Raw genomic sequence first — 144,179 nt, 5'->3', positions numbered from 1 at the left:
TTTGCATTTGAAATAAATTTTTATTATATTGACATTTTAACCCTTAATTACTTCGTAAGACATTTTTCATTAACGCCAACAGCTGCAACTTCAAATTCGTACTTAGCTATATATTTATGTGTTTTAATTGATTACTATATATTTTAAGAAAATGTGGCAACCTGGTTAGATTAGAAAAGGATAGCGCTTATAGTGAAATTCATGAGAAGGAAAGAGACGAATAGATTCCCTTCTCTGCTATACTGCAATTTAAGGTCCGAATACTCTGTAGTCACAGGGAGCCCATTGTTCCTTCTTTCCCATATCAGCCGTTGAGAGCAGAAGTGATGTAAGTCAAAAATGAGTAATGAGGGTTAAAGTAAACATTCTGTAAAATATAGCGCAAAGTAGTAATTAATATTGAATTTATTTAAACTATTAGTAGTCATTGGATAGCACGAAGGACATATTAATTGCTACTTTGCGCTGTATTTTACATAATTTTTACTTTAAACCTCATTACCCAATTTTTACTTACACCACTTTTGCTCTGAGCGGCTCATATGAATTTAAAACCTCTTCGTCTACCTCAAAATGTCTTCCTTTTCGTGACTCATTGAATTTTCTCGTTGCTTTAGAAGCAAATATCGCCATTCTATGATGGCGCCATAACAGAATGTCGTTCTCTGCTACACCGAATTCTCTTGCAGCCTGCCTGTTTCCATGGTTTTCAGCATAAAATATAACGGTTATACTATAACCTTTCGTTTGAAGCTTGCTCTTTCCTACACCCCATGTTTTTTGTCTTCCATCTTCTGATCAGTGATCATGTACCGTACAGCTCACTTTGAAGTTTTTACCGGTATTAACAACAATGCCTACAAAAATACGGAAGCGCGCGAAGAGAGGAACGATGAACAGCCGCAACGAGGTAACCCAAACAGACTAAACATACGCAGCTTCCATACGAATCTAGTGTGCCATCAATTTTGGACATAAAATTCGGCTGAAAAAAGTGCGTACTAGATTCGAGTAAATACGGTACACAGTCATCATAGAGACGTTTGAAAATGCATAAAAATAACCCGACATATATAAACTTATCCATTATTTAATATTTTCTGTTTATATTCAAATTTCAAGTTTTAATTATGTATTATGGAACACTATATTTGTCCAAATGCATTACAAATTGAATTCTTTGCTTAACTAGCTTCTACAAATGAATACATTACGATAAGAGGATGCTGGTGGGCTAAAAGTGATACCAACATGGTATCACCTTGTGAAACTGCTAACAACATCATTAAGTTCCAAAATGGAGCCATGAATCAGTGCTTCATGTGCTTTGAAGACTTGTGCTTCCCTGAAAGTAACTGTGTTCAAGCGCCATTCATCCCTCATCGGCAACTACTACTGTTAGCGTTGCTCTCCACCATGACATCTTTGTGGTAACTTTTTGACGATCACATTTTGTTAAATTATATATAATATTTAATACTATACCTCACGCAGCGAAAAAAGGCGATTTCTGCCAGCTCTGTAACGTCTGTTTTTGAACTCCCAACCGCTTCTCGGATCCACAAGTGTTGCCAGATCTGAAGAGCGAATATAATATTGTACTTTGCTTACAACACTACAACAATTTTGCAAAATTATTGTACACTTCGCGACAAAAAGAATGGTACGCCGACAATAACATTTTGAAAGTTCCAGATATATAATACTGCTCATGCTCGTCTCGTCAGAGCTGCAGTTCAGTTAGGTGAACACAATTATCCAAAAACGGATTCAATATCCATTTGCGACTGTCATAATTGTTTTGAGTTTCTTTAAGAAAATACTAAAAAAACTGTTGTTTAAGATTGTAAAAATTATATTGCATGTCCCCAAATACATACTCAGTATTTTTGTCGTATCATACGATACGTACCTAGTTAACTATTTTATTAGTTTTATTTTCGGAATATAAAGTATATTATGTTTTCACGTGTTAATTAACTAGGTTACCTTGCTGACTAGTTTCAGCCGGTGGGTTATCATCAGAACTGAGTAGTCTTCGCGCCTTTTGATTGCGTTTCCTGTGGGAATGTGTTTGTGTAGTGTAATGTGGAGTCAAAAAGTGTGTGTGTTCTGAAGTGTGTTGAGGATTTGAGGCGGGTGTGTTTTTGTGTGCCTGTATATTTCATATTGTTCTAATGTGTTTAGTTTCTGGTTTTTAGGCTTGAGATGTAGAATTTCCATCTGTGTTAATGTTGCTGTAAGTGTGAGGGCAGAAGAAAATGTCAGATGATAGACGACATTAAGATATATGGATCATATGCAGAGACTAGGAAAGAATTGAGAATGCTGGTTTTGCAGGGAAAGAGCTGCTTTGGGCAGAACACTATGAATATGAATCTTACTTAATGACGATTTAAATTCCAAAAGTCACGTTCGTCGTTAACAGGATAAGATGATTGATTGTACGGGAATAAAAAGAGGAAGCGCACCTTATCCGTTTCCACATTAAACTCTCTAAGATACTAGTTTTCTATTCTTCTGTGTCATTTCAGACGTCGAAATTTATTTTTCTAAACCAAATATTAAACAATAACTTAATATAATTCCGCTCTCCTTGGATGTGAGGTTACCACGACGCAGGACCATCATCGAGACAACACAGGGCAATTACAAGACAATGGACACGCACTCAATTTTGTTGTATAAGATACACAGTGCATACATTTTAACATTTTATGTATCCACACTAGCGGAAATAGAGTGCACATCGCAGCTACTCAAAAACGGACCTTCAGAACTCTCGGTTGTGAGTCTAGAGCAGCGGTCGTCAGCACAGAGCACCCTGGGGCTAGCGTCTCTTACCCGCGGAGAACACAGTGCACCATGGTGCACTCGTAGCTGCTAGCGGGTATGCTCTCTACCTCTTTCTGCTGCACGACGGGGCACACGGGATGGCTCCGCTTAACCTTTGCACATTTCAGCGAGTGCTGACGACCACTGGTCTAGAGCATGCGAGATAAACCGTAGAAAAGACAGTATTTTTTTACAATTTTGAATTGTGAAAGTGCTCAAAAGTGCTTAGGCTACCTTTTGAAAGACAATACTGAAAGTGTTCCCCATTTGCTGCAAACAGCCGTTGTAGCGTCTAAACACGTCATTTTTATTCACACGTTGCAGCTCTGCTTCCGAAATGCTGGCAATTTCTTCTCGTTTTAGTAATTTTGTATACCATTATGTGCTGATGTACGTCTGATCGCCGTTTGTTTTGCTAACTTCGTGAGATTTTCGCGGCGATTGTTCTATTCGAACATCGGTATCATGCAACTTTTTCTCTGTTAAAACATAACGTCTTCATCATCTTTTCTTGTCCAATACTGATCCCGTACGAGTTTTGAATTTATTGGATATTTTATGAAATGTAGCCTTTTCCACTGGATCAGTACCAGGAAAAAGTTCTTGAAATTTTCTACGACATTGAGCAGGTGATTCTTTTTCTTGCTCTTTTTTTTAAGTTACGGAAAATAGAATTTCTTTGTCTCTGTATTAAATCTCTGAACCATAACTCAAGTAACAGACACAAACAGCGAAATGAAACCCTAGATCATATTTGTAACAGATAACTCATCGCTATGTTAAAATCGGCAGCAGTTTGAAGAGAACAGCCGCCAGGATCGCCACCCTTCCGCCATAAACGAACACGAGATGGCAGTACAGTCGCTAATGCAATTCAAATGGGAATTATGACGTGACTCCTTATGTAACAACTAGATGGCAGCGTAGTAAACCTGACAAAAGTTGTTAACCTCAAAGCCTATAAGGCCTATCTGGGTATATATGATCTAGGATGAAACTCAACACTATAGGCCTACACAATAAAAGACAACAGTCTCATCTATCAGCGACTATGCTCGTCCTTGAACAGCAGCGCGCGTGGCTACTTACTATTTCAGTATTTTACATTAAAATAAGTTAAAAGACTGAACATTTGCATGTGTTTTTCATTTGAATATACTTGACTTATTGGAAGTCAAAAATGAATTCAGATATTTTCAAGGTTTCTGTGATTAAATTACCGTTCATTTCAATAGGCAAGCCAATTAGACTACTCAAATCTTTCTCCGTAAATTGTGGTTGTAATATTTTATCAAATGATAGTTCAATGAGTTGGTTGTGAGTCTCAAATTTGTTTTTGAGGACGTGCGGCTAAAACATTTGAGAAACACTGCTCTACATCTAAGTAAATATGCAAAAACCTTGCATCACGTTTCACAATTTCTATGTTTTTGCCAATTTAGATACAGCGAAAGTGTAATTTACTGTTATACTAACAGGTCAAGGCATTAAATGCTACAGCTGTACATCGCACAAGCTTAAGAACTGCGTCGGTCCAGTGCTAAACAGCAACGACCTACCTGCTGATGTTTGCACGAGGCCTACAATTTTGGATGAAATTATGCATTTATCGGTTGTTCGGAGAGATCTGAGCTCATTTGGATGTGCAATGGTCCGCTACTACACCAACTATTCACGGTGTAAGGGAAGTATTTATTTTGTAATTATTGTTTGTAATTTTGTTCCCATATTATTAATTAAATGACGATCTAGACTTGATTTCCGACTTAGCCTATATTATTTTTACATGATGTTCTACGCGGTGTAATAAATTATTTTCATGGAAGTAAATTAATAAGTTGCAATTCCACTTTGTGCTTGAAGACGCCGTGTTACTGTGTTTTTGATTATTATTATCGAACAACAAAATGTATACTTTGCGTAGTTTTTATTTTCAAGCTTTGTGTCAATAAACCCTATATTACTTATATAAAAATATGTTTATGTTAAATCAAGTTCGCCATACTTGCTATGCAAAGGTCTTCCTAAGTACATGTCTTCTTCAACTTTAATTTTAAAGGGTTGGGTACAGCTTACAGCAGTAACATTTTGGAAATATTCAACATTTTTCCCACCATTACTGTATCTTGTACAATAATGAAAATTAGTATTTGTAAAACACTGTCATTCTGCTATATGAAAAAAATATTTTTACGATCAAAAAAAATTGTTTACATTTTTTTTAATTCAGTTCACTGTGCAGTGATGAAGAGTTTCACATAACTCAAAAACTATCTAACATTCTGTGATGAAATTTTTTGTGTCTATTTATGCATGTCATATCTACAATATGATGCAAGATCACTTCTCACTTTCGATAGATTGCCTGATAAAAAATAAATTAATTAAAAATGGTCAAATATCAGTATTTTCTTCTAACACAAAATAAAAAAAATATATTATTTATTAAGGAATGTAGCTGCAAGAGCATGATATTGTAAACATGAGTTTCAGCGATAAAATAAAAGAGAGCATGAAAAAGTTAACAATTTTATGAGTTATGAGGGAAACGCTTCATCACTGCACAGTGAACTACCAACATTATGAATTTTGAAAAAAATAAATATAAATAATTTTTTTAATAGTAAAAATATTTTTTTCATATAGCAGAAAGACAGTGTTTTACACATACCAATTTTCATTATTGTACAAGATACAGTAATGGAGGGAAAAAATGTTGAATATTTCCAAAAATTTTACTGCTGTAAGCTGTACCTAACCCCTTAATGCATTATCTTACTAACTTCAAAATCGCTGAATATAAATAAACTCCTACTGAAATCTTCGGAACTATGCTGTGAACTAAAGTTGATTATGTCATCCTATCCTTATAAAATTTCTAGACCATCTGATCACGTTAAATGTGCCTTTTGTAGGAAAGAGTTCACAGAGAGTTCTCAAAAGGACAACAAATGTGTTTTCTCTTTTAATATTGACCTCTGTGAACAAGACGTCTTCGGTCAGTGGGTAAAGGAAACTAAACAAAATCAGGATTACACACAAAGATACTACCTATGACCACAGTGTTACATATAAGGAGATCGGCAAAAAAAATATGAAGACAGTATATGTCGGTGGGAACCACGGGAAACACATTGACCACATTATGAAAACCGTCGGCAACCTTTGATGACTAGTAAACTGTGGAATCTGTATCGGCAGGGCGAGAAGCTAAGCAACACGAGGAAACAATGTGTAATGTCGGCTTGTCGTTTCAAAGAATAGAAGGAAAAAAGACAATATGAAGAGCCCGAATGAATTACAAGACGTAATGCATGCTGGTAGTCTGGGAACTGGAATAACAATATAACACTTTGTTTATTTCGTAGGGTTTCTGCGAAAACTCTGTAACTCCAATTTTGCTGAAAATGGAATTATTGTTATCTGAATATGTAAAATGTTATGCTCCATCGTCTGGGAAAACCCACTTACTCCTGTGAGGTATAGTTTTTCTCAGGTATATTCTCAACGTCCTTTTGAACTTAAGTCAAGAATAGCAGCTCCAAAACTTTTAACTCCGTTTTTCTCAAAACTTAGAAAAATGGAGTTATAGGGTTTTCGCAGAAACCCCACGATTTAATGTATTACTACAACAAGTTTCGAATTTATTACATTTATGACATAGATTACTCAATGTTACGCATATTTTATGCATTGTACAGCAATTATGTAGTTAAATATTATGTAGATATTACACTTTTACTACGTCATACTACTTTTGGCCAATAAAACAATGCGGAACGGCGTGTTTCAACCAATCATGGCTGCTTAGCCTACAATTTTTATCACCTCCCTAGCATTTGTTTATTTGTTTGCCAAAACATTGTGCGCGTACTTTCAACAATTGTATCTTTTAAAATCATTCATCATCATTTCATCATCCTTAATTAAAACTTCTCTATCATTGATCTCGTTTATATTATTTAAGTTATGTTATAGCTTCTGCTTTATGAGATTATGGATAGTCACGTATCAGAGATTGTTTAATATATATTGATAATTGAAGTGGAATGCAACTGTTTTAGTAAAAATGAAACTGAATTAACAAGATAACAGCTGATCATAACACACTATTGCCATCTAGTGGAATATTTGTAATGATGAGATGGTACACTAATACATTTAGTTTAGTACTTTAGTAAGTCAATTAATATTTTATTCTATTAGAGTACTTTATTTCTTCTAATCTTTATTTATATTTTCTTCTAATAAAGTAATAGTCAAATCCTACTCGAGTTTTGATTTTCTCTAGACAAATCAAAACCTCTAGTGAGATTACTATAGACAAATACGAACTAATGATGAAATACAATGAATTAAAAATAAAAAAAAGATAAGATAAAATACAAATAGAATAAAATTATAATACATATAAGAAGAAACCAGAGGATATAATAAACTTTTATTGAATTTGGGGTCCGAATGATCATGTTTAGTTGCAGTTCCAAAACCATTTATTAATTATAAGATGAATACTTACTTACAAATGGCTTTTAAGGAACCCGAAGGTTCATTGCCGCCCTCACATAAGCCCATCAGTCCCTATCCTGAGCAAAATTAATCCTGTCCCTAACATCATATCCCATCTCCCTCATATCCATTTTAATATTTTCCTCCCATCTACGTCTCGGCCTCCCTAAAGATCTTTTTCCCTCAGGTCTTCCGATTAACACTCTATATGCATTTCTGGATTCGCCCATGTGTGCTACGTGCCCTGCCCATCTCAAACGTCTGGATTTAATGTTCCTAATTATGTAAGGTGAAAATAGTAAAGGTTGTCGCGGAAAAAATTGGAAAAATAAAAGTGAAAATAGTAGTAAAAAAAGCAAGTCCACAATACTCAACATTCAGTAAACCCATTCCCTCCTAAAACCCACATAATTCTCTCTGGTTGAGAACTACTGGTTTAGATTATATGGATTTACCACAGAATTTTTAATTAACCTTTAGTGTGTCACATGTTGAAAAGGTTGAAAAACGCTGCCATAGCATGTACAGTCTTAGAAAAAAGTTTTGTCGCACAGATATTTTGTAAGTACCAGAAAAGAGGCAGTGCTCATGATCAGACATACAACGAAACAAAACTAATTTTATTACGTCAACTAGTTGTTCTCTTGTGAACCAGGTCGCTCGTCCTCTGACTATGCCCACTGTCTCATTTCTGGGATTTATAAAGAATCTGTGCGACAAAACTTTGTTCTGAGACTGTACGTATATGCATTCTCGAATTTTGAAGTGTTGACATAATAATAATAATAATAATAATAATAATAATAATAATAATATTATTATTATTATTATTATTATTATTATTATTATTATTATTATTATTATTGCTGAATGTATTATGTATTACATAAGACTTTACTATTCCATGTAGTTCACAGTACAGTACGCGGATGCTGGTGGGCTAAAAACGAAGGCAGTATGCTCTCATCCTGCCAGACCGTAGCCAACATCATTATGTTGAAAGGCGGAAAAGTTTACTCCTGTGATATGTGCTTCGAGGACTTTTGTACTCCAAACCCCGATTCCTCCCCAGCGCCTCTTTATATATATCATCGGCATCTGCTGTTCACGACATTGTTCTCTTTAATGTCAGGTGTTTGGAAATAATGCAAGAAAGGCTTTAAAACTTCCACAGGTATGCATAATCATTCGAAAGTTATGATCTTCTTGATCGTAGATTTTTCTCTTTCATTTTTACTTTCTAATTATAACGAGTGTACGCGTGGAAACAGGTTTCGCTTAAGTACGGCGTCGCCGTTCGAAAAGCGACATGGGCAAGTAAAAGCCCGCTTGGCAGTGATTCAGCGCGTCAGCTTGCAGCAATAAAATCACAAGTCTTACATATTACATTGCAGATGCAATTTATTGGCTTATCTTTAAATCAGTGATGGTTCTGTCGACTGCTGTAAATATGCCACGGAAGTTTTTGTACAATTTATTTGTAACAGGCCCTTACATAGTTATTTGTGCAATGGCATATCCTTAACTTGGCGTTATTCGTTATGTACTACCAACACTCATTTTATATAACATAATACAGTAGAACTCCGCTAGTCCGAAGTAAAATTGGGACTGAGGTCTGTCCGGATTATTGAAATTTCGGATTAAGCGCGGGACAGGAATGAAAACAGGAAAACCTCACCTTATCCTTTTCCCACCCTTCACTATTCATCGCTTTGTTCAGTTTCGAGGTCTAATTAAGTCACTAGTGATGAAATAAGTTGTACTGTACATTGTTCATTTTGAGTTTCTAAATTGTAGCATTAACTGAATTGGATTTCAGTTCTAATTCTATTTTTTCTCCTACGTCTTTTTTTCTTTTTGGGCATGTTCGGATTTTCCGGAATTTCGGATTAATGGGGTTCGAACTAGCGGGATTTTACTGTATTTATTACCTATATAGTATTGTGATTATACAGAATTAAAGTATAAAAAGCATGATGTTAGAATAAAGAAGAAGTTAGTTTATGCACCACTGTTAGTCCGGCATTGATGATGTCTTGTTTGGCGTGATTAATTAATATTTCTCTGACGTCAATGAAGAACATATGTTACACGCAATTTACAGTCATATCTGGGACATAATCCTTGCACCGAGAAATGTTTGGATTGGACATAAATAATGTAGACAGTACTTTTGTTAGAACTTAGAACAACGTTTATTTTAGTTACTTTGTAAAATCTATAATGAAAAAGTATATATTATGTGCTTTCCCATAATATCATATCGCAGGTAGGATTATAACTTTATTATTAGTGGAGACGCCAGACTCTTCAATTGTTATGGGAATATTCTATTAGGAAAATTTAATAGCGGTGAAAACCCTCATGAGAGTACTATGGCCATACTTTTTTATGTATTGTGGAAACAACGTTTCTGAGAATTTCTAACTAAAATTTGATCAAATACAACAATTCAAAATAAAAAACTAAAACATATTCATTTACAAAGTTACTATAAATTGTAGAATACAATTTATCGTTAACAATGTACAGTAAAAGTTTCATTTAGGAATGTCAAATAGGTCCGGAGAAAAGACATCTGAATAAGCCTACAAAAAAAATTAGAATACAGTCCCCGAAAAAAATGTTTTCGTAGCTAGAACTGTGAATAATTATTGTCAATTTGTGCATTAACCATTCCTTAAATTGTTTCATATTGCGGCAAAGTTTAATTTAATTATCTTTAGTAGTTTTCAGTTGGTTATTTAAGGACGTTGTATCGACTACTCGGTTATTTAGCGTGAATGGGATTGGTGATAGCGAGGTGGTATTTAGCGAGATGAGGCCGAGAATTCGTCATAGATTACCTGATATTCGCTTTACAGTTGGGAAAAACCTAGAAAAACCCAAACAGGTAATCAACCCTAGGGGGTATCAAACCCACTCCCGAGCGAAACTTCGGTTCGGCAGGCAAGCGTCTCAGCCGTCTGAGATACGCCGATGGCCTTTAGTAGTGTTACAAATACAAAGTTTTAAAATAGTTCTCAGTAATTAGCATCCGAAGTAGTCATCTAACTACCCTATATCCACAAAGAGGGACATTTGCTGCCTAACGGAAGCTGCCTAAGACCCATCCTGCTGGTGTTCGGGGAGCGGTCTGTGATATCTGGTGACCGTTATGAATATTCCTATTCCGGCTCCGTGGTATCTCCAGAGCTGAAAAAGCATTTGTATAGTCGTTCACTCATCTCACCTCTACTTTCCAACTGCATGGTGATTGGAGTATTCGAATAAAAAAGTAAGAATTACTCGATTCTTGTCTCAGTTCTCGAGATGTGGTACCTGGAACCGTGAACAAGTGTTCGAATATTTTGCTCAGATGATATATGCTGCGAGAACAGAAGAATAAAAACAGGTGAAGAAGAAACAGTATAGAGAAGGAAGAACTCGAGAACACTGATTGGTCGCCAAACACATACTTTCGGCTAACGTCGTCTACAACGATGAGGTAGTTACATACAATAAAGATTTGCTCCAGATCGTCTTTCTCTCTCTGGTTTAAATAATAATGTACATCTTCGTTAAATAACGGACTTGAAAACTGTCAGGGAATTAATAGTATTCCTGCAATTGCTGTCGATTAAGTGTTATTGTGATATTTAAAGTTTTGAGGGATTGCTTCTTATATTATATAAAATTAAAATTAAATCCGTGACGCGATAGGTCATGAAGGGCCAAGACCGACCAGCCGGCTGCTTCCTTCCCCATAAGGATTAGAACCAGCGCTCATTCCCTAACTTTGGTAGTAAAATCACCGTTTGTAGTCTAACTGCACTAGTTTTTCGTATTTTCTGACAAATAATGTAACTAACTTATAGCCGTTGTTAAGCAAGTGACATCAGATGTTAAAAATTTCGTAACATTTTATTCAGTTACTCTCGAGCATAAACTCATAAACTTTTCATGTCAAAATGTAAGTAAATTACTTTGAAAGAATCCTGAAACAAATTTTAGCTATATTTTTAATATTGCTGTGGGGTGAGGGTGTAGAAGAGTGGGTAGTGGATAGCTTTCGGTGGACAGTAGTCTGCAGAAGTCTCTTTGCACAGAGAATCCAGAGTTTTCCGTAACAGTGAAACTACTGTTAAGTTCTCATTCCATTTGTTCTCTGTTGCCACCCCTGATTTGCGTTGCACATCCGGTGGAAGTCCCTGGTGAAGAAGTATAAAACGATAAGGTCCTGCAGTATCTGCAATCCGAACTGTCACCCCAAGTGCCAACTTCAGTCGTCACTCATTCAATATGGCGGTACATTGTTGTTACGTAGCACTTCTATTTCAAGTCGCCATTATCTTCATCGTTTTTCACTCAGGTGAGGCTATTATAGACTTGATATGTATAAAAACAGTATTCAGATATATCTAGAAGATTCTTCACAATCAATCATCTACCAGAAACGTAACTGCTAACACACGTTGCATGTAGCCACATTCAAAAGTTCGAATTTCATAAGGATGTTTGTTGCCAACGTGAAAACGGCGGTAGCTTCTAATGTGCTCAGCTGTTACAGCACAATGATCGATTTGTTCAAATATAATTTCTGATACGAGCAGGGTTGGAATTTCTATTTAAATACATATTTGTTTTTTCATGAGCTACAGTTAAAATTATGTCATAATTATCATGTATTTACGAATTAGGATATTTAGAGTGATTTGAAACATATTTTACTTTCCATATTTGTCCTATTTCCGAGTATAGTACATATTTTTACATATTTAAGGAAATCTCACATAATTTGATATTTATTTTACATATGTTTCATATTTTATGGTTTCAATTTTATTACATATAGGCCTACATCCTAGCCTTAGCTATGAGCATAGAATCCCTGGTACGACTGTATTGACGAAGCCTATTACTTGTATGTTTAATGGCTTAATAAAGTGAATAGCGAAGGTTTTGCCCATAAAATTTAGTTCACTTTGTTTATATTGTTCTCCAACTAGCATAATAATTCTTCGAATGTTTTGGATAATGGAGATCAAGTTTCGTTTTTGATTCCTATTTTTGCTGTTAGTTTTTTGTTAATGTTGTCCATATTGAGATAATTACCTATATTAAATTGCTATCTCTTAGCACTAACATAAGGCCCAAATCACTTCACGTTATGATCGAGCGATTTTTTTCGTTATTTAACGACGATGTATCAACTACTAGGTTATATAGCGTCGATGGGATTGTTGATAGCGAAATATCTGGCGAGATGAGGCCGAGGATTCACCATTGATTACCTGACATTCGCCTTACAGTTGGGGAGGGGGGGACCTCGGAAAAAACCCGACCAGATAATCATCCTGAGCGCAGCTCCAGATTCGCAGACGCCTTAGCCGACCAAGCTATGCCGGTGGCTTCTCTGGCTTTTAAATTATTTGTGTGGAAATAGAAATTCTGACTAAATATTGTGACTTGTGCAGAAAATTAATATTATTACAGGGAAATAGTCGTCTTATTGCTCCATTTTCGTAACGACTGGAATTACGCTAATTTTACTAATTAGTGTGCAGTATATTTCTTGGTGACATATTTCTTATGAAGAAGTTTTCAATAGGAAGCATGACTCTGTAGATATTTATTTTTAAGTACATAACAATAAAACTCTCTTTCTTATATTTCGTAAACTTATTCCTTGTATCTTCACGTCTTCTTATATTCATTTTTCTACAGTTTTCAGTTTACGTGAGAATGACTTAACAGACTAAAGACGTCTTAAATTCGCGTTAAGGACAGATACGGCTCTGTGTGGAAATTGGTTACCCATTAGTGTCATGCTATAGGTTCTTGAACTTTATCCTTGTCCGGCTCACATGAGAGGGTGTCACGTGATTTACTTCCTCTTCTTATCCAACGCAGAAGTAATGAAGCATAATTGATAACGTTGGCATTTAAATGCAAGATACCCATGACATTCAAATGTGGATGATTCGCTATTTTACATTTTTATATTTAAAAAACTGCACAGATATCCAAGCCAACAGTTCTAGGATAACAAATACGGCTTTCTGAAGTGTATGTCCAACATTCGTTATGTCTTTTCATGTTATTTATGTTAATTATTTCGGTGGTCCAGAACCATGATTGGCATTGCATCCGAGATTCGCGGGTTCAAACTGGGTCCTGGGCGATAGATTTTTTAAGGCCGAAAATTTAGTAGCATGACTTCTTTGATTATCAGTCAATTAGTCCATTGCGAAATGTCCCCTGCAAAAATGTCTCCAGTCATTAAATGTCACAAGAGTCTAGGGAGCGTAAGCAATTCTGCTCCTCGCAATGCCGAATAAGGGCGGAAAGAGACGACTGCTATATCTGCTATGCTGAATGACAGCCGACAGCCGTAGGAGAGGAAGCAGGCAATACTGCTCCTCGGAATGCCGTGCAGTGTGGAGATTATGCATTTTAAACTAAATTAAACTTATTTATAAATACCTGTATTTCAGTCACTGTGTACATATGACATGATTCACCATTACTGTGTTTGTCCGAAGATGAGATGGGAAATTCTGCACGTGCTTACTGATGTAATAATATAGTTTTTATGTTAAAATATATCTTGAGGTAGGCCTAGCTGAATTTTCGGTCATTGTCTGTATTATAATTAAATATAAAGAAATCTAATTACAATTAAAATGTCAATATTAAAAGAGCTTTGTTCTCTATACGTATGTACAGAAAACATAAAAATATCTTTGGACCACGGAAAATCGCCCCTCTCACCATCGACTTAATTAAATTCCTGGACTTCGTTTATAGAGTAACATAACTGATTTCTGCGCGATGACTGATGATTTCAACTTCCTGCGCTTCATGAATCACTGTAAAGTTCATTGAGTATAAAATGTGTACACCTAAATTAATTTCACTAAATGTGAGTCATTGTATCGCACTGTTTAAGAATAGAAATCTACTGTATTAACACGACACTCATTACATTGTTTTTATCACAGTACAGTTATTATTTACACAAACTAACAACAGTAAATGAAAAAGAAATTTCCCTTTATAGGTAGGCCTACTTATCTATAGTAGACCTATCACTTTTCTTGCAATAAAGTTAAGCTAATATTCTGAGCTTCTACAGGGTTAGGTTTAGTCATGGCATTAATTTTTCTTCTTGGTTTTTTTTTTTTTTACAGAAAACAGTCTTTTCTGAGGAACTATATTTCTTTTCTTTGCATGGATTATATTGGAATTGCAGATTCCCATAGATTCACATTCACTTTTGGAACGTACTGCAGCAAGTGTTGCATGCAAGGATGCTTTATATCGTTTCAAAACTTCAAGTTCACTTTCTGTCATTACTGAATCAATAAGGTTAATTAATTCTGCTTTCACTTTCTCTTTCTGATTTGTGAATGACAAGGAAGAATGGGAATCTCCGTTCTTCATAATTTCGGATACAATTTCTTCTTTCTCAAAATCATTTTCAGCATCCAAATTAATAAATAAATAAATCATATTCTTCATTGGAGTGAACAGTATTAGGCCTACTTTCTTCAACACTTTGGCTGGCTCTCAGTAAACAAACACTGTGGATGTGCTTACACATGTTCTATTTAATAGATGAATCCAAACAGGTGCATGTGTATTGGTGAATACAGGTGTTACATTCAATACACAACAACTTGCACTTGCAGCTAAGAGCAGATTCTTGTACAAAATATACATCCTTCACATCGGAAGATGAAGGTATTGTCCATCCGTTTTCTACTCTAATAATCAGGTCTTTGTTAAGCTCAGTTCCCGATTTGTGTCTGTTTCTTAGTCTTTCAGCTTGCTCGTGATTTTATCTTTAGTAAGAATAACTAGTCTATCGAAGAGTTTGTCTCAAAAGTCATTAGAGCATAAATTGCCTTATCTAATCGTTTTACATTTTTTCCATGTAAATAAACATATTTTAGCGTCCTGTGCCTTCTCTCTATATGCATATTAGTATTGATTCCGCTATGAAGTCTATATCAGTATGCACAGCTTTTTACGTTCTTCAGGTAATTTTCTCGAATGTACCAAATTGAGTTGTATCAGGATCTTCAAGTAGTTTTTTTAGTACACTTGGTACCATCATGTCAAAAGTAGTGACATCACGTTCTTGCATTAACGTCCTCATAATTTTGTACACATCTACAGTACCTGTTTTCTTTTCCTGAAATTTTCCACCAGGCCCTGTCTACATGCCATTAACAATACAACCTCATAGTTGGTGGATCCATAATTATATTCCATGAATTGAAAAAAATATTCGGCCATGTCAGACATGAAAACTTTGAGGCATATTTTCCCCACCTCTTGTCTAATGCAGTCAATAAAGACAGATAGGACATACTGATCACTCCGATTTGATATAAGAAAAGAACAAGGGAACCCCTGCCTCATATCATCGAATATAAGAAGAGTAATTAACTCGAATCCATAACTATTCACGCCATGTGTCCCATCTATGCATATTACATCATTGCCATATTTCCTCAGAATTTCCCGCTGAGCGCTGTTCATAATAATTTATGAAGTCATCGTTCTTCAGACCAGGATGTTTTTCGTTTATTGTTCCCTGTGGCTTGTAAAATAGCACGCAAGGGTTGTCACTGCCATTTATTTCATTCACCCATGCCTCCACACTTGTTCCATCATCCCCATGCCGTATTGAAGAAGAACATAGATTATAAGAATGTTCTATATTATGGGGGTCCTTTTTAGTGACAAGGTGAATATGATCCAATTTTGGTTGTGACACTGAATCGCGAACTTTGTCCAGTATCGATTGAAAGGAAATTTTATTAGCAATATCTGTTGCCAATGCTTGTCTCTCTGACTCTGTTAAAGAGAGGTGAGCTATATCATTTTGATGACTTACATGGAGTGGAAATGTAATTAATTTTACAGCTTCCATCTTCATTTTCTGTTACTGCCATGCTTGCAGGACAGACATGCTTGTTGCTGCCCTGAGTTTTTATATGCCTAACACCTTTGCTACGAGAGTTAAAATGTTCCGACCCGTGGCAGATATACAGTAATAATGTTTAGTACAATTATTAGCAACACGACGTGAGCCTTGCTGTTTCACATACCGTACCTTGTTACTGTTGCATTTTCAACTTCTCCTTTCCATTGCATGAAGTGCTGTATTGAGGAGAATTCCCTGTTTTCGCTCTTGACTGGAACATCGTGTACTAATTCGAAGTGTTCATACAAACTCTTCTTAACAGCTGTTGTGAATTCACGAAGTCCACATTTCAATTTGCTTTCCTTAACATTTTCAGGTGTACTGGTACCATGAACTTCTCTTTCGTGGAATTTCAAATTTTTATTGTGATTAAATTTTCTTTGACATGCAGAACACTCGTAAGCAAACGACTTCTGGTTTATCTTTAAAACACGAGGATGTGCTTTTGATACATGTCTTTTAAGATTTCTATTATAGTCAAAGCCCTTATTACACTCCGAAAAATTGAACTGTTTAGGTATGTTTATTCTGTTATTAATACATCAAAACGCACGATAATACGAAACAGCTAACCCTTTATCATTCATGACCATTCCAAAATTAATTAAATCCAGCACTATTATTTCTTAAAAGATACTTATCCTACTATAAGCAAGAAGAACTCAGTCTAAGCAACATAAACATGAAACATGATGTTACGTAACATTTCATAACGTTATAATACACAAACTTATAGTCTGCATTCACATTACACGAATGTTATTTTTATGAGCAATGATACTCAGTCTGAACACCACAGAATTAAAGGGCGCGAATTTGATGAACAATGATACTCAGTCTGAGCACCACAAAATTACAACAGGCTCGAAAACACGACAATAAGAATAACATATGACGCGAAACATGACCTGCCAAACTCAAACGACTATGTCCACTGTCCAGCATAGCGAGGAGCAGTTGCCCCTTTTTCTTTGTCATTCGGTATTATGAGGGCGCTGAGGGGATTTTTTGTGGTCCATAGATATTTTTATGTTTTCTCTACATACGTATAGAGAATAGAGCTCTTTTAATATTAACATTTTAATTGTAATTACATTTCTTTACATTTAATTATAATACAATGACCGAAAATTCAGTTAGGCCTACCTCAAGATATATTTTAACATAAAAACTATATTATTACAATCAGTGAGCACGTGACCGCACGGCATCCGAGGAGCAGTATTGTCTGCTTCCTCTTTTACGGCTGTCGGCTGTCATTCAGCATAGCAGATATAGCAGTCGTCGCTTTCCGCCCTCATTCGGCATTGCGAGGAGCAGAATTGCTTACGCTCCCTCAAAGAGTTTGTAATACTTATTACAAACTCTTTGCGCTCCCTAGACTCTTGTTTAAATGTCCAGTATAAAATATGTCCATAGTCACTAACGGCTATTATTTTAAATATCTATAGACATTAAAACATCCAGTGTCAAAAATGTCCACAATTATTGAATGGCCATTACCTTAAATATCCCGTGTTATTACATGTACGATATCATGAATGTCCAAAACAACATTTATTGAAATGTAAATTAATAATAAAGTTGGCCATGACAATATGCTTCTCAGTCCTTACCAAGAGGAGTAGAATATTTCTATTTCTACTCCTCTTGGTCCTTACTGTGCCTCTACATTAATTAAGAGTTTTCAAGAAGTATTGCCTTTTATTTGTATTCATTTATGTTCATGTTATAAGAAATAGTGATCTGTGATCGTGTTCATGTTAGTGTTGCGTTCTCTTAAATATTTTATTGACATCTGGTCATTTTATTCATTCGTGTGTGTTCAATGATTTTCGTTAGCAACGCTTTTCCTATCTTCCTACGTTGAATAGGAAGTTATTCTTTTGACTTTATATATTGCAGTACATTCATTCAATTTAAATGGCATAATTAATTGTGAACTGTGATTGTGGACGTGTTTCGTGAATTTAAACTATTAAGTAGGTTAATGAAATATTGACATTTTCATTGTCCAAGAGTTTATTGATATTCGTTAGCAACACGTTGCTATATGTTTCTTTTATTTAACCTCATTCATATCTTCGTTCATGAATGCCAGTGAATCCATTAGATGCCTACTCTGCGATAATCGTAGAACTTCTGAAGAATATACGAGTAGTTTAATTTTATGTGCAGAGTGTATGTGCTGGTTCCACGGCAGCTGTGTCTATCTATGCAGTGATGAAGTAAGAGTCCTCGGTGAGTCTAATTCCCCCTGGCTCTGTCCATCTTGCTCATCAAAAGGTGGAACACATAATATCTCAGCCCCTAATTATGTCGAATTATTCTCGTGCCCAATTTGCACTGGCAGTGATGCTAAATGTTACAAAGGCTTGAAAGGACTACGAATACACTGGGCTAGGACTCATCCCAATGAACTTCCTGACGATCTTCTGCTAAATTCAGAAAATACTTCTTTTGAGTTTTTCCACCAAAAGATTGCTAATTGTAAACTCAATATAAGAGTTTTACGAAGAATTCCTAAAGGAGCTAGAAGTTTTGCGGCTGAAAAATTGACTCATCTTATTGATAAATGCATTTCCAAAAATAGTGAAGAATGTTGGCAAGAGCGTCTGCTTTTTGCATATATCGCCCTTCGGATACCTGTTCGATCAAAGAAGAACTCTGACAAATCTTTGGTGTCTAAAATCAAAGAGAACATTAACGATTTTACATTGGAAGTTCCTCCCCGTAAGAATGTCTACACTTTCTAGGTCACGCATTGTTGAAGCTAAAGTGGCAGACGGTGATATAAAGGGAGGTGTTCGAATTCTATCTTCTGACTAGTGGCTTGTGCAGCAAATACTGCTGCAAACTAAGTTCGTTAGACGTTCAAATAAAAATTTTTCAGATTTATTTTCAATGAAGAATAATTCTCTTTTTGATAGTTATTTGCTTCCATATCCATAATAATGAAACATACTCCCTCTGAATGGATTTTTTTTAGCCAAATACTTTTTCTTGAACCTATCCAACTTCAGTTTTTGAGTTTCAACGCGAAAACGTAAGTATCAATGTCAGGACGATAGCAGTAGCTATTTCAGGTCATTGTGGATTGTAGGCAAAAGTTAAAAAAATGTCAGGTTTGCTAAGCTTTCGAACAATAGCATTTTCGTATAGCTGCTGCATGTAGAACTTGAAATGTAGAGCGTAAAATCATTTTATCCTACTAAGAGGTCTTGCTGAAATGATCTGGAGAATACAAAATTTTCTAGGCATCTTATTTTATCAGTAAGTAATACCTTTTGATCTTTCCTTAGGAACTGTAATTTTTGGGCTCTCTCGAGCCAATACTGAAGACAATGACACATATCAATATCTACACTACACCACCATTAAGTATATGAAAAAGACCCAACCCCACTGGGTTAATAAGTACCGTATAAAAATATTTGATTTTTAATAACAATATTATTATCTTACTTAAGTTTTGCAGTTATATATAGCAGCCACTCAGTAAATTATAGAAATGAAGATCTAAATTAAGATATTCTCTACATTTGCTTACATAACCACAAAACGTTTCACTTTCATGTCATCAATATAGCATCAATATTATGTACAATTAATGAAAAATAGATGCATCATGATATTAACTATAATAATATTTAATTTCTAATGGTAATAATGTCATCAAACCACCTCAAGTTTCGTAGATTTGAATATCCAATACACAGCTGTACTCAGAAAATTATACACTGCAGAATCAGATTTTAATAACAAATTGAATTGAGCTCTAAATATGTGGGCAATCCTGCAGGTCATGACTTTCGTGTAATAGCCTATTGTTTATTGTAGTGTGTGTTTTGTTCTGAAATTCAATTAAGTCGGCCGTGATTGAATAAAATTAGTTCTCAAAACTGACAACAGATGGATTTTGGAAAATAGGAAAATTATGTAGGAAAATTGACATTTCACTGAAAACTACTACTTTTCCGAAAAACTTTGGATGCCAGGCATGAAAATGAGGGGTTACTCATTAAAATCCGTTCAGCCGTTTTCCCGTAATTTCCATTACCAGTTCAAATTATATATATGGATTCAGGAGTAGCTCGTGCTTCAAGAGTTATACAAGTGGCTTTAGTACAAAAACACCCTCCACCATCACGGCCCTTGGCATTTCCAGATCCTCCTACCACCAATGAAGTATGTTTGTCAGTATCTCAAGATATGGTTTTGCAAGGAATAAAAAACTTTCCTAATGGCTCTGCATCTGGTATTGATGGGATTCGCCCCCAACATTTAAAAGATCTCACATCCAAATCTGCTGGAGATTCTGGTAGGCGACTCCTAAATGCTATTACTCGATTATGTAATCTAATGTTGGCTGGTAAAGTTAATCCTGAAATCTGTCCTCTTTTATATGGAGCATCTTTAATTGCCATCGAAAAGAAAAATGGCGGGATACGTCCAATCGCAGTTGGAAATACCTTTCGCAGATTATCGGCTAAGTTAGCTTGCACTTCTGTTGAGGAGAAAGTTGGTCAACATTTGCGCCCTCAGCAGCTTGGTTTTGGCACCACTAAAGGATGTGAAGCCATCATTCACTCGGTACGTTCATTTCTAAATCAGAACGAAGGCAGTCAAAATGTTCTTCTTAAGATCGATTTTAGAAACGCATTTAATTGCCTTAAAAGAGACAGAATGCTTGAACTTGTTAAGAGCAAGATCCCTCAACTCTATGCATTCTTGTGGCAAGCGTATAGAAACCCATCTAACCTGTATTACAATTCTGACATCATTTCATCGCAGACTGGAGTCCAGCAAGGTGATCCGATAGGTCCACTGCTATTTAGTCTAACCCTGAATTCTGTCATTACCCATTTGAATAGTACCTTGAACCTCTTTTACCTGGTTGACGGTTCTTTGGGAGGGGCTCCAGATATGGTCCTTTCCGATTTTTAAAAAAACTTATAGATTCCTGCAGATCCATTGGGTTGGAGATTAATCCTGATAAATGCGAATTATACTTCTGCTCTACACAAGACGATACTGTAGTGTCCACATTCAATAATATAGCTCCAGGGATTAAGATAGTATCTCGATCTAATTTAACTCTCCTTGGATCTCCCATTTTTCTTCCCGCTGTAGAGTCAAGTATGCGTGAAAAGCTTGAAATTATGAAGCAACTGTTTGATGGTCTGCAATCTCTTTCCACACATACAGCGTACTTTCTCTTAAAGAACTGTTATTTAATTCCTAAATTAACATATTTTCTTCGCACCACCCCATTGTGGCTTTTTCCATCCCTACTTCAAGAGACTGATGATCTACTGAGAAACTGTCTGGAATCGATTCTCAATATACGTCTTGAAGATAACAATTGGATTTTAGCCACTCTGCCTATTGCCTTTGGAGGTATTGGAATCCGGAATGTGAGTGATGTTTGTCTGCCTGCTTTCTTGGCTTCTGCATATGGAGTCCTTGATTTCGTCAAGTCCATTCTCTCAATTAACGGTGATGAAATCGGGATCTGTTATGTGAATGAGGCTTTGGAGAAATGGTTCAGCATTACAGGAAACAACAACCTCCCAGCTTCTCGTGATATTCAGAAACAGTGGGATCACATTCATGCCTCTGATATCTACCAGGCTCTACTAGCGTCGTCATCGTCTGAGGTCGATCAAGCTAGATACCATACAATACGACAGAAGGAATCAGGGTCTTGGCTTCAGACAATACCTTCTTCCAATATTGGCACATTAATGGACAATATGTCCTTTAAAATTGCTGTCTCCTTAAGACTCGGGTGCAAGATCTATTTCCCACATAAATGTCTTTGTGGAGCCACTGTTGATCCCTATGGTCACCATGTCTTAAGTTGCCCCAAAAATACCGGGAGATTTTCCAGGCACTTTCAATTAAATGATATCATTAAAAGGGTACTTGTCTCTTCTGGTTTTCCATCAATCCTGAAACCTATTGGAATCTGCCGTTCTGATGGAAAAAGACCAGGTGGATTGACCTTGATACCCTGGTCTCATGGAAAATCTCTGCTATGGGATGCCACTTGTGTCGACACTTTAGCACCATCCCATTTGCCTGTCACCTCCAAAGTTGCTGGTTCTGCTGCAACATCCGCAGTGAGCATCAAAAGGAATAAGTATCAGGATCTCCAGGACAGACACTTGTTCTCTGTTTTTGCTGTTGAGGCGTTGGGACCTTGGTGCTCAGAGGCTAAAATGCTGGTTTCAGACATCGGGAAAAAGTTGCAAGCGCTCAATGGAGATTCCAGGTCGACTGACTTCTTGAGACAAAGAATCGCTATTGCTATCCAGCGTGGGAATGCTGCCAGTGTTATGGGGACATTTCCTCAAACACTGACTTTGGAGGAAATATTTTATTTTTAAAATTCAATATATTGGCCTACTACCGAAATCAACTGGGTTTGTTGACGCAACAAGACTCGAAGAGTCTTGCAGGAATTCTGTTGGAAGACGTTCAGGAATCTTTGCCTCATTGTAATAAAACCCTCAAGGCTCTGCAGAATGAGATCATTATACACCTCGCGACCGATTGACAAGAAGAAGATTGTGTTCTTCACAAACAAGGCAGCAGCTCTGCCTGTGGACGATGAGTTCCATAAACTCTGGCGTTCTGTGGTAGTGGAGAGCACGGATAACCTGAAGATAGAGGAATATCTGGAGAAACAGGGAATCCACTCCATGGAAGATCACAGACCCAAGAAGGCGACACTCCACAAGCGCCAAGGACATCAAAGTGCTAGAAACTGAATTTAACTCAGAGTTTGTTCTGAGAATAATTCCAAAACTGGACTGGGAAACACTCTGGAATGCTGCTGATAGTATTGGCCATTCTGGTGACTTGCCGCAGGCCCTGAGTGATGATTATGAAAATGATATTTTGAATTCCTGAAGAAAGTTCACCATGTTTTGCTTGAGGTCGAAGTCATAAATGGAGAATTCGTCTGCCCAGAATCGGGAAGAAAACTTCCCATAAATAAAGGGATACCAAACATGCTTCTTCATGAAGATGAACTCTAATTAAGTAAATTAAATTTGTACTGTGCTGCTATATTGTTTGTGCACAAACTTGTATTGCCACTGTCCTGTCATTTAATGTATTTTATATTAAGTTGTTTCATAGAGTGTAATATGTGACTTAGGATTGTGAAAGTTATGTAGCCTATAACAACTTATAATGCTATTTGTAACATATTGTTCTCATAAATTGTGCATAAATGAATGTACAATTGCAATCATAATTTAACATTGAAATGTAAGCTAATTTACAATAGTCCGCAAGTATTTTATTTTATAATTTTCTTCCGCACTGGGGTCAGCATGCAGCTGCATATGATATCAGAGTGCCCTCAGATATTGTTTCACATTATTGTTGTCCTTATATTTATTGTATTGATGTACAATCACTCCAATTCGTCTTTGCTTTGTAATATACTTCTTGTATTTGGGGTGTTTTACGTTTAAGTGACTATTACGAACTTGGGTTAAATGTTATTCTCTGTACCATTCTGTTCTTGTTTTATGTTTTAAATAAAAATCTCCAAACACTGACATTACGTCCAGACAACCGAGCGAGTTGGCTCATGAGTATCGCATGGGACTCGCATTCGGGAGGTCCGTTGTTCGATTCCCGGACCAACCAACCTGACTGTGGTTTTACCGTGGTTTTCTACAGTTACTTAGGCAAATGCGGGGTTGGAATTTTCATTGCCACGGTCCAATTTCCCTTTCCCTCTCATGTAGAAAAAAGAATTTAGATTTTCATATCATATCATTCATCTTTCTCATCTCATTCCATAGCCATATTCAGGTCAGGATGCATGTCTTCATCCACTTACGGGAGAGGGCGTCCTCTCTACAATGGTTCTTGAGTTCCCAGCCTTCCGCAATATCTCTGCCAGGATTCATTCCTTAAGAGCATTTCCAAGGGTGCTTCGACACCTTGGAAGGACCGTTGGAATGGATCCTGTGCTGCTTGGTTACCTTGGCTGTGTGAACTTTGAGCAGAGAAGGGTAAGAGGCCCCCATTGGTTGAGCGGATGAGGGGTTAGATGCGGCCTATGGGCTGGTACACCCTTATCCTCATTCATCCCATACACTTCAGGGTGTACAATATGTCTCAGTATGGCCGACGTGCACAGGGTCGTCCTAATATACCCGTAGCCACCGTGACCTAATCTAACCTGACATCCAGAAGCCATTCTTTGAAATTTAGATTAGAAATCTTCTACTACATTATTGGTTCTATAACTGGCTTGCAATGCTATTTCATAGGGATTTCACATGGGAAGTGTATATCTTGGCTGTGTAGGTCTCCGAAAAGAATGTTGAATAATCCTCTCTGAGTGAACATTTCTTTATGTTACACATTTTGATTTGTGGACGTTTCTATATATTGGACATTTTTACTTATGGACATTTCTATACATTGAACATTTTGACTTCTGGACATTTCTGCATATTAGCCTTATTTTATTGGACGTTTTAATTGTGGACATTTCTGTAGTGGGCTTTCTGTATATTGGACATTGTGCTGTGAACGAATTGACATAGAATGGACTTCTTTTTCTGGCGGGACACTGAGAATCCCCAAGCACTTCAGTCAAAGTGGGCTTTCTGTGCACCCATTATACGAAGAGTTGTGTGTAGATTGTGTGCATCCATTATAGGAAGAGTTGTATGCCTGACTAAGCTGGCTCACCTTCTGCAACACCGCGCATTCCTCTCCAGCCAACAAATCCGAATACCATAGTACTGACGGTGGTCTGCGATTCATGCGATTCGTTAGGTCCTTTCGGAGGACTCGGGTCCCTCTATGCCAGTGGTTCCCAAAGTGTGGGTCGCGACTCCCTGGGTCATCGTGTACAGAGCTGAGGGTGGTCTCGAGATGGCTTACAAAATACAGTAAAACAAAAAACGCCTTATTAACATATGTGTATTTTTTATATTTAGAGACATAAACACAAAGTCGAAAAGAGAATAACTGGGAATACCGTGATAGATGAAGGATGCTACCATCTCATACTCCACACCACAAGCAGGAACACGAGTCTAGATAATGAAGAAGAAGAAACATAACGTCGAACATAAAAATAAAAAAAAAATGTTTCAGTAGTTATATAATACAAATTAAATAACGTGGTAAATGTCTGTTTTTGAGAAATTAGCTTCTATATAATACAAATTAAATAATGTAGTAAATGTGTCTGTTTTTGAGAAACTAGCTTCTCAAATCTGGATTCTGTATTCGATAAACACAGTGATATAATTTTCAAGTTTAACGAGATTTCTTCCTTTTGTTTTGATGACTATCACAGACGTGAATTTTACGTTGCGTAAATATAAGGTTGCAAATGTTATAAAAAATTTAAGAGTTTCTTTTACAAACTCGAGGTATTCTTGCATACTTGATCCAAACTGGTCTACACTGTGCAGCCTTTTCATTCTTTGATAGCTACTGTCCGTAGTCATTCCTCTAACTGCACACTCAACAGTCACTGTACCTATAGTATAATCGTATAATCAAGTCTTGCATGGTGATCTCTATGTTAATGTATCATTTTGGTTTATAGGTATGAATTTCGAATGTTATGTATGCGATTCGCAATCCAATGCTCACTGCCAAGACCCAGTGGATAAAAACAGAGTAGAAGTAATGAATTGTGAAGACTTCTTGCTTCCAATTGCTCTGCAGTTAGGCATAAACCTATCTGAACCATGGCAATATGGTTGTCAGAAACTAGAAGTACAAGGTAAGTTCAATTAGTTCCTGAAAATTAAGTCATCATGTAGCTACTGTATGCTGAAGACTTTACATCTGCGACCTATCTGAAAACAAAGCAGCAGATAGATGAAGTGGGAAGTAATGATGCACTTAATACTTTTTCTCATTTTTGTATTAGCAATTCTCAAAATTTGCAATAAAAAGTTGTATTTCGTACATCTCAGTTAACCTTGTCGTTGTATAATAATTATCTTTTCATGCAGATATGGAAGGAAAAAGCATACAAGTTCGGACCTGTGCTACTTTCGAAAATGACTCAAGAACAGCATGCGAAGTTAATGACAAATTAACAGGATTGGAACATATATTAAAGCTCAAGTTTTGTGGAGTGTGTGAAGAAGAACGGTGTAACAAATCCTCCAGACTTTCTGTGCCATTTACTCTTCTTTTCATCTTGACGACACTTGCTGCTTTCAACAGGCGCTGAAGAGAATTCTACGAAACACTTGGATAATTCCGGACAATTTGATATATTATACGTTTGGAGTTTGTTTTATATGCAATTCAATTCTTAGATTGAAAAAGACTGTAAAACTGCCAATTTACATAATTAATTACGTCTTGATAGAAAATAAATTATGTTATTTTAGAAAAATTACCTGTATATTGATGTAATAGGTGTGAATGTTGTCTTTGGCTTCAAAGTCCGCAGTTTCAAATCTTGCCGAGGACGATGAATTATTAAGAGAAGGCAAACCTCTTTAGCAAGACTGCCTTCGGAAGGAACATAAAGGCAGGACTCCCATATCATATACATTATTTAGCTTATGCAAAATGGCCCTGTCCCTCATTGAGAGAGTTCCAGACAGAATTAGCAATCAGCTGCTTCTCGTTGCACCAAGTTCTCTACTTTGCAGACAGATGTCAAATAAGTTCCCATATGTCCAGAGTCCTTGTGTAAGGGGATCAAGACACGTAGAACAAAACTGTAATATTTTACTTGACAATCAATTAGCGTATGGCTAACCATTTTTTGCTTTAATCATGTTTAACCTTCAAATCTATTCACACATAGCTCTTACTTTCTTTTTGGCATGTAACGTTTATATTGAATCTATATTAATAGAAAAAGCATTTGGTGGAACACAAATTACACTATCGTCATTAGAACTGTGTCGCACTGGAAATTAAGGCTCTATAAAAACTGGTTATTTTGATTCTTTCGTTGCCGTTCTTAGCAAGCAGATGAGAGCGATCTTCACAGCATCGTTAAATATTTTCACGTCGAATCTCTTATGATGGTCAATAAATCGCGCTGTAATTTGTAAGATTTATAGGTAAATGTCTAAGGAAAGCATAGGAAAAATTCGAAATCAATATCTTTTTTTGGAAAGTGAGAAAAAGATTGCTAACTTCAAAGTCATCCGTTCAAAATAAACATTGACACCCTCAAATGTTGATAAGCAACAAACTTTTATTCACTTTAGATGGGGGTCAAAGCAAGAGAAATATTCAGAAAGAATGAAAATTACTTTTAAAAGTGGCTGCTACTCAAAATCTTTACTATAGTTTTACTATACTTTACTGTAGTTTCCGAGTTTCGTCGAGTTAAACAAAGGAGCACTTTCACCTAGCAGACTTCTGTATGCAGAGAGACTAAACCTTTGTTTGTTAGAATGCGGATTCTCATAAAAATCATCATACTGATTGTTTTCAAAATGTTTCCATTGCTTAAGGTTTTCGAGTTAATCATGAGTTTCGAAATTTAATTAAATTATTTCTATTACATAAATAACATCTATGCTGATTAAAAATTAGTATGACATAGATACTTTCATAAATTAGATGTGGAAACCCTAAGGCTCCCCGCAGACTGCCCTCGAATTCGCCTAAAGCCTACAGAATCCTCTTACCTCAACCCTGATCCCACGAGCTACCCTGAACAAGTAGAGATTTTACATTACATAACACTACCATCAACAACTAATGATCACATACCATGGGGTCCAAGTTCGGCAGTGGGCCACAGCCAACTATACATCAGAATAAGCCAGAAACCTAGAAAAGAAACGGAGATGATGCTGAAAGAGGGGACACGTTTAATTATGATGACGAAATGAGTCTGAGGTCCGACGCCGAAAGTTACCCAGCAATTTTGCTTCATTTGGTTGAGGGAAAACCTCGGAAAAAATCTCAACCAGGTAACTTGTCCAAACCAGGATTTGAATCCGGATCCACTCCTTGCATGGTTAGATATGCTGTTACTCCACATGGTGGACTCATCAGTATTGACTTTCCAGTTACAATTGCCATTTCTAGAGGTTTGATAGAGAACAACTAATCATATTAGGCTTTTGGGTAATCCACCATGTCCTGGAACTAGATTTTTCAAAGGTTTCCGAACTACATACAGGTTCCATCATCAGTGTTAGACCAAAGCTCAGTCGTCCGACTTAGCCCAACAGAGCAGGCGACCTCTCTGGTATTGCCCTGATGATGAAACCTGTATGTAGTTCCGAAATGTTGGAAATGTCTTTTTCCAGGACACAGTGTATTACCCAAAATCCTAATTCTAATCACAATCACCAAAAAAGCCTAAAAACAGATAAAAGTTCATACTGTTTGGCTTTTGATTCACTAACTGCAAAATCTGCATTGCCTGGCAAGTAACTATTACCGGTATCCAAAAAAATAAATGTTTTAATTTATTTTTTTGTGCACACATATCATCATCATTTCACTAGCTGAAGCAAACTAAGATGCATCATTATGTTTCCATTTAGCCCTCTGCAGCTATCTGAATTCATAACAATAGCATTATGATTTGATGCATTTTTCTGCATACAGTATGCTTTACAATCTCTGTCCGTGGAAGTCCTTTGTGTTTTAAGTTTCATGCAACATATTCATAGTTGGGGTAGGCCTACTATTGCTGAAACTGTAACACTCGACATAGATGTGTCTTGCAGTAGGCTTATACTACCAGTACTGAACAGATGAGTTTGGCAATGCTAGAGCAATGGTGAAAACAAAAACATTTTCATTGGTTTTTTTATCTATGTAGGGGAGGGTGGCATCACAGTCTAAGGCATCCCGCCTAGGACTCGCGTTACGGAATGCGCGCTGGTTCGATTCCTCATCGGAGAAGAAATTTTCTCATGAAATTTCGGCCAGAGTATGGGACCAGTGCCCACCCAGCATCGTGATGCACTTGGGGAGCTACGATAGGTAGTGAAATCCGGTTGCGAATACCAGCTATAACGGCTGGGGGGATCATCGTGCTAACCACACGATACCTCCATTCTGGTTGGATGATCGTCCACCTCTGCTTCAGCATGTGGGCGTGAGGCCAGCAGCCGGCTGGTCGGTCTAGGCCCTTCACGGGCTGTAGCGCCATGGATTATTATTAGGGGAGGGTAGTACAATACATAGTGGGACAAACAAATTATTTTTCCCTTTTTATAAAAAACTTGCTTTTGAAAATTAAAATTTGTGATGCAACAACAAATATAAGCCATTTGTTAGACATCCATTATGATGCATTGTTAAGTGATATTTTAATAGAAGAAAAATTAGCCTCCAAGACAGGTGTGATTTGTTTTACTGTGTACCATTCGTGATCCGCTGTGAGACACTTGTATTTATTTCTAAAATAAATTGTTTAAAAGAAAAATTATTTATTTATTCATACAAAATAAGTAAGAGATAGCAGATAGCACTTACAATAAAATACAAACATAAGAAATATATCTCACAAAAATGTAGTAAAAAAAAACTACATACTGTAGTTACGTACCAAAGTTCAGCATCATCCAGTCAGTAGAAGTTCCAAGGCCAAGAGTGCAGCAAGTATTCAGTTTATTATGTGCACTTTTTTCTAGAACAAATCATGACAGGGAGAAAAAAATGTTCCTTGCAGCACAAACTGTAGCAACACTGTAACTAACTGGCCTTTTTCATTGGTTTAACAATTTTACTCCATTTTCGGCGATGACTTTTCTTGATTTCTAAAGTGTGGTTACTCCATTTTCATCTAATTGATCAATAATAATTTATATTTATTTTATTTTTCAAATAAAAAAAAATATTCACATTATCTCTATTGAATGATGTTAATCTCAAAAGACTACGTGTTTGTGGTTTTTTTTATATATTACATACAACCTACCATTCATGTTAATCCGTTAAGTTTATTAATTTTGTATGATTCTGGAGTTGTAATATTATTTTTCTCAGACATTTGAAAAGTTAATTGCCGCATTGCAACTATTGACAAACCAAAACGCATTTTGCAGGGAGCAAAACTCTATTCTGCAAGGTCACTTTCTTGCTCATCAGTGAATAATATCCGCTCAACATAATGTGATTTCATTCTAATGTCACTATTTGAATTTTTTTTTTCTTAACATAGGTACTAGTATAGAATTTGAAAGATCACATCTTTACGTTTGCTGCAAAAAAAGTTGTCTATCAGAACTAGGGCAACACGATCTGTCATTTTTTCTTTTGTATTTCTAATTCTTCTAAGTTTATCTCGTGGTCCCACCATGGAAAAGTAAATATAACTCTTTGGAATAATTATGATTTCTATTGCTATAATCATCTTCATCATCATCATCATCTTCACCACCACCACCACCACCACCACCACCAACAGTTTTTTTTTTTTAAATTAAGAAACATTTTGTCATAGTGATACAAACTGAGACAGTTTCCAACTCTCTGTCAATTGCATATCTTTACCAAAATGAATACTGTACCTACTATTGTATCCAATTCGAATGTTTTCTAAAATTGATTATATATGGAAAAATAATATAATCAGCAAGTAATATGGCACTTTAATAAAGCTTTGAATGACAATGGAAGTAAAAATAAATGGCTTCGAATATAACATTTCGAGTACCAAACTTTTATCCTTCTGAAATCATATCTCCACTTTATCCAAGTCAAGCTTCTGCTAAGAAACCTTTGTGCTTCAAAATGTTCCAAGATGGCATCAAGCCCAAATCTTGCTAACACAAATATGAAAATGAATTTTCCTTAGGAAATTCTCTTCCCTATTAGCACAATCTAATATATTCAGTCACGAAGCTTAATACGTAGGGAATATGCATCCATAGATAGTTGTTAACCATTAGGATCGCTACTATCGCCTCATCACATACAATGTGAAACAGTACCAACACAGTCTATTGTTCCTAGTACCGGTACTCTCATCAACCCAAGCTTCGTGACTGTACTGTATATACTAGACTGTGCTATTAGAATGTCGTGGCTGGTTCATCTTTCCTTAAATGTAAATAAATTTGCATTTTAGTCTCGTGTATTGTTACATGTTTCGTATTTAGTTGTATTCTCAAGCTTGTCACAGAAATGTCAAATGTCCTTTGCTGGGGGTTTGAAATCTAAATTAAATTTCTTAAAAAATACATCATTGCATTTTTTGTTCAAAGGAGTTACATTAAATCGAAGGCATTTCATAGAATAGAACTCACAGTTTATGTATATTAGGATTATCTCTTACTTGAATTTCTGAATGGATATAGTGGCTCTTACTTAGGCTGGAAAAGATCTAATACCGGTATGTTCATTTATACCAGACACATCAAATTTATATCCTGAAGTTCTGTGATCTGTATAGTGGCTGCAACAACTGACAGACTATACAACACATACATAGCCTAGGATCACTAAAGTGAGAAGTGCGCAGAAAAAAATTCTTACATAATACTATTGATGAAATATTTTTAGTTAGATCCGTACTTGTAGCCTTCTGATTTAGAACTTTGAATGCTAGGAAGAATCTCCTATTTGATGCTGTTTAATTTGTGTACTTTGCACAAAATTACAAATGTATTACTGTACCAGTAGCTTTTTAATCCACAATAAATTTGAAATTGAATACAAAATGCGAAATGTACGTGTTCCTCCAAAATAAGAGAGAAATTACATTTTATGAGACAATTTGATGAATTTGTAAAAAAAATCAGAATCTGTTTAAACGCCAACCACATACAGATTCTTACATTTTTTCAAATAATTTGGTAACCCCTCCATGTTAGCTTTTACAGAATGAATGTAGCAGAGGAATGTGACATCCCTGATATCCTCCTTGTTGTTATCTGTACTGTTATCTCGAATTTTCAACTAATCTGTCTGATGCTGGTGATAGAATATTGCCTACCTATGCCTTTCCCTATAGGTCCAGTGTTCACTCAAACAGGTTGTACCGGTATGTGGTAGCGGGTGATTGTGATTGAGTAATAAGATGGGTCAGGATGAAATCACACCATTATCTTCTGGCATGTTTCTTTCACTTCTGTGTTATTCCTTCAGTTATTTATTATATTCAAGAATTTTTAACTTGAAAATCTATAAAATGCACTTGCTAACATATTGATGACATTAAATTTCTAACACAAAATTTTCCTTAAAAAATGTTCCCTCCCAAAACGCTACAAAATGCTCAATTCTAACATTAAAAGTGCTATAAAAATATAAATTTCATTTTTTAAAGTGCGAATATTTTAATTTTAAATTGCTAAAATCTATCATCTCTGTTCATAACATAATGAAGAAACTAAATTGTTGCGAAACACATAAAATGTATAATGAGAAAGTATGTGTGATTTTCGTGATTCATTTTTTTCCCCTGGAGTTGTACATGGATACTAATGGGAGAGCCAGATTGTGATTTTGAGGGTAGTTTATTTCACATGTAATTAATGATCCTCATTTCAACATAGTTGGCCATGACAAATAACAATGTGTTCATATTTAAAGACATTTGCAGGTTTATTACTATTTTCAATGTATTGATTATGATATGTACACATTGATTTTTGGTGTAATATTCATGTGTACCATTCTCCACTCAGGTATCTATATTTTTTATATCCTAATAATATATTATAAAAGTTGATATCGTAATTTATCATATTCTAGTCACATGATTCGACATGTTAGGCTTATTTCATGCTACAGATGAAATTTGAAAGCACATTCTATTAGTATTCCTGTAAGACGATTAACATTATGATAAAGTGGTATGTGAAAATGAACGTTAGTAAAGCAGAATTTTTTATGTAAATAAAAAATGGCCTATAAATTTCATTAATTAGGACACTATCAATCAGGGGAACAGAATTCTTTTACATGTCGTAAATGTATGGTGTGATACTCCCAGCTGTACTTCCTTCTAAATTAATTCATACCCTCAACTACAAACACTGGTCTTACATTGAGTCTGGTAACCCTCAAACAGGCAAAAAGTGACACTAACTTTAGATAATACTAGATCGGGATTTCTAATAATGATCACCATGATATAATTAACTACAAGACATCATCATCATCATAATGATAATATAATTAATATACCCGATATGATTTACTTTTATTAGACTGTTTTGTCTACAAGAATTTTAAACAGTTTAACATTTCTTTAATAGGCCTAATTATTGTCTACAAAAACTGTACTGGTAGGGCCTATCTATATTTACTGGTACTGGTAGATAATTCTGTAAGTTTTCAGAGAAATTGAATAAACCTTTGCAGTAGATGTCTGTTTATTTTGTCGCACACAGTCCTCTAGTTGAAAAAAAATGTTAGGAGGTACTGTTGAAATCTCCTTGGTTAGAAGAGACTACATACGGACTCGTACTTAACTTCTTTTTCAAGGTTATTTCATCGTCATGCAGTCTCCTCTGCAGACCTCCTTTCAGATTGCAGCCACAATTGCACATAAGACATGGGATGGGGTTAAATGCTGACACTGGTGGCCCAACACATTTTTGGGAACAAAAGCCTAAAACTTCTTTTATAGAAGAGTATTTCTTTTCTTAGTCCAGATATCGTTCATTACACTAATGCGCCTTCCCATTCTGAAGTTAAAATTTGAATAGAATCTATTGTATGTAACAAACTACAAAGCTCTGGTGATTTCACCTTGAAGTCAGTATAGTATTCCCTGAAGGCCTTATTGCACTTTCGCTTGTCTTCAAGATGGAAATGTTTATACAAGTTTGAGATGCATGTATCACTAGAGGTTATATAATATGTTTGTATTTACAAGTCAAATTTTGCAACAGTCTTTTTTTCTACCTCTCTTCCATTTTGTATTACTATTCTTAGATTGTCAACAAGTAGGATGTTTGTGTGCGATTGATAAGCCTCTGCTTGAAGTTTTCTGCCAGGCTTTTGTAAAATTGACCAGGGTTTATTTCAACTATCTTTGTCCTGTTGCGTAGCTCACTATCTTTGAAAACTTCCTGTTTTGAAGCAGAAAATTTCTCCTCAACGTAAGATCCTGGCGAATGTACAATAGATTCAAAGACCTTAACTGAACAGCACGTTTTTAAGCTTCTGGAATTGTTAGATCTCTCATAATAAGGCCATCACAGACTACTGCCATATTCTGAACAAAATCAACAGACATCGTAATTTTAGCTAAATTTGCATATTTAGATCTTTATTTATCAGGTTAGTATGCCTATTAATTAGAAATACCACGACGGTCTGCAAGCTTGAAATTAACAGATTACAACTATTCTTGAGGTAACCATGGTCTTCGATAAAACAATGAATTTGCAAGCATTTAAGCAACGTATGAGATACCAGCTGTTATTTTTATACCAGATATCAAAATCAAATGTTTTCAGATATCTTACATCCTCCATTTCAAAGTGTATTAAAGGCTAGTTAAACATAATGAATGTTTTCGAGTATTTTTTGCTGATACGGTAACAGCGAGTTTTTATTTTAGACAGTACAGTGTACCAGCTCGTACTGGCCCAACTACAGTAATGGTCGCACATGATTTATAAGAGAATCTGTGAACCAAATTCGCCATTTATAATACCGGTACTAAATAGATATTAGTCTGACAGGATGGGCCGATTTCTGGACCGCTGTTAATTGGTGTTTTCCCTCGCCAGAAATCCTATAATGACACAAAGACAAAATTTTGTAGGTATTACCGCAGTTGAACATCTTTCGAACAGATATTCTTGTGTGTGCCTAGGAAGCACTGAGTGAGTTGAAGGGTACCGGTACATAATTATTTAGCGTTAATTTCCTAACAGGTTTGTTAATAATATAATTATGTAGGCCTACCTTAATACCTCAATATCTCATTGTAACTCATTGGAGACATTGCATAAATGTGGATTAAATAATGAAAGATAAATTTAGGGAAGTGTGGATGATTTTAGAACTAAATGGATGAGTCAAAGATCGTAATTCTTTATACAGTATAGTAAGAAATTACTGGTACATAAATCGATTTCCTTGTCCACGTTGAATCTTTCGTACACTACTTTTAACACTTGAATATAAATAATTGATTACATTGATTACATGCCGCACATGCTTACATAATTAACACTAGTAAGATCGCCATTTAATCAATTATTTGATTTCTTTGTAGTATGGTTTCTTTGCAAGAGTCAGATATAAAGAAAAAATATTGACTGATAGACACAAACTCAATGGAGAAATTAATATAAACACACTATTTTTCTCTCATTGTTTTACTTTCTCAGAAGGTAGTAAGTACTTTTGAATCAATATTTCTGTTCCGTAGGTTACGGAATATTCTGCTACAACTGTGAAAGCTGGAATGATGCTTTCTGTAGAGATCCATTTGATCCTATTAGAAATAAGTACATGGTTATGAGTTGTCCACCAGTTACTGACAACAACTGTGAAGTTCCAGAAATCCCAGAAGAGATAATGGATCCAGATCTGATGCAAATTGACACTACAACAACAAAACAAACAACAATAGAAACAACAACAGACGAAGATTACAACTTAACTATTGACTGTGTTAGAAGTGGGGACAGTGAAAATGGAGAATATCGATGCTTTAAAAAAGTACAAAGTGGTATGTCGACCTCACAGTTCACTTTTATTTACACGAATACCGGTACTGGAAACATGGAAGTACTTAACATAGAGTGATTCTAAAGGTTTGGTCAAAACTTGGGCTCCAAGTAGGATAACTTTTGAGCAAGAACCAATATCCACCAGATTCACCTAACTCAGTGGGCCCAAGCACATTGTTTTGCATAATTCACCTTACAACATATATATACTGATCTACCAGCCTCTTCACATATTATAACCTAATGAAACTTTGAACTTTAGATCTATGTTTGGTAATATATACCGGTGATATTCTTGGAACATTGAAATACGTAGAATTACTCATTGTTTTCATGACTTTCAGTTTAAGTACCGGTACCAGTATGCATGTACTCATATATGGAGGTTGCCATTTTGATCACTTACTTTGATGCTGCTATAGCCTAATAATAATAATAATAATAATAATAATAATAATAATAATAATAATAATAATCTTGGTGGTGATAATGTTGTTCATGTTTCAATGTACAATGCCACATAAAAAATCTTGTGTACCGGCACGTATTAAGTCAACGTACAAGAGTCCGTCTATGCTTATCTATATAGGAACAAAATAACTAAAAGTTATTTGTACACATTTTTAATTAAGATATTATGAACATTTTCGACTGGACTGAATCATCTTCAAATTAGACATGCCAAATGATATATTAATGAAACTATTGAAATATAGGTGTAGCCTATATGTAAATAAGCAAGTGCAATGTGAACCATTATAAAACAAGGTGCATGCATGTGTCATATGTTAATACAAGCTTAAAACACATTGATCAATCTTCTTAATGTATCCAGCTGTTTGCTGACAACATAAAGTCCACTATAGTCCACTGTAGTCTATTCAGTTGTTGTTTTTCACGGGAAATGAGGGGTATTTTGACCGGTGTTCATTATAGATGCCTGTTGCTAGTAGCCAGAGTTGGGGTGTAGTCAATATATGCTGCAGGGCTGTGTCTTCTGCAACTGGTACTGATGATTTTAATTTACTTCTTTTGTGATTTATGAATGGACAGTATATAAGAATGTGTTCTAGATCTTCATCATGATTATTACACCACAGACAAGTAGGATTATCAGAAATGTGAAATCGGTGTAGGTACAATTGCGTAGACTGCCTCCGTGGTCAGCATGCTGGTTTCCAGATCAGGAGGTCCTGGGTTCGATTTCCAGGCTCGGCTCTCGGTGAATTTTTGTTTGAAGAAGAATTCCCTGGGTGTCTACAGTCTGGAAATTTGTGTGATTGTGAGTGTGCCAGGTTAATATTAATTAACCAATCATCACAAATATAAAAATACATCAGGACTGTCGCTGGGCAGTAACCTGAACACATGTTTCAGCATCATATTGTTGACAAGTAACTCCATCTGTTAGCACAACCATAAAGCATCTAATAGATGCTATAGAGTTACCAACAACCGGGGGGGGGGGGGATTAGTGACAATGTGACCTGTTCTGGCTCTTGTTAAAAATGTTTGAACATGTCTGGGCAAGTTTTTGTATATTTCCAGGTCATTTGGTTTCTTTGCGTGAGAATATGTACTGGTATAGTATAATGTTTCTTGTGGCAACTATACATATGCTCATGTAAATTTAATTTGTGTTTACTTCCTTGCAGCTGTGCATAACCTTCCTATGAGTTGCCACATTGGGTGTCCTACTGACCCACACGTTCTGTTACAACCTGCTCATAGTAGGCTACATGACAGTTTGTAGGCCTGTATTTTAATTTCAATGTTCAATTAACTTGATACAGACGATATAAGTGCATATGTAGTTGCATCTTTGGAGTTTCAAATAACAAGTCTACGTGGTCAGATATTTGAGGCATTGACATGGGGAAGGTCGTAACTGCCAAAAATTCGAATTTTTATGTTTTTCATTGAGAAGGTAGTAAATGGCCATGCCAATGGCACAGAGAAGGTTGTATGTCCATATGTAATGAAACGAAGTTGGAAACGTAGTCACTAGATGTTGTAAGTTGTATGTGCACAGCTGTTGGCGCGGAGAAGGTAGTAACTCCTTTTACAACATCAGAATGTGTCTAGACAAATATGGGCTGATAACTGTGCAGGGCAGAATAAGAATCGGGTGATTCTAATGGTCCTGATTTACATTATTGCCAAGAAACATTTTGATTCAGTGGACTTGAAATTCCTGGTTTCAGAACATTCCTACATGCCATGTGATAGGGAATTTGGTATCATAGAGAAAAGAAAAAAAAAAGATGCAAGACCATGGTTCCAGAAGAGGTAAGGCCTAATAATGTAATAATGATGAAGGATGAGGATTTCTTCGACTTTTCTACATAATGTGACAAATTTTTGAATACAACTCCTATCAAAATCAGCACCCTCAACTGGATTAGACTCTCAAGAGCTGATTTTCCTCTAATAAAAACAAGACAGTCATTTAATGACCTTGAAATGTGGACAGAGCACAGGATTTTTAAGAAAGGACAGTCATTAACGTCAATCACTAACTTGCAGTACTTGCAACGCCTTGAAAGAAGACCAGTCGTCCCTGATGCCAAAAAGAGAGACTTGTTACCTATGTTAGACTTCCTCGATGAAAAGTAGCATGTATTTTACCGAAAAATTTGTGCATAATGTATAAATAACGTTAATTCTCAGTTTGGCTAAGGAATGATTTCAATGTTGTATTTTCATAAAATAGGATTTCACAGATAAATCTGTGCCAGACTTTTCAAATTTCATATGTAACACAAACATGAGTGTATGCCTTTCATTTAAAGCAGTTTCTGTAATAATGTAAGTGAGAAAGTGTTCATAAATTTGTTTTTTGCTTCCCCTGAAAAATTTTGTTTTTGGCAGTTACTGCCTTTCCCATGTCAGCGCCTCATTTAAAACTGGTTAGTTGGTGTTGTGAATATTCTGTTCTCTTCTTCTTTGTGATGCAGGTCATTTGTGAATTTTTAAATTATTTTTGTAATTCGGCAATAGCACGTACCATTGCAGTTTTCCTTTATTTGTAGCCATCTATTGTTAACTTATTTAATATGGTTTATGTTAAAATTTTAGAATTTCGATTATTAGCGGAGAGAACTGGTTGTTAAAAAATTAGAATGACACCACTGCGTATAAGTGACCAATCATTTTCCATTAATTAGTGTTTTATAATACATGTGTGTAATAAAATGTATGAAATTCGTGAAAAACATTTCATTGCTTCTTTACCTAAAGTAACTTTCTTGTTGCAGGAAAAAAAGTTTCACGTGGTTGCGCACTTGTAAGTGATGCGTGTACAAATGAAGAATTCTGCGAGACATGTATTTATAATTGGTGTAATGAAGCTTCTGTACTACTGCCTAGGTATCTGTTAATAAAAACAATTGTTATTTTTTATTGTATGTCTTAAAGTACACCACAAATAATATCACTTAATAAAATTAATTCATTTGAAATACTGTTGCATGTCTTGTTTCTTTTGTTTCTGTGGTTGTTCAATTGAATGATGATGAGGTATAGATGACGAGCTCTTTTTGACATAGATGTACGTCTTTGTAATCAGCACGGTAGTTGCCAACTGATCGGTAATGATGCCCGAAAAGAAAAATCTGTTATAACTTTTGAATGTATAAATATAGCGAAACAAAAAGTATACCATCATGCAGACAAAGGATTCCCGTAACAATAAACATCCGTCTGAAAGTGATTGAACTCTTAAGATTAGTAAGATGGGTGGGCAAAACATACTTTTAAAACTGTTTTCTGTCACCAATTCATCCACATAACTCCGTGATATCTGAACACTGACATCCCTTTCTACCGTTGAAATTCTTTAAAAGAAAAAACCTACTTATCTTAGTATTGCAGGATAGTAGGCTACACAGGAGGAGCAAGTAACCGAAATCCTAAGTGAGGCCTGATGTAACTAGTTTAAGTACCTCCCATACAAATCGCCAGTTTTTCAGCATTGTGTTTTAAAATGATTACTGGTATCGAGATCATAGAAGGAGAGAGTAATTATTATGGTCCACATCTGTGGATTAACGATTAGCACGTCTGGCCGTGAAACCAGGTGGCCTGGGTTCGAATTCCGGTCAGGATTTTTCAGCACTTGGTGTAATACTGGGCATTAAGTGTTCTTCGCAAAAGTTAGGCTTGCACACAAAGGCTCAGTCAACTTCGAGTCATGGTATTTTTATTATACTGTTCTCCTTATGAATGATACTAGTCTTAATCTTTGAGTTCCTACATCAGTTCCAAAACTTGCCTTATCCTGATGTGTTTATTCCAAATGTTGCCTTATCCAATAGCTCATTCCAAAAGTTGCCTTCTCCATATTTAATTTCTATCTAGTGTCTATATAATTGATATCACCCTTATTTTCACTTCGCAATACTGTATTTGTTTCTAATAGTATATCTTTCAAAACAACACAATCCTTTATTAAGATTTGACAGAAAATATGGTGAAACAGTTTTCTTAAATACCTGAAAAAGTGGACAAGGCAAGTTTTGGAACTATAGGACTCATATGATCCTTAGTAAAAACGCAATATAAACTTCATGCTTAGCAAGAGCACAGTATCTTCAATGAAGTTGCTGCATTCTTGGCTTAGCTTGATGCAGATACTGCATTTATGCTAAGGATAGAAAGGAAATATTTTTGTATATGCTGCATTTCACAGCTGTGATTTCTCTTTTTGTAAAGAAAATATTGCATTTTCAATAAGTGGTTCAGTTAGAGCAGCCATCGTCAACTGGCCTGCATACTAGTTCGGAGCGCCCAGACGCTGGCTGAGGAGGCAGTACTGTGCAGTGTGCAGTGTGTCGAGCCAAGCCAACTTTCTGACCAAAATTTATAATGTCTTCTTCGATTGTGTTCTACATGAGCATTGACACCTAACATTGACCAGTTAATGAGGGAAAAACGATTTCAAAAATCTAGGAAAACCAATGCTAATGATCAGTGAAAATAATTTTTATCATTTGTTATTTACATTGTAATAAAATAATTTAGGTCTACTTAAGTCTTGTAACAGAAACGACAATATGTTTCATATGTTATACGTAATAACAAATAATTGGTTTTGTGGTATAGTGTCAGATAAAAAATGGATAATTTATTTTATTTTATTGACAACACTTGAACAAAGGAATAGGATGACATGATTTAAATATTACTAAAGGGTTCGATTTTTTTAATATTTTGTAACATTGAAAATGCATTATAGGTCTGTAAGTTCTCAATTGCTTTAATATGAAAAAAAAAAAACTATTTACTTTCAAAACCGTTACAATACATAACAGAAGAATACATCTTGTTTCTTGTCTTAAACTGAAAAGTGATTTACTTATTACACAGTTCCTCTTAAAACAAATTACGTACATGCTTCTTCTGTCTTTATTTTCATTATAATTATTAGAGATTGATTAAAAGGGTTGAACAAGTGAACGGACGCCACTGCCATCACCTGAATCATTCCCACCACCTCCTGCTGCACAGTTGATGTCTAAGGGATAGAACTGAGCTAGCGAGCAAACTGTGCCTGCACCATAGTGCACTGAGATGACGACTCCTGAGTTAGAGCTTACCGAGCTGAGAAATTTGATATGCATAACTTAATATTCTCTGTTATCAGGCAGTACATCTCACTTGACGATAAGTGTTAGAGGAAGAACAATTGTTTGTATGCATCTGAAGTACTGCTACCACTGCTGGTGTTAGGCATTCTAACCAAGACCTTACTAGTTTTCTTGTCCAATAATATGTATTATTTAAAGAGCTCATACTCCAATAGTTGGACATAGTAGCCCTTGCCTCTAGGTGGAGCTCTATATTGTTCCCAATGTGACAGTGTCAGTGATGAGTCAAGTGAAGATCCTTTAACAAAACACAAAATACAGATAAGCTTAAATTTAAAAAATTTAAAAGGCATGATGGGACCGATAAGCTAATATACTATTAGTGACAATTAAAATTTATTTCATGTGCCGTCTATGCTTATCCTTATTTAACAAGTATATTGGTTATACAATATTTTGTTACATAATATATCAATTGAACGTTTTCGGCTCTATGGAGCCATCATCAGAAAACAAGTAAGCCCATATGTATGATATAAGTACACAGTATATTGCCGTACAAGTAAACTCAATTAATATTAATTAACATGCTTCTGTGTAAAATCGATGATTGTATGGCAATAATTACATTATAAATACAAAGCGGCTATGTAGGCCGTATTAGAGTGTTAAAACTGTTAATGATAAAATTACATAAAATACTTTAAAATTATTATAATCAGGAGTAATAGTTGTCCAGTTTGATGCCTGTGTGGATATCCATAATTTGGTAGTAGCTGGGGCAACAACTGTAGGGGAAGAAAGTATCAAATGTAATGTCTATGCTCAAAGTTACTATGATGCACATATCAGAACAAAGTATACATATATCTCACAATGCTATTATTGCCGTGATCTTAATAATTCACTATTACAGAGCATCTCGTATAGAGATTTTATAAGTACGTAAGCGCATGGAACAGTTGTTTATTAATTAAAAGTTTGAAATATTATAAGGGCAGAATTTATACAAAATTAATAAGAGAAAATATAATTGACTGTGTCTTGGGTTGAAACTTGTATGAATTTAACTTACTATGGTGAGTGTAGCAGATGTGTTCTTGAACTCACTGAAGACAGAAAGCAACTGCTCGGTGCGCTCCGTGTACAGAAATTACGTAAACAGATAAGCTTGTAAACTGTGGTGGCAATAAGAATCCGAGTATGAACTGTACTTCACTACCAGATTATTATGACTCTTACATAGATCAGCATTATAGAAGAAGATGTTACTGAAAAGGAGAAGACTTACAAATGTTACAAGAAAATACTTTCAAGGTACCAGTACTGTATAAAATCACAGAGACATTCCCAGGGTACCGGTATGTGCCCCTCTCCCTCTCATAGGTTGGTGAAGAAGGTGTTAGCAATTTTTATTATTCTGTTATATATTAAATTAATAAAACTAATTTGAAATCAGATTGTAAGTTTTTAAAAATGTAATAACAAATTTAAGAACGAAAAGTTACATTTGTTCGGATCAAATTTCTGCACATATAAAAGACAAAACTAAAATCCTTTCATTAATTTATTATCATAATACACTGCTCATTTAAATTGACTGAGCATATTGGAAATTAGATCAATGGCTTTCCCAAGTCACACTATGAAATATGGGTACTCATATAAAACAATTTTTATCTCGAAAAGGAAGCAAAAATGAGCAAAATTGAATTAAATTTTTTTTGCTCGAAATATCTTAAAGAAAAACCTCCTGAAATTAGTGACATTACTTACGGTTTGCCCTGTATATAATGTATATGAGAAGAATTTTCTTGGCTTATTAATGCATATTAATTTTTTCGTTCACTAATTATCAATTGAATGCATTAATTTTGTAAAAAAAATCAGCCAGTTTGAAAATTACGTGCCCCTTAAAATATAATATTGAATATAGTATGACTAGGAGTTGAATTTAAGCTATTTTATAAATTCAATCAGTCAATCAATGAAAATATGTCATACACTCATGCGCGCGTGCGTGGATGCACACATACACACACGTGCGTGTGTATACGTGTGAAAATATAAGGATAAAATAGATATAATTGTTAGTTCGTCGCGTTCTTGTAAGATGGCAGCCTCATACACATTTACACCACGAACTCTGGTTTACACTAGTTCACAAATGTCGCTGTAGTCAGTGAATTGTTATGAAACACGCTCTTTGTGATTTTCTTTGCTCTATAAAACGTATGACAATACAGCACTCTTTTTTTCCCACTCCACAGTTTGACTTCTTTTCTTGAAACTTTTATTACAATCGTAATATGCTAGGAAGTGTTACATTTCTTTTTTGTTTAACTGTCTGTGCGGTATACCAACGTAGATTTGTGTAGGTCTACATGCCTTTTGTTTTTCCGTTTGTAGAGCATAGGGATTTAACATTGCCATATGAAAACCATGTATAAAAAATGAAGTAACTTAATCAGTGGGCACTGCTTAGAAATTAGCACGCTTTGACATGTAAAACAAGATAACATCAGGCTTTGACTTAGCAACTAAGACACTAGTATAAAGTCGTAATATACACCGTTACAAAATTATACCCTATGGGTTTCGATGGACATGCTGTATATAGTTTATAATAGCATAGTATACAGTTTTAATTCATAATTTGATTAGTGTAATATGTTACTACTCAGCCATGTAAGCAATGGAGGAAGAAAGGAACTGGCCATTCTACTCCATTATCTCCTGGCTTAGTTGCCTCGCGAGTGATGTCTTATTGGTGTTACTTATGAGGTTCAAACCTGTCTTCGGACAGTTGAAAAAACAACAAAAATTTAGTGTTATTTTATGATTTTGTAATTGTGTAGATCTAATTTTATTAAATAAAATTTAGAGGTTTCGATTTGATGTGAAAATAAAAGGGATTCCCTTCACAACCTCTGTAAAGAAACATTTTTCCTCTTTGCTTATACACAGCTAATTCCAGACAGGAATAATAATTTCTCTCCTACTGCAATTTCCTAGAAACGAATTCGTGTTGTGTATACTTCAAGGCATAATTCGATGATGTTTGTGTGTGTAAAGGGGGTTAAGTCATTTTTTGTGCAAATGGAGTTTTGTGAAGACGTCTAGGTCCAAAGAATGGCGTTTGTTTCGACTCGCACAAACTCAGTTATGTTCCTTTGATTCCTAAGCCCACGGTGCTTCTGGCTGAATTCCTCGTAGTCCTACAATTAGAACAGCGGTCATCAGCACCGTGCACCCTTGGGCTATCTTCTCTTACCAGCGGATAAGACATTGCACATCGTGCATACGTGGCTGCTGGCAAGTAGGCAGTCTCCCTCTCCCTTTTGCACGACGGAGCATATTTCGTTACACTCTTACTCTTTACCCATTTCAGCGAATGCTGACGAACATTGAGTTAGATTAGAGCTTTCGTTGCCCGTTTCTGCCCCGCTTACTCGCCTCCGCGGTATCACCACGCGTTGCAGTCAGTTCCGCACTCCGCTGCATAGTCAGTTTTCGTCGTTTTCTGCAGACTCTCAATAGGACATTTTTACATTTCTCAGACTTTAATGTTCGTTCAGACCTGAAACAACAATGTTAAAAATAAATTAGAAGTGCACTATTTCCGATAATCTCGATTAGACTAATCCGACGATATTGGTTTGGTCGAAGTACTGTATGACCAGTCACTGACGAGATATGAGCCCCTGGAACTCACGAAACATTGCGCTCAGGGTTGTCATACGTACGACTATAGTCGTACGCTTACGACTATTTTGACTAATTGTACGAGGTACGACCGAACTCTAAGTCGTACGCAATTTTGTACGACTATTTTACTGAAGGGACAAAATTATTTTGGAACTCACAATGTCGGACTATAATTTAAAAAATAACAGTTAATTTGCCCCTTTTCTAGACAACTTTTCTTCATTTAGTATGTCCCTGATCACACATACATATACGTTAAAGGGATAAAAGATGCTTTGAAAATCAATATGGTGACTACACTTGCCATGCAAATCATAAATTTGTCATCCTGAGCTCAAGGTTTCATGTGCGGTGCGGTTATATCAAAGTAACACGAGTTCAGAGATCTGCTAACTTCATTGTATGTTCAGCAATGGAAGTATTTTTTTTTTATGAATAAAATATTACCGCGCTAGGATTAAGAAATCTAGACGCCCTAACCTTTTTGCGGTGTGGGATTTGAGTCGACTACATGTGGATTAATTTGATGTAATCATCAGCTGCCACACTGATTGATATTAAATATCTGCCGTTGCGCCGGCCAAAGATAAAGTTTCTGCTGGCTTTCAATATAATAATGTTGTTTCCGACCAAGCGTCATCATGCATGCTTTACCGAAAATGACAGTGTTGGTGAAGAAATTGTAATTTGAATGTTAAATGCCATTGTGGATATCAACTATAATTACTAAATTCTTGATTGGATGAAGAAATGGATGCTGGAATAGGAAAGACTGGAGAATGCTGGGTCTGCAGTGAAAGATCTGCCCTTGGACAGAACAGTATGAATGAATGAATGTAACTTCATAGGCCTATGAACTACTTTTTTATGGGTGTTATGTGAAATATATTTGTGCGCACTATCTATTATAAAATAGTAAAATGATGAATGTACGACAATTTTATGCTGAAGTACGACATTTTTCATAAGCTGATACGACGATTGCTTTTCATTTATCTGGCAACCCTGATTGCGCTACAAGTTCATTTTGAGCAGGCGCGCAGTGACACATAGGTGGCGAAGGGGAGTGGAGAGTGATGCACAACAAACTTTAGTGCTTTGGTTACATAACCCCAACACCACCATTCGTTTCGGTTACTCATTGTGCCTAAGATTTTTCCGTGGTTTTCCTAAGGCGTAAGACAAATGTCGGGATGAGCCCTGAAAGAAATGGCCCACGGACCTGCACTCACTTCCCATGACCCCGGTAATTCCTCTAATTTTAATAATTATTTTACATCTATGAGACTTGAATGTAATATAGAGTTCCTGTGGATAGGTTACAAGCCTGTCGCACAGTTCTTATTGCCATAAGAACTGAACGCGGAACTACTAGCTGGACTTCCATCAACCAAGGTGTTAGACAAGGGTGCGGTCTTTCCCCTCTGTTGTTTATTATATACATGAACCATATTTTATACATTTGGAGGCAAAGTCATCATGCTGGAATTCAAATTAATCGAAACACAGTTCTCGATACACTAATGTTTGCCGACGATCAGGTTATTATCGCTAAAACAGAGGAAGCTTTACAAAGAGCCATTTATAATTTGCAAATAATCGCCTCAGATTTCAATATGGAAATCTCAAAAGAGAAAACGAAAGTCATGGCATTTTCGGGAGAGAACCCAATTCAAGTAAGATCATGATAAATAATACTTTAATTGAACGTGTTAATTCATTTAACTATTTAGGTTATAACCTCTCTTACATCACTGATGAAGATATGTCAAACAAAATATCTAAATTTATAAAAATCACTGGCGTAATTAACACCGTCTTCAAATCATCCCATGTTCAGAAACATACAAGGCTAAAGGTATATAAAACATTAGCTCGACCGGTCCTCACCTACGGTAGCGAGGCATGGACAATCAGAAAAGCTGATGAGCAAAGGCTGACGACAGCTGAAATGAGGTTCATGAGACGAAGAGCGGGATGCTCTTTGCTGGAACACCGTAAAAATGTGGACATATTGCAGGAACTAAAAATGGATCCTATAGTTAATTTTGTTCAACAATATCGACTTCAGTGGAAAAAACATGTCGAAAGGATGGATCGCACAAGATGGCCTAAACAGATTCTTACTTATGTACCAAGAGGAAAGAGGAAATTGGGAAGACCACGCAAGCTCTGGCATGAGACCGTAACAGATCCTGTAGGGTCTAATACGTGAAGGATATGATGATGATTTTACATCTATACCCTCTCGTCTATTTCGTCCTAATTGAGTCACCATAGAGCCAATTGGCTGGTCTCTACATAGAGACGATTCAACAGACTCAAGTAATAATTCAATCGACCCCTTACTTAAGAGCCAATTGGATAGCTTACCTATAAACGTAAAGATCACAGATCTAATCTGTTTTGTGAGTGACTTCGGTGACTACAACGATTAAAGACTTCTAACTTCAGGAATTGGCATCTTTTAGACAGTAGTTTGCTCTATTTAGAGTGTTGAAAAAATCGTGACGGTTGAGTGTGAGAAACGTATTATCTTCTGTTTCACCTCCACTTTACTAGAGCAAACGTTTCACATTTCCTTAACGTGGCCTCAGAGACCTCTCCATATTAATACGAACTAACTAGGGGTTCCAGACTCTCGTATTCCTGGCATCTTCTCCGCAGTAGGCACACGCTCTTGTCGCATTCTTCTTGGTGAATTAATTACAGTACAGCAAATTCTGTAGGCCTACTTTTTCATTCGGAGAATTCAAATAATTAAGATGGCATTAATATTACGTTATAATTTATCCTTTATATGTTTTATACAGGGACATCATTTTATTTTTACTTCAATTTTTATTGTACCTGAGTTTTTGAATGTACTTCACTCCCACCTCTTCTACTAATGAAGTTCAACCGTCCTCCACACAGATCCAAGACCGCATATGCAGTCATAGTAGCCTTACGGTCATAGTAAACAGTACGTTCCAAAAACATGTTCGCGTTTTCCAGTGACGAAAGAGCTTTCAATATTGTATCATTTTCCATTTGCCTACGTCGCATCCTGGTTTCCCCCACCTGCTTGTATTCGCCTCTCTGTAAATGCTAGTGGCTGGGCTGTCTTAGCTCTTTTCTGAGAACATTAATTTCTGTTAGGAATTGGACATCTGCGTAATATTATACCCATACAATTGTTTAAAATAACTTAAATAAAAGGGCGTCGTTAAGTAATTAACTGCCACGTGATTTCCTCCCTTTCTACTACTCTGCGAGTAACCACTTGGACGGACAGTAGGTAGCATGTCTGAGTAATTTTATCTTTTCGGATCGGGCAGAAGTGAAGATTGAATTTACAGTACGTAAGGTACGTACTCTTTTATGGAGTAGGTACAGAATTATTTCAACATGAGTTACTAGTACGAAGGACGAAACTGGTAATTGGGACTAGGTACAATAGCCTATAGTGCGATGATAATATGCACAAAATAACTGAAGCCTGTATCGAAATGAATGGCCACCATTTTAAAAAATGAATTTAAATATCCATATTATGATTATTTTTCAATTTAACTTCATTCTCTATATTGTACGCTAATGTACTGTAAACAGCATAATATACACTGCACAATGAATACGTCCTCATGGATAGCTCAGTTCGTGAGTAAAAACACTCATTGTTAATAATGTACTGTATTTTGATTAAACAAAAAACTAAAGAAAATTATCAAACTCAAAATCGCGATATTTCCTAGTTCATGTAAATGGTTGAACTACTTTTCTTCCCTCCTATACCTAGTAAAGTGATTTGTTTGTATATTACGCCAGTATCATCGAACTCCAGTCGTGGAAGAGAGTAGCAAACGGTGTTTCAGGTTCTTAATCGTTGATCCAAAGGTATAGCCAGGTTAATATTAGAAATGTTGGTAAAAATAAAATGATGTCCCTGTACATGGAATAAACTATAAATGAAGTAGACTGTATTCCAGAATAATCATTGCGTACTGTTAGATTTATCAAGCACGAATACCAATTCTATTTAATTAAAAGAGGTAAACAATGTTGAACGAGAACTTGCATATTTAATAATAAATCGTTAAAATCAAATGTTCCTCAAATGTATGTAATAGATTGAACCTAACCAACTATGATGATAGACATTAAAGGAAATACTTTTACGATTTGGTTTGAATATCGTGTTAGACCCACATTCTTGTTAAATATTGTGAGTTGATGTTTTCTCCTCAATAATACATCTTAGGGGTTCTTCGCATTAGGCTATTGCGGAATTTTGCACATCAGGATTATTTACAGGACATACTCTCTACTCGGTCGGTCTGGACGGCGCAGTCGGTATGTGCTGGTCTTCTGTGTCCGAGGTTGCGTGTTCGATTCCGGCCCAGGTCGATAGCATAGTGTGCTTAAATGCGACAGACTCATGTCAGTAGATTTACTGGCATGTTAAGCCTTGGTTTTTCTGAACCGACGCATGCGACGTGCGAGGTGCGAGGCCCGCATCGCACAAATCCGGACTACACGAGAGATAGTGAGTAGTTTCTATAACAGTGAGGTGTGCATCTCGCAGTTATAGAAACTACTCACTATCTCTCGTGTAGTCCGGATTTGTGCAAGGCAGGTCTCGCACCTCGTACGTCGCATGCGTCGGTTAGGAAAAACCAAGGCTTAAAAGAACTCCTGCGAGACAAAATTCCGGCAAACCGGCGACGCTGATATAACCTCGGCAGTTGCGAGCGTCATTAAATAAAACATAAATTATTTAAATACTCTCTATTTATACAGGGACATCATTTTATTTTTACTTCAATTTTTATTGTACCTGAGTTTTTTAATGTACTTCAATCCCACCCCTTCTATTAATGAAGTTCAACCGTCCTCCACACAGATCCAAGACCGCATATACAGTCATAGCAACCTTACGGTTATAGTAAACAGTACGTTCCAAAAATATGTTCGCGTTTTCCAGTGACGAAAGAGCTTTCAATATTGAATCATTTTCGCACAGGTATTGTCGTCCATTTGCCTATGTCGCATCCCGGTTTCCCCCCACCAGCTTTTATTCGCCAGCTACTGGGTGGGCTGACGTAGCTCTTTTCTGAGAACATTAATTTCTGTTATGAATTGGACGTCTGCGTAATATTATATCCATACAATTGTTTAAAATAACTTAAATAAAATGGCTTCGTTAAGTAATTAACTGTCACGTGATTTCCTCCCTTTCTACTACGCTGCGAGTAACCACTTGGACGGACAGTAGGCAGCATGTCTGAGTAATTTTATCTTTTCGGATCGGGCAGAAGTGAAGATTGAATTTACAGTACGTAAGGTACGTACTCTTTTATAGAGTAGGTACAGAATTATTTCAACATGAGTTACTAGTACGAAGGACGAAACTGGTAATTGGGACTAGGTACAATAGTCTATAGTGCGATGATAATATGCACAAAAGAACTGAAGCCTGTATCGAAATGAATGGCCACCATTTTAAAAATGAATTTAAATATCCATGTTATGATTATTTTTCAATTTAACTTCATTCTCTATATTGTACGCTAATGTACTGTAAACAGTATAATATACACTGCACAATGAATACGTCCTCATGGATAGCTCAGTTAGTGAGTAAAAACACTCATTGTTAATAATGTACTGTATTTTGATTAAACAAAAAACTAAAGAAAATTATCAAACTCAAAATCGCGATATTTCCTAGTTCATGTAAATGGATGAACTATTTTTCTTCCCTCCTATACCTAGTAAAGTGATTTGTTTGTATATTACGCCAGTATCATCGAACTCCAGTCATGGAAGAGGGTAGCAAACGGCGTTGATCCAAAGGTATAGCCTATAGCCAGGTTAATATTAAAAATGTTAGTAAAAATAAAATTATGTCCCTGTACAAGCAAATAGAAATAAGGATTCAAATTGTCTTATGTAGACAACTCGACACGAATATTGAAATATTTGTACCTCGGGCTCTTCATTTGCTGGGAAGCAAATTCTTCAATTTAGTTTTATGATACAACATCCGAGAAGCCTTAATTAATTGGCTTTGTCATTTTTACTCTCATGAACTTAGTGTTGCTGCATGAACTTCAAAGCAAAGGAAAACTCAAAAGGTAGAATAATGATGACTTTCGTTATTTATATAGGCCTAGGCCTACCAACATTATTTATAAAAAGATAGAGCTGTCGTTTGTGTACATTTTGGTTCACGCGAAACTATCAGTTGTTCTGGACAGAGATGAACCGTTATTCTGGTATGAGTGTACCTTCCTTCAGCGTAATTCCAATGTAACTCGATATTGCTAGAGACTGTGGGTTGGTAATTGTTCTTTTTGGATAATGGAGGAGAACAAACGTTTGTAATCCGTTCCGTGCTGCCACACAAAGTATTGTTCTTCTGTCTTGCAGCTGAAGAGACCACTTTAGGGTCAACAAATGTGACCCTCTTGTTAATTCAAGTGACCTCGAGATTAAACTCTGGTTTCAGCATGGGCTCTCTTTATTACTCACCGCGGACTGTGCGTCCCTGGGCTCCTCCCTGAATCACTTCGCTGCTTCAGATGCAGTTTTCATCATAGTGCTTTCCAATTCTCTGTAGTACAAAGATAAACTTTAGTGATGGTGCAGAAATAGGCCTACGTTTGATTCCATGTTTTCACGGAGATACACGTTTTAACATCCATAATACTAAAATGGTTTTTGATATGCTGGGTCCCTGTCTATGTACATGAATTTGTTATATTATTCCGTCAAATTTGTAGCTATTTATTCCATAATTCATCCAGGAATGTTACATCTGAAATACTGCATGACCATTTTTATTCAAAGAAATATCATTTATAAATTATAACGATTTCACTTTTAAATTTCTTTTATAAATATGACACTCGGGAGGAAATTAAATGTAGAATGGATATGGGAAACGCCTGTTATTATTGGGTTGAGAAGCTTATATACCGGTTATACAGGGCATATCAAAAGTCCGGTAACACTTTCAATATTTTATTACACAAAAACTACTAATGATAGCACTTTCAAACACACGTCAGTTTAAAGTCAAACTCTCAAAGTTCTGTTTACACCTTACAGAGATTCAATGTGTGAACCACGCACGAGTGACTCGACAGATGTCCAAACAATAATCAAACTCTTCCCATACCCTTTTCAACATATCCTCTGTGACCGTGGCGGCAGCTTCTCGAATTCTGGTTTTTAGTTCCTCTAAATCACGTGGCAAAGGCGGTACAAACACACGGTCCTTTACGTACCCCCATAGAAAAAAGTCACATGCAGTCATCGGGTGACCTTGGAGGCCATGTCATGAAACATCTGTTCCTTACTCCAGCACGTCCTATCCAAAGATCAGACATCTCCATATTCAGGTAAGCACGAACTGCATTGTGAAAATGTGGCGGAGCCCCATCTTGCTGAAAGATGAAATCGTCATCGAGATCTTGTCTAAGTTGAGGCACCAACCATTGCTCCAACATGTCCAGATATGAATGTCCAGTCACAGTAGCCTCAATGAAGAAGAAAGGTCCGTACAGTTTTCGTTGTGACAACGCGCAGAAAACATTCACCTTTGGTGAATCACGCTCATGTTCAATGATTCTGTGAGGTTTCTGTGTACCCCAAACACGACAGTTGTGCTTGTTAATTTTCCCACTTGTATGGAATACCGCTTCGTCGCTGAAAATTAAGCGGCTGAATAACTTTGAGAGTTTGACTTTAAACTGACTTGTGTTTGAAAGTGCTATCATTAGTAGTTTTTGTGTAATAAAATATTGAAAGTGTTACCGGACTTTTGATATGCCCTGCATATTATACAGTTATACTACCGGTTGTTCTGTATGGTTGTGAAACTTGGACTCTCACTCACTTTGAGAGAGAAATAGAGGCTAAGAGTGTTTGAGAAAAAGGCGCTTAGAAAAATATCAGGGGCTAAAAGGGATGAAGTTACAGAAGAATGGAGAAAATTACACAACACAGAACTGCACGCATTGTATTCTTCGCCTGGTATAATTATTGTTTTGCATTATAAAAATTAGGAACATTAGATCCAGACGTTTGAGATGGGCAGGGCATGTAGCACGTATGAGCGAATCCAGAAATGCATAAAGAGTATTAGTTGGGAGGCCAGAGGGAAAAGGACCTTTGGGTAGGCCGAGACGTAGATGAGAAGATAATATTAAAATGGATTTGAGGGAGGTGGGATATGATGGTATGGACTGGATTAATATTGCTCAGGATAGGGATCGATGGCGGGCTTATGTGAGGGCGGCAATGAAGCTCCGGGTTCTCTAAAAGCTATTTGTAAGTAAGTAGCTAAGTAATAAAACATATTAAAAATGAAGCATTACAGAGAAAAGATTAAGAAGCGTTAGCCATTTGTGAATCCGATGCTGATAGATTGAGCCCTAACATAACCAGGTCCCATCCTCAGACAGATATCTGATAAGCTCAGGGCCTGGAGGCCTGAGTGCTTCCTGTATTAGCATTGGAAAACCGTACTATTTCTAAAATTTTACCCTAGCCTATTTTAACTATTGAAATGATGAAATGAAGGGAAAGTGGAGTGTGTTGATGAAATGGTAGAGGGAAACGGGAGTACCCGGAGGAAGCCTTCTGCAACGTCTGGTTTTTCCACCACAAATTTCATCACTATCTGGCCCGGGATCGAATCCAGGCCACCCGAATGAATGACCAGCGCGGCTATAATGGTGTCACGACTGTAATAAAATGAGGTGGAATGAGATTTGAATGAAATAATGTGTCCCTACATGTCTTATACTGTAATAATAGACCAGGGTCCCTTTTGCGAGCCTCAGGATATACAGGGACATCATTTTATTTTTACTTGCACTTTTATTGTAACTGCGTTTTTGAATGTACTTGACTCCCACCCCTTTCACTAATGTTCTTGCTAACGTCAGCCAAACAAACTTACGGCCGCTGTTGCTAGCAGAGTACAGTGTGTTTCAGAAATATGTTGTATTTTCTATAGAAGAAAGAACTTATATTATTGAAGTTTATTTTCACACGGGTACAGTGTGTAGCATAATTGAATTTATCTGTGTGGACTGAGCACAAGTGAAGATTAGACCCATTTTGAATCTTGCGTACACCACTTTTAACACTTGAATATAATTAATTGATGAACTAGTGGACTTACTCGTGTTAAATATGTAATATTTGTCCGGCTTACAGCTGTTTCAGTGCTTCACGCACCACCCCGATCAAATCCTCAACACACAGATCAATTTCAGTACACACGCACTATTCGACTCCACACTTCAACACCTTCCAACAAATAAAACACACCCTCCTAACAGGCAGAGAAGTTCGAGATGACGCCGCGATCTAGTAGGCTCTGATGATGGTGCATGAAGCACTGAAACAGCTGTAAGCCGGACAAATATTACATATTTAACACGAGTAACTCCACTAGTTCATCAATTAATTATGAAGATTAGAGTTACCGAAAGTACGGTACCCTATAATATGGTACGGTACTTAACAGCATTATTCAAACAAGAGTTTCATTTTACTGTTTGTAGGTATGAAGGACGATGATGGAAATTGGAATTACAATATAACCGAATGTGAACAGTTTTTTTCCTGATTATATCATTACGGAATATATTCGTAGAAATATCATTAATCTGGTAGATAAATTTAGAGCAACAGTGTGTACAGAAAGGAAAAAAAGTGTAAGCTGGCCAACAAAGATGACAGAAGATGCTGTAGAAGATGCTAGAGAAAGGATGCAGCAAAGTCCTAATAAGTCGGTCAAGAAGTTAGCTGTAGAAATTGGGATTTCTTACGGAAGTGCTCACAAAATTCTCAGGAATAAATTAGGTTAGTAATATGCTGAAAAAAGTAGACATTACATAATGAATATAACCGCCTGAAGAGTCAGTTTGTGAAAAAAAAAATGTTACTGCTCTACTGTTTCTTTGGTAAAATACCGTAAAAGTAATGATCAAACTGAAAATCGTAATAGGCTACTGTATTTCCCTGTAACATAAATGGATACACTACTTTTCTCTCCTCCTATAGTTAGTAAAATGATTTGTTTACATATGTAACACCAAACTCCTGTAATGGAAGGGGGTAACAGTGTTTCCGAGTATAGCCAGGTTAATGTTAAAAATGTTGGTAAAAATAAAGTGATGTCCCTGTACCTACGTAAAAGCATATACTGAAAGACCTGTTACCATAAATGTTTTAATGTGCATACTTTGTATTAAAACACATTATTTAAGAAATTTAAGCACATGGAGAGAAGATAATATGACATACATATGTAGAAATATCTTAGAAAGATTTTCTTAATAAATTTCTCAAAGCAGCCGCACATCTGGGTCCGCCCACATTCTTTCATTCATTATGTCCAGTGTGTCATCTGCAGTCTACGGCCTCGTACGAGTATGTATTCTTAGGCACAAAGGAACTGTTCATCTTACCAAGTTATACATGCTCGTTGGAGATGTGAATTAGTAGAGAGACAAAGACTCTGCTGAAGTATCCATTCATAAATGAAATCTTCTGACTAATGGGAACAGGGTTCGAACCCTGGTAGATGATCTGATATTGTTAGTATAATCGACTGTCAAACAGGTTTCCTCCAAATACTCCAATATGTTCTACTTATCTCATTTTGCTGCTGTAGTTAAAATTGTATCTTAAGGGGTTAGGTACAGCTTACAGCAGTAAAATTTTGGAAATATTCAACATTTTTTTCCTCCATTACTGTATCTTGTACAATAATGAAAATTAGTATGTGTAAAACACTGTCCTTCTGCTATATGAAAAAAAATATATTTTTACGATTTAAAAAAAATACATTTTTTTTTCAAAATTCATTCCACTGTGTAGTGATGAAGCGTTTCCCACATAACTCAAAAACTATACAAAATTCTGTGATGAAATTTTTTGTGTGTATTTATGCATGTCATATCTACAATATGATATAAGATCACTTTTCTACCTTTGATAGATTGTCTGATAAAAAATAAATTAATTTAAAAAATGATCAAATATCAGTATTTTCTATGACACAAAATAAAAAAAATATATTATTTATTGAGGAATGTAGTTGAAAGATCATGATATTGTAAACATACGTTTCAGCAATAAAATAAAAGAGAGAGAACATGAAAAAGTTAACAAGGCTATGAGTTATGAGGGAAACTCTTCATCACTGTACAGTGAACTACCACCATTTTGAATTAAAAAAAAATATATATATAAATATTTTTTTTAATCGTAAAAATACTTTTTACATATACTGGGTGTTCATTTCAAAGTGTGTCATGACGTCACTGTTGTTGGGTCACCGATTTGAAGCGAGTTTCAGCTTATAAGTTAGAGAAGTTATTTAAGGCGTTCTTCAATCTGAACTTGAGAACGTGTACGGTATAACTTGAACGTCGTAGCAACAGATGGCGGTCTGTACGGTCTGTGTGCTACTATAACCTCTTTCGAACTGTGTTTTGCGCCGGCAAGTCGTACGCAGGGTATTTGTTATCATCGGTTGCGTACGGTAACATTCCACAACACAAATCAAATGCTCAGTGTCCATGTTGATCGTCGAAGTTAATGTCAACAAATACGTAAGTAATCGTCTTAACCCTCTCCCCATATCCCGACAGTACGTATTTCCAAACAGTTCACATTCCTGCCACTACCGGCGTTACCGTACGTATCGGTACGTACTCTTCAGAATGAACGCCGTACTTGCTAGGCAACTTCTCTGCCTCATTAGGTTATACACCTTTGCGGAAGTGTAGGAAGATTGAATTCTCTAGGCTCATCGGCTAGCCACATGACGGCATACAGCGAGCCATGACACACTTTGAACTGAACACCCAGTAGTAGAAGGACAGTGTTTTACACATACCAATTTTCATTTTTGTACAAGATACAGTACTGGAGGGAAAAAATGTTGAATATTTCCAAAAATTTTACTGCTGTAAGCTGTACCTAACCCCTTAAGTATGCTTTATACAGTACAATCTGTAAAAGACTGCCAGCATATCATTATATATATATATATATATATATATATATATATAAATTTGGGATTATGAAACTAAAATCCGTGGCACGAACAACCCGTGAAGGTCGAAGTCCGACAAGCTGGCTGCTGACCTCACGTCCAGGGGACCGATCATCCAACCAGTAGGGAGTAACGTGTCGCAAGCACGATGATTCCCCAGCCATTATATCTGGTTTTCGAAAGCGGATTCGCTACCTAGAGTAGTTCTCCAAATTCATCACGATGCGAGGTGGGCACTGGTCCCATACACTGGCCGAAATATCATGAGAAAATTTATTCTCCATGAGGACTCGAAAAAGTGCTCATTGCATAACGCGAGTCAGGCATACTAACATACTATTCAGTACAACAGTTAAAAACTTGGGTTTCTGTTTCGACTGAAATCTCAGCTGGAATGCACAGATAAAATATGTCTGTAAAAGAATTGTCAACCTTGAATTCATTGAAAGGACTGAGAAACTTCTTTCCTTATAAAAACCCTGGTAATACCTCACTTTGACTACTGCGATGTTTTGTATAGTGGCCTTAGTGTTGAATTGTCGTTGATACTCAGCGTGTTTGTCTTGCTGTTTCTAATCTCTAAAGCAAATCATGTCTTTCGTTTCCAAGAATGTGCCCATATTCATATTTATGGTGTCTGCCATAATTTCGACTCATATTACTGACTCTGATATTTGAAAACGATTTCAGGCATAGAAGAAAATGGATTACCGTTTTTCTTTATAAACAAATACTTACTTTTCCTCCCATTGATATTGAAAATATCTTATACACTTTCGCCTATTTTGTAAGCGGTCTGGAATTGGTGCAGTCGGACATTTCAGTTATCCACCATTGTGCTCAGGTAACTGACGGACTCCAAATGCTCCGAACTCCGAGAGTACAAGTTAGTGAGGAGTCTATTGACTGATATCGGGCCGCTTGGCAAAGCCTGCCTTATGACCTTAAAGGCTCATTCACAATGAAAATTAATATTAACGTAAGCGTTAACTTAAGAATGTAAACGTTACGGTAAAATCAAGAAGTCATACCACCATTCACGATGGAAACATAAACATAACAGCAAACATACTTGGTAACCATTGAAGCAGTAATTAGGAGAGGGAGAGACCGATTTATTAGCGAAGTGATATCTCCATATTTCTATTACATGTATTCGCGGGGATGTTCTGGCGACTTCGTTAGAATTAGCTTCCTCACACAGGTGTTTCGTCACTTGTCAGCATCGGACAGATTTAGGGCCACGTTGAGCGGGGTTTCATAGAGACTCGATGAAGCATAAAGCCGGAGTTAGACTGGACCCGTGGGAAAGATACTGCCAAGCTTGGGTTTTCCAAAGAACGGGTATTCTTGTGAGATATACAAACTAATTAGATGTTATGGGAAATCCAAAGTTTAAATTTAGAGATGACATATTTCGCGCCCAATAAGAAGAGATCTTGGTCCAGCTTATGAGGTCACTTTGGACCAATAGGGAATAGATTTTAGGCCAGTTAGTGACGTAGTTTTTAACCAATAGGATAGTTAGTTTTAGCGTAGGATAGGTTTTTATAAATAAGGGTGACGGGGAGCGGAGATCATCAAGACGACTACTATTCCGCCGCGGAGCGGAGATCATAAAAACGAGTTCGCATCGTGTCGGCGGCCCTACATACAGGGCACAATAACTACTTCGTTTGGTGTCAACGACTACTATTCCGCCGCGGAGCGGAGATCATAAAAACGAGTTCGCATCGTGTCGGCGGCCCTACATACAGGGCACAATAACTACTTCGTTTGGTGTCAACGACTACTATTCCGCTTCGGAGCGGAGATCATCAAAACAACTTTACTTCGTGTCGGCGGCCCTACATACAGGGCAGAATAACTACTTCGTTTGGTGTCGACAGGACTACTATTTCGCTTCGTGTCGTAGTGTACGGGACAGAGTATTGAATTTATAGTATCGGATAGAGCTTATTCAGAGCCGCCATAGAGTCGAGACAGAAGTGCGACCAACGATTGAATTATATGTCAGCCGGAAATACATATTATAGGGTTTACCAAGTGGATACGACAATAAACTTATAGTTTTGAAGTTTACGCTGCCTTTTATTTAAGTAGCCGGCTTGGTATTATTCCCGACATCAACCTGCACCACAACCGTACCTCGGCTACCCTGAGTGAATCTCACGCAACATCGAGACGCACCCACCCTCAAATGGCGTCCAACGTGGGAACTCAACAACGAATCCACCCTCAAATGGCGCCCAACGTGGACGATTTCAGGCATAGAAGAAAATGGATTACCGTTTTTCTTTATAAACAAATACTTACTTTTCCTCCCATTGATATTGAAAATATCTTATACACTTTCGCCTATTTTGTAAGCGGTCTGGAATTGGTGCAGTCGGACATTTCAGTTATCCACCATTGTGCTCAGGTAACTGACGGACTCCAAATGCTCCGAACTCCGAGAGTACAAGTTAGTGAGGAGTCTATTGACTGATATCGGGCCGCTTGGCAAAGCCTGCCTTATGACCTTAAAGGCTCATTCACAATGAAAATTAATATTAACGTAAGCGTTAACTTAAGAATGTAAACGTTACGGTAAAATCAAGAAGTCATACCACCATTCACGATGGAAACATAAACATAACAGCAAACATACTTGGTAACCATAGAAACATAACAACGACGCCATTTCCTCATATTCTGTCGTATACTTCAGCGCTCCACGATTGTGTCCTGTTTACAAATCACGTAAACATAAGCATGAAAGTTTGTAGTTTGCAAACTTCCATATTAACGTCTACGGTAATGTTAATGTCAGTGTTTATGTGAATCATTGTGAATGATCCCATTTGGTAGCCTGGCCGCAAACTTCTGTGTTTATGTTATGGTTATGTTTAATTTTTACTGTGAATGTGCCTCAACTCTGCCAGGCAAAATAAAGCTACTACTACTACTACTACTACTACTACTACTACTACTACTACTACTACTACTACTACACAGGGCGCACAATAGTCTAAGGAAGTGTAAGTGCAAGGATCCGTTTCTGATTCAGTCCTCGAAAGGCCAAACCAAGCCAATGATGATTATGAGGAAGAAGATAATAGTGGTGATACGTTAATGATGATTTTTATAATTATAAAAATGAGAATGCGGATGCTTTAGCAAAGAAGGGCAGCACTGCTACTTACAGACCTGTTACTAAATCTACGTATTACTCTGTGAAAAGATTTATTAAATCTACATACTTAGACTTCAACAAACAAAATTTGATAACACAATCTCAAGGGAAAAAAAAAGAACCCTCTGCATCATAATCCACAGTTAATTCCCGATTTACCACGAAAATCGTCTGTAGCTGCATTTAGATTGGCAACAGGCCATGATTGTTTGGCCAAACACCTGCATAGAATTGGAATATATCAGTCCCCTAACTGCCCATTGTGCAACTCAAAGCAAGAAATGGATTCGGAACACCTCAAAATCTGTGCTTCAGTGGCTGACCATGATAATATATTTGAAAAATATTGGAGTGCAAGAGGGCAAATGACTTTATTGTCAAACGCCTGGCATTAGAAAACAACAACAAACAACATAATCATAAAAATTATGGTGAACTGAAGACTTTAATAATTTCTAAAAAAAAAAATACTGTAAATATAAATATAAGAACGAAAAGGATGTTAGTGACGGTTATGGGCGATGACAGTGACGACTTACAAAGTTAAATGCGCCATTAAAAACTGTATTATGTAATTTGCATGCAAAGTTTTCTGGTGACTGGGAGTTTCTACCAGCCAGCTGCAGGTATACACGTACAACATTAAGTGGAGCATCCTGTCCTTGCCTACAGACGAAGGAAGGGAGCGCCCGTGGAGGCGGGCCGCTTCTTGACCGTCGAACGGTGGAAGATGCCGCGTCGTCTTCAGTCAGTGTTTGGACTCCACACCACCCAACAGCTTCAGCATGCAGGGCGCATCGTACATCGCAGGCTTCTGCCTATTGGCCTTCGCTGTTCACACGGGTATGCGCTCTTGCTAACGTTATAATTTATTACTTCTGTACACCAGCATTATAAACAGTCTTTATCGTTAGTGAAAATCTTGCACATTATGGTACCAGTGCCGTAAAATATTACCATGACAACTAAAACGTCATGACTTCTATTATGACGGTATAACTTGTGCCATATAGTTGATAATATTATGAAACGATTTTTCGTGATATAATATTTAATATATTATTGTTGTCATGGCAACCCCTTTCTTCATAAACCATGATGTCTAACTACCCATCATTACAAATTTAATATACCATTTCTTTAATGTTATAGCCTATAATGCTGTCGTACAAAAAATAGTGGTGGAACTTCGGTATCCTCTAACACTAAACACGAGAGAGAAAACGTACTTAAATATTTTTCACATTCTTCGGCATCATATCACTTAAATAACCCCCTCAGCTAAACCACTAACCTTGTCACGTACCTCGACTTAATGTCACTTAGCTATCCCCTCATTTAACTCATAATAGCTATTTATGCAATAAGTTGCAAAATGATAGCGTTTTAAGCACGAGAAATGAAGATTGTCCACCGAACCGAAGGGGAGTGGTTAAAACGCTAGTTTCGCACGTGTTTCATACAAGAATTTTTAGACAGTCGCTGACGAATCCCTGTTATATTTATATTTTAAAAAGAAAAAAACAAATGTTGATTCGTTGTCTCGAAATGGCTAACTTCTGATGTTAAACACGAAAGAGTATTACATTTCACGGCCTTTGGATGCGTAGTATGCTATGTTGATTGTTTTGCTGATTGTTAGTAAGTTGTTTAAGTGGAGTTCTGCTGTCATGTAATTTTGGAATATACAATTATTACAACGAAAGTGATAAATATAATAAAATTAGGAAACTGAGTGATTCGGACGTGAATAATATATGTATCAAATCTCCAAATATTGTAATTTCCAATTTAAATAATTGCGTTGTGAATATTTATAATTAATAAATAGTTGAAATTTATGTTTTCAGTATTCCTAATTCACATGCTTAAAAGTACTTTTAGGCACGGAAATTTACTTTTAAGCACTCTAATTTATAGATGCGGAAATCAATGACTTATCGATACTAAAATCAGAATCGAAAAATCGTCATTATGAAACGACTGTCTAAAAAGAAACTTACAAATCAGACGTCAGTTCTGTGTGTATTGTAGCGCGATATCGAAGATTGGCCAAAATTAGCATAATGAAACATGTTTATAATGTTATAGAGTTACTGCACTTATCAAAATTAGGAAACTCTCTTTGCTAGTTCACTAAACATTGAGTCGTGTTATGAAGTATGTGGGATAAATGCATTATTATAGCTCGAGTGTGAAGAACGAGGATTCAGCAGTATTTCAGGAGCGTAACTACAATGTGTATGGATTGACAAATATTCAGGGGCCCACAAGGTGAAGGGATCCATCCGTTGTTATTATTATTATTATTATTATTATTATTATTATTATTATTATTATTATCTACTATAATAGAGACATTTTTGTCAAGTTTATTAATTATACCTACGCGCATTATCATGTGTTATCATATCGCGTGTTAGGATCTGTGGATAAACCAGTATGCCATTGTTAGTGTTGGTGAGTTCCTGTTTTCTATTTTGTGTTGTAGATGGTTGATTTTAGATTTTAATTAATGTTTATTATATTGGTGATTGAGGCGATGATGAATCATGGTATGTAAATTTCCAATCCGGCATTTTCTTTTGTGACTGAGGGAAACCATGAAAAATCCCAGTCAAATTAACCGGAATTTGAACCCGTGACCTCCCGAGTACGAGTCTCAAACGCTACCATCTGAGCCAACTCGTTCGCTAGCAGAGACATTTCTTCAACATTTCAGCGACATATCTTTAACATGCGATTGACACTTATTGTCAGGGTGCGAATTAAGAGAGGGGTTAGAATCCTAGATAGCGAATACCACACATAAAATTATTATTATCCTCATTCTATACGACTCAACGCTTGGTCGCACTGAGTTGCTTGTCTTGCACCTTGATTATAATAATAATTATATCCATGAGCAGGCTTAAGATAAGATGTGTAATTCCTAAGTTATTGTCATCTTGTCGGTGATGATAATACATCAATATTATTTTCTTTGCTTACTTTACACGGTATTTTATAAAGTATACTCGTATTAAAACAATTATATTTTGTGAGGGGGGGATAGAAGTTATCCCTGGCAGGGATGTTAATATGAATTTATGAGAGGGGGATAACTTTCCAACAGGGGGGAGAAATCCCCCCATCTCTCCCGTTAATTCGCACCCTGCTTATTGTTAGTAATAAACTAATAAGATCTCAAACGTGACAACAATCAGTGGACTAGCCTCTCTTCTTATAGTAGGGGTGAGGGGGGGGGGAAGAAAAAACTTCTTTCATCCAGTATTCCGAAAGTTTGTAGTACAACTTTCATGTTGTTTCTTACCATTTCTATTACAACTGCCAGTACGTTGTGTAGCGTTCATTTTCCAAACTTAAAATAATAAAAAGCTGCCTGATAAGCAGCATGATTCAGGAAAAATTGTAAGGCGTAGCATCTTTATCTTTAGAGCAGTCTGTGGCTAAGAAGTAACAGATAACTTTGCCTAGGTCAAAGAAAAAAAAAGGAAAGAGTTAAATGGGATGGAATTCTTATGCGTTTATAAAATGTAACTAGAAATAAATTCTGAATATCTATTTTGTGTATAATGATATCTAGACTTACTACGTATTTCTAATAAAGCCATCGACGTGGCTCAATTGGTTGTTACTTGTCTGCCGGTCTGAAGTTGCGGTCGGGCGCGAGTTCGATTCCCACTTGGGCTGATTACCTCCTGGTTGGATTTTTACCGAGGTTTTCCCCAACCGTAAGGTGAATAGCAGGTAATCTATGGCGAATCCTCGGCCTCATCTCGCCAAATATATTATTTCGCTATCACCAATCTCATCGACATTAAATAACCTCGTAATAAAATTGATACAGCGTCGTTAAATAACCAACTAAAATATTCTAATATACGTGTGATGAACAAATTATTAAGATATTATTAATCTTGTAAGGGTATCACTTTGTTGAACTCGAAAGTGGTGGGGGGGGGACCACTTTTAAACATTTATAGGGACCTCCAAGCTTCTAGTTATGCCACTGCCGAGTTATTTAATTGTATGAGGATAGCGATAACAATGCACATTCCACTAGCTGCATACAATATTTTTATCCACGATCGTTTCCTTCGCCCTTCATAGCCACAAATGGATGAACTTACGGATTCAGATTCTCATGTCTATTCTGTGGCATCAAGTAACATCTATTAAAATTTAAGTTCTGTTCACTGAATTCCGTTTGCACCGCAATTTCCTTTTACAATATTTCTGTCCCCCTACCCCTTGTTATTATTTCGAGTGATGAATCACTTCAGACATTGCCATATCAGGTTGTAACTTCTCATAATAGGTAACATTTTATAGTGCGTTATTTCGACTTACAAAGAACAAAGAACTCTTTTTCTGGCACGCAGAAATGTGGATTTGAGCAGTCTCGCCGTCGAGTTCGTAGACCTGTTTTGCGATAAGATGCACGGAAGTGCTGGATAAGACAAAACACTTTTTTTCTGTAGTATGTCGCTTAGCAGCAGTCCCGTACTCGATATTAGGTCTAATGCTGGACGTTTCAATATAAGTTTCGTAATTTTTCCGAAGTAAAATCTATGAGTGAGAAATTATAATGAATTGTGCCGTTGTTAATGCCATACTCAGTGAAAGTGTTAAATAAAGTGTATATTGGGACAGTGAAAATTTGAATTAAATATCTCAAGTCATTCTTGACAATCGCAGAGCGCATGTAACATCTGGCTTGCCAAACTATAAAAAAATGAAATATATGAGATGAGTATTTAATACGGGATATCCTTTTCAATACTACTACTACTACTACTACTACTACTACTACTACTACTACTACTACTACTACCACTACTACTACTGCTACTACTATTACTACTACCACTACTACAATTACTACTGCTACTACTACTACAACAACTACTACTATTACTACTGCTACTACTACTACTACTACTACTACTACAACAAGCCTCCTATAAAATTGAGTACCGGGTGTTTCCCGGGGGTAAAAGGCGGTCAGAGCGTGGTGCCGACCACACCACCTCATTCTAGTGCCGAGGTCACGGAAAGCATGGGGCTCTACCTCCATGCCCCCCAAATGCCTTCATGGCATGTTACGGGGATACCTTTACTTACCTTTACCTTTTTACAACTACTACTATACTACTACTATTACTACTACTACTACTACTACTACTACTACTACTACTACTACTAATAATAATAATAATAATAATAATAATAATAACAATATCACTCATTCATTACAAGTGTAATGTGGATTCAGTGCCTGTGGTGCACTCTTGATAGTCTCTGACGAATTAAGTGATCTACGCTTTCCGGAACTAGTGGCATCTACGAGCACACTCGTAGAGTCGGGGCAAATAACGGCAAGCTAAGGGCCCTGTCATGATAGACTACAAGTACAATAATAATAATAATAATAATAATAATAATAATAATAATAATAATAATAATATCACTCATTCATTACAAGTGTAATGTGGATTCAGCGCCTGTGGTGCACTCTTGTTAGTCTCTGGCGAACTAAGTGGTCTACGCTTCTCGGAACTAATGGCATCTATGAGCACACTCGTAGAGTCGGGGCAAATAACGGCAAGCTAAGGGCCCTGTCATGATAGGCTACAAGTACAATAATAATAATAATAATAATAATAATAATAATAATAATAATAATAATAATAATAATAATAATAATACAGTAATAATAGCCACCGGCATAGCTCAGTCGGCTGAGGTGCTTGCCCGCCGACCCAGGGTTGCGCTCGGGCGCGGGTTCGATTCCTGATTGAGCTGATTGCCTGGTCGGGTTATTTCCGAGGTTTTTCTCAACCGTAAGGTGAATGTCAGCTAATCCATGGCGAATTCTCGGCCTCATCTTGCTATAGCCAGGCAACATAGCCTACATTTCAAAGTTCGCAGAAATCAAATGCTCCTACCGGTTAGACTGAAGTGGAAATTAAGTCATTGGTAGTACAATGACGTCATGCGCGAACTCTTAGAATGGATCGCTATGTTTTGAATGCTGCCTGGTTAAATCACCAATCCCATCGACGCTGAATAACCGAGTAGTTGATACAGCTCGTTAAATAACCAACTAAATATAATAATAATAATAATAATAATAATAATAATAATAATAATAATAATAATAATAATAATAACAGCAATGGAATTAAAACATAACATTAAACATAACAGCTGCGGGATTACCTTTAAATCTAGGAGATTATCATATCAATGCGGGAGAGCGGAAGTCGTGAGCTAATTGCGGATGACTCGCGTATTATAATCAGGCTTCGGTCCTGGGCACAGAAACGCATGAAGTTCAGAACGCACGGGCGATAGTGTTGTGTTGGTCGAGTGGCGTGTGTGATGGAGCGCGCCGTTACTTCGTGTCTCAGCATGTAAACAGTCCGTCACAGTACGGCACAAAATATATTTCACTCTGTACAGATGCAGTATATACAGTACATTCCTAGTGTAGACAATAAATGTCTACCATTAAAGTATTAACGTGAATTGTAACCTTCAATCAGGTGTCCCTACGCCGAAGCCTGTTACACGTACCGCAGCCAAGCAGCAATAGGCCTACACACAACGGTAATGCACATTACGGACCCACCTGTGCTGTTGCAGTCGGGTGACTGCATACGGGTCATGACGTCATTTATACTCCGTGTACTCTAAACCTCATACTGGTTACTCTGTATTTAGTATTTATTTATTTAACCTGGTAGAGATAAGGCCGAAGCCTGATTATAATATATGGAAGTTAATAAGTCTGTAATTTAAACACAAACTGATGATAACAAACCTTCAACAGCGACCTGCTTCCGATACGGCTCGTCCCTTTTCCACACAGCAAATGTTGTAAACAAGCTGTTGTATAATACATGGCAGTAAATGTTTATACTTTCATAAATGTACAGTGTATACGCATTTTACTGTAATAATATTTAATAAAATTCAAAACCTTACTTATACACCTACGTTACGTAATATTTTTCAACGGTAACTTGGGAATCGATATTCTCCTGTTTATGTAGGTAACATATATAACTGTGTGAAAGTATGATCTGTTCTGGCACTTGTTAATATTTGAGCATGTATTAGCAAGTTTATACGTGGGTTGGAACTCTAATAGTGGCGACACTGCTATGGAAGCGAAACGACACGGATCTAATTAGTCTCACTTGTGTTTTCGCCATGTTCAAAAAACAGGAACAGCGAAGTTGGTTGAAAATTCAATGCGCTATAGAAGTTTCACACAGATATCACGTTTGTATTAGTAATAAATAAATAGTTGTCACTATTAAAGTTCCAATATTTGTAAACAATTTTCAGATCATTTGGTTTCGTTTGTATAACCTGTAAAATTTTGCCTAAGTGAGAAGAAATACAATTATTGTTTATCTGTACGTTTGTACAATGAGTTTATTTCAAGCAAAAGCATTGGGTAAAGATGTTATTTGAAGGGTACACGGGAAAAACGAACAATGTCACAATGCTGTTAAGGGTGATGTCATTATCTAATTCACTATATTACTACAAGCGTTAGTGTTATTTTTACCAAAAGTGGTGAAGGAGAATTAAAACCACAGATACACTCATCATTTCCTTCATTTCAAGTAGAAACATCAATAAATGTTGTAGTAATATACTGAAATAGATCACTATCTCACCCTTAGTGGAAATGTGACATTGTTCGTTTTTCCCGTGTACCCTTCATTTGAAATTGAAGATCGGTCATTCTCGAAGGAGTTAGTTACGAACCCATATTATATTCTAGATCATTAAAAGATCTTGAGCTCTGACACCACTTCCGACAGCCAGTTGAGTTGTCCAAGGTGGGCTTTATGCTGCACTCTCCTCGTTAAGCCTATTTGTATCCAGAGAGTGGATTCCTCAGTCCCCTATTAACCGCAATTGCCCTCTCAGCTTAGTGGTCAGCTGTCTCTGTGGTGTTTATAGCTACTGTATTACTGTTTCTTTTTTACTCTCTCATTATATGAAGTGTAACATAAAGTATTGTGACGCATAAAAAACCGATTTAGAAATTTGCACGACAATACACGTTTTCAGCATCACTGATATCGAAAACGTGGTTTTTGTCATGCCGTCTATATGTGTACAGCGCATTCTCTTAAACCATTGAACGGTTCTTATTCATATTCAGTTTTATTTACCAGCCGTTTTACACATGGAATGTAATAACTACTATTCAATAAAAAAAAACATACATGGAATTTAATAACTACTTTTAAGTAAAAAAAAAATAATTAGGCCTGCATGAGAAAGTGAAAACAGAAAATAGGAACTCGAAATCGAATCTAATTAACTATTTTTTTCATTCTTCATCACACACTTTTAAAACTACTATATCACTAATGAGCTATTAAATGTCTTAAATTAAAACGTTTTAACTTTCATTACATTCACACTTTTGTGCCGAAGGTCAGGTCTTTCACTGCAAACCTAGCATTCTTCAGTCTTCTTTAGTCTTTTCATATATTTCTCTATTATCTCCTCTTCTGTTCCGAACTTTTCTCCCGTTCACTATTCTTTCCAGTATATCCTTCAGAGGAAGTTACTTCATATAATTGTCAGAAATACAGGGACATCATTTTATTTTTACTTCAATTTTTATTGCACCTGAGTTTTTTAACGTACTTCACTCTCACCCCTTCTACTAATGAAGTTTCAACTGTCCTCCACACAGAATCAGGGCCACATATAGTAAACAGTACTGAGTTAGTGAGTATAGTACATTCCAGAAATATGTTCGCGTTTTCCAGTGACGAAAGAGCTTTTAATATTGAATCATATTTTCGCACAGGTACTGTCGTTCGTTTGCCTACGTCACATCCCGATTTTTCTCACTTGCTTCTGCTCGCCTCTCTGTAAAAGCTAGTGACTGGGTCGTCTTAGCTCTTTTCTGAAAACATTAATTTCTGTTAGAATTGGACGTCTACGTAATATTATACAACTGTTTGAAATAACTTAAATAAAAGGACCTCGTTAAGTAATTAACTGTCACGTGATTTTCCTCCTTTCTACGATACTGCGACATAACCACTTGGACGGACAGTAGATTGCATGTCTGAGTAATTTTATTTATGCGGGTCGGGCAGAAGTGAAGATTGAATTTACAGTACGTAAGGTACTCTTTTATAGAGTAGGTACAGAATTATTTCAACATGAGTTACTAGTAAGAATGACGAAACTGGTAATTACGATAATATGCACAAAAGAACTGAAGCATATATCGAAATGAACGGCCACTATTTTCAAAAATGTGTTTAAATATCCATATTATGATTATTTTTCAATTTAATTTGATTCTCTATATCGTACGCTAATGTGCTGTAGACAGTATAATACACACCGCATAATGAATATGTTCGCATGGATAACTCAGTTCGTGAGTAAAACACTTAGGCTATTGTAAATACTGTACTATATTTTGATTAAACAAAAACCTAATGAAAATTATCAAACTCAAAATTGCGATATTTCCTAGTTTATGTAAATGGATGAACTGCTTTTCTTCCCTCCTATACCTAGTAAAGTGATTTGTTTGTATTTTACACCAGTATCATCGAACTCCAGTCATGGAAGGGGGTAGGAACAGTGTTTCCGGTTCTCAACCGTTAATCAAAAGGTATAGCCAGGTTAATATTAAAAATGTTAGTAAAAATAAAATGATATCCCTGTATATGCATCAGTTTTTAGTCACATGACCTTCCTCGTAAATACGAGTCTCTGCCTGGACAGTTATTAAGGACGCAGTGAGCATGCATCGTTTCACAGTTCTGCTTGAATGGGAGCAATCTTCGGTGTGGGAACGCCTGTTAGTATGTAGTAAGTCATACTCATGAACGGAGTATTATCCCTACTTATGCGCCGTAAAGACTTCTAATTTGAAAGTTCGACGTCATAAAATAGTAATAAGGCGATGCGTTATGAACAGAACACGTGGGTTCCGAGACAAGGGTTAACTATGTCACTAAATGCCAGTAACTTGAAGGCTAACAAGTATCTACAGTTAGGCGCTTCGACGGTTAAGTAAGTCTACTATGTCGTCTTCTTTATTATGACGACAAAAATAATATTAGCATATAATTGGTTATTTAACGACGCTGTATCTCAACTACTAGGTTATTTAGCGTCGATGAGATTTGTGATAGCGAGATGGTATTTGGCGAGATGAGACCGAGGATTCGCCATAAATTACCTGGCATTCACCTTACGGTTGGGGAAAACCTCGAAAAAAACCCAACCAGGTAATCAGCCCAAGAAGGGATCGAACCCGCGCCCGAGCGCAACTTCAGACCAACAGGCAAGCTCCTTAACCGACTGACACAGATGTTAACCAGACAACCCAGAGGCAAATATAAACTTGCGTAAGTTTACAGATACAGACCCCTGCGAATCGGTCATTTTATTTTTATTTCAATTTACAAATTAATGAAAGATATGGCTCTATGAAAAGAGAAGCAATTAATGAAGAGCATGCCCTTTTATTTTATCTTCATATGAGGAGACATTCCGAAATTAGTCCCTGCTCACAACAAAATGTTTCACCATGGTTCACTTAAATAGTATCGAACGTGTCTATTGTCACTTTAGTATTGCAGAACTCACTATTTCAAATGAAACGAGTTGTAGCACAGATCTGTAGTAGAGATGGGTAAAAAAAGCTGGAACAGTTTTTTTTAAACTGTTTCACAATTGAAACTGTTTCATATCGAAACAATTTCGTGAAATAACCTGTTCCAACTGTTCCAAAGAGTGTTACACTGCTCCAGTGATCGACCTTCAATCGGAAGTAGATATAATATCGATGTTCCACACGGCTTTCGTGCAACAGTAGTCTATGTAAGCCCGCGCAATTTAATTGTACGAATCGAATTCAATAATAAATCTGATATTAATTAATATTAGCCGCCCATTGATGGAGAATATGTTCATGGTGCCCAAACATGGTGTTAATTATTAATATACCGCGAAAAATATTATTGGCTAATGGCTTATCATTATTAAACTCTTCTAGGGTTATAGGCTATGCGTTATTTTTACTAAAATCGATTCATTTTGAATTGTAGTTATTTACTGCACTCTTTAAAAGTAACCGGCAAAAAATGACTTTCGTCGTCATAATAGACTGAACAGCTGATATAAAGACGATTCAAGGGCTTCGAAAAATGTTCCTGAAGCAAATGAGAAGTTGAAACAGTTAGAACATTTGGAACAGTTGGCTCTGATGTTGTAAACATATACTTATGAAGCTATTTATTTGAAACTGTTATTTTGGAAGACCTTCGTTCATGAAACAGTTACAGTCGAAACTGTTGCTTAAAAAGAAAGTTTATCCCATCTCTAATCTGTAGCTGCTCTCGATACCCAGATATTGCTAAGAGAGGCCGCGCGGTACGGCTAATTTTATACTTACGTTCTGTGCCCTTATGCCCGTAGCGAGGGGAGGCGGAGTCATTCAGTGTGGTCACATAAGCTTCACCACGGATCCCGGAAAGGGTGTTTATACTCGGTGCACGAAAAGATGTATTCTACGTCAAAATATTGCTACTATTCGTGTTGATTGAACGGGTGTAGTTTCAGAATACTCGTACAAATAAATGGAAATGGGACTTGATTTTCGGTAGTGAACTAGACATTTTTCTTCCTTATATAGGAACTGAGAGTGTTCCCTATTGTTGCTCTAAGCCAAGGATGTCAACCACAAGAGCAGAGAGTCTGATACTTGTTAATGTGTAATAGCAGAACTATTCTATTCAGCCTCTGTGGCAGTCGGAGGGATGAGTCTTAGACAGGGTTGGGAAGTTAAAGAGGAAAAAATTAATTTCCACATGACGCGTAAAATAAACGTAAAAATCCGTAACTTTCGTCATAAATGTAAAAAGTAATAAATTCAAAACTTACTGTAATACAATAAATAAAGAAAGTGTGAAATTATTACTCAAGTTCCAGGCTACAAGTATGCATTACTTGCAGTCATTTATTCGAACTCTTTATATTAAGTCATCATTTCTTCTATTCTTTGAAACGGAACGCCTACACCACACAATGTTTCCGCGTGTTGCTTAGCTACTCGCCGCGGAAATGCAGGTTCCAAAGTTTACTAGCCATCAAAGACCGCCGACGGATTTCATCGTGTGCATTTTGTTACTACACACTCCTAGATTGTTCGTGATCATATTGTGATCTGATAGGTTAGAAATTTTAAAAGGATGGAACCACATAATCACTTCTGTTCACAGCATAGTTCCGAAGCGCTCGGTAAGAGTTTGTGATTCTGAAGTTAGTAAGATCCTGTATTAAAAATAAAAGTTGAAGGCGATATGCCGTAAGCAGGGAGATCTTTGCATAACAAGCATGAAGAACTTGGTTTTATTACCACAAAATTTGAAATAAAAACTGTACAAAATGCACATTTCGTGGCTGATGATTAAAAACACGGCAACACAGCGTCGTTATGCATGCATAAGAAGAATATGTATCTTACTAATTTACTTCCGTGAAAATGATTTATTTCGTAGCGTCGCTTAGAAGATAGTGTAAAAATTAGTCTTTATACGCGACATAAGTTACATATAATTATGTAAAATATGTTTCATGTAATTTACGCGGCCAACCCTGGAGTTAGAACAAGACATTTTACAAGAAAAGAAACAGCGAAGCTTTTATTGAACTCGGTAATATGTTTGACATGAGTCACAGATAAGGAAACAGGAGAAAGCAGGTCACTACGTTTGTTTCACACATACGCATTAGCCATAAAACCAAAGTGAGTTTCCTTTCGTGTAGAAAATAAAATGCTCCGTGTAGCAGCAGACCTCTGACAACCTTAGATAACCCAGTTTATATTTCTTCGAGTTAAGTGCAACTATTTGCTAGTCATTGTGAAACCTACTGCATTTTGTACAGCATCGTGTGGTTTCCTAACGGAGAAGCAATTTCTTACATAGTGGTAATCTACCTCATAGATATAGTAAGAGTGTTAGATAACGGAAGATAGTTGAAGGGAATTAGGTTTGAACAGGTATAGGGCCTAATGGGAGTAAACTAGAAGATATTGCATTATTATTTATTAGAAGAAGCTGCCATATACTGCAGCTTTAGGACTTCGAAACAATATTTCACTTCCCAAACAATAATATAATTAATTCTACTTTGTCATTGGAGAAAAAATTTATTTCGAGATTTTTGCTCAAATACACGTCACTACTGATATTAAAATAGCTGTTATTGGACTTGTATGTTTTTGTATAGTGATTGCCCGACAGTTAATCCAGAACTGATGGGTATGAAATATAATAATTTTATTAAGAAAAAATAAATCTTTAGGATAAATATTACATACATACATAGGCTACATTCATACACACATACATAGATACATACATACATACATACATACATACATACATACATACATACATACATACATACATACATACATACATACATACATATTAGAGACCTGCAAAACTGCGCACACAACCGGTTTAGATTCGACCGGTCGGAGCTCAACCGGCTACGATGAACATCGGGCCGAATAACTCGGTTGTCGAGCGGTTACGCCTGATGTATTGGAGAGTAGACAGAACATCAGGCGGATTTACATGAAACTAACGTTTTTCGAGTATACAACCGGAGTAACAAGGAAATTTACGTTGTCTTATTGAAAAAAAAAGTGTTTGCAAGTATTCTTACAGTCCATTCGACACTATAACACCTATATTTTTTTTATTATTCTGAGCTTGCAGTAACTTTATAAGTATCGTTTATATTTTAAACTTTTAGAGTTTTACTAATGAAAGTTGCTTATAGATATGTTAAACAATGTTATAGTTTTTCACAGAACAAGACGTGCACAAGCCATGTATATTTTTCTTACCAATAAACGCTATATAGCTGGCGTTTTTCTATACCAGTGTTAAACAGTATACGTCATAACTTCATCATTTGATTACGTCGTAACTCTTTCTCGTCACATATTGACTGAATCTTGTTCGATTTGTATAAGTTCATGTAAGATCGCGAATTATTTAGAACACAAATCTCACACAGAAAGAAATGGTAAGGAGGAAGAAAATACGATCTTCAAATAACACCAGATACATTTCACCATACAATAACTCTTTAACATTTTCTCAGTATACAAACAGAGTAATAATATTGAAGGATATTTATTTTGTTTAATTACAAAAATATGTTTGCTTCAAATAGGAACACAAATAATTTGACACTTTAATACATTTATTTTTGTATTTCGAACTTGCAGTAATTTCACTAGTAACAAATAAATGAACAATGGACACAGTGACATCGAAGGAAATAGACGTAATATATAATGTGAAATATAATGTAAACATATTCAAAAATATAATTACAATTCATTATAAAACAAAATAGGAAATAAGTACATAAGTCCATTATGACGTTTATACTTTAAACTAAAAAAAATGTATAGGCCTACCTCTAAAACAATAGTTGCATGCTTTTTAATTATTCTAATCAGTTGCAATATTATTTATTAAGAAATCAATTTAAAAAGATAAACAGTAATGTTATTTTCAACAATACGATTACTTTGGTTTCCAATGGTTGTCGTTCTGTACAAAATAAGTATAATTTACACATTTCTAAACTACGAATAACAAAAGAATAGCAAGGTTTAGAAACAAATCATTCTGTATAGAAAAGATCTACTTCAGAGAAAACAAGTGTCATTCAAAGAACTATTTTATTACACATGTGCTAATATCAACTATTTGATGTTTACCATTATTATTAGGGCCTATTATCATAGAATACATGATCAGAGTTGACTTCTTATGTTTATGTATTAATAAATCTGTTTTACTAGTCTAAAGTTACGCTCGGTGGAAACACTTATTCATGGAATGGCCAATATTCGTTTCACAAGTGTTGCTAGAGAGGCTAGAGTTGTTTGGTGATCTTTCCATCAATTTAGTATGTAGAAAATGAAATGAGCATAATGTATAATGTGAGATATAATAAGTAAATAAATCCAAAATAGAATTAAAATTAATAACAAAACATAAAATTAAATAATTATTAACTCTAAATGCATTCCTCCAAAACAGTAGCTATTCATATACAGGGTAGAAGTGAAATAACCCTGCAGATTGTACGGGGCGATAAGGTTCACTTAAATGAATGGAAAACCTATATTACGTTTATGACTCTAGTCATAATAAACATACTAAAAGCATTGGTTGTAGTAGGTTTCAGAAGATATAAAATATTTTTGCTTTAGTTTTACTATTGATCGAGTTCACTGTTTTTTAAGTGTGTTATTATTGTAATATTATAATTCAGTTTTCTAGTGTAAGCAAAAATTACCGAAAGTTTTTTTCTGCAATTTACGCTTTACCACGTCTGTAGTTTCACGCTGCATGCTGTTTGTTTCTCTTGATGATCTGCAGCTATAATATCTGGATGGTTCACTGTGATCTTCATTTTATACGCCAGAGCCGTCCACCCACAGAGAGATCGAATCAACTCGAATACTAGTTAAACCGAATACTGAGGCAGTACGCAAGCAGATATACTTCGCATACTGCCTATAAAGCCAGGCGTTCAGTAGCGCTATGTAAGTTCCTTCGGTTTTCAACCGGTTTTGCAGGACTCTAATACATATATAAGCAGGGAACGGATTTATATGGACTAAAAATATATGAAATATGTAAATATATATGTAGTTATTTTTACCAAAATATGGAATTAAATATGGATTTTTACCAAAATATGGAATTAAATATGGATTTAAAATTATAAAAAAATGACTATGTACGTTAAATATTGGTACATTTTAATCAAACTAAACAAAAAATATAATGGACGTACCTTATCTTCCAATGTAGTTTCAACAAAACACAATTTTTATTGTCTGTTACCATAACAATAGGTTACAAACATTTCTTTCAAGTGCTGAAAAGTGAATCTTCTTCTATTGTCTCTGAGGATAGATTTATACTGACTAAAAGAGCGTTCGACGTCACAAGAAGTAACTGGTACATAATTCAATTTCACAATGTCTGCTGGGGATAAGTCCAAGTTAATCTTCACTGTTGATTCACCACTCATCACAGCAACAACCTTTTGTAGTTCTTCATATCCAGGGTTTTTTGAAAGTACAGTGTCCACCTTAGCTCTTACTGCATCTGCAACTTTACCTCTACCACGATTCAGTTGTTCCACAGTACTATTTATAATTTCAAAACTTTCAGATAGTGAAAGGTGCCTATTTTGGAGACTTTTGAGCGTTTTTATGATGCATGAAAATGTATGCTGAATGTGAGCTAAGTCATTCTTCACACTTATGTCACAGGTAACTGTTTTCGCAGTATCAATTGAGACTGCATCTTCAGAGTCCAATGCAAGGAGAACATTGTTAATAGAGTCTATATGTTCGGCATAATATTCAACTGCTTCTAGCCATGTACCCCATCTAGTTAAAATTGGCTTTGGTGGCAATGGAATTTCAGGGTACATTTCTTTCAACACGTTAACTCTACTGGGAGCTTTGAGAAATACTTTTTTCACTGATGAAATCAACAAATCTACTTTAGGGAAATTGTCTCTGACCACTTCTGCCACACGATGAAATGCATGCGCCACACAAGTAAAATGAGTCAATTTAGGATATACAACAGATAATGCTTGTCTAGCTTTGACCATATAAGGGGCAGCATCGCTAATAAAGAATAACACATTATCGTACATAATACCCTTTGGCCACAGGATACCCATAGCTTCGTTGAACAGTTTAACTATAGTTTTGTTATTGCACTTTTCTAGAACATCACAATGTAAAAGAATTCGTTCAGAATATTGTTCACTTAACAAACCGATAACTACATTACCAACAAGTCTACCTTCTTTGTCGGGAGTCTCATCAATGGAAACCCAAATTGAACTATCTTTAATTTCATCTCTTATCTTCTGTATTGTCTCATCGTAGATGGATGGAGCATACGTCTTCCTAAGTGTTGACTCATCCGGGATTGTATGTTGAGTATATTTTTCAAGGAATTCCCTGAAGACCTTATTCTTTAGTTTGTAGAGAGGAATATCAGCAGAGATGAGAGAACGGCACAGGTCGATGTTAAACTCAGATCTTACATTCGATGTTGTTGGTTGTGTTAAAAACAATTGTCTCTGCTTGGAATTTAGTTGTTTGTTGGCCTGATGTTTACTAGTTGTAATGTGTTGTTGCACCAGGAACTTTTGTGTAGATGATACTGCACACTGACACAAATTACAAAATAATATTTTATTGTCAGTTGATAAACCATCTTCTTTAAATTCTGAAATGTAACTTGTTAGTTTTGATTTTAAATTGACTGAATGACGTACTTTTGGCATATTTACCGTCTTTATAGTATGATTTACAAAACTGAACCTATGTGTACTCTGACTGGCATTTAACTGTTGAGCTGCACAACTGAAGTCTGTTAAAAATTTTAAATTAAATTAATACAGTTTTGTAACTTACTTTCCCATTGTTGATAGGACTGCTAATTTTCAAATAACTCTGATGTTAAAGGGATTACTGAACATGTGTTTAAATCTCTATTGTTGAAATGTATTTTTAAAAGTTAATGGAATTTTGTTTTGTTCTATTGTTAAACCTAATATAATATGGACTGTTTTATATGAAATATGGAAAATATATGGAAATTAACGAAAATATGTACTAAACTCTAAAATATGGAAAAATATGGAAAATAAAAGTAGGATTTTTCAACCCTACACATTGTGAAACATAAAGATAATGCAAAATATAAATTATATTAGCTTTATAAGTAAATATGTATTTACATATAAATCCTTTCCCTGTATATAAGTATTCTGCCCATGGGCAGATCTTTCACTGCAAACCCATCATTCTCCAATCTTTCCTATTTTCTGCTTTCCTTTTAGTCTCCGCACATGATCCACATATCTTAATGTCCATCAATTATTTTGTTTTGATTTCTTTCATGTATAAAATGAACACAGAAATTAAATTACTTGCCCAAAACATCCCAACTCTATGTACCGGATAAATTATTTCAATGCAGAATAGTTTATACTTCTGTTGATAATTGTTCAGACAAATGTTCGCACTATTGCAAACATATATCTTTATTAATCGTGGGTGAATCATTGAAAGAATCTCGGAAACGTTTAGGATGGATTTCTTCGGAGACTTTTAGTAAACTACTATGTACCTTTGACTTTTAAATGCAGATTTTCTTTTTTTATATCTTATTATTTTACTTGGTTACTTAGCGACGCTGTATACCAAATATTGGATTATGTCTGTGGCTTTTGGTCAAAACATGATGACCAATCTTAAGAAGTTCGTACCAAAACATTGCTTTCAGGTTGAGTGCAGCAGGCATGTAGGTCTATTGCACTAGCGCACTATACTCTGTTCATATAAACAATTCACAGTATATCCGCGACTATGGGTGGATTCATTCATTCATTCATTCATTCATTCATTCATTCATTCATTCATTCATTCATTCATTCATTCATTTAGAGTTAATTCCATGAGACCTTCTCTTCCACACTACCAGAAGTGAAATATACATTGATTCAATAAAACGTAGTAGTATCAATAGTAACATTATTCAAATATAAAATCGTTATCGTGCACATTAAAGAGCTGACATACTATATAATGAAATAGTTTAATTGTTTAATAGCTTAAATTACATGACTAAAACATTATATATAGACAAGGTCAGTTAAAATGGAACAATTACAAAGAGATTGTACAATAAAAGATATCGTCAAGGTTATAAAAAGGATTTAAAATTAACCAACTAGAGACGTAAAATTTGAGAGCAGCTCTGCTTAAATTAAAAATATGTGATGGAAATTTATTTGCAACCTTCAACGATATTTGACAATTTCTTTGCGATTTAGCAAGTCTACAAGTTATGATATTAAAATTTTTCCTTGTCTTAGTATTTATTTATTTAACCTGGTAAAGATAAGGCCGTCAGACCTTCTCTGCCTCTCTACCAGGGGATTACAACTATAATATGAACAATAAAATTACAATTAATATTAAATTTACAATTACAATTACAATAAAAATTAAAGTGCGACAAGATTACCTGATTAATGAAAGCTAGACATTTTATCATAGAAGTTAAGAACAAAGAATATTTTTGTATTTACTGAATTACAAATTAAACCTACAATAACAAAATTCTATAGTGATGAAATTACCGGATATTGAAATATTTTGTAATAGATTAAGAGAACTATTTACAAGAAACCATGTCTGAACGAGTCTCAATTACTGACCAAGTACCTAGTAAGTTTGCGTTTGAATTCAATTTTATTTCGTCAGTCCCTGATGCTAGCAAGTAACGAATTCCAGAGTCTTGGCAGGGCTATTGTGAAAGAGGATGAGTATGAGGAGGTGAGATGGGATGGTATTGTTAGTATTGTTTCATGGCGAGAGCGTGTGTTCAGATTGTGGTGGGAAGAAAGGTAAGTGAAGCGAGACGACAGGTACGAAGGAATAGGGGCAGGGCATAGTTGCGCCACACGGTCAGATAAAATGCAGCATATAAAAAAGGGCCCCTGTTTTGTGGGCATACTTGCGCCCCGTTCCCATCAGGTAGAGAAAAAGGCATGGCATAGTTGCGCCCCGTTCCCTTCAGGTAGAGAAAAGGTCATGGCATAGTTGCGCCCCGATGAAATAGGTAGAGAAAAAGACACTACGGAAACTCGAGCCTCTTAATCAACCAACCTTATTGATTTCTTATTCGATTTATATTCGTTATCAATACCGTTAAAATGAACACCATGAAGTTGGCAGTAATTTATTAACTGTTTTCTACTATATATTCAGTGATTATCGATAGCCTACTGTTAAAATGAACACCATGAAGTTGGCAGTTAGCCTACCGTTAAAATGAACACCATGAAGTTGGCAGTACTTTATTAAATGTTTTTCTACTGTTTATGTAGTGATTATCAATAGCCTACCGTTAAAATGAACACCATGAAGTTGGCAGTACTTTATTAACTGACATATTCAAATGGAATATGGGGCCTTAGCAGTCTTGACATTTTATTAGTGATTTTCACACCGTCTGTGGCGTACAGTGAGGTTAATTTAAAATGAATGTTAAGTTTAGTGAAAAGGGTGAAGAGTTAATAATAAAATTATAATGGTTCTAAGTTTCAATTTTCGAAACCCTGTACCGTAGGGTTAAGATATCGATGTAGAAACAAAAAATGCAGTTCATTTATTGTGTGTGATCAATAAAAAAAGTGTTATTTTAAATATCAAAACTGATCATACGCTAGGCCTACCTGATTTCAATGCAGCTATCACTGTAATATTTTTAAGCAATTTATTTATTTTATGACAATCACTTTCGTGTGTACTATGCTCATCGGGGCGCAACTATGCCATGTCCATCCTGCTACCTGATTTCTTCGGGGCGCAACTATGCCATGTCCCATCTGCTACCTGATTTCTTCGGGGCGCAACTATGCCATGTCCCATCTGCTACCTGATTTCTTCGGGGCGCAACTATGCCATGTCCCATCTGCTACCTGATTTCTTCGGGGCGCAACTATGCCATGTCCCATCTGCTACCTGATTTCTTCGGGGCGCAACTATTCCATATCCCATCTGCTACCTGATTTATTCGGGACGCAATTATGCCATGCATAGGCCTCCCAATTGACCGCGGGGCGCAACTATGCCATACCGAGGAATAGAAGAGTTTAAGATGTCGAAGAGAAGGAGAAGTGAATGTAAATTTCTTTTCTTATCTAGTTTAAGCCAACCTATTGTTTCCAGGGATGGGGTAATATGATCATATTTACCAACATTGCTTACAAAACGTACACACAAAATGAGCACGTTGAAGTTTCGTTTTGTTGTCACTGGAAAGGTCAGTCAGTAAAATGTCAGCATAGTCAAAATTGGGAAATACAAGCGTCTGCACAAGACACTTTTTTAAGCAAGAGGGAAGAGTGTCATAGGAATGAATATCATTTCTTAATGTTAAAGTTGGAAGATTGTCCTTAACATACAAAATTAACTCTAGAATATGTAAATTTATTACAGTCATGATTTGTTTTTCACAAATAATGGTTTACAGTGTTCATTAAAAGTTGCATTTGATATAATTCTTATGGCTTTTTTTTGAAACAAAAGAACTCTATTTATAAAAGCACTGTTGCCCCATAGCAATATTCCATAGATAAGAGTACTTTGAAAGTAGGCAACATAAGCATCACGAATATAGTTTTCAGGTACAACAGTTTTTAATCTCTTAAGGGGAAACAAAGTTCTTGAAAGTTTAGTAGAAATATGATCAATATGACTTCTCCGTGTCAGCTTGGAATCAACAATAATTCCTAACATATTACACTGACTTTGTTCATGATCGGTCTTCTTTAGAATAAAAATCACAAGTTCAGTTGACTAAAAATGGTTGTTTTTTTTAGTTGGTTATTTAACGACGCTGTATCAACTACTAGGTTATTTAGCGTCGATGAGATTGGTGATAGCGAGATGGTATTTGGCGAGATGAGGCCGAGGATTCGCCATATATTACCTGGCATTCACCTTACGGTTGGGGAAACCTCGGAAAAAACCCAACCAGGTAATTAGCCCAAGTGGGGATCGAACCCGCGGCCGAGCGCCTTAACCGACTGAGCCACGCCGGTGGCAGACTAAAAATGATAAATAATTAAGTAAGTAATAATAGTATCATGAATATTTATCCTGTTGTTATATGCATAAGTATTACAATTTTGAAAAAAAAAAAATTGAAACGGTTAATTGATTTTTTAAAATTATGGTTTATTTAACAACGCTCGCAACTGCAGAGGTTATATCAGCGTCGTCGGTATGCCGGATTTTTGTACCGCAGGAGTTCTTTTACATGTCATTAAATCTACTGACATGAGCCTGTCGCATTTAAGTTTAAACACACTTAAATGCCATCGACCTGGGCCGGGATCGAGCCCGCAACCTCTAACATAGAAAGCCAGCGCTATACCGACTACGCTACCAAGGCCGACAACAGTTAATTGATTACTTCCTTAATTTATTCTTAAATTTGTTTGATATCTGACAGTCTCTGACAATAGTCGGTAGGTAATTCCAAAGTCGAGGAACAGCTGGATTGGAAGAATAAGAATGAGAATGTTCGGTGAGAGGGTATGGAAAATATTGAGCATTGCTGTGATCGTGTATTTAGGACTCTAGATCTTGGTAGTTGGATAAATTTACATAAGAAAAGATGATAATTAATTATTATCAGGATTGGGTAGGAAGCGGCTCGTACGTCAGGTCAGCCGACCCTAGGGGTCGAACCCGGGACCTTCTAAGTACAAGGAAGGCGTGATGGCCACTATATTACTGCGCTTTGTTAGGAGTGTGTACACATATTTCCTCCTTATGTATATGTTGTGCAAACATTTGAGAAAAACGAGAAACAACATAGGTACTGTTTTATATGTTACTACACGAAGAAGGTGTGTTTGTGTCCACGGAATTGCGGTTGATAGTTACTGCCTTAAATAATGACGATGTGTATAAGAGGGTCAGCACTAGAAAGCATATTCCTCAGTCCGTGAAGACAATCAAGGCAGATTTATAGCCTGTGTTTTGACGCTTTATACCTCCGGCTAAAATGTCCTCGAAAGAGAGTAAGTTGTAATTACAGGACTTAATTTGTTATGAATTCCCCTCAACAAGAACAACAATAATAATAATAATAATAATAATAGGCCTAATAATAATAATAATAATATATTTGTCATTATCATCAACTAAAAAGCAAACATTCTGATGGGGGCAGATAAAAAAGTTAAAATGTTTCCTTCCACCATGTCAATAATGTCAAAATAAGTGCTTATACAAATTTTGGTCACTCGACCGCAATTACAAGGCCATCCAGAAAGTGATTTCCTCTGGGCCGTTTACAAAAAAAAAACAATTGCATGGAAAGACTTATTGAAATAGATACAGCAATTGTTGCGCTATTTGTCAACATATCCTCCACTGAAATTGAGACATTTGTCATATCATGGGATCAATTTTTGTATCCTTGTGTCGTAGAAGACAACCGCCTGGGATCGGAACCAGCATTTGACAGCCGTCTGCACCTCTCTGTCGATCCCGTGATATGACAAATGTCTCAATTCCGGTGGGGAATATGTTGAGAAATAGCTCAACAATTGCTGTATCTGTTTCAATAAATGTTTCCAATAAAATTATGTTTTCTTTCTGTTAACGGCCCCTGGAGAACTTATTTTTTACGGCCTTCGTAATTGCGGTAGAGTGGCCAATATTTGTATAAGCACTTCTTTTGACATAATTAACATGGTGAAAGAAAAAAAAATAATTTCTTTATCTGCCCCCATCAGAATGTTTGCTTGAAGCCTAAACAAATTAGCCTATACTTCTAAGATGGGAATTTCAACTTCGGGATTAAAAGAATGTGTTCAATAATTTCAAGGGAAAAATTGTTCCGGGCCCGGGTATCGGAAAAATAACAAAATTGTTTCGATTATTTTTCCCTTGAAATTATTCAAGTCACCTACATAGAGAACTATACCTGAAAGCCATATTTGCAAAAGAATCTGTTATTTTAAATGGGTAATAGTTAAACTGTGTTATCTGAGTTAAACATATTTTTATTATTTTCAAGATTAAGGCCTATTCACGCATTCCAATCTCAATAAGGGTAATGAAACAACACTAAACATTCACTAATTACCACGTCCATCAACCTTTGTTGGTGTAACCACCGGTTAAAATTGCTATTTAAACAATAGTTGAACATTTAAGTGAAATGACTGTGTTCGAGATATAAAAGAAAACGTTTAACGTTTTGAGATGAAAGTTTTAATCTTACGCCAGTAGTGATATCATGTAAACAGAAGTGTCTTGTCGCTTTCCGCGCTGTCCATGTCGCTCCATTCTCTATTTATTATGTCTCCAGGTTTTCCACGAAGTCCCTCACAAGGTGCCTATGGATTGGTTTCCTCGAAGTTTTAATAGAGTTATCCTAATATCCGTAACGACGACATTAGAAACGAATTTAATATTTTATAATCTGCAACACAAAATAGCTGAATCTAAACAAGAATAGTTTCAACATACAGAACGAATGGATTCCTGTAGAATCTAGAGTGTAGACTTACCAAACAAGCTCTACAATACAAACCAAATGGTCGACTTAGGCTACATTGGTAAGATAGTCTTTGAGCGTATTCCGAATCTCAGCGCTGAGCAATCTGATGGCATCACTGTGTTCCGAATTTCAACGATGACGTCACTGATGCTCCACCGGTGTCGCACCGGTTCCATCCGCTTGCAGAGGTGGTGGCAGTTTCCATCAGCCGCCATCAGAGAATCTGATTGGTTCTTTTATAGGGCGGGAATTAGCAGACGAATGACATCGTGCACTGTTGTGTCATGGCGGTGTGTTCTGCTTTAGTTCTGCTGTATTGTTTATAATGAGCACAACGTAAAAACAATATGTTAATGGCTTATGAGCGAACATGTCAACGGACCAATTATTACTACTGTTTCAAGAAATAAATTGTCTATGCTCTTTTCTTTGAACGAGATGACAGTACGGAAATTTCGCAAAATCTTGCTAGTGTAGCACAGACAACAACTTGTACAGCCGCCATGACAGCCATCGAACCTTCCAGCAGTTTTGTTCCTATTTCGCTTCAGCGTGACCTCATTGTTGTCCACCGGTCCGGTGAGATTCGGAATACTCTGTTTGAGACGGAACAGGCTTCTAATCCATCCTTGTGGTAGAAGAAGAAGATTAATAAATTACTTTAAGTATTTGATGTTTGATAACGCTGTTACCGAAATGCGGCGCATGTTCATCTTGGGACTCGTGTTCCGCAGGACGTAAATTGTAGAGCGTTTTACATAGCGGAGCGTGCAGCAGGCAGTATCTGTTTATATATACTGTATATAGTTCCCCTCACTGCTGCGGAAAATGGGTGCAATTGCTACTGAATTTATTACAATATTTCAATTTTTCTACAAACAAAAGTTAATTTCTCACTAAATAAAAATAAATAACGCAAAATACCGATTGAGATTTCTCTGTTCGTCTAATTCCTCAATCTTGCCTGACTTTGAACCCTATAGTACTGGGTTCAGATGAAGTTACGTTAACCACTTGGCCACCGAGAATGACGGATGGAGGACATTGCGTAAACGTCTCTCTCCCTGCGCTTGGTACGGGGCGTGACCTTAGCAGACTGTTATTACGCGAGAGAGGCACGGAGAAACATTTAAGTCGCTACCTAGCCCATGTTCTGTGATATCATCTCACCCACCCTATTCATACACATATGAGGCGTGATGACGTAAGCGCCCTTGATCTCTGCCGAGACCCACACGCATAACAGCTCCATACGATCTGCACGTCCGGGATCCGTCCCACCTGTTCCTGCGTTTGAATAGTCTCAAGAAGAACAAGAAACTACCGCTAAAGTTTTGTTCCTTCCTCACAGCCCCAGACTCCCTTGCAAGGACGAGCAATCACTTTGATTATTTCTCCTCCCATTTTCCCTTCTTTCAATGCGTCATTTCTCACGGTACATCTTAACTCCATTATCTAATTACTGGATTGGATGTACTCATCCTGCTTGTGATAATATTTACAGTATTTAACCTTTATATTTTGGTTATACTGCTTGAGTGGAAGAGAAGACCTTATGGCTTTAACTCTGCCAGTATAAATAAATAAATAAATAAATAAATAAATAAATAAATAAATAAATAAATAAAAGTAAATAAGTAAATGAATAAATAAATAAATATGTAAATAAACACATAAAAATAAATAAACATGTAAACAAGTAAATACATAAGTAAATAAGTAAATACACATACGTAAATAAATAAATAAATAAATCTATCAATAAGTAAATAAATAAATAGATAAATAAAGTAGTATTCATAAGGTTGAGCACCCCTGAGTTAGATCATGAACCACTGTAACTTGTGTGACCACGACTATTGATAACACCGTCCCTCGTTATGGACATGATGCCGCCGAACTTGTTTACAAAATTGGTAGTGTTGCGAAGCCTCTCTCAGTAATATCGAGAGCTGCTACAGACCTGTGCGACTACTTCTTTGAGTTGTAATAGCGAGGTCTGCAATATTAAATATGATACACATTGAGTGAACCGTAGTGAAAATTTTGTTCTGAGTTGGGACTAATTTCGAAATGTTGCTTCATATGAAGAAAAAGTATATTTCATGCTCTTCATCATTTATGTTACGTTTTGGAAGATCGCGTGGCTAAATAGTTTGAAAAACATTGTTCTCCTGCAATTATTTTTTTTGTCCACATATTTGTTTTTCAGTCCCTCTGACTGTATTACAGAAACATTTCAGTTTACAACACAGTTATTTTATTTTTCGTGTGGTTATTTTGAGGACAGCTAAGAGCTACTTGGAGAAGGACTGTCAATGAAGAGGACTGGAACGTCTTGGAATGAAGTGGAAGCGCATGAAATCGCGTTCTTTGGACAGTTCTTACAGTTGCCCTATTCCGCTAAATTGAGTTACAGGAAAATGATTATGTTGATGACGACGAAGACGATGATGATTACCCTACTATTTTGAAGCATATCATGTTCTTCCATACTGTTACACAGATTTTTGTTTTATTTGACAAGTAGTCTATTGCTGTAAATATCAGGATATTATTTTAGTTACATAACAAACAGTGGTACCTGATGAACTCGCAACCTCTTGAGTGTTTTACTCTTGATTACAATTGTATTAATGTCTTGAGTTAATATCTTGCATTTCTCTACGTCTACAATCCAAATAGAGCTTATTAGCGCAGTCTTTCATAAGTTAGTTCTTGTTATTTCTGAAGGCACAGCTTGTATTCCGCCTTAGATTGGCGTAATTGTGCCCATTAATTCAATGCAGGCACTAAAAAAATATAAAACTTAGCATGCCGGCTTGCAGCTACTAACATCGTCAAGATACCCAATTAACATCGCTGACCACGGGAACCAGCGTCTTACGGAACCTTCATGGGGGAATAATCGTCGTCAGAATGTAACGTGTGTATGTGTGTGCGCGCGCGCCATAATACTGCACTTCAGTTCGGGCTCTAGTAATATTACAAATCATTACAAAATCATTAGGGTAGAAAGGTTGCAAGAAGTAGTAAAGTGCATTCCATAACCTCTTCTACTCAAATCCCATCGTTACCTTCACGTGGTACAACCTGTTTTTAACGAACGAGACTCTGGGGACCGAATCACAGCAATATAACTGTTCCATAAAAAATGGAGGAAATACCATTTCAGCATGCTGACCTGCGACGGCGTACATAAGCGTCTCCTAAGTGCTGTAGAGGGGATATAGTCGGTGGAGTAGTCTGACAATCCTCCCGGCTAGGTCATATGGATCAGCTAACCAACGGAGATGTGGTTCTGCAAACAGTTTGGAGGTTGTGTGTAGGTGATATAACCGCCATAACATATAAATATGGTGCCTACGTTAAAACGGTTAAGGCTGGCCCACAATAAAGCGGGAACGAGAACGGGAAGCGAAGAACATGAAGGTTTTGATTTAAAATAAATCGAGAACGGAAACGGCTATGCATATCGATATGTAAAGTCGATATTAAGCATTCTGATGTTATTTGTGTATACTTGACCAATGGCTTTTATCTCATGAGTACAAGCCAGCCAACATAAACACAGATTAACCAGCTTCGAAATTTAAGACACGGAATATTTTAGAATTAAATTCAAGTGATAGTCTGATCACATATACACGTAGCACATATTGAAAATGATTCTGTTGAATTTCTGGGTTAGTTACAAGCAATGAATGAACAAGAAATTATATCACGGCCTCCTTGCTACAAAATATACGAGCAAATAGATTTTTGATGATAAGAGAATGAATCTAGTAGGTTGTGGTCGGAAACGAGAACGGCAAAGTTAAAACTTCGCTAACTCTCACGTTCCCGTTCCCGGGCTCCGGCAAACTTCTCGTTAATTGTGAATGTTCATATTTAAATACATTTATTTTAGAAAATTTTCCCTTCTCGTTCTCATTATCGTTTCCGTACCCGGTTTATTGTGGACCAGCCTTTATACTTTTGCTACTCACCTATTTTGAAGAGCAAGAGACTTAATGGCGTTATTGCCAAGAACTCAGCATTAGTTAACAAGAAACAATCATTATGGCAGAAAGACATGTGCCATGTTATAGCCTCCTTGTTCTTTAAAAGGAAAGCAGACTGACAGAATTGACAATTATTATCGAGGCGTTGTCTTCGATACATGACGTGCTAATAGCATAGTGCACTGGGGAGGTTGAGCTGCGCATGGAGAAGATGTGTTTCGTCGCACCGATACCGGAGGAAGTTCAAAACCAGGGTGGGCAATAATAAAAGGCTTACTGCATCAGACAGACTTCGAATTGTTGCAATAAATACTAAATATTACGAGCCAGGAGTGCTTCAATATCATTTTTTGCAACTACTAAATGTACATAGGCCAAATCGGGACGATATTCAAATACAAACTGCTGGGCAATTTATACCCGAACCCACACTTTCTGAAGTCGAAATTGCGATAGAAAAGCTGAAAAAGTACAAGTCTCCAGGTATCGATCAAATTCCAGGAGGATTAATACAATAGGGTGGAAACGCATTATCTTGCGAAATTTATAATATTGTACTTGCTATCTGGACAAAGAAAATTGTACCAGAACAATGGAATGAATCCATAATTATATATATATATATATATATATATATATATCTATAAGAAGGGGGCAAAAGACTAACCGTAATAATTTTCAAGGAATATCACTTTTATTGACGTCATACAAAATTTTGTCCAATATTCTTTTGAGAAAATTAACTCCGTATGTAGATGAAATTATTGGGGATTAACAATGTGGTTTTAAGCGTAATAGATCGACTTTTGATCAGATTTTTGTATTCGATAGCTATTGGAGAAAAAATGGGAGTTTAAGGACACAGTACGTCAGTTATTCATAGATTTCAAAAAGGCATATGATTCGGTTAAGAGGGACGTTTTATATAATATTCTTATTTTATTTATATATTTATTTATTTACTTACTTATTTACTTAATTATTTTTTTGTTTGTTTGTTTATTTATTTATACTGCCAGAGTTAAGGCCATAAAGCCTTCTCTTCCACTCAACTAATATAAGAACAGTAGCAAATATAAAAATTACAGAAATACAGAAACAATATACAATTAATAATAATAATAATAATAATAATAATAATAATAATAATAATAGTAATAATAATATTGAATTTGGTATTCCCAAGAAACTAGTTCGATTAATTAAAACGTGTCTCAGTGAAACATACAGCAGAGTCCGTATATGCCAATTTCTGTCCGACGCTTTTTCAATTCAGTGCGAGCTAAAGCAAGGAGATGCACAATACCTTTACTTTTTAACTTTTCTGTATAATATGCCATTAGGAAAGTCCGGGAAGATAGAAAGGGTTTGGAATTGAACTGGTTACATCAGCTGCTTGTTTATGCGGATGACGTGAATATGTTAGGATAAAATCCACAAACTATTAGGGAAAACACGGGAATTTCACTTGAAGCAAGTAAAGAGATAGGTTTGGAAGTAAACCACGAAAAAACAAAGCATATGATTATGGCTCGTGGTCAGAACATAGTACGAAATGGAAATATGAAAATTGAAAATTTATTCCTTGAAATGATGTAAAAATTCAAATATCTTGGAGCTAGAGTAACAAATATAAATGACACTTGAAAGGAATTAAACGCAGAATAACTATGGGAAATGCCTGTTGGCAAATGTCGGTTGAGAAACTTTTATCATCAAGTCTGCTCTCGAAAAAGCCGACAGAATTTATAAAACAATTATAATAGGCTACCGGTTGTTCTGTACGGTTATGAAATATGGACTCTCACTTTAAGAGAGGAACAGAGTTTAAGGGTGTTCGAGAATAAAGTGCTTAGAAACGTATTTGGGGCTAAGAGGGATGAAGTTACAGGAGAATGGAGAAAGTTACACAACACAGAACTGCACGCATTTTATTCTTCACTTAACATAATTAGAAACATTAAATTGAGACGTTTGAGATGGGCAGGATATGTAACACGTATGGACGAATCCAGAAATGCATGTACTGTAGAGTGTTAGTTGGGAGATCTAAGGGGAAAAGACTTTTGGAGAGAATGAGACTTAGAGTGGAGTATAATATAAAAGTGGATTTGAGAGAGGCAGGATATGATGCTAGGAACTGCATTAATCTTGCTCAGGATAGAAACCGATGGCGGGCTTATGTAAGGGCGGCAATGAACCTTCGGGTTCTCTAAAAGCCATTTGTTAATAAGTAAATTATTATTATTATTATCATTATTATTATTATTATTATTATTATTATTATTATTATTATTATTTATCTAATTTTCCTGAGCGCATGTTTCTTTTCTCTTGTTCATACTATATTGTTTCGTGCGATTCCCTTTCACCATGCTCACCACAAAACCAATGAGTCTCGTTACTGGTGTAGCTGGTCATGATGTCCACTTAAGTGTCAACGAAATTATCCACACCCTTCAGTCCTGGCAGGAAGAGGAAACAGCCGTAATAGTTTTGCAGACTAGTGAAATGTATAATCAAGTTATTACACATGGTCATTTTCATTGGTTTGTGATTATTTCGTTTCTTCGTTAATAGTACCTTGTCAAAAGTTGGACGAAGAATTTAGACTATATTTCATCAGCGAATTTGCATCGTTTGGCAAATGTCCCAAGGTGTACTGGACGTTAGCTGATAAGAGCAGTTCGCTTTTCCATAGTAACTATCGAAAGTAGCAAACCTATTGAGCATTAGGACATTCTGCAACTAGTATTATTCATTGTATTGAATCTCCGGATATAAAGAATGACGCCTTAACCTTGTCTGACACATTAAGCAATTAGTATCGCCAGTTTTGTAACCTTCAGTTTCAAAATTGTCATCAACATCACCCATCGCACACGAGGGCTTCACGCGTTCAGTTTCTTGTGCCAAAGGAAATTCAGTGAGATAACAATGTGTGATTCCCAGACTGACACTCTGCATCATTACCGTCCGTGCTGCTCATAATATAATAGATAATTTTAACGCTGCGTGAAAACCACTTCTGTGTTCTCATTCCTTTCTCCTCATCCTTTTCCTACCTCGCTTCTACTTTGTCTTCTTTTTTACTCTATTTTGCTCTTCTCTATTTTGTCACTTTCTTCTATCGCCTTTTAAATTCATTATACACTTTCTTTTTCTTTTTTCATCTTTCTTGTCCTTCGTCTTATCCCTCTTCTTACTTTTCCGTCCCACATTCGTATATTTATTTGCTTCCTCTTCTAACTCTGCCGTTCTTCCTCTACTCCCTCTGTTCTTCTTCCTTCGTCCTCTGTTCTTCATCTCCCCCTGTTTCTCTACTTCTCTTGCTATTCCTTTTCCTCTTCTTCTTTCCCTCTCTCTGCTCTTCTTCTTTCTTTCCCTCGACTCTTCCTCTCTCTTCTCTTCTTCCTCTCCCTCTGCTCTTCTTCCTCATCCTCTGCTCTTCTTCTCCATCTCCCTCTGCCTCTGCTCTTCTTCCTCTTCCTCTGCTCTTCTTCTTTCTCTCCCTCTGCTCTTCTCCCTCTGCCTCTGCTCTTCTTCCTCTTCCTCTGCTCTTCTTCTCCATCTCCCTCTGCCTCTGCTCTTCTTCCTCTCCCTCTGCTCTTCTTCTTCCTCTCCCTCTGCTCTTCTTCTTCCTCTCCCTCTGCTCTTCTTCCTCTACCTCTGTTCTTCTACCTCTCCCTCTGCTCTTCTGCCTCTGCCTCTGCTCTTCTACCCCTCCCTCTGCTCTTCTTCTTCTTCTCTCTGCCCTTCTTCCTCTCCCACTGCTCTTCTTCCTCTCCCTCTGATCTTCTCCCTCTCCCGCTGCTCTTCTTCTACCTCTCCCTCTGCTCTTCTTCCTCTCCATCTGCTCTTCTTCCTCTCCCTCTGCTCTTCTTCCTCTGCCTCTGCTCTTCTCCCTCTCCCGCTGCTCTTCTTCTACCTCTCCCTCTGCTCTTCTTCCTCTTCCTCTGCTCTTCTTCTTCCTCTCTGTTCTTTTTCCTCTCTGTTCTTCTTCCTCTCCATCTGCTCGTCTTCCTCTCCCTCTGCTCTTCTTCCTCTGCCTCTGCTCTTCTACCTCTCCCGCTGCTCTTCTTCCTTTTCCTCTGCTCTTCTTCTACCTCTCTCTGCTCTTCTTCCTCTTCCTCTGCTCTTCTTCCTCTCCAGCTACTCTTCTTCTTTCCCTCTCTGTTCTTCTTCCTCTGTCTCTGCTCTTCTACCTCTCCCTCTGCTCTTCTTCCTCTGTCTCTGTTCTTCTACCTCTCCCTCTGCTCTTCTTCTTTCTCTTCCTCTGCTCTTCTTCTTCCTATTCTTCTTCCTCTCTCTGCTCTTCTTCTTCCTCTCCCTCTCTGTTCTTCCTCTTGCTCTCTTTGCTCTCCTTCATCTTCCTCTCCCTCTTTGCTCTTTTCCCTCTCCCTCTCTGCTTTTCTTCTTCCTCTTTCGGCTCTTCTTCTTCCTCTCCTCTGCTCTTCTTCCTCTACCTCTGCTTTTCTTCTCCCTCTCTCTCTCTCTCTGCTTTTGTCTCCTTCCTTTAGTTACTATAGTCCTCATTATCCTCTTCTTTATCCTTCTTGTTACACGTTTCTTTGTTTAAACCTACTCATATAGGCTACCTTCTGGTTAAAGTTGATTAAATGTTTTACTTGAAAGCCGTGTATCAGTTTACGAACATCACATTTCGTACTCTGTATAAAAATGGAGACTTCTCTTATCCCGAAAATATATTGCCTTAAGAAGCATAGCAATCCTAAATGTAATTGAAGATTATACACAGCAACTGGCAAATGGCGCCCCGTAACAAATATTTCACTCTTGAAGTCACCGGTAAGTACTTCGCCATCACGTCACTTGCTCCACATCACATTCTGTTACAGTCATGAATCTGCATGCTCTTATTCCTGATTGCTGCAACAGACAGGACAGGTGGTGAGTCAGTCTTTGAGCTCATTTCCAACTGTTAACAGATGATTATGTCATCAAGGAGGAGAGCTATAACAAGGCAAGCAAGGAGTAAAACTTTCAACATAAAACTGTAACGAAATTTTATTTTTCTATGTTCAGTTTGTTATCCATCCCGAATACACTGAAGTCCATTGGCTTATATTACAATCCTTATTACTTTCTACCTCGTTTTATATTTTGTCCATTAGAGGATACAGTACAGTCTCACAAAACTTTGGCCCAAAAATACTTCTATCCACAAAGCAGGACACTTGGTGGGGCGGAACAACTGACAATGGGACAGTCTCCTCATTCAGCACCACGATTATTTTTTGTAGGCCTACCGTAAGGTCAGCAGCATACTGCATCGGACATTCTGTTTCGATGCGACGGTGATACAATAACACGCATTATTATGAGGCTGTTGCATATTGCATTGTACACTCGTTCCGGAATATTCATCTGATTCCGTTTGCTGCAGCCTCATAACAATGCGTGTAATCATGTAATTACCGTCACATCGAACGGCCCGAGACAAAACCATCCTGTCCGAGACAGAACGTCTGATGCAGTATGCTGCCAGCCTAAATAAACTATGTGAGACTAACTGATTTACTTACAGAGGAATTAAAAACAAGGAAAGCTTTCACAAAATTAGCCTTTGAAAATTTCTGTACACGTAAGGGAGTAAAATGTCTTGCAAAAACGTAGCTATCAATAGAAACTGCAATACAAGAAAGTACCATTAACGTGGCACTTAATTTCATCATACGTTTTACGAGTTTCGCAACAATTCAATTAATTTATCATGTTGCGAATGATAATAGTGCTCATATTATTTACATTAATTCTGATTCAAAATACATATCTCATGAAATTATTTAATAAGGACCAATTTTCGAAGCGAAACTTTAGTTTCATGGATTTCACATAAAATGTATTCTCAATAATCTCATACATTTTATTTTATACCGGGTGTAACTGGTTATTCTTATCCGAAGGACATTTTGTGAAGAGATTCTAAATCGCACGGAAGGAGATGGCTTTATTGACACTTTGTGGATGTCTGAAGAAGCGCCTTTCAATCTCGATGGTAGTCACTTAAAGGACGTCCTTTGCAATAAATAAGTGCCAGACTATGTACTTTATGATGTCATACATACCATTTTGAAAAAAATTAATTCTTGAGTGAACAAACATGTATTTTTTGTTATTTAACGACGCTGTATCAATTATTCGGTTATTTAGAGTCGATGGGATTGGTGATAGCAAGATGGTATTTAGCGAGATGAGGCCGTGGATTCGCCAAAGATTACCTGACATTCGCATTACTATTGGGGAAAACCTCGGAAAACCCCAATCAAGTAATCAGTCCAAGCGGGAATCGAACCCACGCCCGAACACAACTCCGGATCGACAGGCAAGCGCCTCAGCCGACTGAGTCAACCGATAGCTAACTAACGAGAATTAATCGCCCGTTCCTCTGCCGGACTCTGTTTATACTCGTATTACAATGATTATGCTACGACTTACGTGAAACTTGAGGAAGTGTTTATGTGATATACAGTATAAGTGTTACTTTAAATACAGGGACATAATTTTATTTTTACTAACATTTTTAATATTAACCTGGCTATATCTTTGGATTAAAAGTCTAGAACCGGAAACACCGCTTGCTCCCCCTTCCAAGACTGGAGTTCGATGATACTGCCGTAAAATACAAATCACTTTACTAGGTATAGGAGGGAGCACATTAGCGTACAATATAGAGAACGAAGTTAAATTCAAAAATAATCATAGTACGGATATTTAAACACATTTTTGAAAATGGTGGCCGTTCATTTCGATACAGACCAGTTCTTTTGTGCATATTATCGCACTATAGACTATTGTACCTAATTCCAATTACCAGTTTCGTCCTTCGTACGAGTAACTCATGTTGAAATAATTCTATACCTACTCTATAAAAGAGTACGTACCTTACGTACTGTAAATTTAATCTTTACTTCTACCCGATCCGAAAAGATAAAATTACTCAGAAATGCTATCTACTGTCCGTTCAAGTGGTTATGCCGCAGGATCGTAGAAAGGGGGGAATCACGTGACAGTTAATTACTTAACGAGGCCCTTTTATTGAAGTTATTTTAAACAGTTGTATAATATTACGTAAGCGTCCATTTCCTAACAGAAATTGAATCTTTCAGAAAAGAGCTAAGACAGCCCAGCTACTAGACTTTACAGAGGGGCGAAAAGAAGCAGGTGGGGGAAACCGGGATGCGACGTAGGCAAACGGACGACAGTACCTGTGCGAAAATACGATTCAATATTGAAAGCTCTTTCGTCACTGGAAAACGCGAACATATTTCTGGAACGTACTATACTCACTAACTCAGTACTGCATACGCGGTCTTGGTTCTGTGTGGAGGACGGTTGTAAGTTTACTACTAGAGGGGGTGGGAGTGAAGTACATTCAAAATCTCAGGTACAATAAAAATTGAAGTAAAAATAAAATGATGTCTCTCTACTATTCTATATTTGTACATTATTTGACTCGTCTTCAAAATCTGAATTTAATATTTTGTTTAGTATAATACAATCTGTTGTGAATGTGTAATACTACAGCTGGTATAATCGTGGTTTGCAGGTTCCGGGCTCCGGTGTTGGACCTGCTCCTCTAACAGCGAACGCCACTGCGGAGACCCCTTCAACAAGACGTACATCTCCATGGTCGACTGCAACAGAGACCGATCACAGCACTACCACATCCAAACTGCCAACGTTGTTTGTAAGAAGTCTAAGCACCTAGGTAAGCACCGATAGGTCTGAGGTGTGATGTGACCCATGATCCATCGTCATTTGGCAAAATAAACACTCGAGTGGTTCACTGAGAACAGACTAATCTATTTGTATCAGTCCTACCAAGGGTAGGAGGTACACCCTATCTCCGCAATGTTAAATTTGCTATCTTTATTCTGGATTTTCTCTAAAACTACCAATCCTAAGGCGATGAAATTTGGTACACTAATATATTGATGGTTTCTGTACTGATTGACATTTTTGTAAATGGATCGGGACACATACACATTATATTTTGACCTGCCATGGTGTACCACCTCTCCTTATTAATTTTTCATATAGCGAACGATGTGTACGAGGCATGCATTTCAAAGTGGAAATACTAAGCTAACATTTACACTATAAAAACTCTTTTTTCCTGATGACAGAAGGGCCGAAGAACACTCACAATATAAATCGCGCAAAAGATACACGAACTCGTAAACAGGTCCATGAATTAGCACGCATAATCTGTCCGCTGAAGTTACGTTGAAGGCCACTACTTCTCGTATAGTAAGTAAATGCTCTTTCCTGCGTTTTACTCCCCCTCCATTTCAAGAAACACAAAGAGCTTGTTACGCAACAAAGAAACAATTTAATAGTAACATGAGCACGTCGCTTTCTGAATCCCCAGAGCGTAAAATGACTAGGGACTTCCTTCCGAACTGCTTCCACCTTCCTTGTAAGGTGCAGTCGTAACCTACTTAATGCAGATGCTATCATTTCGTAATGGTAGCCCTTAATGCTTTCGTTAAAGTCATTTCCTTGTATTGATCATGAGTGAACGCATTCGACTGGCGAAGCCTCATCTAGAGTCCTGCGTTTGGTTATTTTGGGTACAAGTTAGGTACACATGGATCATACTACGCATCTTGGAACGGAGAGCTCTGACTCGTTTGCCCGCTCCGTTTCGTATGTTTACATCTGTTTGTTTGTATTATCGACGCGCTCTCATGCTTAACATTCGGCAGATCTTTTAAATTTAATTGTATTATTGTTTTCAATTTCTTATGTAGCCGCTCTAATCACTCGCCTCAATTTCAATATAGCAACCAATAAGCTGCTTCCATTATTAAATGACATCTACTTGTCTAATCAACGTGGACTAAAACCGAGGTTGCCATGTCTTGTGCTGAGGACGAACATTAAGGTATGTGATTAAAAATTATTATTAAAGGGTTATTATTAAGAGTTAAGAATGTCAACGTACTCATATATGAAATAATAATAATAATAATAATAATAATAATAATAATAATAATAATAATAATAATAATAATAATAATAATAGTCATTTAACAATATAACAAACTAGTGCTTATTCTTATCGAGGAAGTAGACGTGACAACGTGACGCTTAGAGTGAAACCTACAGAGCAACAATCGGTCGGCAAAATTATGTTCTAAAAGCACACCGCACATTATTGTATGATGCCTACATGTTAAGCATGAGAGCGCGGCGATAATATAGGGCAATATAGGCACTATACAATGAGAATACTACACACGTACAAAATAAACTGTCATGAATATTTAATAGCAAATAAAATAATATTTATTTAATCTATATTATGGACAACAGAAGATTATCCTCAGAATAAGTAAAACGCAACTAGATTTTATATAGATATATTTTTTTGTTTCACAATACATTTTTCACCCAAAAAGTAAAAGCTAATGCTCATTCTTTTTCGTCTGTGTTTCGAAAATTTAAATTGCGCTTTTTAAAATAAATAGATATATTTTATCAAAGCGAAATGAGTTTAGAAGTAAATTTTATGATAGTTTATTGAAAAGATTGAAATTTGAATATTTACAATTAAAAATGGATTAAGTCTAATATTGAAATATCATATAAAATATATTTCGACCCTAATGTTTCAACTTCTGTTCATTGAGAAATGTTTGTAGGTTGTTTTGTCTTCACGTATTACCGTCTCTAATGCCAGATTATAGAAATTAATTGTGAATAGGCCTACTTGTTTTACGCGTGAACGTTATAACTGGACACAGTCTATGTACACATCTATAAATAAATACATAAATAGTTGTGGAAATTACAATAACACAATAAATCACAATAAAATTATTTACACTGACTACTTGCTTTACGAGTTTCTATACATTACAACGAGTGACTGTAAACATTTTAAGTTTTTAAAAATAGACATTTCTCCTTTTTTCTGATAAAGCATATTTTCTTATATCCTAATGAATTGCTCGCTACCCAATTCTTCTATTGGAGAAGTCATTTCCAACCGCCTAGCTTTGTTTTGTTTTGACATGGTTCACTGAACATCAGATATGAAGTGTACGCTGCGCTATACTCCGTACATACCTACAGTGTTGCGTGCTGCTCGGAGACTTTAGGTAACCAAACGTAGGACTCTCAGCATTTCTATTCTATGAAAATAATTGGTAATAGTAGAAACAAATAGCCTACCTGGAAAACGCGTTCATGTGTGTATGTGTTGTATCGAAAGTCGTTTCAGCAGTTGCTCATCTATACTAATAATAAATCTGTAGCCGAAATTTTTCTGGTAATTTTCGATTTTCCAAAAATAATTGGTCCTAACATATATAATTAACCATCCTGAAACCGAAAATCGCTTTTTTGAAATTTTTGTTTGTATGTCTGTCTGTCTGTCTGTATGTTTGTTACCTTTTCACGCGATAATGGATGAACGGATTTCGATTAAAATTGGAATATAAATTAAGTTCGTTGTAACTTAGATTTTAGGCTATATGGCATTCAAAATACATTATTTAAAAGGGGGGTTATAAGGGGGCCTGAATTAAATAAATCGAAATATCTATCTTATTATTGATTTTTGTGAAAAATGTTACATAACAAACGTTTCTTTAAACATAATTTGCGATAAGTTTTATTCCTTGAAAAATTTTGATAGGACTGATATTTAATGAGATAAATGAGTTTTAAAATTAAAATGACTGCCATCTAAGGCCGTGTAATGAATTAAAAAACAAATGACTTCGTCTATAAGGGGCCTTGGACAGCAACAATCGAAAGCTATGAAAGATAGCCTACAGAGAATGTTTCTGTGTTTGTATGAAGTAATATCGGAAGCTAAATTAACCGATTTGTATAATTAATTATTATTTCACCATTGGAAAGTGTAGTTTCTCTAGATGGACATAATGCTATAATGTTATTACAGTAACTTCTGATATAATATAATATAATATAATATAATATAATATAATATAATATAATATAATATAATATAATATAATATGTAAAATTATATAATACAATTTAATTTATTTGAAGGGTTCACAATCATAGTGGGCCAAGCGCCATTTACTGAATACGTAGTAAACAAGGGTTAAAATTAAGTTATTACCATAATTAAATGGAAACCTATAACAAATAAAATAAAATATACACATTAAATCTAAATTATGTCAATCTTCATTAAACTATGGTTGCATGTAATAAAAATTAAGAAACAGGTTAAAAGATTGTCATTGCACCAAATGAGTGGTCTCTGGACCAAAATGATCGCATTTTTAATTATTTGGATGCAATTTAAATGAAGTAACATATTAAACGATTTATCCTTCTATCAAGCACGAATGTTCCCGGATCAAATGTCCTATTTTAATTATGTAATTACTTTATATTTATTTCTAACGGGTGCATCGGAGCGCACGGGTACGGCTAGTTAAATATATATTTTCGTTTCGATATTGTTCTGGCACAAACAACAGCATATCATCAAAACTTCATCAGCAGGGTTATTTGTCACGTCGCCATCTTCGACTCAGTAAGTAGCTTAAATCCGCATTTATCGTGTATTTTGACGTAGAATATGTCTTTCCCCGTAACGAATATGGGAACCCATTCCGAGATCCATGATGAAAGAGTGACAGAATTTCAAATGCTGACTGTAACAACACTATGAGCTACAACCAAATGCTAATGTTATCAGTAGTTAGACCATGAACCAATGTAACTTGTGTGACGCCACCTCTCCTCGCTACGAGCATGAGGGCGCCGAAGTTGTGTGTGAAATTAGCCTTGCCTTGCGACTTCTCTCAGTAATATCTCGGCATCGAGAGTATCTACAGACCTGTGCGACCACTCATTTGATTTGTAATCGCGAGTTTTGCAATATTAAAGTGATACATACAAGTTACATACACTCTGAGTGAACCATTTGTTGTGAGCTGGGACTAATTTCTGAGTACATTGCGTACCTACTGTAACATCTCCAAAATTTAACATCTTTCAAAATCATTCTTTTAGTATATGTAAACTTCCAAATAATTCCTGAACATTTCAGTATTCTAGATTAAATAGAAGTTCAGAATATGTTCTTTTTGGGTGAAAAAAAGAACTAAAACTGAAGCTGGACGATAATAAGACGTGTACATTACCTATACATGTATTACGTCCTCTTTTTAGAAAAAACGAAACATTAAGATGGATATAATTTTAGTATAACCATATCTTATATACAATTTTGAAAAGGAAAATTAAAAAATAAATTTAAAAATAACAAATGCATAATTTTCCGCTCTAAATCCGTATTTTTTGGAAAATGTGGACTAAAATTAAAACTTATATAACCCTTCTCAGAAAACTGAAACATTAAAATGGATACGATTTTAGTATAGTCATATGTAATATACAATTTTAAAGAGGTGACATCAAATAATTAGTTGGAAGAATAATAAATCAAAATTTTCACCCAAAATCCAATTGCAATTCCCCTTAATCGGTGTTACAATCAGTTCTGCAACTTCTCCTACACGTATGTGAGACTGGTAAACTAAATATAGGCGTTTCAAGCAACTCACGCAAAGCCGAGATACTCGATAAATGGCATTCATGTGTGATAGGACAATGAAAATGAATTATGGAAAGTTTACGCGAGAGAATGGTTCACGCATTGTTATGTAAGATTTGGACTTCTGTTCTCAAGGTTACATGAGTCAGTTATTTTATGACATTTCGTTTCGTGGGAAGAATACAAAAATGCCCCGTGGCGTGTTAAAGAAATACTAGTATTGTCATGACAACTGAAGATTTCAGTCCTTGAAAATGTTACGTTCTACATTAATTTTAATGGCCAAACACTCGAGAATACTTTAGATTACGCGTAATTGCAGACAATACATAATTTTGAAAGGCACTGCAAATTATGTAGCCTACAGGTATTAAAACATTACAGTAGTGGAAAAGTGCTATTTTGAAAATACCAATGTATAGGTCATTCAATATACACAGTGTCCCAAAAACGCCGCCCACGTTATTAGAATAGGCAACCCAAATCACGCTATCACGGATGGGTAAACATGCTGATTTAAGGGATGAAAAGGGTGAAATCTCTGTTTTCTATATGAGCCGTTCAGAGCAGAAGTGGTGTAAGTCAAAATTGGGTAATGAGGTTTAAAGTAAACATTCTGTAAAATAAAGCGCAAAGTAGCAATTAATATTCCTTCGTGCTATCCACTGCCTACTAATAGTTTAAATAAATTGAATATTAATTGTTACTTTGCGCTCTATTTTACAGAATTTTTACTTTAAACCTCATTACTCAATTTTGACTTACACCACTTCTGCTCTGAACGGCTCATATTTTTCGAGATAGGGACTTAATTTTTCATATGTAGCAACATCTCATTAGTATTAATGTCTCCAAGTTCCAGTAGCATCGGTCTAACAGTTTCTGTGTTATTATTTAATTGTTTCTACTTCCACAAAATATATATAGGCTTGAAAAATTGTAAAGCAGCTTTGACATGCATATAATTTAACAGCAGAGTCATCATTTTAATTTTGAATGTATGAATGACCTGAAAAAATTAATCCAATCCGTTTAAAAATTTTCATTTTGAATGTTCGGATGGTCTATTTATTTTATAATTTTGGAAATATTTACTTTGCCCAAAAGTAGTTTTGTAGTTTTTTTAAACCATAATTCCCAGAACATGCAATAAAAATTTCAGCTTCTTAGCATGAAATTTGCCCTCCTACTGCTTATCCCTTGCTCTCTGTCCTGCTCCTTACACTTTACGCCTTACCCTAAGCCTTCCATTGCCCTCCTACTTTTTCGACTCCATATCCTTCCTAAAGCTTCTCCCCTTGTTCTCCTCCTTACTCTAATCTTTTTTTTCTCCTCTTTATCCCCTTGTTCATTCTATCCAATCCTGTCCTTCAGTTCATGCCCTTTATCCCCTCTCTTTTCTGCTCTCTTTCTTCTTACCTTCCTACACTTTACCATTCTGTTCCTTACCTCCTGCCTCTTTTTATCTTCTAATTGTCCTCATTGTCTTCATTGTTTTTATTTTTCTCTCTCTACACTCTACACTCTAATGCAGAGCTTTCCAAACTGGGTGTCACGACACCTTGGGGTGTCCTTTGAAGGTTTATGGGGTGACGCGAACTGTTTGGCATATTTCATTATTTTGAGTTATTAACTCATGATAACTGAAATGAAGTAAGAAAATCACTTGATCGCCCCTTGCTTACCTAGCTGTCTTGTAGATGCGTGTCCTTAATAGACGCATAGATGTGTATAGTTGTAGTATACAAGTATAAGTCTAGTCTGCAAGGTAAGGATGAGAATATCTTAACTGCAACAGACAAAATATCTGCCTTATGAGGCAAGTTAGCATTTTGGTCTCGGAAAGTGAAAGAGGGCAGCTACGAAATGTCCCCAAATACATCTCAGTGTGATTCAAAGAACGAAATAAAATATTAAATTTACAACTATTTAATATTACTTACAGATAAATTCGAACGTTACTTCCCAGATCTGAACACAAAAAGCTTATGACTGGATAAGAAATCCATTTTTGTCATCTGCAGTTAGTAGACTTTCCTTAGCAGCAGAAGAAGAAGAATTGACAGAGATTAAAAATGATAGGATCTTAAAGTTGAAAAACCAAAGAGATGATTTGAACAGATTTTGGATTTCACTTGAAGATTTTTTCGCATCTTGCTTAATGGGCTCTTGTGGTTTTGTTGCAGTTTTGAATCACATATTATTGCGAAGCAGGATTTTCTGTGATGACCAATATCGAAACAGTGAAACGTGGCAGTTTAAAAATGTTGTATGAAGATATGCGGGTGATTTTATCTCATATTCGTCCAAACATAAAATACATTTGTAAGATTCACCAAGCACATGTGAGCCACTGAAAAACTAAAATCAAGGGTGAAAATAAATGTGATTCTTTTCCTTATCTTAGAACTCTATGTATCATAAATATTTGTGTGTTACTTTTATTCATTTTGTGAAGGGTGTGTGGAATACTTTCATTTGAGGGATAAGGTGACGCACTAAAATTCTAGAGTTGGCTAGGGTGTCGCCGTATATAAAAGTTTGGAAAGCACTGCTCCAATGAATCATTCTATAAATTAGTTAGCGTAAATATAAGCTAATATGAATTACTTAGTATGAACACAGTGTTTCTACTTCTGTTACAGTAAATGGAGAGGAGATTGTGATGAGATCTTGTGAATGGAACAAAGACACAGCGTGTACCCCATCTCATCATACAGCAGTGCAGAACGTGTTCTGCGAGACTTGTTCGGAAGATGGATGCAACGGTGCCTTCAGATTCTCAACTCCGACCATCTTGACAGTCCTCCTGCCAGCAGTCTTGTGGACGATTGCGGCTAAAATTCTCTGACTTCTCTAACATCTTCATTTCCAATACACTCCTAACACGGCACTGAATAAATGTTGTATATCTGTAATGAATGATGGTGCAACACCTGTATGTGGAAACTTTGAGCCCTCGACACAAGTAACTCAGGAATTTATACAGATCGCCATTTTGTAATACAAAAGCAGAAGTACAAAGAGCAAGATTAAAAATATTAATTCATAATAATTGTCAGATGTTTTAAATGAAATATTTAGAAAGTTACTATTTAAAATACTGTATATAGTTTTCTTTTTGAAATTTCTTTTCCATTATGTCATACATTTTCTTAAATTTATATATACGACTCTTAATGTATTTGGTTCAACATTGTAGACAGACTTTTCTAAGGTTCTGTTTTAGATCATTAAGAATTTGTGTTACTTAAGGGTACAAGAGTAAAGCAACTTACCGTACTATTGAAAGATTTGATAATCCATAATCAGTGCTGAAGTTACGTAAATCTTAAAGTGTAACATCATCTAATAATTGCTTACCTATTCCGAAAGAGAGTATAATGAAAAAAGCACAGTTCATAATTATTTTATTAATAAATTACTATTTTTAATTAAAAATACAGATTTCTCCTGGAGAAAAGTTAAGCTAAGGTCCTATTGCACGCTAAATATGTGGCATATAAAAATCTTACGGTATTCCAACGTCTAATATCATAAGCAATATTCTGAATGGTCTTTTCATTATCCAAATACAGTTTTTTCTGTATTAAGGTGTAGATGACAGCTGATAAACTCCGATGTGCCTTCTGGTGTCTAAAAGCAATAACAATTTACAAACAATGCCAGTCTTGTTAGGTACACACAAGATGCCTTTCTTGGAAATAACAAAACCACGTTTTTTGCAGGCTCCTATGATTTTCACATAACTGTACTTGGCATCGGAAAGGGTTGTTATGTACCCTTCCCAAAAAGGCTAGATTTTTTTGGGCATTGCTACTGTGATACACCGTGCACTCTGATTATGAAATCACTCACTACTGGTCTGTCACCTCTCGCCGCAATTCAGCTGTCGGTGTGATTCCTGACGCAAGTGACGTCATTCAAATTCGTTATCAGAGATCGGAAACAACCCTATAATCATTACAATGAGTGATGAAATCCGTCTTCACCTGTAGGCATATACTTTTTTTGAAAACAGAAGTCAACCATGTCATTCTAGCAAAATTGTAGTTGATCATGTCTGAAGACATTGAAACTTCATCAACATTAGACCTACTCGATGGAATTATATTTATTATTTGGAGTTATTAAAGGGTAATTCTGAGATAGACATTATTTCTTTTCTATACCATTATTAAAAACGTCGAAACTGCAATATAATGTGTCTTATTATTATCCGATGTTTTTCTAGCGACTTTCTGAATAAAAATAATTTCAATATTGTAATTACACAATTGTTCATGATATTGAAGTAGAAATTAATTTTAAAAAAATGTAAAACTAATTCGAGGGCTGAGTCTGTTCATAAATGTTCATAAGAAGCAAAGTATAATTTATAAACAAAATATATTAGTCTTCTAAACTAACAAACCACACAAACCAAAAAATAACACTTTTTTCCCCTAGCTTAGTTCGTAATAATTGTAATTATTTTCAATTCTTGCACCTTGTACATTTAATTTCAATTAAAGTAACTATGGCACAAATTAAAAAAAAAATAGTAACAAACCAAAGTAACATAAGTACAATTTCTTATTAGGTGCAATTGGGATATTTTTTTTAGATCAATAGGTTGAACTGAACCATCGTTTTAAGCATTTTAGTACATTTTACATGCATGTTATAAATCGAAATTGCAGATAATTGGCAATAGATAATTGTTTTAAAAGCCTTGGATGCTACAGAAATACAACCGTAAGAAGATCGTTGTAGATTGATTTTCTAAATACAACTCCTTTGAATTAAAATATTTAATACATTTTAATGCATTCTATCTTTATGAGACTCCACGTAAAATGTTCGGTTAGTCTTTTCAAGCACATTTGTACTCGTATGTAAACTCATGGTGTAGGATTTTTTACTGATAAATATTTTTATATAATATCACAAGTGCAGAAAATGATTCCAAATCCATAAAACCATGGAATACAATAATTATTTTGTCCATAATAATTTAGAAAAAAATCATTATAATTTATTATTGTTATTTTGTAATTTTCTGTTGTATAATTTTGTAATTGTTACATTTAAAACTGTAAATTTGAAGTAATTATTGAACTGTTTTGAAGTGAAGTTCAATATAAAAATGTATTATAGTTGTTTAATGAAAAACAGTCATTGTACATTGAATTAATATTATGTATAGGTAATATAGTTTGAGCTGGTAATGCTATCCACATTCAAAGAAGTGATTGTCAGAGCTTCAGTTTTATCACATGTCCGTCCATTTGTAGATGTTTAGAAAATGTTACTATATACTTTTTTTTCACCCGTACCATTCTTCAAAAATGTTCTTTCCTGTAGATGCAGAGAATGTACTATATTGGTGTAATTATGTCCCAATAAAACCACAATAAATATAAATCCTTACACGGGTTTCAATTTCTGATACTTCATCCTTAAAAAAATAAGGAACAGTTGGTTAGAGTTACCAGAGTTGCGTGATTAAAGATATGATGTACTTTTAAATCAAAAGTTGGTCACTCACTCTCCGGGGTTGATTTCCAGTTTATGGAGTGAACAATGGGTCATTCGTTCCTAGGTGCTTTAGTAGCAGTTTACACTCTTACATAGAATGAAGAGCAAGGAGAAGAAATACTTTTGAAAGCGTTGCTTATTATGGATTGGAAGTGTATATCAAATGGTATTTAATTTATTACATTTTCTTTATGTGTCAATAATATTTCTCAAATTTGTAATGTAATAAATGAACCGGAATATTGAGAAACCCTACATGTCTAGAAAACTAAACTTTTCAGGAGATACAAACAACATCTCAGGTCCTAGACTTGTGCTCTTATTATTTTTTCTTAACACTTTAGCTAAAATGAATGTTGTTGGGAATATGTGGGGTTTCTCTTCATAATATCATGAGTCTACTTGTTTAGAATACAAAATCATATATAATTCAATTTCGTAAAAAATGGACATGTGGGGTTTCTCAATATTTTGATTCAAATTCAGAAATCTCATTCTGGCAAGATTCTGTGTTTCTAAATGACAACTATTCTTCTTTTTTTGTTGTTATCAGTGGCCAAGTGGCTGTGTTGCGTAGGCTCATTCAAAAGTCACTTCGAGCTTTAAAGCGATATAAATACTATACTATTTAAGGTAGGAAAAAAAACATCACTGTGTGAGACAAACGATGGGTTTTAGGTTTCACAAAACATTGGGAATATGTACGCCGTTTCTTTTGCTCAACAAACATAATTGTTTCTGCGACACCATACACAGCACTTTGCAGATGTATTGGAATATTTCATACTACCACCCCTAAACTATTTACTATTCCTCTCCAATCACCCTGTATAACGAGTGGACCAGAGTTCAAATCCTGGTTGGGATAAATTATCTGGTTGAGGTTTTTCCAGGGTTTTCCCTCAGTCCATTAAAAACAAATGCTGGGTGCTGGATCCTGGACTCATTTCGCCGGCATTTTCACCTTCATTTTACTCAGACGCTAAATAACGATCACAGTTGATAATGCATCACAAAATAAGCCAAAAAATATCCCAATCTAAAAAACTGGAATTGAATTCTACCGGGCCAACAAACAAATCAGTTAACCAACTTTTTCCCTTTACATATCGAGTCTCTTCTGAATTTATTAGGTGGATGATGAGATACACACAGAACACAAACTTGAAAAATCATGTTCAAAAATAGGTCAATATTCTTAATAATTTATTTAATAATCCAGAAATAAATGTACGTCAATTCTATATGTAGTTGAGTTAACAAATTCTTGTGACTTTCAGAAATGGCACTGCTGAATGACGACCGGGAAGCAGACAGAAATATAACAACAGAAGGCAATGTCTCGTTGAATAGTTGTACCTGCTTACAAACAGCACTGACGAAGGAGGTTTCGTTGGGCTAATACCACTCAATGTCAACTCATGCACATACGTCTACCCTCTCCTCTCTTCATACAAATATAGAAAATGCAGTTAAATTTTTTTTCGAAACACTTCCAAACCAATCGTCGCATTATTTTATTATCATTATATTTAGTTCACACATTTGTCTTTAAAGTTATTTTACATCTTACTGCTGCACATAACTCGACAATGTTCACTTTCTAATTCGTTTGACACTATCAAGATGGAAATTTGAAAGTAAATTTTAAAAGGCAAGTATCTCGCATCCGTGTAAGGGATCTCGTAATTGCTGAATATATTGGAATACCTAACTGAAATATATCTTATTATACACCGTGTCCCGCTTAGAGGGATCGAGAAATAGTGCTAATTTAAAGTATAAATAATGGGTTTATAACGTAACTTTTTATACAACTTGATGTAAAAACTCTCCGAATTTCAGAGAATGGTCAGTGCAACTCGATGTGTGCGCGTGGCTCTCTCAGTAATATCTCGGCATCGAGAGCAACTACTGACCTGTGCAATCACTCGTTTGATTTGTAATCGCGAGTTGTGCAATATTAAAGTGACAATAGGCAGGTACGATAGACTTTGAGAGTGAAAAATTTGTTGTAAAATGGGACTAATTTCGAAATGTCGCTTCATATGAAGAGAAAATATATTGCATGCATTTCATTAATTACTTCTCTTATCACAGACCCATAATCTCCGTTTGTAAGCCGAAACAAAAATAAAACATTCAAACCAACATTTTATTTCCGAAACTGGATGAAGTATTCTACATGCCGATGTAGCTCTGATACAGAGCAGAAATTTTTACCCTTCGCATTGTTTAAGGGGTTAGGTACAGCTTACAGCAGTAAAATTTTTGGAAATATTCAGCATTTTTTCCTCCATTACTGTATCTTGTACAATAATGGAAATTGGTATATATAAAACAATGTCCTTCTGCTATATGAGTAAATTATTTTTACGATTTAAAAAAAATACATTTATATTTTTTTTTTCAAAATTCAAGATGGTGGCAGTTCACTGTGCAGTGATGAAGCGTTTCCCTCATACCTCATAAACTTGTTAACCTCTTCATGTTCTCTCTCTTTTATTTTATGACTGAAACTCATGTTTACAATATCATGCTCTTTCAACTACATTCCTTAGTAAATAATATTCTTTTTTTGTATTAGGATAAAATACTGATATTTGACCATTTTTAAAATGAATTTATTTTTTATCAGACAACCTATCAAACATAGGGAAGTAATCTTGCATCATATTGTAGATATGACATGTATAAATACATACAAAACATTTCATCACAAAATGTTGGATAGTTTTTTAGTTATGTGTGAAACGCTTCATCACTGCACAGTGAACTGAATTTTGAAAAAAAAAAAAAATGTAAATATTTTTTTAATCGTAAAATTATTATTTTTTTCATATAGCAGAAGGACGGTGTTTTACACATACCAGTTTTCATTTACTGTACAAGATACAATAATTGAGGAAAAAGATGTTGAATATTTCCAAAATTTTACTGTTGTAAGCTGTACCTAACCCCTGTAAATGGTGCAGCGAACTCCAGACCGAAACAAAATAATAGAGCTCATATAGATATTATATTACTTCTAACGTTCTTCGCAAGGATGCGAGAATAAGCGTACCTTTTAAATTTTTCTCCCATTACTTTTCCCCTCTTATCATTCTGGTTTATTTTGATATGTAAATTTAAACACAAAGTATGATTGTGTTTGACAGGTATGAGGCAATCTGTATTAATAATCGTCGTCACAGTCTGACTGCCCCTCATACTCTGGCTTAATTATGAGGGTCGTAGATGGAGATGGTTGAGACTGTACAGTGGAAATTGGAGAGGCAGACATATTTTGAGAAGGAATATTTATATGCACTGCTGGATTTAGATATCCCATTTGTCCCAGATACAAGGCGTCTGAAATAATCTTTTCAGTCAATATCCTTTGCTTCTTGTCCATTGCTCGCAGTTTAGGAGCTATGGACAAGCAGAAGAGGTCGTGTTCATCTGGTTCTTTTGGATTATGAGGTGCTGGATATTTATCCACTTGTCTACAGACTGCTGACATCGTATCAGTATTCTTCTCTTGAACACTGGTTCTTTTCCTCTTCCAGCCTTTTCTCACTTCCTCAATTATATTTGTGTTCTCATAACTTGTTGTTGTTACTGTTTGAGGCACTGGATTTGAGACAGGTACATCCTCTGGCTCTGACGTGATCTGAAAGAAACCGACTGAAATTAACAACCAAAAATCTCAACATGGATATCAAGATATCTCAAATAAACATATTTTTTTTAATATGCCGAGAAAAATTTTTCTTTTGATCTTGGCAACAATTTTTGACCGTCATTTGTTTAACAACTCTACGCCATTTGCAGAAACAATGTTTGATCGTCATCTTTTTAACAATACTACGCCAGAAACATGGATCGACGGAACGGATCTCAACGAGCAATAGCTGTTAAAACTTTTTATAAAAATGATGATAGTGTGGCAGGGAAGGGAATATGGGCGTTACTTTAATATCGGAAGAAATGGTCCTGTTTCACGGTAACATCTATCAGATATGCCAACATGTAAACACATTCTTCGTACGGGAACCTGCTAGATTCCCTACACAGAGCCCATATTGGTTCCAGCAAGAAGGAGCTATGTCGCATTCAGAGAGAATTTCTAAGCAAACAGTGCACCACATTTTCAACTACCGCATCATATCCAGCAATGGTTGTATTGATTGGCCCCCAAGGTCGCCTGACTTAACTGCTTGTGATTATTTCCTGAAAAGTAAAATGTATGCAACTCGGCCACACACCATTGAAGAGTTCAAGAATAACATCCGTGTGGAAATCGAATTCATTCCTATTGCGATGTTGGAAGGTGTCTTGATCGATCTCCATCGCAGGCTCTCAACATCGTCAGGGTCGTCACTTGCCGGACATAATTTTCAAAACGTGAATGTAATTGATGTTGTTACGCAAATGGAAATATATGATGTTACAATTCTTCTATTTTTATTTTCTGTCTCGCGTATTTATTTTGTTGTATTTATAAAAGTTTGTTTATTTGAGACACCATGTAGTTAATTCAGTCTTTAAATGATCTCATAAAATTAAACCCATTTATTATGGAATTTCTATAGAACACATCTGAATTATGCTATCTCAAGTTTTCAGTTTGTGCATAAAATTAAGAAACACACTGTGTGCCTATACCCATACATTTTCCTTAAATAGTCTTAGCCCACTAAATGTTAAGAAGATCCAACCTAAGCAATTTCAATCTAATATAATTTGTAAAAAATACTTAACTACATTACCAGTCATCCCGTACTAAACCTAACACTTATATGACCTCATACAGGCTATTTTCATGTCATAAGTATTGTTCAGTTTTGTGTTATCAGTACTGATTGGGGGGCGTTGTTAGTTCTTAAAAGCAGGAGTTGCACAAAGGACCAACAGTAAAAGGAAAGGTGAGCCTATTAATCCTACATAACAAGATACAATTTGTGTTCATCTCCGTCCTTATTTTATCAGTTTACGTGACTGAATATAATCAAAACTGTTACGTTAATATTAAAATATATTAATGTAGTAAGGGAAACAATAAAACAGCGCTGAACGCTGAAAATTGTGTTCTATTGCAGTGTACTGATTGCTGCAGCAACGACAAGGGCCTCGGTTCAATGCCTGATAAGAGTACATTATCTCTATGCGATAGGAAGTAGGTATACCGGATCCAAAATAAGAACTGCCTTTGACGTAAACACCGACCGAAGTACTCATGACGGAAGGGAAGAAAGAATTATTTACTTTTCATATTTTCTTGGGTATACGAATTGTTATTTCATAATTTACAGCAAAGACGATATACAAAGTGATTCAAAACTTATGTTACAGAAGAATATGGTAGATAGAGGATACTAAAACAAACATATTTCATTAATCAATGTGTGTCCTATCTCGCACCGGTACGGCGTTGCACTTGTTTTAGTGTTGTGACTGTTTGTCATATTGTGATTATTTGTTGTTGCTATGCGCATTTATTCGTCATTGTTGTTTTTAAGTACATTTATTGAAAGCTCAGAGAGTCAACATTAAAAAATGGAGCGTTAGGACCTGAGAGAACTAACCGACGTTCATTCGGTTTTTGCATCAAAGCAGTTTTAACACACAAGCAGCACATTTGGGAGCAGATAAATTCATATTCCACTGCGGTCAGTTCTCATCCGAAGCGATCAGTGGCGGCTCCTGCATATTTCTTAAGAGGAGGAAAGACGTTAACAGCACGAAATGACACCTTCTTGAATGAAACATGCTACATGCATACATGTAAGACAAGGTAGTGTTGGGGTTGGCCTTCCCTTCTGTATAGCAATAATCTGTTCTTGTAAACAGAGTTTCCTAAATTGTCAAAAATATATTATGTTTTCACTTCCATTCATTGTTGTTGAATAATTGCGCAAATTAACAATTACAAGGAAATTCACAACCTCGTAGCATTTTTCGAGCACACTACAGCATCACATGTGTTGGAAGAGACTAGCTACTAACTCGTAACCGGAACCGTCTTACGGAAATGAAAATGGGAATGGGAAATAATCTGAGGAAAGCGAGAACACTGCACCCATCCATGTGGCCTGTGTTGCCACATGTACATTTTACAAGTTCAGTATCACATGCTTTTGAAGAATGTCAGTTCTTGTAAAGTCATACTATCATTATTGTTCAAAGCTGCCGGTATGTTAAAAATGATGTAGTTTGGAGTACATACTTTCAGTTTCAAATATATTTGTACAAAACTGACAACTTGGCTGTTGCCCTGTCTAGTAAACAATGAATAGAAGTGAATTTCAGGGGCCAACTATGTAGAACTACTTCCTCTTTGCTTTACATAAACCCGACTTTATCTTTCAAATATCCACGAAAGTTTCAAACCATGAATAGTAGCCTATATAAAGTGCAATGAATAATATTTCTGATTTATAATTAAAAAAAAGTTTACATGGTGTCTTTCATAGCGTTGTGTTAAAACTGTTTTTGTTGTGTCTCCTCCTAGATGTGTTATAGTCCGGTTGAATGCAACATCGTTAGGTGGCAGCGGAAGCGAGCTTGCTGAATGACCAGTCGGTTTCTATTTCCTGCCCATGACTGATTCAGAGGAAGATCTCCTCCCTCTCCCTTCATTTACTTGCTTTAAAACTCTGCTTCTTCCTCTGGCCTCTAGTGCGCTGTTGTCTATGTGTGTTAACAGCAGTAGAGGAGGAATGGAGTGCCTTTCCTCCACATAGACAATCTCGCATATTTCTCACAGTTTTCTACAGCATATGAGCGCGCATCGTTTAAAACTCGATCAACCGAGTTTTTCTTATAGCTGTGAACTTAAAAATTATCGAATCTTACTCGAATTTCAAGGCACATATTTTATTTGGTATTTACTTTCAAAAGAAGAAAATGTGAGGAGGACGTTCCTCCCTTCCCTCCCCCGAGGAACCGCCACTGGATGCGATTTAGTGTTCTCCTTAAGGGGAGGAAATTACAGGGACTTTTTGTAAAACATCCTGTCCATTTTAATGGAAGAGGTACCGCTTGCAATATGCGCCAGGACATGGTTCCAGCATGACGGAGCTCCTGCGCACTTCAGTCTTGCGGCAAGGCAATAGCTGATGGCTTTTGATGACGGATTGGTTATCAAGGTCTGATCCCATTACCAGCAACATCACCAATCTTAATCCACCTGACTTCTTGTGGGGACATCTGAAGACCTTAGTGTATGCCACACCTGTAGACTATGTCGATGAACTTCCACAGACGCCTGTGACACCATACATACCGGATCCCGGCCACTTAGTCACTCGTAATGAGTGCACCTCTGTACATAGTGCGTTGGACATTGTGCCACTGTCACATATTCTGTAACACAGTACATGAAGTTAAGCCACCAAAGGGAAATCTGAGAGATAGAACTTAAACAGAGGGGATTCGATCCAGCATCGTAACTGGAATCCGGTGTGGCTTAGTGGATAAAGCGTCAGCACATAGAGCTGAAAACCCGGGTTCGAGTACCACTGCCAGAGAGAATTTTTCTCTGTTCTATCCATCCTTCATAATGTTGAGAAATTATTGATGGTCAGTGCACTCAGCAGAAATGAATAAACCCAATAGTTTCTAAGATAATAGGGCATTTACGTGGTTATATTTAACATTGGTAAGATACAGCTTTAAATCTCCCCTTAAAATAATACACGACAATACTTCAGTTATGTATTATTATTGTTGTTATTGCTGTTAACGTCCTTTTTAATTAACCAACTGTGACATGGTATATATATATATATATATATATATAATACGAAGATATGAATCTGAAATCTGACTAGTGTATTATGTAGCTAGTCGGCGATGTATGCAATGGAGGGGAAAAGAAATTGGCCACCCTACCCCATTATCTCCTGGCCTAGTTGCCTCATAAGTGGTACCTTGTTGCTATGACGTGTGAGGTTCAGACCTGTCTTTGGACAGTTGATTAAACAAGAATATCATGATACTGGTAATTCATTCTCTCCTATCTTATAATTATGACTTATTAGGTAAGCTACTAGATAATTCACAAATCAATATTGTGAAAACAACAGAGACAAACGTTTATGAAAACAACAACTGATTTAGCCTACAGCATTTCTGGCATTGTTGTAAAAAAAAGAGTCCAAAATGTTTTAATAAACTATTTTTATATTAAAGGCTGATTTGAAATCCAGGTGATATTTATAAAGACATTCAGAATAAGCTTACCGTAGGAAACTCACTCTAGAGGAAAAAAACGTTTAAGCTGCCCCACAGAAAATAAAATCGTTCCTGGAAATGCATTTCAGGGAAAACATCGCTCTTCAGGCCGGTATGGTACTAATAATAGACTATTAAAATGTGTATTCAAAGAAAAGGGAATTTTCTTTTCCCGATTGGAGATGAACATAGAATACCTACAGAAGTTTCGAAAAAGTCCAGAAGGGGAAAGTTCCCCAATTTCCCTCCCTTCGGTTCGAACACTGTATTGACACAATCCAGTTTCATTGTGTTTCGTTTGGCGAGGTTGGCAACACTGCACTTCAACTCTATTAATCGCCAGCTGCACGCCTCCCACTGGCTCTCGGTGACGCATGCAGCCATGTAATGGTGATGTGTTGCATTGATTACATTGTCCCTAACAAAAATACGAAAGATTACTTACAATGCTTGTTTGCGTTGCTCTCTGGTGTAGAAAGGGACGAAGAAAAGAGTCCATAGTCGCAAACCAACACACTTTTGGAGAATAAATATCGTCTGTAGAACCTAATTTTTTACTGTCTGAAATTTTCTTCAGCTCCTGTGAATAGGCATTTCTCAAGTTTTTGAATTTAGTTATCACCTCTCTGGGACCGAAGCCGCTCACATTCAGTGCCTCTGCAATACGCTTGGCTGCTGCTGCACGCAAATCACGGTTCCGGTAGTCTTGCGTGGTTGTGTCGTACAGCAGTGTTTCGTTTTTATAAAGCTCTACGAACCGAACTGTTTTAGATTCACTTAGTTTTAACGTACTAGGCTCACTCATTGCTGCACGATTAAAACTGAAACAGGTGTCCATCACTGCATGCGCAGAACGCGGGACTCTTGCATGATTTTACGCTTGAAGCTTCTTCCACGCTTGTGTTGTTTACATGGGGCGTGGTCTACGCTCTGCGCTAGTGAAAACCAGTTCCCAAGAACTCATTTCACGCCATCTCAGAGGAAGATATGGAAACAAAGATGGCAACAAAACGGCCTCTACATAATAATTAAAAATTAAATTCTTAAATTATATTTTATTTAACGACGCTCGCAACTGCCGAGGTTTATCAGCGTCGTTAAATTAAATATAATTTAAGAATTTAATTTTTAATTATTATGTAGAGGCCGTTTGGTTGCCGTCTAGTGCTTCCACACTTAAATGTAATCGATCTAGGCCGGGATCGAACCCGCAACCTCGGATACAGAAGGCCAGCGCTATACCGCCTGTGCCAACCAGGGCGACTCTACATAATAATAATAATAATAATAATAATAATAATAATAATTATTATTATTATTATTATTATTATTATTATTATTATTATCATCATCATCATTATCTTGTTTTCCCTTTGGATTGTATAGATAGGCTTGCTTGGGTAGTCTCTCATTTTCCATTCTTAGTACATGTTTACACCTTTTACTTTGGTATAAAAGGTCTCGCAAGTACGGATTACCGACGGAAGGAATGCGAATCAAACACTGCAATAAGGAAGAGCGGGCGACAGGAAAGGTCACGAGATAACTTGAATGATATTCAAGAGTACAGTCGGAAGGGAAATGACATCGATAGAATCAGTCTTGCGTTGTGATAGTTACATTACGACTTTAGTTTGTTCCATTGCATGCGAATACGTGTCTTGTATCGCACAGTATTATTATTTCATTCGTAAACATATGTTGCACGTTTAATTAGCTTCGAATTTTTCTCTTGCTACGTTCTTTATTTCTACAGCGATGTCCTCATATGTTCATCTTCTTGGAAGAGACAGTACTTCCATCGGCCCGCACCTCTCCCCCCCCCCTCAGCGTGCCTACATACACACGTCACAACAGACAGCAACGCCATCATTGCTTTTCGGTAATCGTTTCTTGCGCGAGCTATATCTACTGTCCGTTACTCAGGAGAAGACGAGCGGAAAGAATGTGACCTTCTTGATTATCGCTGTTGATTATTATAAACATCGCTCAGATAAGCATCCCAGTAGCCAGGTTATTTACTCGTGCAGGAAACATGAGTAACAATGCGTATGGAAATTAAAGCTAAGTTGAACAGAAGGAGACCTAATGTTTCCGCTTACTGCAGTACAAATATTGGACGTGTTGTACGTTATCTGTACCTCAGTCCGCTCTCGTCTTCTCCTGAGTCACCGACAGTAGTTACATGTGATATTATGTTTTCGACTTCTAATTCTTCTCTAATATCAACGCTTCTTATGTAGTCCATTCGTGTGCATTCTTTCACAAAGCGCAAGAATTTCATTTCAGACGTTTCCAATCTTTTTATTTATGATAATTACCCAAGTTTCGCTACCATAATGTAAGTACAGCTTGATTCAGGGATTTTGGTCCCTGCAAAAGGTAAGTAGATAGACTTAGAGCGAGTTACTCATCACTACTGGTGGGCTGGGTCACACAGGTCAGGCCGCGCAGTCATAACACCAAACACTTCCTTCTTATCATGTCGCGGTACACTCCGTCTTAAACACAATATTCTTCCATACGTCCCATTACTAACCACTACGTCTGTTGACTAAACAATGTCATGATGGCTTATATTTTCTTGACATGAGTGTCCCTCAACTTCAAGCATAGATATTATTTTATTCTTCCTCTTTCCTCTTCTCCTCCTGCGCACATTTTTTATTAAATTTCTCTTCTAACGCAACACACAGCTCGCTCACTAATCAATCAAGGACAGGGGCCATTAACGCTGAATCGAGCTGTACATGCAGGTAAAACGAATGTCTTATACAATAATAATAATAATAATAATAATAATAATAATAATAATAATAATAATAATAATAATGAGAGCTGTCGTAATTTTAGTGCGTGTGGCAGGCAAGCGAAAGTCTTGTCACAATAATGATTGGTTATTCAGGAGAAGACTAGAGGAAGGAATGTTACCTTTATGGCTGTGGGTGCTGATTATGACAAACATCACTCAGATAAGTATCCCAGCAGCCAGGTTATCATTTATGCCGAATACATTAGTTACAATACGTGTATGGGAAGTAAAGGATATTAATTATTTTAATAAAGTAACTATTAACAAATTCCTTGATTTAGTAAGACTTGTAATTAGTAGCTTAACTTTTCACTGCTGGTTTAGGCTAATTACTGATCCATCTTCTGTTTTTAGTAGTTAAACCATGTGAAGAATGTACTTATGTGGGCATTGGCGCGAACTTTTGAAAAATGTTGGGTGGGCTCAAAACACATGGGTTATAATAATAATAATAATAATAATAATAATAATAATAATAATACTTACTTACAAATGGCTTTTAATGGATTGGAGAGGATTAAGAAATGAAGATTGGAGAAATACTATTACAGTCAGTAAGTACCGGAACTTGGGGTGGCAACGCCATGCTCTATAGGCAACTTCTCTGCCTTGTCCATGTGGTATGTGACCTACTCTCCAGGCGTATAGACTCAGAGCGAACATGCATAGATACCTTTATTGCAGATGGCATATAACAATTTACAAAACACCGCCTTCAAAGTACGCCCCCTGGGCAGTGACACACTTCTTTCAGTGTCCATACTACTTCTCGAGACATTCTTGCATCCCATCTTTGGTCACTTACCGCAGAGCGCTTGTCGCATGAATTTTCACCTCTTCGGCTGACGCAAACCGCCGTCCCTTGAGTAGGGAATGAAAGTTGCTAAATCGAAACATAGATTTCGATTAACAGATGAGCATCTTTTGAGTCAGCTGCGCATTGCACTAAATTCATTGGAAATACTTGCAGAAAAGAATGCACATGATGAATAGACCGTAATGTACGGTGGAATATGAAAATAACATTATCTATGATATAATAATATCATAAATACTCGTATATTAAATCCTGTATAATAAATAATGTAATAACTGAATATTATAGTGTATACTCTTTCCTTTTTCAAATTCATTTGAAGAGTGTAAGAATTATTCCACTGGCGGTGCTGCAATGTACAATGCAATGTAGCTGCGGAGCCCAGACTGTACACTTTGTGTGTTATGCACTGCATCATCATCCGTGTAATCGGTGCTTTTACAATTTTGAGCTCTATAGGTATTAACTCACCAAAATGGCAACCCTGGCCATTGTTATTACTGGGCTCGCTAGCTACTCGATTTTTAAATAGCAGTAGGTCTAACAGTTATAGGGCCCATAGTTCAAATCGACAATTTGTTGCCATTATTTCTGGAGTCTGACGTTTGATTTAATGAGTTCCATTTAATATGTGAAATAAATGGATCATATGCGGAGATAAAGAGGAAGGCAGAAAATAGGAAAGACTGGAGAATGCTGGGTTTGTAGTGAAAGACTTGCCCTTGGGCAGAACACTATGAATAATAATAATAATAATAATAATAATAATAATAATAATAAATATAGGCAACGCCTTCGAAGTGTCGGTTGTCGACCGCATTGTTGTTATTGAAAGTTGGAGGTTCTCTTCAGTGTCATTTTCTACAATGTCTCTGGAATAGGAATTTGAGCAGGTAGAAAATTCCGATATTAGGCAATTTGTAACTCTGGAAAAAGGATATATATGGATAAATTCGTGGATACTTTCATAAACTATTGCTTAATAGCCTATAGTTAAGTATAGTGCTTATTTTAATTTCTGTGTAATACGGTACGTACAATAATTAAATATGTCTCTTAATAACATCGAGGTTTTAATTGTAAAGACTTACTGATGAGACGTAGTCTAAATATTGAAATATATTGTAATGATGGAGGATGATAACGAAGCAAGTAACTGAAATCCTTTCAGAGATTTTTCCCAAAATTGCTCTTTCTGCAAGAATCTCACTATCTTACATGAGCAATAAGCTTATGTAATGCCTGTTACTCGAGAGAGACTATGCTTCAAAATGAGCTCTTTTATTGACTTATGACCTGAATCTGAAACGTGAACGTATTCATCTACTTTCAACATGCCAATTCCTACCACTTCATCGTCAAATTAAATAGTCCACTATCGAGACTATAATCAGAATTCCTTTGTTAACCCTTAAATTAACAAAACTTCATTTCTCACACTAGTTTATTATGATATGTATTATCAATTTCTATATATCACAACTGGTTGAATTGTTTATGCCTTAAATTTAATTAACTTACTTGTTTTGTATTATACATATAGCTCAACTGATGAATGATCGTTTGCGTATGTAAATTTAATAATCTGATTGGCTATGTATTGTATACTTTTAGAAGAGCCATCGATGTAGCTCAGTCGGCAGACTCGCTGGGCTGCTGATCCGGAGCTGCGTTCGGGCTTGGGTTGGATCCCCCTTTGGTCTTTGGTTTCTTCCGAGGTTTTCCACAGCCGTGGGACTGAAGCCGGATGGTCTATGGCGAGTCCTTGGCATCAACCCCTTTGATTTGATTACCCCCCTTTGATTTGATTACCTGGTTGGGTTTTTCCGAGGTTTTCCCTAACCAAAAGGCAAATGCCGGGTAATATTTTGGCGAATCCTCGAACCTCACCTCATCTCACTACATCTCGCCAAAATATTGTAAAAAAATTGCACAAAATTATAAAAATTGTAGAAAATTACTAAATTGTAAAATTATAAAAATTTGTAAAAATTGTAATTGTAATGTTGTTAAATTTTGACTTGTTCCAAATCTTAAAGATTCATGTAAGATCTATGGAATAAAATGAATGAATGAATGAATGAATGAATGAATGAATGAAACTGTGTCGGACTGTAAAGAAAACAACTATCGCAATATCCATATTTTATATGTTGTACAATATTATAAGCCTAGTATTGTGAAATTTTGGTTAAATTTAATTTTCCTACCAATTTTTTTTTTATTCTTCTATTAAAATTATAGCATATAGCCTATTAACCTGTTGTATCCTATAGGATACTTTGTGAATTTAAGGGTTAATTAATAATGCTTTAGAAACGTGAAACGGCAAGAATTAACTTTCCTTTTTATAAATTTGACTTTCGCAGATGACTTTTTTGTACCTTTTAACTTGTAAGTTACAGTACTTCTTAAGCTGCATTATGTCCCTGATCACATATTATAACAGAGTGATCAATCTAATGCACATTCAAGATAACAACTTTAATCAATTTCACTATGTTGTTACGTTATAACCCTGATGGAATTGCATGGAATTCTTTCTTCTGTTTTTACGGAAATCAGGAAAGTTTTAAGAAGAGCCATGGAGACATGATCCAAATTGTAATTTTTTAATTATAGCTTATTTAACGACGTTCGCAACTGCCGAGGTTATATCAGCGTCGCCGGTGTGCCGGAATTTTGTCTCGCAAGTTCTTTTACATGCTAGTAAATCTACTGACATGAGCATATCACACTTAAGCACACTTAAAAGCCATCGACCTGGGCCGGGATCGAACCCGCAACCTCGAGCATAGAAGGCCAGCGCTATACCGATTACGCTACTCGGGACGATTTCAAATTGTAAATAGGCGAAAGGTCATGAGTAGGGGGCGGATGTTGTTGACCTAAAAATCTACTTAAAATGATCATTAAAATGCCCTTAAATTAATGGAAAAATGACATTTAAATATTAGTCACCTTACTCGCACACAACTTCTTAAAAATTACGTCGCGCTCAAACCTCCTGACGTTTGCGGGTGTGTCCGCTTATCGGCGATAGCCAATAGCGGCAGTGCTGCGTTGCAATATATGGGCACGCAGACTCGCCGCTTAGAAAGTCTCAAAATCTAATAACAAGTTCGCTCGGAAAATTGGTACGTTGTAGGGACCCTGCATGTATATATGATGAATGTTTAATGTTTTCTGAACACATAGAAACAAAAATCACATTTCTAACCCCAGTGGTTTCAATTTTATAGGTTAATACGCTAAAATTCCGATAAGACGCTGTTCAAGGAACCGCGTGTAAAACGCGTATTAACCGGGACCGCGTATTAGACGGGTATACTAATTTTGACTTATATACAGTATCTAATAGCATTTTTCTTTATTGAAATACATGACTCATGAAAGGTAATATAGTATTACTCCATTATGTAATTACTGTACTGTACGTCAAAGACATTTACAATATGTACTGTACTTAATTCTTTCGAAAAAATCATTTATATTGTTTGCTGTGTGCGTGTTCTCCTAGTCCTCATGTTTACCACACTTCATATTAGCTGCAGTGATTGAGTCGCAATTATTATCGTCCTTAATGTCGCCTGCTGCTGGAGTAGAAATTTGCAGCACAAAAGGTACGTTTTGTAATTCATCATTTTCCTTACACGGAACACAGGCATATAATAGCCGCTATTTGCAAGAATATGCTTCGACAGCATGGAGATAATGATATTTAGGGCCATGTCAATTCATTTGTACAGAAAATTACTATATTTCAAATTAAGCCTATCATTCAATTTATTTTATTTGCGCCTTTGTGTTATTCGATAGCTTTAGTAATCCAATAAAAGTAAAACTATTACAAAACCGATATAATCTCAGCGAGTATGATTATTTACGTCTGACTCAACTAATTTTTCTGTATTTTGTGACTTTTAATTTCATTCGATGCAGTCTGATGAAAATATGTATTATTATTATTATTATTATTATTATTATTATTATTATTATTATTATTATTATTAAGAAACCTTCTGCATCTCCCTATCAAACCAATCTCAGGTAAAGGGTCGCGCTCTACAGTTTTAAAACTACTGCCGCTGAGTGACAGAGACGGAGAGAGTAGTTGTGACAACGTCACGCTCGCATGTTACTGGCTTTCGCGAAACGTCAGGAGGTTTGAGCGCGACTGTAGTCACCTTGTTTCAATGACTGCCCTGCAAATCTTGGAGAGAAGAGGCAACTTAATGGAATTTGGCTAAGATAAAGGAAAAGAACATGCAACAAAAGAAAGGTTTTAAGGGAAAATTATAGATTTTAATGAGGGTTTACAATGTGTTTCAATCAGGGGTGGTCCATGTCAGTGCCTTCATTCTGTCTCCTCTTCCTTCCGCACTTCACTTTTGTTACCAGATCTTCCAGATGAGGGAGTGTGAATGACAAAACAAATTGTGAGAACAGCGTGCATTCTCGCAATCTTTGTGTTAAAAATACTATCTACTACAGTAGACATCCCTTCTGAACCATGTTGAGGACACAACGTCCTGTCCAGGACACGGTGAAAGTTTCCCCCCTCCAAACATAAATTCTAAAGACACCCTTGTACTGACAAAAGAACAGTAGCGGACAAAGTCCTTACTTAAACTAAGCTGCAGTCAAGCATTTTATATTACTTCCGTTGTGTGAAGTGAAGCCTTCAGTGGAATGAGGGATGGGCTTTAGAGTCTGTTCCAAACTATAAAACTCAAATTTCACTGTTATTCACTTATTCAGTAGGTAATTACTACTGACCTATTTGGTTAGAAAATGATTTAACAGACCTTTCGGTAAAGAAGAAAATAAAATGCATTCCAAATTATCTAAGAGATCTTGAAAGTATTAAAAATGGCCAAAAAATGCCGAAAAAATATAAAAAAACATATTAGTTCAAAAACGTCGAGAAATGCAAAAATTGCAATTTAAGAAATTACTTTTTTACGTTGATATTAACATAGAAAGGATTTCTATATTAATAGGCATTGTCCTAATGTGAAAAATAAGATGACTTTTCATCAACATCCGCCCCCTAGTCATGAGACTATCATCTCGGTAGCAGGTCGTACAATGAATGGAAAAGAAAGAAAGAAAGAAAGAAAGAAAGAAAGAAAGAAATATTCGGATAGAATAACAGCTTGCAGCTGTATTTCCATCTAGCAGTCGTTACCAAAAAATTCATTTTCGACAGTGGAGATCCTAGCGATTGTTCCCTTTCATGTGGTGCCATTTTATAACATGTGAATGGTCAATATGATATATGTGATGAGGGATTAGGTTAACATTAATTTAGCATGCCTTAACATGAGCGAAAATTATGAAATAAAATCCTTTTGTAAATCCATTTGAAAATTGCCTTGCGCAAGTAATTTTCATTGTACTGGGACGTGACTAGTGCCTATTTTAGCTCTTGAACTAGCAAACAACATATAGGCTCTACTGAAGCATTCCTATGTCACAGGTTTATGAAATTTATACCATGCATTAAACAATGTTTATATTATCTTTTCATGAAAAATTAAATCACTTATCTCCAATAGAATATTTATAGGATGTCCCCAAATAAAGTAATTAGAAAATAAATTATTATGCATGGTTCATCAGTTAGGTACACATATCTCATAGAATTTTAGTCAGACCTCTCTAATTTTTTTGTGGTACAATAAGAACATATCAAATGACAAAATGAATGCACTACTTTCTTGACTAAACATCACATGTGTACAAAACTTAAAAAAAATTATTAACATAATTTTTTTCCAAAATTTTCCTTAGATTTGAATTTTAAAAAATTCAATGATGAAGTTTAAAAGAAAACCACTCCATTCATTTTAAAGAGTTAATTAATATGTACCTGCCACAAAAATTTCATGACTCTATCTTCATTAGTTTATGAGATAAGTGTACCTAAGTTTTGAAAAATCAAGGTTACGGGAAAATGCAAAAAACTGAAAACGTGTATTTTGTACTTCACTCAGCAATCTAGAACATTCCAGCCCCATATTCATCCTGTTCCTGTGTTTCTTGGTCCTCTCTCCTCCTTTTGGCATTCCTCTTTCTTGTTCTGGCCTCTTTAGTCATTTGCAAAGCAAACTTTTCACCATCTTCGAAGCGCTTCTTGTCAATGGCGTAAAGTGCAGTTTTTGTATTTGAGCCCACTTCAATGCCCAAACTCGCCAACACATTTAGTCTACTTACACAACCATAATTAAAACAGATGACTGCATCTAATACACCCAGTTTTAAGGTTTTTAAACCCACAAAAACTGTTTTTGGGATGCGCTCCCATATACAATGATTAAAGCTTTCATTAGGGTTTTGTGTATTCCCATGTAAGCATTTTTTCAATAGCTCCTGGTTGCTGAGGTCCCTAAAGATGGGTTTTATTTCATCCATCACAGCTGGAGGCAGTGAATGCTGATGGGAATACTTATTTCCAGTGACTGAAGCTTTATTGTACCCACACTAGCAGTCTTCATCTGTACCTGGAGGATATAACGTGTGATATGGCTCCTCATCTGTGCTATACTTGTGGAAGTATATTGCCCACACTGCTCTTCTCATTTTTTCTACATCTTTTCCAGCATTCCTCCATATGGCCAGTCCATAATAGGTTTGCAACTGATCTATTGCACTATCTGTTAGCCGCCCTCTCCCTGTTAGCGGTTTACCATCAGAATATTTTTTTCCTTTCATGTCTTTACATAATTTTCTTAGTCTTGTTCCCATTCTCTTTTGCACATGTCCACAGCACTCCAGCTTACTTACTTCCACATTCCCATAAACATTTAATTCTTCAACTTTCTTATATCCCTTTGAGTCCCCATCTCCTAAGTAATTCACATACCTGACCTGATATAAATTCTCAGACCTCTGAAAAATGTTTACTACTCCATCGCTCTCCATCCCACCACTGAAGCCATCATAATTTTTCATGCAAACATGTCCAGGCTGGTCTGATTTACAATTATGGCAGAATTTTGTCAAACATTCGACATCAATTACTTTCCCATTGTCTAGTGAAGTTGCAGTGATGACACCATTGAGGGAAGTGTGGCCTCGCTTCTGCCAGGACCCATCGAAAGCAGCAGTTATGTCCCTACTGTTTTCATTTAGAGCCACTGCTTCTTCTATAGCATTTGTCATAGATTTTTTTGCTACTTCTTCCAGACATTTCAACAGTTGGAAAGTGCAGAAATTAAATTTGGCAGTTGGTGGTGGGAGATCCATTATACCACACAGAGTTTGTGCTGGCTTCCTGCCTCTGCCAATACTTCTCATTCCATATACAAATCTTAAATTTACTTCATAACATTTTGTTTTCCCTACCTTATTGGATGTCATACTCAAAGCAGACTCTTTACACTTATTACAAACAGACAGTTTAGTTGCAAGCCCTCGCCTACTATTTTTATTTTCTGTAAGTTCAACACAAGTTCGACGCCACTACAATACTTACACTGTACAGTTTTCTTCACTAAATTAGACAATAATTGAATGTCCACAATGATAAAACCCTTTGAATATCCCTCATCACTAAAATAAAAGTTGTCATCACACTCTGGTTTTATGTGAGACAATTTTCTTGCAGAAGCTGAATGCACTTCTCTACAGCAGCTAGGCTCTGACAGCTTATGTTCACTTATATTATGTTTGCTTTTACTTACATTACCATTAAACACGGGTTTTCTTTTGCCAAACTTCTTTAATCTGCCCATTTTTACTACACACACACACACTAATAATGCTGAATAACACTGATGCAAATAACACCACAAAGATTCTTTTTGAAACAAAATTTACATGAGATTATTCAAAACAAAACAGGAGTGCTTTCCACTGGGCTGTGTTATGCTCTTTGCAGTTTCAGAGTATCCAGAAGCACCAACAACAGCAAAGAAATTTACCCGGTCAAAATATTCCAATAAATAGCCCAGAAATTATAACATATTTAATAAGTTGAATTGGGCATTTAAAAAAGGGGCGTGCAACTATGACGCCATTTTAAATTCCCTATTTTAGGGCATTTAAACCCAGAAACCCCTACAATATATATATTTTTGGATAGAGAATTTATTCAAGAATTCGAAAACAATGAAAACAAAAAATGACATTTTTGGCCGATTTTCACGTACTAGTACCCTTAACGTACCAAAATAGGCCTATAGAAATAATTATTCGTGCCGAATCACTCCAGCGTGCTCGCTCTTGTGCTCATGAAAGCGGGGAAACGGAAGTATGCCTACGGATCAGTTGAGATGCTGCGAAGAATTGTGCGGTTTAAGTTCAATGTTTTGTTTGCTAATAGCTCTGAGAATTATTCAAATTATTCAAACTATGAGGAGAACGCAAGAAAAGAAAATGATGGGTTAGCGCCAAAGATTGGAAGCTTCACAGTTATTTAAAGCGAACCAATAATAATAAAAATAATAATAATAATAATAATAATAATAATAATAATAATAATAATAATAATAATAATAATAATATATCTATAAAGTAAACCAATATCACTAAATATTAATAATTATATTCCACTTACGGGATTTGTAAGAGTGTCCCTTTGTTGTACATAAGGTCGAATAAAGGCATTCATCTTCCCAAACCACACCACCTTCGGTTTGTAGATATCATCGGCAGATTTTCCCGACCTCTGACTGTCTGCAATTTTTTTCAGCTCCTGACAGTAAGAACTTCGTAAGTTTTTAAATTTCACTATGACTTCTTTGGATCCAAACCCAGGTATATTTAGTGTGTCACATATTCTTCTTGCTGCTGCTGCCCGCAGATTTCTATCCCTGTATTCATCTAAAGTTGGATTATATAAAATGGGTTCCATTTCATACAATTCCAGGAAACGCAAAGTTTCGCTGTCACTTAATTTCAACGTTCGCTCCGACATCTTTCACAAGCGTCTGCACCACGACTGCGAATCAAACATGGTTTGATCCTGCACGACAGGGTCGTGGATCAGATGACGTCACAGGCAATGTCCACGACTCCTCAGTCACGCGAGTAGTGTTTTACGTAGGCGATTCTCACGCCCTTGATTCTCGCCCAGTGGAAAAGCAGTAGAAAAAAGACAATAGAGCAGACAGATGAGAAAAATAAAGAATGTCGGGAATTTCGTATAGGACTAAGTAATTATTGTAGAAACTAAGCGAAGTTTCTTTTTTTTTTTTTTAGTTTTTTCTGATTCTAAAAAGTTTTAAGAACATTGAATTCATGGATTCAACTTTTACTTTCAAGCTAATGAAGCCAATTTCATAGCAATTTTCTCGACGCCTCGCCAAACCGCCCAGTATTAAACAGTTATTTCGCAAAAGACACGGAATAGAAAAGCGAGTCTATAACAACGGGGCGCGGCGCAGGCATCTTGGTCACGTGATTAAATTTACCAGGCAGTTTGCAAATGGAAGGTGTTTTGAAAGGTGGAGTGTAAAGGTGGTGTAAAACTTCACTAAAATAGAAAAGACATTAGTATGGCTTCTAATTCTTGTTTTGTATACCTTATTGTGGCAGTGATATTACTATTTGGAGTTGAACAAGGTTGGTAGAGACATATAGTAAGATGTACGTAAGTTGATATGATTTATAAACAAAGCAACAAACTTGGGTGGCAACTTTGCTCTTAAGGATTGAGGTAGACCTACTTTAGAGATTCATCATAGTTGAGACCAAATTAGCTGCTTTCATTTAATTTTAAAATATAATTTCGGTCAGTTTTTTAATTATATCCTTGTTTATAATATTGACTGAAACGTTATAAAAATTGGTAGGGTCTGCTTGAGGGTTAGAGGTTATGTTAACCAATATGGAATTCAGAGCTTAAAATCGATAAATACGAAACATAATAAGTATGTTTATTTTGTGCACATTTGTAACGCCAATCTCGTATTATGATGCGAGATGATCCGCAGTTTCTCTTTTTTCCAAACCTCTCGATTATTTGCACATTTTTCGACACTTAGCACAACACGTTTTCTTTTGATGACATCTGTGGAAAGCATTTTGCATAGAAGTTTAACAGTAGGGCCATTGGAACAAGAAGGATAAGGATTGAATAGTGCACGAGTTTGCAATTCTGTGGAAGATCTTGGGGGTCATTTCGGGCGCGCGTACAGGGGCAGCGGAATTTCTCAAAGGTTAGAGCCCAGTTTAGATGTGTGTATATTAATCGAAAATTAGAGACTAGAAAATATTGAGAATAGGACTCATGTTGATATGACATTTTTTTCGATAACACACACACACCTAAACTGGACTCTAACCTTAGAGAAACTCCGCTGCCCCTGTACGGAAGCGCACCCAACAAACCTAACCTAATTCTGTTCCTAAGGAAGGAGTGTAATCTACAAAGTATGTAAAGTGCCGATGGTTGATTCACATTCATTAATACTATAGTTCAATATCTACGTAATACTATTGACTAACATATGTATATCTCGTTAATAAAATTAATGAAAACATATAGTAGCTATAAAAATATGAATAAATTATTATATGTACAGTAACTTTGAAGAAACGTCTGTTAATTGAAATATCTGTATTGTCTGTGCAGTGATGTTCGATTTCCGATTTTCTAGGCTTCTGCATTAAATGTTGGGTCTGTCGCTCAGACTCAGACCCAAAATGTGCAGATCCATTCGACAATTCAACAGTTCCAATCAGTGATTGTCGGCAGGAGCCAGATCTTCCTCATCTTCCAGGAATAAGGCCTGAGATGTGCAGGAAAATTCGCCAAAAAGGTACTTTGTGTAGAAATTAACATATATGAAGCAAAAGCCTTCTGGAGAGTTTCCCAAGGTTGTATTTTTTAAATGTGATTTTTAACTAGGTTATTTTACGACGCTTTATTAACATCTTAGGTTATTTGCGTCTGAATGAGATTTTGATAATGCCGGTGAAGTGAGTCCGGGGTCCAGCACCGAAAGTTACCCAATATTTGCTCATATTGGGTTGAGGGAAAACCCCAGAAAAAACCTCAACCAGGTAACTTGCCCTAATCGGGAATCGAACCCGGGTCACCTGGTTTTGCGGCTGGACTCACTAACCGTTACTCCACAGGTGTGGACTAAATGTGGTTATTGCAGTAACAAAATATAATGACGATTAATAGTAGATGCTATAAAAAAATAAACGTGTAAAAAAAAATGAAATGACCCTCGTATGTGATTACTGATTATACAAGGTACTTGTAATTTTTCTCGAATACCTATATTTCTTTGATGGTCCAATCTCGTTATAGGCTATTCAACGGGGATCATAAAAAGCTCATCTAAGCTGCTTCAAGTTTCTGTGAATTTCGTTTGTTTAAAATCCAAATTTCACTGCCGTAACTAAGTGCTGGTTTTGGTGTAATGTTGTGTAATCTTACTTTTGTAGCTACTGTTATCTGTTTACCAAAATGTCTTCTAATGACTCTTTTGTAATTTGACGTCTAAGCCAGTTTTGTGCTCTGCAAATAAATGCCCTAAATATATAAATTCAGAAACTTATTCTGTTATTTTCCCCATCTGTTTCAATTTCATGTGTTTAATTTTTTTTTCCACACAGTCCCATTGCTTTTGAATTTGCATATTCACTTGCTATTTTATACAGTTTATAATGTTGTAGTCTGTAGCCTGTTTTCATTTCATAATTAATGTAAAAGTCACTGAACATTGTCTTACCTTCAATATCATGTAGGTCCTAAACTATGTGTAAGGGAACATGAGTTATTTTACAAAAAATTACACTCATTGCGAGATCTGTCATTCCTCAGAGTTTGTTTCAGAGGTCCTGGCTCACTCTGTATATGATGGGTGATTAAAACTCTGTTATTAGTGCAGAAAACAAAAAAAAGTGAAGAGGGGAAAGTTGTTGGAAAATCTAGTTTTCAATCTAACTTAATGCAGTGTTCCGCAACCTTTTTCTACTCATGGCACACCCTAGATGGGCCTAGACTCAACACGGCACACCAAAATGTTAATCCCCTCAAAAACCTATGATGTGACTCTCTTAATATAATTACCGCTATGTAATAGAATCAAATTGATAACAATAATAATAATAATAATAATAAACTAATAATTATTATTATAAAAGAGAAATCGATTCTTGCATTATCTTATTAACAATTCATGAACTTTAATTCACTGTATAACATAGACATTTCTATTACTAATATTAAAGTAAATAACTCTACTCATACCTTCAATGTGATACTTGGGTCTGCTTAGCTGCACAGAGGTGGCTGATCCGTGGTGGAATCGTTGACAGTGCAAGCCTCATTTCTTCATTGATGGATCTGAGTTTCACCATCTTTGATGTTTTAATTTCTTTAACAAATGTCGTTTCAAATTACTGGGAACCATAGCAGCATTACTGAGTTTTTCACCACACACAACACACTCAGGAATTGGGTATGTTTTGTCACCACGCCAAGAAAACCCGTAAGATAAATAATTATCACTAAATTACTGGTGCACTACTTTTTGTTTCTTTTTTTCGGGCTCAATAATTTCACTACATGCACTCACAGACGAAACACTCTATACAAGGAACTTGTCCCTCTTGAAAGTATAAAATAGTTTAATGTTAATAGAAAATAGTAAAACTGTCTAACAATTACAATTTTACGACCACTTCAGAGCACAACTGTGATAGAACTGAAATAATTGTAACTATTGTTGCTTTGAGAGGTGAAATAATTGGTGTTTTATGATTGTCCATGCAAATGACCAATCCTATTTGTCAAAATTTTTCTCATGGTGCCTTCTAGCGAAATTTTAAATTTGGAAAAATCATTCAGAACATTTCTTGAAAAATCCTCTGCTAAGGGTAATCTGACACGTTTTATTGAACCTGTATGTGACATTAAGAGAGTTTAGTAACTCAGACATACTGTCTGCGAAAATTGTAAATGTTTTAAAAATGTCAGAGAGGGATCGGTTATTGTCGCTTATTATAACAAATATCTTAAGGTTGTGAAGCTGTCAGTTATTATAAGAAATGGGAAATTTCAAACCTGGCGACAATTCCTAGTCAGGTCAGTCATGCTCCCAGCTTCTGACAATGTGGCAGGCAATAAAGTAATAAAATATGTTCCGAAAGGCCTGGTATGGTACACAAAACATACAGTAAGTGTTACAAAAAAACTGCACCAAGCCAGTGCAGCGGTAGAGACGAGAATACAAAAATTAATATATCAATAAGCAAACAACGATACAACAACAATGTTGAGTAAATGAATTACACTTTATTTCTTTGATGACATAAAATTCACAGCATGTAATAAAGAATAAACAAGTACCATCTTACTTAAAATAGACAATTATATTACTTTAATTTTAATTTTAACTTAATTTTATTAATTTCTTACAATAATAGGTAAAAGTTCACGTCACACCTTTCACCTTGTGGAGGCACACCAGTTGCAGAACACTGATCTAATGTGCTTGAATTTCCAGTGTAGAATGTACCGTTGAGATTACTCTACATGAGTCTAATTGAAAAATGTTATTGATATTTGCTGTTGTCTTCATTGCAGTGAATGGAGAATGGCGCTATTTTAGAAGTTGTGCTTACCTCGGTGAACCAGGCATAGAAGGTGATGAACGCTTCTGTCTAATGCGAACGGGAACCTACAATATCTTCATGGAATACTGCACTTGTAAGGCAAAAGATGGGTGTAATTCTGCCTCAGGGTGGACGGCATCTTTATGGCTTGCTTTGTTCTTGTGTGCAGTAACATTGCAGCTACCAAACGTGCTTGGGATTTTGCGATAAATCAAACAGCAGTGGAGGAATGAATTTGGGAATTTTCTCCTATACATTTTATGCTGTTTTGAAAGATTTTTTTATTTAGTGGTGAAGTAAGCTGTGTAACATTGTTGGCAATAGATATTCTTTGAATGAAATTCTTAAAAGACACTGAAACCTCAATTTCATTACCCTAATTTTTAGGCACATTTGAATCATTTGTAAACTCTACATAAATTTTAATCATTTAGCATTGCTACCTTAATTCGATAATGCTAAAATGATAAAAAAAAAAACTCTGACATTACTATTTGGGAATGGAAACCAGTAATCTGACACTGAAATTTTTGTGTGAGATGAGCTGTTTTGTTATAATACTTTTACGAACTGGCGTCATATTTTAAAGATACTGTACTTAAAGTTACTATGTTATTTTTTGTCATAGGAAATTTCTTTCTGTCTCATATCAAGAAATCAAAAAGGCAAACACTGATCTCAGTGTAGGAAAGGTGAAAAAGAATTCTGTCATATACTCTCATATTGTAACTTTATGAGTGCTTATCAGTGAATTTTCTATCACAGGATCTGGTTACAGTGTACTATTATCCAATTGGAAATTATTAATGAGCTTAAAGACTTTACACTTATTATAAATTAAGTTAGTTACATCGAATCTCATTTTTATTATCATCAACTTCATCATATCTCTTTTTTTCTTCTTCAGCATTATCTGCAACAGTGAAAGTTTAAGTAAAAAACATGAATTCCACTTTAGGAATTGCATTGTTCCCTTAATTTGAGATGGGTATATGGATTCATTGTATCTATTTGATCTGTCCAGTTTTCTCCATTCTGGTTTATTTTATTAAATATTGGAAATAGTTTTTAATATTATATATATATTTTTTTCAAGTGCATAGTGCCATGTATTTCTCTCTCAGTTACTTTTAGAATCATGACAGTAAAATATGCTTATACTAATATGTACATAATTGTACACGTTGTTGTTTAAGTAATAAAGGAATTGAGGGAGAGTGTTTGGATTCTAACTATCAATTTGTTAATTTTAACATTATTTTTCTGTTTGTGTCCTATCAACTTCGTAAGTAACAGTCCATGTTTTATTAGGGTTATGTAAAATTGAGGTTTCATAAATTCTTAATTCTAATAAAAGTCTAAAATGTAGTTGTGCCAGAATGTATTGCTCATGCATTTTGTTGTTATTTTTTATTAGTGCAGCTTTTTTATACATTTATACAGTTAAAGAATATATGATAACTCTGCACATAACTTATTGAAAGGAATAACATTTTGTAATGAAGATCTTGGCGCTCAGACAAGAGAATTTATAGAATTGCTGTGATAAGTACATATCTAGAAAATAGTACCTTAATAAATTACAATGATTACAGAAAATAATCCGTCCAGAAAACTGTTTATGACACTACAAATATATTTCTCTGCTGCAACATTTCAATCCATTTTGAGATGAATGTTAATGGATGTACTTTCGCAGTAGAAGTCTGAGTTAAATATGCTGTAATGGGCTCATAATATATAGTTCAGCATATTTTTATATGATTGATTTTATTTCGTCATTTTCAAAATCTATAAATATATAATCCTTACTATATTGTACATATTGAACTAAGAATATGATAGAAGTTCATAAAATTCTGTAAAAACAGAATTAAAATAGGAACCATTTTACAGGACTTAAAAGATTGAGTATACATGAAATTAGAATTAGGGTATATTTAGTGTGAAACAGTCAAAATAGGATATTGTTTGCATAACCCGTTGGAAAAAGTTTACTTAATACATGATAAGGTTTGTACATTTTCATAGTAAAATCATGTTTATTTCTAGATGTATAAATTATTTTTATAAATATGTACTCATTTGCAATTTTTTTATGCATATAGTTGGCCGACGATTCAACAGACTAGTTGGGAAATATGATGTCTGTAATTGAAATTGTGTGTAGTTTCCATGAGATGTATAAATAATATGAATAAATACAAAAATCATTAGATATCCCAGTAAATAAGAGTAAAAATATAGTATAATATTCCTGTACTTGCATGATCTGAATTAAAAATTAATACAAAATGTTTAAATGCTGTAATTATCTTGAACAGTGAAAGGATAGGGGCGTACTGTTATGATTGTAGAATGGGACTTAGAATGAGTATTATTCTGATGTCATCACTTGCCTGTGTTCTCATTGGAGGAGAAACAAACATTACAGGATGAAAAAACATACCGGTACTGAATTTGAGCTGGATATGCTTCACTGCTAATTAGGTTACAAGTTCTCGTAAACTTCATCAAAATGTTCATAATTAGGTTTAACCGTATGATTATGGGGTACATAGTGTAGGAATGAGAATATGAATGGATTCATTAACATGAGTCATTTCGAGTTTCAACACTGGTTCAGCCATGCCTCCATTTCACACCTCTTATTCATTTCCTGAACACACTTTCCCTAGATTTCTAGGACGTCGAAGAAGAGATAGACTGAAAATTCTAGTTTGAGACCGTAACAGGCCACTCGGCCTAATAATAATAATAATAATAATAATAATAATGATTTATTTAACCTGGCAGAGTTAAGGCCATACTGCCTTCTCTAACACTCAACCAGGAGTAAAAACTGCGTTACAAAAACACTACAATTTTACACACGAAACTGAATAAGATAATAATAATAAAATGTAAACAACAAGTAAGAAGAAATCAGACATAATATATAACATACAGAAAGAGAGAAAAAAGCATAATAAAATGTGAACAGCAGGTCAAAATAAATGAGGCATACAAAGTATAAAAAAAATAAGACAATTATTGATAATAATAATAATAATACTAATGATAAACAATAAGAATAGTAATAATAATAATAATAATAATTATAATAATAGGCATAATAGTAATAATAATTCTAATATTAGTAATAAAATAGTGCAGTACCAAGCATACAATGAATACAATATTTTTAAGTACACACAGTAAGGAAAATTATGATTATATATAGCTCAACTTATCACATTAGAGATATACCATTATCGGAAATATATGAAAACAAAGATATAAAATAAGTTAAATATCACTAGAACATAAAAAAAATGTGAACCGTGGAAACATGCAATACAACACTTGTCATAATAGTAAGTTGCTTGTTAGGAAGACGACGACTTTCCCTATTATATCTTCATTTTTAGTCCATTGTTACTGAAATCTGTTGAATTTGATGTCAACTATACTAAATGTTTCTACTTTGTATTCATTAACAATTTTTGCTCTTTTTTGCATTAAAGTTTTTATTTTTTTGAGATTGGTACTATCTGTAACTTTTATTTGATTTACATGTATATTTTGAAGTGTGAATGCATTTGTATCGAAGAGATGGCACAGAAAAATCATGTTTAGTTTTTTACTTTTTCAGTAAGTAAACTAGACCTACATGTTAAATATTTATACAGTAGTGTGTGTTCAACTATATCTGCTGAGTTTGTGTACATGTTTAATTCTTCACGTGGCTCGAATATATGCAGTTGTATGGCATTGAGAAAGTTAAACTATTTCTGTACAGTCTATTCAGTGCACTAGCACATTGAGCAATTTAGAACCTGAATATATTTCTTTTTTTTTCTTGCAGTGTTTTTCGTTTAAGTGTCAATGTTTATTGTTTGTTGTCATGGAAGGAAACTGAATAATGTTAATGGTGTTTTGTAAAAAGGACACTATCAAATAAATCAGGAGATCTAAAAAAAAAAGTTTAAATCCATATTTTAAAATATGAAAGATGGGAGAAAAAATTATCTTTATTTTCATTCCTGTTGGACTGTTCGTTGAACAACTTGAGTAATGGCTTTTCACACAATAGTGTAGGAGTCTTATCCCAATGAGACCAAATGGAAGTTAAAAGTTAAAGACTTCAGGGTATGTTTCTTCTGCCATTAATTCACAATTTCTGTATTATTATTATTATTATTATTATTATTATTATTATTATTAATAGTAATGATAGTGATGATCTTTGGTGCAATATAGATCCGCCACCACATAATGTACTGCAGACAACATTTTATGATGCAAATGATCTGCTTAGGATATTGCTTCTAGTGCAGAACACATGGGTCCAAGATGAATTTCTTGTGAGTGCAAGTAAAATTTGTGGTAGACAACCTCCATTTCCCGTGCCATCCAACTGTTTCTCCATTAATCATCACCAGAGACCGGATTTAAAGGGAAAATTTTCATCAAAAAAGGACAAAAAAGGTGGGGGGGGGGGAGTTATAACCGAAAAAAAAAAAAAGGATTTCAAAAAGGACTATATTACTCACCAAAGCACACTTCAGCACATTCATGGATACACATGGCACACACAATCTTACATTTATCTTTTCACAACATGAGGAAAGTGTTGCATTTGATATAGTAAAAAAAAAAAAAAGACTATATTACTCCCTCAAAAGAGTACTATTTTAATTGAAAACATACTTCAGCACATTCATGGATACACATAGCACACAAAAGCATTTATTTATCGCTTCACAACATAAGGAAAGTGATGTATTTGATCACATGCAACATTTCAACATGTTTCAATATGATTCTGCCTCTTTGAATGCAGAATGTCTTTATAAACAGAAAATGACCGCTCAACATCAACTGAAACCAGAAGTGAAAATTTTCTTTTTATTCTGAACTCTAATTCAGCACACTTTATTAGTTTTTCAATATCTTGAATCAGAAGAAGAACTATATTTATTTTCGCTTGCTCAGGAAGTTATAGGCCTTTCGGAAAAAATATAGGAAAATTATCTAAATGTTTGCTATATTCTGTCAAACAGGACCAAAATAAGATATATTAAAGATGTTATCAATTTGTCCTGCAGAATAATATCTGTAACATTGACAATTAATATTTGAGGAGAAAAATTTGCTCCGGTGCCGGGGATCGAACCCGGGTCCTTCGTTCTGGATTGAATTCGGCGTAGCTCAGTGGTCAGAGCTCTTGGTACGTAGAACCAAGGACCCGGGTTCGATCCCCGGTGCCGGAGCGAATTTTCTCCTCAAGTATTAAAATAAGATATATTTAAAAAGGGGGAGAAAAGGGAATATGGACTAAAAAAGGTAAGTCAAAACCACATAATTTGGTCGGTGGAAGGTAGTTTTGAACATTGTAATTAATTATTTCATGTTTCGTGTTGAAATAAAACTGAATTCCTTTTAAAATCCGGTCTCTAATCATCACTATCATCATCTGAAGTGCCTCATAGATCTCAACTCGCCACCATGCACTGCTGAGAATATCTAAAACAAACAACAGCGTAATTTATAGCTTTACTGCATTTTCGTATGGAGGGAGGGATGCTTGGAGGTAAAAAGAAATTTCTCACTTATGCACCCAGTACAATGCTGTCTTTTCATAAGAGAAGGCGGTGGAATCTCAGATTACACAATATTAGAAATGTATTATTCAGGTTTTAAATTCGCTTATTTTACACATATAACATTATTGAGTATGATGTAATTTGTAAACATTGTGAACCTTCTCAGACAACTATTGAGTATCATGCTTCCATGAATATTCCGTCCTATTGATTAAAATGGCGAGCTTTTATAATACCTTGATATTAGAGTGATCATATTATATTAACTGTTGATGACTCCAGTATTGGAAATACTGGCTAGTGTACTTGTAAAGTTTGCTAATAATTTCATTATTGGGCTGTTACACTTTTATAGCATAGTTATGAGCATTCTATATTTTTATATTATATTCTCTTATTACAGTTATCCTCTGTTTTCAGTTTGAAGAGAAGATCCTTGCAAAGGGATTTCTGATATAAAACTTGGAATGTGTAAGATAACATTTGCAAGATATAGCATAAGAACACAAGTTTTAGAGCCCATTATTACAGTATGTGTGAGGTATTTATTTTTTATCACTGTGTCTCCTAACACAAATTTAATGTTTATAAATATGTACAAATGATTTTTGTAATAAATTTTTATGTCTTATAAATAACTGTTAAGTTTCACCTTCTTCATAAGAGACCAGATTTATAGTATATGCCAGAATTGATGTAAAAACATCACAAAATAAAATCTTAAATAATAGTGTGTGATTATTTGTTATTCTAATTTAGTTGGATTTCAATTAAATGTGGTTATGCAGAATGTTGTACCCAGGCACCATATTAAGGAAGAAGAGTCATCCTGTCCAGGTTGTTTTAGTTCGTTATTGTTTTAAGAGCTAGAAACACTTACAGACCGATTATTTAGACCCGACAGCTCAGTGGCATGAAAGAGTGGAAGTAATAGAAGTAGTGGGGTGAGCTACGGAGTAGAGATAAGGGCGAGCGGTCGGTAAAAGAATGCAGTACAGCTTATTTGTACTAGAAACATACCGCTCTACTGCACGCATAACATCCGATCACTCCGAAGGCAAGCGAGTGACTAATCGAAACACCCCTTGGCGTAACTAAATGGACTCGCCTGACCAAGGCACACATCTCCGGCAACTCAGGACTAAATAACCATGCTGTACTTGCTTCAAAATACTGTTTGATGATTTTATTGAATATTTTGAAAGCATGACAGCAATATATATTGATCACAGAAAATTACAGTATACAGTAAAACTTCATTTAAATATTTTAATAGGGTGTCTGAAGAAAAAAAAAAAAAAAAGTAACAGAAATGACATTTAATAACATCTGAAATAGCATTTGAAGACTATACAGAAAGAAGAAGTTAAGTAAATTTAGTAAAATTTACACAAGAGAAATCTGGAGCTTCATAGTTACGGAATTTCTGATTGTATAATATAGACATATTCTTGAAGTAATAAGATTAATTGTTAAAAATCGTGGGTGCTTAGAGTCAAAGGTGGCTGATATCGTATATTTCAAACTCCAATCCAGAAACTTTTACAAAATTAACTTACCTTGTTCTTACCATGTGATTTCCATTTATTAACATGTGATTATTTTACAAAAAAAAAGTTAGTAATTTTGTATTGCTTGCTCCTAAGAAATAAACCAAACCCTGAAATTGTGATAGATTTAGATTTAACAGGGGTGTTCCTTCCGGCCCAAGCACTGCGACCTATAAGATCTATTGCGCATCCCCGTCGTTCATCCCTTTCAGTCCAAAAGTTTCAAGTTCTTGATGAACTGTATCAAACTTTGGACTGGGACCTTTGAGATCTCTTCAAGTTTTGGAAAGTGATTCCCAAAGAAGAGAGATCTTTGTTGCGCAAGCACATTGCAAACGCACAGCAGATGAGTTACTGACTCATCTCCTTGTGAACATCTTATACACAGTGGGTCAGTAATAAGTCCCATCCTGTATAAGTTTTTCTTCAGGGCACAGTGTTCTGTAAGAAATCCTGTTGCCCAAGAGAGCTGCTTTTTGCTAAGTCTCAGCAGCTCATTCGATTTTGTCCTTGCAAGACCTTTGATAAGGGCCTTGCTGTGATTATAGCCCTTAATTGAGTTCCAGTAACTAATATGTCGTCTGTGAGCCCAATCCCTGATGACCTGCTTAATTGGTCTTGAAGATAGTCCCAACACAGGTTCTGGTCCTATAAATGGGGTCTCAGCTCCATCTTTAGCAGCCTCATCCTCCCTCTCGTTTCCGTGAATCCCTGCATGTCCTGGTACCCACCTCAGATGAACCGAGTTAGTGTTTGCCAGTGTCATGAGGGTATTCCGGCACTCCAGTACCAGTTTCGACTTAACCAAAGGCGATTCAATCGTCCTTAGTGCCGCCTGGCTATCAGAAAGTATAAGGATGTGTCTACCTGAATAGCCCCTCCTAATACTTTCCCTTACACTGGCTAAGATAGCAAAGACCTCAGCCTGAAAGATAGTGGCGTATTGACCCAGGCTAAAAGAAAGTCTGGTACCATTGCCAAACAATCCAGCCCCGGTTCCTGATTTGGTTTTGGAGCCATCAGTATACCAAACTGGGCTCTTATTGTTAACCAGTTTAGTCCGGTCCTTCCATTCACTACGTTCTGGATAGGTAACTGTGAACTTTTTGTCAAACAAAACCCTTGGTTCTAAGATGTCAAGTTTCCATGCTCAGGGCATCACTGACACTCCTATCCCAAGGGAGTTTGAGATGATTAAGGTGTTCAACATTGAACACCTTTGGAAATTGTGATAACTTTCATAATTCGTTCAGTTACATCATGATGTGTTACAAAATGTTCACTGTTTCTAAAGGAGTAACAGCATTGTTAAGGACACAAAATTGTTGGAGGTAAGCATGGGCAGCTTCGAATATCCACAAATTTCAATAGAGTCCCATCTTAACAATGAACACGTACAGTATTTTAGCATTCTTACAATTTCACTGCAAACTTAATTTGGAGAAAAATTGGTTTAGAACGTATAAATAACATTTCATATCCATTCTATAAGATGATATGAATGTAAAATATAAATAAATAGAATCGTATATCCAAAATAAAGTAACATGGAGATGTAGATATTTTGCCGGGACAGCAAAAAAAAAAACGTGAAAAATGTGTAATTACAAAACATATATAAGAAGATGTTCTGTATTATTTAGAAATTTTTGGTATAACTCTCAAAACAAGATTACGAAATATATGAAAAGGGTGTTTAAGGGAAAAATCATAGTAAGTGTATGTGCTAAGATTATTGGATACTGTAATATATTAAGGTTGTACATAGAATTATTTACAAGCATTACAAATAAAAAAAAGATATTGCACTCATACGAAATGTGAAATGTTACAAAATGCACAAAGAAATTCTTTCCCCCCCGTAATTGCAATTTTTTTGGTTTGTTTTTAGGGACATGGGCCTAGGATGACCACTTTTTTTTCAGGGGATACAAAAACAAGGACATTTATTTCAGGGGAAAACAATTTAAAATTAACTGTCAAAATATTTACATATTATGCGAGAGTTTGAATTTAAGACCCTATTCTTGTCTGTGTTGATAGTCCATACCAGCGTTGTTTAACATATGGCACACTAAAGGTGTAATTTTAAATGCGTGGCACACACATACAATCAGAACCAATTGTTCCCAACTGGAGGGGTGGAGGGGATTTTGATGGTTTTAGGAGGGAATATGTTGACTCTTGTGGACTCACTTTTTTTACTACTTTTTTCACTTTTATTTTTCCAGTTTTTGCTACTACAACTTTTTCTCTCTCTTGTATGGAGGAGGGGCCAGAAGGCTTACACTGTAGCCTGAGGCGTATTGTGCTTACCACTCGTATTCTGTGAATGATTGGGTAGACAAACGGCTGCGCTCTTGTACAAGTACAGCATGCTGCACCGTGAACTTAACCCAGGCTATTGTATGGATGATGTTGATTTGTGAATTAATGATATGAGTCCGTGGTCCAAACGCCTAAGTTACCCAGCAATTTTGCTTCAATTGGTTGAGGGAAAACCCCAACCAGGATTTGAACCCAGGTCCACTTGTTTCATAACCAGACATGCTGACTATTACTCCACAGTGGTGGACTGCTACAACCTTTACTATTTTCATCTTCTCGTGATACAACAGCGGATCATCTGCAGCATACTCGTTGAAAATGGCTGGTCAATACCCTGCAGATTGATGACCAGCATTCTTTTACAAATTGGTATTTTGAAAATAATCCATTCAATTATATATGTTTACACAACTGAACATTTAACTTGTAACGAGTTACAATCATGATAATATGTACCAGTATTACTTTCTTAAGCTTCTTTGCATGTTGAGGTGAGAAATTAGCCTATTCAAATTTTTGGTGAGAAAGAGATGAACTTTTCCTACTCCTCCTCCTCCTCCTCCTCCTCCTCCTTCTTCTTCTTCTTCTTCTTCTTCTTCTTCTTCTTCTTCTTCTTCCAAGTTTGTGCCATACATAACATCAAACATTATGCAGCTTATTTGCATAATTTCGAGACCAGTTATCTCTACCTACACAATTAGAAAACCCTGCTAATAATTTTAAAATAATGAATATGGTTGTTTTAATTTTGATTATGCAAAGGGGAATTCCGTTGACGCAGTCTTTTTTTTTTTTTTGAAATAGATAGGAGCAAAGTTATAGTAGAGGTAATTATTACAATTAGATATGAGAAAATAGTGAAGGATTCCCTAATCGTTCACCTTGCAGTTGCAGGGGTGAATCATTTTAGCCAGGATGACCTCGGAACTATGCGTTATCAAATTGTCATAGACTTCCACTATGTTGCTGTGTAAGTTGGTTTATTAAATCTGGCGGATAAATGAGAAGTAATGCATGTATTTGTGTTTCTGTGTGCGATAGGTTTCCTCTTTATTAATCTTCAAACATAATACAATACAGAACGAAGCAGCAGGTGAAAAGTAAGAGTGCCACGCCTACTTATATGTTTTTTAAAGACTAATATTATAGTCCAAATATATTGAATTGATTTCTTATGTTAAATTATGGTTAAATTTGTTTCAGAAGAAATTATATAATTATTCTTTATAGTATACAATGGTCAAAATTTGAAAATAAATACATAGAATGAGGCTCGCTAGCTATGTATTGAAACGACGACCCATCATGCTTTGCGACTTGTTTAGTACATGAGGTAATTGTCAGTGGTTGGGAGGGACTGGTTGTGTGATTGTATTATGTTGTAAATACGGAAATGCATCAAGACGCAAAAACAATCGTAATTCTTAGCGTTATATTTATACTTTCATGTCTTATACCTTTAGGTAAGTTATATAATTACAACTTAAGTCGCATGGAATTAGTATACTTCGAAAATGTGGGCTTTCACCAAATAGCCTATCAGTTCAAGCAAATTATAACGTACAGTCTCGTTTCATTAACCAATATTGAAGCTTTAATTAATCTGTTAGATATGTACGAATTCTGTCGCTGTTGCGTTTTATTGTATCTTGTATTTATGTTGGATATTTATATTCGATAATTTTTTGTTCTAGGCGAAGCTATTCGGTGTTACCAATGTTCATCTTACCCTAAGAGTGAAGACACTTGTGGAGCATATACCAAATTTGATAAGAGTCGCCACATTGCAGTTGAATGCAATAGCGATGAATCTCATACACTGGGAACATTCTGTATGAAAATTACCCAGCAAGGACCGAAAGGTTTTATATGTAAGTCTTAGCTTCCAATTTTTTTAATGAAGTGCCTACAAGAGAACATACCAAAGACGTGTCTTGGTTGTTATTAGGACCAACTGTTGTAGCCACAATCATTAATGGGAACCGAATTAATAACATAAAGGAAATCAACTAAATTGTGTTGTATCTTCATACTCTCACGGAGAATAATGTAGGTAACTTCCAAAAATACAAATGTTTCTTAACATTTCAATGATTCCCTGTAGATTTTGTTGAATTATACTCGATTAGGCCTATAGTAGTAAGTCGTTAAGCCTCAACTGTCCTCAGAGGTAAACCTACCACCGAATCTGATAAAATGTAGTTAATTACCATGGGTTTTCATAAGACAAATAAGAAGATACCTACTCTAGTTTTGACTCACGCTTGTAGGAAACAACTCAGTAGGCTACAGTTGCTTAATCGTAGATAAGAGTAAACCGAAAAAAAAGATAAAAGCCACGGTAATTCAAGATTATTACCAGTTTTGGAAAGGTTATTTCATAGCTTGAACGTTTAAATTGCTCTTGAGAATAATGATTTTTTTTGATACACCGGTAGGCTATTTTG

At 35.9% G+C, this 144,179-nt stretch overlaps 3 protein-coding genes and 1 long non-coding RNA gene across 6 annotated transcripts; 3 read left to right on the top strand and 1 right to left on the bottom strand.

Annotated features, from left to right (window-relative positions):
- The first annotated feature begins 11,576 nt into the window (after positions 1-11,576).
- On the top strand, positions 11,577-33,638 carry LOC138712157 (uncharacterized). Its single transcript, XR_011335645.1, has 3 exons — positions 11,577-11,698; positions 25,923-26,102; positions 26,338-33,638. It is a non-coding gene; the product is annotated as an uncharacterized lncRNA (long non-coding RNA).
- A 27,549-nt stretch (positions 33,639-61,187) lies between these two features.
- LOC138712155 (UPAR/Ly6 domain-containing protein crok-like) lies at positions 61,188-106,731 on the top strand. Its single transcript, XM_069843639.1, has 3 exons — positions 61,188-61,345; positions 96,316-96,477; positions 103,965-106,731. Exons 1-3 carry the CDS (start codon positions 61,288-61,290, stop codon positions 104,168-104,170), a joined length of 426 nt encoding a protein of 141 aa, XP_069699740.1. The 5' UTR covers positions 61,188-61,287; the 3' UTR covers positions 104,171-106,731.
- On the bottom strand, positions 105,342-127,905 carry LOC138712154 (uncharacterized). Of its 3 annotated transcripts, none has more exons than XM_069843637.1 (2): positions 127,249-127,905; positions 105,342-110,491 (listed from the first exon to the last, which is right to left on the bottom strand). In XM_069843637.1, the coding sequence occupies exons 1-2, from the start codon at positions 127,606-127,608 to the stop codon at positions 110,015-110,017; spliced, it is 837 nt and encodes a 278-aa protein (XP_069699738.1). In that variant the 5' UTR covers positions 127,609-127,905; the 3' UTR covers positions 105,342-110,014. The 3 variants fall into 3 exon arrangements, with proteins under 3 accessions (XP_069699738.1, XP_069699739.1, XP_069699737.1); XM_069843638.1 differs by lacking the exon at positions 127,249-127,905 and adding an exon at positions 126,374-126,695; XM_069843636.1 differs by lacking the exon at positions 127,249-127,905 and adding an exon at positions 115,502-115,969.
- Positions 127,906-128,053: 148 nt separating this feature from the next.
- On the top strand, positions 128,054-138,584 carry crok (crooked). Its single transcript, XM_069843640.1, is given in 4 exon segments — positions 128,054-128,255; positions 129,293-129,454; positions 132,238-132,394; positions 132,968-138,584. Coding segments are annotated over 4 exon segments (492 nt in total). The 5' UTR covers positions 128,054-128,188; the 3' UTR covers positions 133,074-138,584.
- The last annotated feature ends 5,595 nt before the right edge of the window (positions 138,585-144,179 follow it).

This window comes from Periplaneta americana, chromosome 13 (genome assembly GCF_040183065.1).
Source record: "Periplaneta americana isolate PAMFEO1 chromosome 13, P.americana_PAMFEO1_priV1, whole genome shotgun sequence".
Taxonomy (NCBI): Eukaryota; Metazoa; Arthropoda; class Insecta; order Blattodea; family Blattidae; genus Periplaneta; species Periplaneta americana.
The sequence above is the reverse complement of the archived record's forward strand: the minus strand, read 5'-3'. Positions and strand labels throughout refer to the sequence as shown.

Coding starts and splice junctions, on each gene's coding strand:
- LOC138712154 (XM_069843636.1), bottom strand. CDS start 115,894: ATGGACACCTGTTTCAGTTTTAATCGTGCAGCAATGAGTGAGCCTAGT. Junction 110,492..115,501: donor GAGCAACGCAAACAAGCATT/GTAAGTAATCTT, acceptor GGTTTCTTTCAG/ATCACGTCAGAGCCAGAGGA.
- LOC138712155 (XM_069843639.1), top strand. CDS start 61,288: ATGCAGGGCGCATCGTACATCGCAGGCTTCTGCCTATTGGCCTTCGCT. Junction 61,346..96,315: donor GGCCTTCGCTGTTCACACGG/GTATGCGCTCTT, acceptor CGTGGTTTGCAG/GTTCCGGGCTCCGGTGTTGG. Junction 96,478..103,964: donor TAAGAAGTCTAAGCACCTAG/GTAAGCACCGAT, acceptor CTTCTGTTACAG/TAAATGGAGAGGAGATTGTG.